This window comes from Myripristis murdjan, chromosome 13 (assembly GCF_902150065.1).
Source record: "Myripristis murdjan chromosome 13, fMyrMur1.1, whole genome shotgun sequence".
Classification (NCBI taxonomy): domain Eukaryota; kingdom Metazoa; phylum Chordata; class Actinopteri; order Holocentriformes; family Holocentridae; genus Myripristis; species Myripristis murdjan.
The window spans coordinates 28,499,958-28,617,729 of record NC_043992.1 but is presented as its reverse complement, the minus strand read 5'-3'; the positions used below and the strand labels follow the sequence as shown (position 1 = coordinate 28,617,729).

General features: G+C 41.3%; 8 protein-coding genes and 1 long non-coding RNA gene across 13 annotated transcripts in view; 5 read left to right on the top strand and 4 right to left on the bottom strand.

Moving 5' to 3' along the window:
• Positions 1-9,197, bottom strand: part of dscaml1 (Down syndrome cell adhesion molecule like 1) — a 105,624-nt gene extending 96,427 nt beyond the window's left edge. For 2 of the 3 annotated variants that reach the window (XM_030067930.1, XM_030067933.1), the window contains exon 1: positions 9,007-9,175. In XM_030067930.1, coding sequence (XP_029923790.1) covers positions 9,007-9,049 — 43 coding nt within the window. In that variant the 5' untranslated portion in view covers positions 9,050-9,175. Of the gene's footprint in view, positions 1-9,006 lie in introns of all 3 variants that reach the window. The other variant, XM_030067931.1, reaches the window with a different exon arrangement.
• An 11,482-nt stretch (positions 9,198-20,679) lies between these two features.
• LOC115370357 (uncharacterized) lies at positions 20,680-38,033 on the top strand. Its single transcript, XR_003929239.1, has 3 exons — positions 20,680-20,692; positions 28,521-28,531; positions 37,962-38,033. It is a non-coding gene; the product is annotated as an uncharacterized LOC115370357 (long non-coding RNA).
• On the bottom strand, positions 25,254-37,172 carry fxyd6 (FXYD domain containing ion transport regulator 6). Its single transcript, XM_030067344.1, has 8 exons — positions 36,950-37,172; positions 28,934-28,987; positions 28,366-28,389; positions 27,961-27,996; positions 27,758-27,832; positions 27,476-27,512; positions 27,315-27,364; positions 25,254-26,606 (listed from the first exon to the last, which is right to left on the bottom strand). Exons 2-8 carry the CDS (start codon positions 28,980-28,982, stop codon positions 26,569-26,571), a joined length of 309 nt encoding a protein of 102 aa, XP_029923204.1. The 5' UTR covers positions 28,983-28,987; positions 36,950-37,172; the 3' UTR covers positions 25,254-26,568.
• On the bottom strand, positions 37,424-48,739 carry tmprss13a (transmembrane serine protease 13a). The gene is made up of 13 exons (XM_030067343.1): positions 48,560-48,739; positions 45,373-45,547; positions 45,062-45,172; positions 44,203-44,376; positions 43,505-43,631; positions 42,988-43,083; positions 42,607-42,650; positions 42,167-42,329; positions 40,725-40,903; positions 39,369-39,467; positions 38,858-39,000; positions 38,529-38,684; positions 37,424-38,380 (listed from the first exon to the last, which is right to left on the bottom strand). The coding sequence occupies exons 1-13, from the start codon at positions 48,575-48,577 to the stop codon at positions 38,366-38,368; spliced, it is 1,500 nt and encodes a 499-aa protein (XP_029923203.1). The 5' UTR covers positions 48,578-48,739; the 3' UTR covers positions 37,424-38,365.
• Positions 48,740-55,554: 6,815 nt separating this feature from the next.
• Positions 55,555-60,556, top strand: il10ra (interleukin 10 receptor, alpha). Its single transcript, XM_030067717.1, has 7 exons — positions 55,555-55,816; positions 56,569-56,689; positions 57,285-57,463; positions 57,692-57,837; positions 58,054-58,219; positions 58,371-58,489; positions 58,782-60,556. Exons 1-7 carry the CDS (start codon positions 55,726-55,728, stop codon positions 59,727-59,729), a joined length of 1,770 nt encoding a protein of 589 aa, XP_029923577.1. The 5' UTR covers positions 55,555-55,725; the 3' UTR covers positions 59,730-60,556.
• Positions 60,557-72,725: 12,169 nt separating this feature from the next.
• On the top strand, positions 72,726-85,026 carry tmprss4a (transmembrane serine protease 4a). Its single transcript, XM_030067718.1, has 13 exons — positions 72,726-73,156; positions 77,224-77,278; positions 78,309-78,452; positions 78,644-78,796; positions 79,041-79,167; positions 79,363-79,482; positions 80,189-80,232; positions 80,563-80,725; positions 80,838-81,004; positions 82,182-82,277; positions 82,382-82,524; positions 83,050-83,199; positions 83,850-85,026. Exons 1-13 carry the CDS (start codon positions 73,151-73,153, stop codon positions 83,859-83,861), a joined length of 1,380 nt encoding a protein of 459 aa, XP_029923578.1. The 5' UTR covers positions 72,726-73,150; the 3' UTR covers positions 83,862-85,026.
• Positions 85,027-86,484: 1,458 nt separating this feature from the next.
• mre11a (MRE11 homolog A, double strand break repair nuclease) lies at positions 86,485-95,580 on the bottom strand. Of its 2 annotated transcripts, none has more exons than XM_030067818.1 (20): positions 95,507-95,580; positions 95,028-95,096; positions 94,618-94,750; positions 94,285-94,445; positions 94,086-94,173; positions 93,842-93,983; positions 93,617-93,731; positions 91,948-92,133; positions 91,608-91,779; positions 91,416-91,496; positions 91,197-91,326; positions 90,937-91,037; positions 90,158-90,328; positions 90,010-90,069; positions 89,685-89,862; positions 88,679-88,762; positions 88,414-88,478; positions 87,727-87,788; positions 87,453-87,546; positions 86,485-86,974 (listed from the first exon to the last, which is right to left on the bottom strand). In XM_030067818.1, the coding sequence occupies exons 2-20, from the start codon at positions 95,045-95,047 to the stop codon at positions 86,933-86,935; spliced, it is 2,085 nt and encodes a 694-aa protein (XP_029923678.1). In that variant the 5' UTR covers positions 95,048-95,096; positions 95,507-95,580; the 3' UTR covers positions 86,485-86,932. The 2 variants fall into 2 exon arrangements, with proteins under 2 accessions (XP_029923678.1, XP_029923677.1); XM_030067817.1 differs by having other exon boundaries at positions 95,028-95,141; positions 95,507-95,524.
• A 240-nt stretch (positions 95,581-95,820) lies between these two features.
• Positions 95,821-103,721, top strand: cep57 (centrosomal protein 57). 2 transcript variants are annotated; one of them, XM_030067760.1, is made up of 11 exons: positions 95,821-96,045; positions 96,577-96,766; positions 98,419-98,619; positions 100,067-100,188; positions 100,293-100,421; positions 100,568-100,645; positions 100,785-100,880; positions 101,158-101,238; positions 101,752-101,981; positions 102,112-102,256; positions 102,358-103,721. In XM_030067760.1, the coding sequence occupies exons 1-11, from the start codon at positions 95,998-96,000 to the stop codon at positions 102,547-102,549; spliced, it is 1,512 nt and encodes a 503-aa protein (XP_029923620.1). In that variant the 5' UTR covers positions 95,821-95,997; the 3' UTR covers positions 102,550-103,721. The 2 variants fall into 2 exon arrangements, with proteins under 2 accessions (XP_029923620.1, XP_029923619.1); XM_030067759.1 differs by having other exon boundaries at positions 101,158-101,241.
• A 950-nt stretch (positions 103,722-104,671) lies between these two features.
• LOC115369708 (guanylate cyclase soluble subunit beta-2-like) lies at positions 104,672-110,162 on the top strand. The gene is made up of 15 exons (XM_030066378.1): positions 104,672-104,704; positions 104,995-105,068; positions 105,305-105,399; positions 105,562-105,722; positions 105,848-105,947; positions 106,109-106,350; positions 106,548-106,635; positions 106,878-106,981; positions 107,158-107,374; positions 107,597-107,917; positions 108,037-108,185; positions 108,412-108,558; positions 109,212-109,366; positions 109,475-109,680; positions 109,888-110,162. The coding sequence occupies exons 1-15, from the start codon at positions 104,672-104,674 to the stop codon at positions 110,160-110,162; spliced, it is 2,367 nt and encodes a 788-aa protein (XP_029922238.1).
• Positions 110,163-117,772: the final 7,610 nt, after the last annotated feature.

Below are 117,772 nucleotides of genomic sequence, written 5' to 3'. Positions count from 1 at the left end.
ATACCATGCACACTTTGTCCTTACAATACTTTTGCACAGTTTAATTTATTGTGTTATTACACAGAAATAAAAAAAAAATTATAAAGTGTTTGCTACTGAAATTTCTCCTGAATGATCTAACTCACAAACTTCAGCAGGTCACCTCAACCCAAACAAGTCCCCTAGCTGTGTGCCAAACTGCAGCCATCCATCTCATCCCATATGCATTATCCTAATATCTCTAATCTAATATATGCATCTAGAGAGCCCTTTGGAGATCTGCCTCTCAATAGGAGGGAAAATGGGTCACATAACACGACCCCCCCTCTCTCTCTTCCAGCCTCCCCCTCTCTGTTGACATCCTCAGCCATCCAGGAAAACAAAGTATTCAGGAGGTTGTTAGAAAAATAACTGCTGCACAGTTCAGCCCTGCTCAAGTCTATCATTGCTACGAAGACTTATCTACAGCCACGCGAGCCTGAGGAGCTGGAGTTGGCCAGCTACCACAGACGATTGCTCTCAAACAATGCTGTTATGGCACAGATGAAGAGCTGCTGCCTGATAAGTTGTCTTAGGGGAGATAGACCACCATATATCTTCTCTCTCTAAACCCCCTCCTCCAGTTTTGAGAGCACAGTGGTGAGGTTTCTTTTAAGCTCTGTGTATGAGTGTGTGTGTGTGTGTGCAGGATTCGGGCGCCTATGTGGGATGAGGGGTGTGTGTGTATGTATGTGGTGGTGAGGGTGGGGGGGGTATAAGGAGTATACAGAGGTGCTGAGCTCAGCTTGGCTGGAGGCCAGTCAAAGACGCTGTACCCCGGAGCCAGAGAATTTTCTTCTCAGACAATGATACTTAATTAATCCCTTTTCCTGGATTGTGTCAACAATGCCTGGATTAGCCCTATCTCTTTCATTCTCACTGCGCTGGAGGAAAATAGGGTGTTGGCTTAGACACATCAGTGGAGATATAAAAATGATATCAGATGTCATTTAGACACTAATTTCCATGGATCATCTAGATCAATAGATATCATCAATAAGCAACATTAAAGAGCTAGCTATAAAATGGAAGACAAAAGTCCATGGGCTGTCCTTTTTTTTTTTTTTTTTTTTTTTTTTTTTTTTTAATTTTATTCCCACAGTTTTGTGATTAAGCCTTTAATACATGGAGAAGAACATGGAATGAATGGTTAATACAAAAGAGCATTTCTAATCTGGCTGGTATAAATAGCAACAAGCAGTGACATAATGACATTAGTAGAATGACATGAACAGGATATATAACACAAGGGAAAGCAGAAAAGTGAGAGGCAGAGATAAGGGATAAAACCTCATACTGACACAAGGTGATTTTCACTCTTTCTCCCTTTGTTGCTCTCTTCGTGCAACAATTTCCATCAGTGTATCTTATCTTTCTGTGACTTTCTCACTCCGATTCTTTCTGTCACCCACCTGTCACCACTCTCTCACCCTTCCCCAGTACACCCACAAGCTCCAAACGCACACAGACACAAAGACACACACGCACGTGCGCGCGCGCACACACACACACACACACACACACACTTTCTCTTTCTTTTCCTGCAACATTAGGGACAGGCTATGTTATGTGATTGGAATTTGTATGCCAGACGCAGAGAGTTAAATCCACATAATCTCCTTTCACATTTAACACACACACAGTCTATCCACTCGGTAATCACACCACTGTGGGAGGCCAATCTCCTGCTCTCCTGGTCCGCATGCATTGCTGGGTGTGGATCGGAAGGAGAGACGTAGGGTTGGGGTTGGGGGCATACAGGAGTGCAATTTTGTAGACAGGACACAGGTGGCTGGTTAGGTTAAGGTGATCAGGTGCAAAGGTGTTTGGATGCATCCAAGTGTGTGCTTGTGGTATGTTTTTTTTTCCCATCAATGTGGGAATGGTAAAGGGAATTTGGGGTCAATGTTGAATGACTGCATAAGGTCTTGGGGTCAGACTGAGCCAACAGCAAAGGCTGAGGTGTAATGCAATCTGATCACTGCTTGTGTGCATGTGACTGTGTGTGAATGTGTGCTCGAGAGTGAGATGGGAAAGACAGAGAGTCATTGTTCCCCTGCCTACCAACTAAAATTGGAGCAGATCCTCTGTGTTCAAAAATCTGAATTCAGGTCAAGTTCAATCCATCCTGCCATTCGGATCCATGTCAGTCGCTCTCTCTGGCTGCTAATCTGACTGATCTACACTTTCAGCACCAAGGAGAGCGTCACCATGCATATGCAGGGTAAGGAACATGCCAAGCATATAAGGAAGAAACTGATGCTACATAGTAATAGTGATCTGCTACTCTCTAAGGACAAATGGTATTTTTGGAGAATGCATGCTTTTAACTGACAAAACAACAAAAATGTGTTGAATAAAAAGAAAAAAAAATCACCATGCGACCCAAAAACATACAGAGTATTGTTATCCGTAAAGATGGTAACACAGTAATATTATCCTATTATCTTAAAGAAAAACAAAACATGCTCTGAAACAAGATAATCTGATCAAAAGTAAACAAGCCTAAAACCTCCGTGTGACGTCATCAAAAATGGACTCCAACAAAATCAAAACAGCTCGGACGTAACAGCTCAAAGTCAGTGGGAAAAGCTTTAAAAAGCAACGGCTTATGATGCGAAGGCTAATCGCTTTGTCCTATGTTATGAATTCAGGTCACTGAGTTCACATACACACATGCATGCATGCACAGACACGCGCGCACAGACACGCGGAAGCAAGCGCCAGTCGACACGGCAGAGATTACGGCCTCCAGCAGAAAAGACCGTCATAAATATGCTGGTCATATGTAAAACATCACACTAAAGGTTTAGAGGGTGACAAAAAGCAATGGCAAGGAGGAAGGGCGACCAAGAGAGTGAGGGAATAAGGAGTTAAGAGGGTGAAGCATCTGCGTAAAAACTATCATCATTTGGCACTGGGCATTAGCGGTCCCCTGGCCTCAGCTGAGATTCCCCGGAGCTCTGACCTCCTTCGCATGTCTGACAGTTGAGGTGTGTTCAGGGGACGGCACCCAGAGGGAGGCTTGAGAGGAGCACCTGAAAATATGGTGAGCTCCATCAGCTGGGGTGACTGAGGGGACAAACAGTTGACCCAGATCACATCTACCGTGAGTAAAACGATGAAAACTAAACATGATAAAATAGTCAGATAGCATAATCCACGGTGAGCATTCCATGCAAAGCAACATATACGAATATGGCACACGATAACCCAGTTTTTTCTTCTTTGTTTGGACGGCATCTAACCTCAGATATTTAACAGAGTCCTTTCATAGCCCCAGGCTCCCCTTTCCCCGGCAGAGGAGGACAGTAGCGAAGGACTGGCACTCATCCGCACACGAACTGTAGTTTGATTCCCTTCTTCAAGCATGGGTGCATTGATTACAGCCAAGAAGGTCAAAGTGATTTAGGTGAAATACCCCAAAACATCATTCCTCTCGGATGAGCCCTCTACACCCTTTTTATATTCTTTACCCTTTTCCTCTTTATTTTCTTCCTTTCACTTTCTTCTTCGTTCCGTTTCCATTTCTACGTTCTTTTATACTCAAATCTTTCTTTGCTCTACACTCAAACACATTTGCACTTTTTCTCCCATTTTTGCAGTGGATATGAAAATGGAGTATGAATATGTATGCTGGAGAAGCAAGGATATTGCCTATGGTGAACCACTATGCATAATGCAGCTTTTTCTGTCTCATCTACATTCATTCAGATACACACATGCACACACATACACACACACATACACGTGCGCACGCACACACACACACACACACACACACACACACACACACACACACACACACACACACACTCAGTGAGATTCGTACCATCACATGCATAGGGAAAAAGGGCTATAAATCCCTCTCTTTCTCTGTCTCTCTTGCTCTCTCTCTCTCTCTCCCTAAAACATATACACATGCATTTACACACAAATATTTTGTAGATTGCACACATACATTCACAAGGGCGAGTAGATTTGTATGTGGTGAACCATCGCACTACAGATAACAGTACACCAAGCACACTCAGGCCAAATAACACTCAGAATATTGAAGTCAGTGGCAATACAATTTTTGTAATGATGCCACAAAAAATGGCACAACATAAAAGGCAAAAGATATGATCATGTTTGATAGAGGGTGCTGCTCATTTACTATACAATGACTCCAGAGAGAGATATGCATTAGCTTGGCACGACAATGTGTCTCTCTGCTTTTGTGCGCAGTCATAAAGGAAATAATTTCGAACATGCTTTCGTCTCATTGGGTGGAACACTGTAGACAAGAAAGGAGAATGGCATGGTGTGGTTTCGAGGATGTGAATGCGCTGACACGTGCATGCACATGTATGCAGACACACAGGCATACACACACACACACAAAGAGTAAACAACCCCTATACCTAGTTTATGCAGTGTCAGTAGAATATTAGGCAGCCATTTCAGCATTTGAGAATTCACACTCTCCCACTTCAAAAGGATGATTTCCGCTGTTGAAGTGAGTGTCAGATTTGTAGTGATGTTTTTTTTTTTTTTCTATTCTCCCTCAGAGACAGGGCCATAAATTGTTTGATAGTAAGCAGAACAGGAGAGAGAGGCGGAGTGAAAGAGAGTTGATTGTGTGATGTTGAAGTGTGATTGTTTTGTTTGCTTGTTTGTTTTGTTTATCAATCTTTCTCTGTGAGTAATGGAGAGGACACCAAGCTACTGGTCACCACTGTTGTGCATAATACCTGTTGAGCGAGCGGTCAAAATCCACTTGCTTTTGTGGCAATTTGATGCAAGAGCGAACACTATTATAACCTACAACACTTATGGCTGAATAATGAAAATAGGAACATGTTGGAAAGGACAGGGTTAGTGATGGCTGTCTGAATGTATACATCTCTCTCTTAAGTTATTTCATGTATTAGAATATTAAGTTTTTAAAGTTTTGTTTTAAGAATATTCTGTTTTGATAAAGAGGGGGAAATCAGCCCTATTGTGTTTTGTATGAGCACATTGACACCTTCTGAAAAGAGTGAAATCACTCTGGAAACAACTAAAATGATCAAAGTCCACAGCCAGAACTGTTCACTTGTTTTAAGATAAATAAGATTTTTTCAGACTGAATGTGAGACTACATGACTTGTTAAGATGAACATGTTTGCACTGGACTATTCAACTGCAAAACGCATTGCACAAACACTTGACGATTAAAACAGGCTTTGCTCGCAGGAACACAAAGAGGGAGGCGAGTTAACCTGAGAGTGACATGTAGTTATTATACTGTGGCGCTGTCTCTCTCCAAGAGCACTGACAAGTTGTGCTGGCACGTTGCAGTAAGAGCGACACATTTGATAACCCTGCAAGAGAGAGTTTCTTAGAGTTTGGGAATTTTTTATTAATTTTTATTTATTTATTTATTTTATTATTATTATTTTTCCAGAAATTAACGACTGATGAGCGAATGAGCAATGTGATTCGACATCATTTCTGGACCAAATAATTAATCATCGTAATTTGCTTTGAATGTGTAAATCTATGATGTTATCTTATGCTTTGTATAGTGCTGTTTTTGTGCACAATCTTGACAAGTAAAATGAGTGAAAGAGAGAGAGAGAGAGAGAGAGAGAGAGAGAGAGAGAGAGAGAGAGAGAGAGAGAGAGACGTCGGAGTTGCTGTCACAACTTCACTCAGCCACTCGAAGACTCTGTTGTCCAATCCAAACGCAATACTGAGTGTGTGGCGCGGGCGCGCGCGCGCGTAGCCTAGTAGCCACCAGAGTCTGACTCATACCGCAATTACCAGACACCCTTTCCAGCCCACTTCTCCTTCAGCAGTCTGTATCTCTGCTGGTTCCAAATTTACACACCGCCCCTGGTCTGCAACAGCGCTGACCACGGGCTCAGGCCCGTCTCGAGACGCAAGGCTGTGAGAGGGAAGTTGAGGAAATACACAAAGTGTCGGTGTTGTTACACTACAGCCAAACCAACCTTCAAATCTACTGAGATGATTCTGGTTATGATTTCAGTGGGATTGGGGAATCAGGAAAAATTACCATAAAAGGCATTTCATTCTATCGGGTCATATATTCCCGTCTCTCTCTCTCTCTCTCTCTCTCTCTCACACACACACACGCACGCACGCACGCACGCACGCACGCACGCACACACACACACACACACACACACACACACACACACACACACACACACACACACACACACACACACACACACACACACACCACGGGTCTCAATAAAAAAAAAGTCGCAGCCCATTAAATGCCCAAAATATGAGTAAAACTGATAATGTAGACGCATTAACCCACAGTCAGTAGTTGACTGTCGACTGGCTGCTGTGTGTTGGTTGTAGCAGGCCTGTCGACCGAAACTGGAAAAAACCGGAATCACATTAATTGATGAAATAATTATAGCATATCTCTTTTAGAGCTCCCAATCTCTCCCGATCACTTCACGGCATTTTTTCTTTGAAATCTGTGAAATTGGTGGATTCATTTCCTCAAATTCAAAACTAAAATGACCATCCTTATTTTATGATTCCATTAAAAATAATTGCATTAATAAATAAAATCTTTATCAGTTCTCCGGCCCGTCTGCGTCTTCTGGCCTTACAGGCCGAAACCCTCAGACTCCCAGCCGGTCCCCAGCTGATTTTAGTCTCATTACTTTTCCATAAAATGACATGCAACCTCCTAAACCATGACAAAGAGGAATGAGTGTGTTCCCCCTCCCTCCTTTTCCTCTATCTATCCATCCCTCTCCTCTCCTCCTCCTTTCCCCTCAGTCATGGGTGCAGGTGTGCTGGTATGCAGCCAAACTTAAGAAACAAACGGCCAATAATAATTAGATGAATGTCGTATTTATGGCAGAAAAAGGCCCAGAAAAAAAACATCTCTTTAAAATATATGCACCAACGATTTTAATGCTATTTTGAGATTGTTTTAAAAACGAGCAGAGAATTGTGTGTCATTCTACGAGGCGCGGCCGAGCCAGGAAAATACGCAGTACTAATGCATATGCATGTATGATAATTCCCTTACCTTTTCCCTTTAAAATTAAGTTTCTAAACACTGATATACATCTAAATTATACACCGGCCGCATCACACAATAAAACACAATTGATGGGTGCAACATTAATGGAACATAGCTTTAAAAATACACGGCAAAATGGAAGTTTGTTTTCCACTGCGTTATCTACATCTCTCCCATCTCAAGCACTCTTTCCGCTCCAGTGGCTGCTTGCAACCCCCAACCCTCCCTCCCCTCATCATAAACACACACACACACACACACACACACACACACACACACACACACACACACACACACACACACACTAGTACATCTCGTTCAGTCACGGGACAGGACGATGTGCAGTCTGTATAATCGAAATAGACCCGGTAATCCAATTACATACAACAAAAACAGCAGAAACGTCCTCGGCGCTGCGGCGGCATGGCAGAGGGCACTACCAAGGCCAAGGATGGACACCGAGTGCTTTCAATACATAAATGCATGCACCGCCCGTAATAATAAGCAAGAAATAAAGATATTCAAATAACGTTGTCTGATAGGGTTTAAAAGGCACCAGAGGAGCCCCGTACGGCAAAAAAACGGGATAAAACGGGTGTGCAAAATTTAAATGTTGGGTTGTTTTTGTTAGGATTTGGGTGTTACAAAGTGAAGGCAATTTATGTAAAAGAGGGCAGAACATTTTATTTTTAATAGCAAATTGAATCATTCTCTCCCATCTGCAGTATTTAGAGCGAAGCCAATCAGTACAATCTGGTGCCACAGAAAATGGTGGATGAATAATTAGACCAGGGATGATAAAAAACTGAGTCTGCATACACTGAGACTCTCCTATTAGAGAAGGAAAAATATGATATATGGCCTCATCTTTGTCGCTTTGGGAAACGAGGTAAAATAGAACAGGGGACACATTATCTACAAATAAAAGGCCATCGCTCAATAACCCCACAGCATCAGTTCACGCGTCTCTCATGAAATGTATTGACCCTTGTTGCCACACACACACACACACACACACACACACACACACAAGCTCAAACGCACACACACACACACACACACACACACACACACACACACACACACACACACACACACACACACACACACACACACTTAATAGACGCAATGCAATATTTTGTTGCCCCACCAAAACAGAGCTGATAGAGGGCTACTTCTGACCCCCCCAACCCTTTACACACACGCGCGCGCGCACACACAGACACACACACATACACGCACGCGCGCGCGCGCGCGCACACACACACACACACACACACAAACATCTTATTTCTGATGGGACAGGGGAGAAGTCAGCAAATACATCAAAAGTCCTCTACTCCAGTGGACTTTTGCGAGTAAACACCCTGCAGCAGCTGTGGCCAGCATCACTGTTCGAGGTCGCCCGTCTCCGTCTGTGCGCCTGCAGATCCTTATCAGCCTCTCCTCGTATTCAACAGCCTCCATATTCACGACACCTCCACATATTCATCATGCAAAATGCAAATCCCGTTTTCTTTTTCATCTTAATGAGCACAAAATACATTTCAGGGGGCACTCTGTTTGGCAGTGCACAAATAAATAAAGCAAACATTGATTTCACGCTCATATAGTAGCCTGTTTGTTAATTTGTTTCATTATTATCAGCTCATCTAAATAAGACACTGAAAGAGCGTGAGAGGAATCCAAACACCCATTCAGCAGGAACACTGAGGCTGAGCAGGGAAACATCCCTTCAAAAACGCCAGCAAAAAGTTAGAAATCCTCCTTCAAACGTTATTTAGAAATTTCACATCTCTGTCCCTATTGTGTGAATTACATCAAGTGAATCCGACACCATTAATCAAACTGATAAGCTGATAAACATGCACGGGCAACTTCAGCACTGCACTGGAGAGGAGACTGCACACAGTAAGCAACACTTGAAAGACACATTCCCAACGTACCTTCTTGCAAAGAATACAGCAGAAGTAAAGTTACAAGCCACATGCCATTAATAGCAGTTATATTTCACAGGAATGTTGTGCAGTCCCGAAGAAGAGTGCACGGCGCAGCGGTCGGCCAGGCGAGGCTCCGTGCTGGACTGGTCCTGCTGATGCTCCCCGGCGGTCTCTCCAGCCCTGGTCCCACACTCTCCAGCGCCGAGAAACGAGCCACGGAGAAGGTACCGCCTCCCCTCCACGTTCCCTCCTCCCCTTACCGGGACAGGCTGCTGTGGCCCCACCCCGGTGTCTTAATGATGCGCCGTGATGGAGAGGTGAGCCACTGCACAATGAGAGGAGACCAAACGGAAACCACCGGGACCTCCGTATAGGTGGGACAATTACGCGCACTGGATAGACACTTTTAGAGGAGAGACTGGGCTGCGTAAAGGAGTTACAGTGGTACACTGCAAAAACGGCCATCATACAAATAGTTTCATATTGTATTCAGTCTTGTCTTTTCTTAAAATAAATGCCAAAAAGCGGAAGGAAGTAATTCCCAAGCAACTCTACTTGAGTCGAGGGTAATTTTCGTGACACTAGTGGTGTTTAGTGAAAGTGAAATTATTCCACCCATATTGGCTGTATTTTTCTTCTGTAAAATAAAATGTTAAGGCTCATTACTAAAACCACAGCCCACATAAGACATTCTGCAGCATCAGGTCCGCGTAAATGAAGGCGCAAAAACGCTTTCTTTCATTCATCGGCAAAGTGGGAATGTGCGCTGCGCTCTGCGCACCTGCGTAATGTGTCACAGTTACTCCTGACGCTTAAACCGCCGCTCTCTAGTGCACGTACGCTTTTTTAATATTCGTACGTTGCTTTAGAATGTTAAAACACATCTGTGGTGATCTGTGTATTAACAGAAAAAAAAACTTAAGGTATGAGATCACCGATAAATTCAACGATGATTTCCTCTCTACTTTCATCTCTCTCCTCTCTCTTTCTGTATGTGTCTGTGTGTGCGTGAGAGTGTGTGTGTGTGTGTGTGTGTGTGTGTGAGAGAGAGAGAGAGAGAGAGAGAGAGAGAGAGAGAGAGAGAGAGTTCAAAGACACGCTGTATAATCAGGGGTCTACCTGACAGCGATGCCTTGCTCTGCACACAATACTGGAGGATGTCGTGAAAGATCCATAGATGTGTGTCATTTTGGTGTAAGCCCCTCTGTTTTTGAATATGACTACCATTAAACCCATTTCAGCTTTTATAACTCTATAACCAATGAAAAATCTTGTTTTAACTTTCTGTCAATGACAGGCTACATTGTGCTCCATGCACAGACACTGGAATGCCACAGTAAATAAAATATGAACCAGGACTGTCTGGGTAGGACGAGCCACATTAAAAAAGTGTGAAGATGGATTGGAATCAGCTCTCTTCCAAACAACCTGCATAGACATTTCTGGAAGTAGCCTAACTTGTCCTTTTAGGTGTATTACACTGGGATTGCACAATCTAAATTCATCTCATTTCAATATTAAGATTATTAACTTGCTCAATGTGTAAGCCAAGGCAGTGCACAGTGATATGAATCGAAACATTTGTGCATAGGAAGCCCTGTCTCGAGCAATCTCAGCACCACCTTCTACCAACTGAACTACAGAGAACCACAGTTACAATGGCAAGTGTGAATGTGGTTTATGTTTCAGCCTCTCTGCATATCTTCCAACTGTAATATGCCTTTCCAAATCCTGTTATAGGCCATTTACACTCTACATCAATTACTGGAGAAAACATTAAACCTCTCTCCTTCTGGGGAAAGGTTGGCACCATCAGTACTGCATTGATTGAAAGACTGTCTTATACTACTCTGACATTCTTTTCTCCCCTTTTCACTGTTGTTCAGTACATTAGCTGAATGATGAAGCCATAATAAAATTAATACCAGATGGCTGACTGTTGGGCTTCCCTTTCAGAGTCAAAGATGCTCTACATGTCTGTCCGCTCAGACCCACCCTTTATCTGACATCTAGCACCCACCACTTGATATGCACTTTCTTCTACCCTCTCTGTTGCTCTCTTTATCCATTGTTGAGTCATAATGTGGTGTTTAAGAGGGAGAAGGGAAGTAACCAAAGCAAGTCCTGGTTGTGGAATGGAGCTGAGTCTGAGGCAATCTGTGGTTTCACTCATTCCCACTATAGAGGCCCTGTGGTGTGGCAGGCAAGGCAGCACACTCTACTTCCACTCTCCATTATGTAACAGGTGGAGACATACCCACGCACTCTCTCTCTCTCTCTCTCTCTCACACACACACACACACACACACACATACACACACAAGCCCTGATGTGCTAAAACCTTTTTACTTCAGACTTGTGTGCATGTGCAAAACAAATAACACAACCCCTGTCTGGTTAATAAGGATGTCTTGCACCAATGACAATTATGATGCTGACTTTAAACACAAAATTAATTTAGTACCTACTGATGTTTTTAGTAAGTCTGGGTTATAGTCACAATGAATAGAACAGATATGCATATGCAAGAACATATACACAAACATATCCATGAAGGTAAGGCATACTACCAAAGTAAAGTGCGTTGGCCAACCAAAATCAATGATTCACATCCGAACACTGAAAAAGCATGAATGAGCCTGAAAAGTGCAGCCTGCAGTGGTGAGAGAGATGGGCACTCTTGTCTTTTAAATGCAACAGCCCCGGGGGAATAATCTGTCTCAACTCCACGTGCGCTGCACCACATGACAAACTATTTCTCCAACAGGATCTAGACCCTCGATCCTGACACCCGAACCAAGCCGCATGGACACAGAAGCTCCACCCAACAACCCAAGCCATGTACAGCAACACATAAAGTCCCTGTCAGGACATTAAAAGGCAGTGTGGCAAGCTGGTTACGGGGATGATGTGAGGCATCCTGACAGCACCAAGCAGGTTGTACTGTATGTCAGCCAGTGATCATCATGGAGGCTGACAGGCTGAGCTGGGCCAGCCAGGCCAGAGAAAAGGCAAGCAGCTCCCAGACAGCTACAGGGACTGTCACTGTGGACAGGACCCAGGACAGACTGTCACCACCACCACCACACCACTAAAAACCACAGCACCATGTGACTTATCCCCATCACTCTGCTCCATCGTTGCCTGGAGATAGGGAGAAAGAGAGGAAGGGAGGAGGAGAGAGGAGGGGAGGGAGAAGAGGAGAGTTTGTTGATTGAGGAAGAAAAAAGGGTGAGGGGAGGGAGAGATAAGAAATTATAGAGAAAAAGAAGCAAGCAAAAGATAGATAGAGAGAGACAGAGAGAGAGAGAGAGAAAGGGAGAAAGCAGAAGGAAGGGAGAGGGGTAGACAGAGAGAGTGATGAGGCGGGTAAGTTAATGTGGATGTTAATGTTAATGCTCAGACAATCAGAGCTCCCCTCAGGCTTTGACTACATGCTAGGATCATATTAGCGCTAATGTATCTAGTATTAATGCACAGCCCCCAGCCCACTGAAACCTCAGCAAGGTCAGAATTAGGCGGGGGAGAGGGCACAACGCACTGTCACGAAGCTCTCTGCAAGGTTACAGTAATCTAAATGATAATGGAGAGTGAAGTGCAGATAAAGGGGTGGTGAAGAGTTGTTGAGTCAGGTGGGACAGTGGTTGGAGGTGTTGGAGGGGGAGAAAAGATGGCATATTACAAACTCATGGGTCAGCTGGTTCTGTGTGGCCCGTGGGGGGTTAAAAATGACTGAATGGTGTTAAAAATGGACACTGGAGGCCCTCACAACCCCAAAACCCCATTGTCATGTTCAGTGTCAGTCCCAGCCATGGCCAAACTCCCCAAGTGACTTGCTGCAGTGCCCCTTTTCTTCGGTGGGGCTCGGTGGGGCCGCCTAGCTGGTTCTGCATGCTGCTGTGTACGGAGCAGCCTCATCTGCATTAGGCTAATATGAATCACACACCACTGTGCTGCAGTACATTAGGAGCATGGCGCCAACCAATGGTGTGTGTTTGCCTTTAACCAAGCATGCATGAGTGTTGTGGCAGATGTGTGAGAGTGTATCAGCACATCAGAGGATGTGTGTGAGCGTGTGTGTGTGTGTGTGTGTGTTTACATGGCAGCAAAACGCAGGGCAGATATTTCTAGCTGCTCCCCTACCCCACAGCCAAGTATGTGTGCACACATATTTGTGTGTGTGTGTTTGCTTGAGCGTGTATGCGCATGTCTATGTGTGTCTTTGCATAAGTGTGTGTGTGCGCGTGCGCATGAGACATCAAGGGGTGTTAATTTATTCAAATGAGCTAGGAAGGATAACGAGAGGATGGGGGTGAGGGACAAAGGAGGTAAGGAGGGGGGGGCACCTTCTTCCGCTGGATGTTCATCCCTCCATTTCTCTGTTTTTTCCTGTTTCCTCTTTTTTTTTTTTTTTTTACATTTGCAAATGAGAGAATCTGCATGGCTGAGAAGGAGGGAGGCAAGGGAGAAGTGTGGAGAAAGACAACGAGACTGTAGAGGAAAAGGAAAAAGGAAGAGATGGGGAATGATGCAAATCTGAGGCAGACAGAATGCCCGCAGACAAAAACATAATGTGCCAGGGTGATACCACAACTTCCAAGATGGCTGCCGATGAAGGCATCCTCTATGGGACCAACCTAGAGACTCGTCACTCTCGCTCCGCAGAGGGTGACACACAAACACACTTTCTGACTTCAACTATGTCCCTCAATCATAAGTGGCACAGTGGGATTTTAACCGTTCGGTGGAGGAATCATGTCCATAATTTGAATATGAATATGGTAAAGACTGAGTCAGAGGAATATGGTTACGGCTTGTACAGAGATATTGATCAGAGATATCTAGTGACACCCAGTGGTCACAATTAAAGATGTTATCATTAGAAGATCACATTACACTGCTCACTTTATGAGTGGAAAGTCCATGGCCTGCAGATCTTTGTCAAATTTCTGGACGGGCAAGGTCGAGCTACAGTTGAATTAAGGGTGTCCAAGGTGGGGCCTGCAGGCAAAACTCACCTCTTACAAAAAAATTTGGTCTTGCAAGGGATTTTAAACTTTGAAGACTCTATATATTCTGGTATTTGAAAAAAAAATATTTTATATATTTTGATTCAATGCAATTTGATTCATTTGCCTCATTGCAAAGCACATTAATCAAATTGTACCCAGTCTATGAAGACTCTTGTTAGATTGCTAAATAATCAGTCTAATAGGATTACACTTGGCAGCAGCTGAGTGCTGAATTTCATTCCTTGGCCCTCCATGCCAAAATTTTTGTATCCCATTGTCTTATATGATTTTACACTGTCTACAGAACATAGTTTATAAATAAGGGGCGAATAAACCAAAACAAAATAGTGTTTACCCTCAAATCCTTCCAGTTCTGGTCTGTTACATTAGATGAAGTCAACGTCTCTGTTTTGACTTCTCAAACCAGGAGTGCCTCTAACTTTTACCCATCCATATTTTGGATGTTTGTTTAACAGACAAAATCTGTGTAACGGGCAAAGAGAGAGGGAAACAGAGAGAGAGAGAGGGAGAGAGAGAGAGAGAGAGAGAGAGAGAGAGAGAGAGAGAGAGAGAGAGAAAAGAGAAAGAGAGAGAGAGAGAGAGCAGGTGTGAGAGGACATGTAGAGCTTTGCTGAGAGCGGACTTTCCATCTTGACCCCCTGTGCTTTGATCTTATCACTTTCCCACGCTTTAACTCTCCTGTACCTGTCTTACTGACTAACCTGCTCCATTCCCTACACATACATGTATACGCACATGCACACACACACACACACACACAGAGAGAGAGAGAGAGAAGGGGAGAGAGACAGAGTCAAAACGGTACATAAGCAGTTTTATTGTCTTGGCAAGTTAGTTATCCTGAACATTTAGCTGACATTAGAGAGGCGAGTATTTACCTTCCATGAGTTCTGGCTCTGCTGTCTTAGATCCTGATGCTAATTTTTCTTTGTTGATCTACTGTGAGCAGCAGCCTATTGGTCCTCTGAGAGTGTGTGTAAATTTCTTAGTCCAAAGAACATAAAGATGTTGGAAAACACACTCACACACACACACACCCACACAAGCACATGGATGTCTAACAACTAAAAGGACACAGCAACATAAAAAGTGCTGATGTTGCTCCAAAAAACAGAGAGGGAATTGCTGAACTGTGCCTTAAAATAGCCAAGTCAAGTCAAAATTTATTATAGCCCATTATCAGAGTATGTGTCACTGGGCTATACATATAATAAAACAGCAATGAGCATCACTGGTAAAATATATAACAAAGTATAAAAGCGAGGCAAACTACATGCAACACTGATGAAATGCTTCAGATAATCTACAAATATACAAGAATGTCAAACTGTAGCTCATATTGTAAAGATACATCACCATTCTTCCTCAAGACACTTTGTGTTTTGCTGGTCTGGTGACTATGACAGCTGATGATTTATATCATTTTCATGCCCACTGAACTATTCAGTGATCAAGGATAAGAGAACAGTCCTGTTCTTTTTTGTGATTTCTGGGGTGGCGTTTAGTTTTACAGTAGAGACAGAGAGAAAACCTGAATCAGGCACCCAGTACAGTATGTACAATATACCCAGCTGAGAATTACCTTGCCCTGTGACAGCCTGAGCTGACCCAAACCACAGACAGAAAACACCCGCTCTTCACATTTCTGTTTGCCTTATTCAGGCACTTTTTTCCCGGCAGTTACCAGTGAGTTTTTGCCTTTCTCACCGGCTAAGGGAGCAATAACTGATCAGCCCTCTCACACCTGTCTAGTGCTGTGTGTATGTGTGTGCACAAAGTGTGTGTGTGTGTGTGTGTGTGTGTGTGTGTGTGTGTGTGTGTGTGTACATGTGTTTGCTGTTCTCCAGACCCCGTCACGGTGCTGATGTTATCAGGGCCAGAGAACTGTGTGATAAATGGCTTCTCATGCTTACCTCAACTGAAGCCCTTATGCAAAGCAGCTGATCTGGGCCCTCAGGGATCCAACTGGTAAAACTGCCTGCCTCACCAACCGCACTGATCCGCCAGCGGCTTTGGCAATGCTGCTGCGCTAAGTTTTACAGCATTTTTCCACAAATTCAGGAGAGAGAGAGAGAGAGAGAGAGAGAGAGAGAGAGAGAGAGAGAGCGCAGGGGGTCCTTGGGACTCACCCAGTTGACAGCTCCTGTCTCTCCCTGTAACGACTTATTTATTCAGGGATAATTAATCAGGCGCAGTTTTCTTGCGCTATGATTAATGCGCTTTGTCATCCCGCTGCAGCGGTGAAAACACTACAGCAGCCTACAACGCCACTCCAAGGCCCGCGTGTATGGCTCTCGTGTATCTCCAAAAAACGTGATTAGCCCCCAATTTAAAGTAGACACAGGTATCACGTGCAAAAAGGGAAACTTTCCGTTACCACGTGACAGGATGCCACGTAATCTCGAGTAATAGTGCTGAGTCTAGCCCCCTCCACCTTGGCAATAATAATAATAATAATAATAATAATAATAGTAATAATAGTAAGAAGAAGAGGAGGAGGAGGAGGAAGAAGGATATTAAAAATAACACTAATAGTAAAACTAATATTATTACTAGTAATACTAACAACAGCAACAACAACAACAACAACAACAACAATAATAATAATAATAATAATAATAATAATAATAATAATAATAATAAATTAACTTTAAAAACCATCATATTCTTTCAGTATTTCTTTATGGATTTATAACGTGACCCTGGTATTTTTTTCCTGTATCCCCTAGTGAACATTTCTTTAATGATGATGATTTTATCCTCCACGGTATCACAATAACATTTCTGTAGTGTTATGTTGGATTTATTTAGGATTATTAGGATTTATATGGATGTAGTTTATGATGTGTAGTGATTTTTATATATTCTCCTGATGTGTGTTATTGAAAAATCATTCTGGGCTGCTTCCTCTTTGCCCACAACATTTGCAGCCACTGTAGTGTTGTTTGATTTCCCGGCTGGAAATTTTCCTCAGTAACCGGCGTTCAGCTCTTGTGGTGCAGGTTTCACAGTCCGTAGTGGGGACGGGGAAGTTTGCTGTTGAGGTTCCCCCGTGCGGCCATGTTGGTCTTATGATGCCACCTTGTGGTCGTGTTTGTTATCGCAGGTGCAGGGAGGAGTATGACCTTCACCTTGGTTTTGTCTCTGTTAGACTTGTTTTACCTGTTTAAAGCACGTCGCTCTTTAAACTTTTTGGAGAGCAGGATTTTTACATGATTTAAATCATGCAGGTCTTGAAAAAAAAATGTGCTCCATACCAAACCCTGATCAAGGCTTGGGTTGCTTTATTCAAGGGTTTTCAAGGCCTACATTGTTTATGTCATGTAATTTAAAAAAGAAATAAATAAAACAAAACAAATAAAGTAAAATAAAATAAAAAGCTTGCTCTGCACAGTTTCATAATTTTCTTTTTTTCTTTTTCTTTTTCTTTTTTTTCTTAGATTATTCTTCATTTGGGTTAATGGGTTTTAACATTTCTGATGCACTCGGGCTGGATACTTAAGTGGTCTGTTACTGTAGTTAGTATGAGATCAATCAGCGTGGATTTATGAGGTGTCCTTTCAAAGCAAGAGTCAAAATTTATTGTTTTCTGATATTTTTGTCACTGACTGTTTCATCATTACTTTTACTGTTGCCTGTTGGAATGATAAGGCATGGCTTGGCTGCTTCCTGTGCAGTGCATTTGTCAGAGTTTTTATGTCTTTCCTGAAAAGACATTGATCACAGCAAGACAACCTGCTCAAATAAACCTATTAACTTATTAGTTGCACGTGTGGAAAAAGTCTGTCAAAGAGCTTGCAGCTCAAAATCAAGTTTTCAATTATCTGTATTCTGCAACTGCAAATTTAACATGACATAAATGTACTCAAATGCATGTCTCAACAAGGATTCATAGTATATGACTATCCATTTTAGATGTGTAAGAGCCAAAGCAAACATACATATAATCAGAAACAAATATATGTGTGCATGTTTGATGTCTTTACTAAAAAAAAAAAAAAAAAAAAAAAAAAGAATCCGTTCATTTGACACTGAAACATTCCCTGCAGGGTCCGGGCGTGTCACTGGACACAGAAGGAGCTACAGCTCATTTTGTCGTCTGCCACTGGATCTGCAGAATGCTACACCTGTACCAAAAATGTGAGGTAATATTTTTTAAAAAATGTGAAATTCCATGCGGATTTTTATGAATTTAGTGGAATTTAAACACTTTTAGACATCATTTAGGCGGAAAATGACTGGCAAGGTGAACATGAGCAATTTATACTATAATTCGTGAATATACCAGCATAAGGAAAGCACAGATGTGTCACCACTGGCACAAGTTGTTTCACAAATCACATACAGTATCAGTATTGAATTGGACCTATTTCAGGTTTTGTTCAGCATAAAACAATCATACAAGCAAGCAATTTTTTACACTTACACATAACACATTTAAACTGAATTGTAAGATTATGTTGAGTTATATTGTGCCCAAGCAGATTAGTTTCCATCTATTTTCTTTTCCTCAATAATTCTTATGTGTACAGTATGATCATTGATATAATAACAATAAAAAAAAAAATACCTGTTATCACTGTGTATAAAACACAGATAAGAACCTTTTAGTCTGTCAATCATTGTTTAAACAATTTGCCACAAAGCTATAAAATGTAGGCAGAGCAGCTTTGTTTTGATATCACTCAAACATTAACTCAACATAATCATGTTTGGTCCACAGTCTACACTTTATTAATGCAAAATCATTGTATTACTACAAATGGTCTAGGACAGTCCATAACATCTTTACATCGGCCTGGAGGTGCTGCGCTCAGTTTAGATGTCATCTGCACTGCTTCTCTAAAGAGAGAGAAGATGACATAAAACAGTAAGGATTTGTTCTTTTCAAATATGAACGACTGTGTTTTTTTTTTTTTTTATCATTTTACTCTTTGTTTAGTTTTTTGGCACTTCACATGTTTTGTTTTGTCCTGTTATCACCAGAAGGTGTCACTAAAGCCATGTTTTTAATACCTGTTGGCAAACCTCTACTATTTACTGTAATTTACGTGATATCCCAAGTTCACTTCAGTTCAGCTGTTTGATAGACACTTTCTCACCTTGCTTTTGCTACAGTTGCGGATCCTGTTTCCTTTGGAGGAAAAAAAAAGAAGATTGTGTGATTATTGAAAACTTCCCTGAGCTCAGTGCTGCTCTCCATTTACCTGACAGCATGGCCCTGAAAGAGAGGTGTAAAATGGTAGCAAGAGACACCTTTTGTTTCCCCTTGAATGGATCTATTTTAATCATTATTATCATTTTTCACAGAAACCTTTCTTAACATTCAGCCAATCTGTTATACACCATAAAAAGCTCAAGCACATTGCTTACATGAACAAACTCTCACACATCACACTTCTATCAACCTCTTTCTCTCTCTTTTCTTTGTTCCTTTGTTCCTACGTCTCAGTCTGTTTCATTCTCATTTTTGCTGGCTCTGGTAGCACTGAAATAATCTCTAAAATACATACAAATAAAATGCCCACACACACACACACACACACACACACACACACACACACACACACACACACACACACACACACACTTCCCCCACAGCATCCCACACAATATGTGGGCTGTTGACTTACCAGCCAGCAAGATGATGGACAGGAACACAATGACCCCAGCAAAGACCAGACCCCCAACACGTAGTGTGTAATAGTCTGCAAGTCACACACAGGACGCTGTCAACAAGCAGCCACTGTCACCCATGGCAACTGCTACAGCATCTGTCTCCCCGGCTCTTTTTCCCATTTTCACCTTTACGCTCTCTCTATCTCTCATTTTGATTTTCTCTCGCCTGTCTTCCTCTGTCCTGCTCACTTTTTTCTTGCTATGATCTTACTTCTACAAGCTCTGTATTTTTGCAGTGTGATGCACACTGACCACACTAAAGGCTGTAATCATTGTCTCTCTCTTTCTCTCTGTCTCTGCACCCTCCCATTATCTTTTACCTGTGCTGGCCACCCTCTTCCTTCTGTCTACAGCACCTCTTTTTATTTCCACAGACACTCAGTTTCCATTTATGTGCACTTTCTGCTTTCTCGTCCTTTCTGCAAGTACTCCCAACATTCTAAGTGGTGATCAATTACCATATACAAAGTCTGCATCAGGGTCAGGAGTAGGACCTGGGGAGACACAGGGGAGGCAGACAAGTAGAAACTCATTAGAAACCCTTAGATCCCCTTGTGAACAACTTGAAAACAGTTTTTAAAGGTGACATCGTCCTGCAGAGAAACACGCCTCCTGCAGCCTCAGGCCAGCAGCAACACACCCAGGTATGTTCAGGAATGTTTTTTCTTCATTTTTGTCTTTGTTTACAAGAGAGAACAGCAATTTTTTTTTTCTGTTTAAGATGTTAAAAAATCATGACATTTGGGCCACAGTGTCATGGAGACTTTCATGGCTGAGATGTGACAAATTAAGAAAGGTGGCATCTACTCTACTTTCTGTGTTGTCATATGTTGTCATAGCCTCTGCCCCTGCTATACTATTTTCTATCTTTCTTCTTGTGTTCTGTCCACTGAGCTACTATTAGGTAGGGGATACGGCGGATAGGGGTAATTATGTAGTATAGACCAATGATTATATAATTTAATGGATGTGGTAAACATGTTTATTGATATGGATATCTATGTAGCATATATAGCGATATGGATAAATACGTAGTACACACACACACACACACACACACACACACACACACACACACACACACACACACACACACATATATATATATATATACACACACACACACACACACACACACACACACATATATATATATATATATATATGTGTGTGTGCATACTTCTTCTCACTCCTGTTTCGAACTTGTGTTTATGATGAGTTCATTTTTGCTTGTATTATCATTTTTGTTTTGTTTTGTTTTACACATGTATGTATGTATGTATGTATGTATGTATGTATGTATGTACATATTTCTTTTTTTTCTTTTAGATATGTTCAAAATAAAAATTCATTCATTCATTCATTATATAGGTCTATTTGAACAGCTATTGCTCCACGGACACACACACATGCAGCCACCCAGTTTCTAGATATGTTAAGGGTTTTGGTTTTGGCCTGTACTACCTTTTGAAGACTGACTTAATGATTCACAGTCCAAATCTGTGAAAATAAGTAGGTCATAATCAGTGTTGGCCCATTCCCTAAAGACATGTTTCACCCAGGCTGCATGCTATTTCAGGGAGGTTTGGGAAAACGGTAACAGGTTGGCAATCACATTTACAACTACAAGGCAATTCAGATATTATGACAACACTGTATTCATACAAAATGATTACATAATATGTTTTCAGTCCCAACAGGGAAAATTCTTTTTGCTTTCCTCCCTCCACATGGGTACATGAATACAGAGTGGATATTTTCCATAGTAGCTGTAGTGGATATCTAGATTTGGTGAACATGAAAGGCAGTGGCAGAATGCTGAAAATGTGAGTGGGCTGAGCCAGCACTGCCAGGATCCATGACTCCCCATGGTTTTTGCCCTTTGTCCAGCCAGCAGAGGACACGCTACATGATCTATATTAGTCCACATGTTGCTGTGCATGGTTGCCTGGCGGGCCTGCCTAAATTACTTCAGTCAAACAGCTAATCAGTCAACCTCGAATTAAAGAGTAACTCCACAATAACACAGGTGTTTTGTTTGAGTTGTTTACTGGCATGTAGTTTTGGTGCAGATCGCCCTCCAGTGGTTAAAATGAGCAGCTGGTGTTCAGGTGCAAATGCAGCCGAGTGCAAGGACAAAAACCAGAACAGAGATACTGTGATAATTAAAGGAGAATAGGCTCTCTGTCAGTTTGCAATGGGAAAATTTGAAACACTGAAGCGGCACATCAATGTAAGACACACTAGCTGCCAATCAAACTTTTTCAAATTTTGTGTAGCCCCACAACTTTGATATCTAAGACTGATCTTACAAATTGGGGGCAGCAGCTAAATAGACAACATCAAAGCGGATCAGACATGCCAAGCAAAATTACTGCTAGTCTGCTTGACCTCACAGAGCTGACACAGGTGAAAATGTAAATGTGTGCATTTTTAAAACCATATATTTAGATCTATATATCTAGCTATAGCTCAACTATGTGCTTGACAGCTTGACATGTTTGTTTACAGTTACCATGGCAACAACAAGGGCTGCTGCAGAGCACAAAGTCTCAGTGTTCCTAATTCCTGAGCTTGTGGAAAACACATGAAGCAGTGAGTGAAAGAGATTGCTTTCCTGTGGCACTAATGACATTCAGAAAAAAAAAATGACTTGATGTTGTATACAATCTGTCAGTGTCCCTGAATATGAAAAACAAATGACAATGCGCCAGAATATTAGATATAAGCAATTCATCATTCAAAGAAATAGGGCTCTGCTGCCTAGCGATGTTTCAAAGATGTTGCCGGAACGCCTCGTCTCCTTTTATATTTACAGTGTCTTGGTGGCCCTAAGATATGTCTGCGATGTTTTTTAAAAATAGTTGAATAAATAAAAATGATCCACTCAACCCATCAGCATGTGCACATGTAGATGATCACTCTGTTCCCTCTCTCACTAGTTCAGCCAAACTACAAAACTCCTCCTCCCCTCAGCTCTTCACACACACACACACACACACACACACACACAGAAAAACACCTCAAAACAACAACAACGACAACAGCAGCAAAACATGCACTTGGTGGAGAAAAACCCAATCTGGTCTCAGAATGGCTCTATAACCATTGATCATAATTTCCATGGTGGAACCATGAACCATTTATCATAATGGTTACTGGTACTTTCCATGTTTTCTTCTAGAGTATATTTCCATTATGATAATGCTAGTTTTACCTAAGTTTTGGGTTGGATTTGTGCATTTCTGCCACCACTATGCTGTCATTAATGATTCTGACTCACAGTCAGAATATGCCAGGATATGCCAGTGTCCATTTAAATCATCTCAATTTAAAGTGGCTTTTGGATTCTCCTCTTTGCAGATTGGAACTGAGATGCAGCATAACTCACCTCCAGGAGAAGACATGTTGCCGTTGTGTGTGTGTTCAGATGAGAAAACTGGAAGGAAAAGAATAAAAAAAATTAAACAAGAGCTCTGTGATCACAGCAGCTGATAGCTGTTGCTCCATTTCAAGTCTGCTGCATTTAGTTTCAAAATGTTTTCAAGACACATTTTTTTTGGGCTGGTTTTTCCTGTTTACAATGGTGGCATGATAGGAGAAGCATTCAGTACCAGGCCTGGAATTTGAAAATCATTATTTGCTGGGCAAAGGATTTGTGTGGATTTGGTTTCAGTAATCTCTCTATTTTAATAAAGTTGGACACTTAGTTGAATTGGCTCATTCAGTTTCGAGAGGTAGCTGAAAAGCTTGGAAACTCTGTCTGTCCTGGCAAATTGCTTCATTGGCTTCCCTTCTGCTGTCTTAATAACAAACTGATTGCCTTGATCTTCAATGAGAACTTTAAGAGGCTAATGGCAATATCGATCCTCTTTTCCTCACCCTGTACTCCCCTTCACACACACACACACACACACACACACACACACACACACACATGAACGCATGCACACACACACACACGCACGCACGCACGCACACACACACACACACACACACACACACACACACACACACACATGCACACACACACACACACACACATGCACACACACACACACACACACACACACATGCAGGAGCCGACATTTTGATTTAAATCTTCCGACCTATAATCATTAACCAACATGGATTAACAGACTAAAAATTTCCTGTCTCCATTTTGTTGTGGTGGGTCTGGGTGAGCTGAGGACTTATGTGCTCTCATCCATTATATCTCTGAACCCTTTTCAATGCACCACTGAGCATGTCGGCACACCGGATTGAAACAAACAGTCACTCATTAATAAATTACAACTTCAATATTCATTAATGTTGAACCTTCTACAGCCCAATATAAGGTAGGTTAGATTAGGCAAGAGTAGCTGAGATGATCCCAGCCTCATATGGAATTAGTTGGCAAATATGACCATACTTTCCCAGAACTACAATGCCTTACCACTTTTAGACAACTAAACTAATGTTGACAACAGTGTGCTGCCTGTTTTCTAAACATGCTCTCTTAAACCACTTTAGTGCATGCACAGTAGTGCATTTTGCCTTGTTAAATAGTGAGTAAATGCATTATGAAAACTTGAGCTTTTCATCATCAGAATGGCAATAATTTCTTTAAACAGCAATAAAAACAGAAAGCATAGCAAGTGACATTTCACTCCTCTAAGATGTTTTAAAATTGCATTAAAAAGAATTCTTACAATCGCCCAGCTAGAGTTCAAATTAATAGTGAAGTATCTGAAGCGCAAACAATGGACTGATTATCATGATTAACCTGCAGTTTTAATAAAACATGCAACAAAAACCTCCAAGGCATCTCTTCTTTAAAAAAAAAAAAGAGTTTAAAGGCCTTTATTTAAATGGCTAATTCATTCTTGAATATTAAAAACTGCTAACATGTCTCATCGGGGCACAAAACTGCATATTTAATGTTGGTTTAGGAAATCAAACTGAACTCACCTGAGCTGCCAGAGACTATGTAATAGGTCCTTTCAGGTGAGTGTGTATTTGTGTGTGTGTGTGTGGTGGGGGGCGGTGGCCCTGTCTGCGTCAGACACAGGTGTAGACTAGACCAAACTCCTATCCCACTGATCCACCCTCTCTCTTTCACACACACTCACACACCTACACACACGCACACACACACACACACACACACACACACACACACACACACACACACATCCACTCCCACAGCCATATTTCAGCCCCACCTACAGGCTCATCAATTATATATTCATGACCTCGTGAAGTTTGGACTCTGATAGCAATAAAAACTAGTGATAGTAACCTTTGAGCTCCTTAAGGAAAAGTGAGCATATTATTGGCTGTTGTGATGAGGAATCCATTTTTCCGACATAGACTCATAGCCCCAAGCAGCTTGCAGCCTTGACTGACACTGAATGTGAAATCAACCAGTTAATTTTATGTGGCTTTAGAAGGTCCCTTCCAAATGCCCTCAAGAGGACACTTCTAGAGCACAGTGCCACAAGATTTTCACCACAAGCTACTGGTATTCATATGAATCAATGCAATACACATGTGGTATTGTGTGGTCAGACATACTTTTATTTCTTATGCCAAAAGCACAAACTCTTGCAAAATAACAAAGCCTCATGCGTTGAATGAACATAGCATTCACTGGTACAGATCTTTAAAACATTGACAGTCAGAATTACAATCCACATCAGTGGACCCCTGACTCACAACATAGACTGTTCATCTATTCTCTCTCTATGATTTGGTTTATATTTGGCTACTATTAATGTAGTCTGGCACATAAAGAGTTTTAATCTCTCTGTCTCTCTCTCGTACTCAACACACACACATGCGCACACACACACTCTTAAGTTAACTGCACCTGCAGTCATTCAAAGCAACTGCACAACAATGGCTGAAAGACTGAATATGCAATATGCTACTTTAAAAAAAAAATCATTAAAAAGAAAGAGACAGATTTGTAGCACTAGTGAGTGAGTATGGGAAAATCAAGCTCAGTGGAGTCAGTAAGAAAGCAGAGGAATGGAGGTGGGGACAACAAGGCAGTGAGACAGCTGATGCAAGACCTCCCCCGAAGAAGGTTAGTAAAGTACGGTGGTGGGGCAGCTTACACACGGTTACCTGTGAACCATTCCTGTGCTCGGTCAGTGGACTGTGGCAGTTGAGATTGTCTTATATAAGGCCCATAAAAGTTACATGTAAACAAACACATGCACACGCATTGTACACACATTCACACACATACAGTAAAGGGCATACACACTGCAAATGCATGTACACACCTGCAATATGCACACACACACACACACACACAGAGGCAACCATTCAGACGTAGACCTAAATGCAGGATACTTAGCAATATTCTTTATGTGAGATCTATCTATACTAATATTCACAGGTAAATACATCATTATCCAAATGTGAAAAATATTATCAGGGACAACTGACAAACAAATCAACCGAATGACAAATGCTAAAATCTAAAGGCAATAGAAGTACAATACAAAGCACAGCGGACCACACAACATTGAAAGTTCTTCCAGGGAACTGGTCTTCATGGAGATTCTTGTGTACACGGTGCTACTGGCTAAGACAACGAACTGGAGAGAGACAGACTGTCACAGAAAGGCACATGAACAGACGACTGGAACGGTCACAACGGAGCACGGAACAACAGGCTAGAGATTTATTGTCGGGGCACAAGGTTTATGTACATATTACACCTCCTCCAAACATAGAACCCGACTCTTACGCTGTCATATAGCCAATCAATCACCATAATCATCTTCATGGCGGTAGTGGTTTAATATCAACTAAAAATTCATCATAATTTCAGTGGGCAGTCATCTCTGGAGGAATTGCCTCAGTTCTCCGCTGGAGTCTCTTTGGCAGCCGCTGCAGCTGAAAGAAGTCAAGGACAGGTGATTCAATTCAAGTCAGTTCTTCAGATATATAAAACATTAAAGGAACAGTTCACCCAAAATACAAAAAGGCAATATTTTCCCACTTTTCCCTTGTGGAATCAATCCATCCAGATAGTTTCTGTGTGATTTGGCAGTTTCCTCTCTGCTATGACCTTCCCTGTCTCTTGGCACCGCAGTACAATGGGGCTGGATGGGTATTTGTTTATAGAGCGCAAATCCTCACAAATTAACATGTGAAAAACGCAACAGCAACAGCTCATCCCCTGAATAATGACAAGGGTATTCGCATAATCCACAGCCCTCACTGGCAAAGAGTTTCATTGGTATCAGTCCACCCAAAATGAGTTTTTTTTTTGTTTTGTTTTGTTTTTTTTCATCAAGGGCTGTGGATTATGCCTAGTAGAGTCATGGCTGTTGAGTTTTTCATATTTCAATTCTTGTTGGTTTATTGGGGTGCCAAGAGACGGGGAAGGTTGCAGTTGACTGGAAACCTCACCAAATCACACAATCGCATGCAGTAAGAGCCCCACCACTACAGTTTCCACAAACACACACACACACACACACACACACACACACACACACTGTGGGCACTCCTATGGGAAACTCAAGATGTATGATGGGGTGAGCCAGAGGTAAGAGGAAGCTGACTGAGAGCTCAGGAGAATTTATATGTGCATCTTACCCTTGGAGACAATCAGGTTCTCCTCTTGTGCCTCCTCGTCTCCGGGGGACCTGGAGGGAGAATCCACAGGTTGTCATGGTGACCAAATAATATACTGTGACACAAAAAAACGCCCTTACACAACCTCGCCATCTGCCCATCACAGAGGGATGCTGACATACCTGGGCTTCTGGTTGATACTGCAGCGGCATCGCCGACCTCGAAACACAAGGAATCATTAGTACTGACGAGATGTCTACTGATTAGATGTATTATCTTTATCAGCTTAAGGTGAAACGGCTAAGCACATAAAATAGTGTAATAACATACCCTGGAAATTAAATAATGACTCTTCATTAGGTGATTAATCATTTTTAATTTGATAGTAACATCCGATTACATTGCATGGATGTACACATTGTAAAATGATACACAATCACACGCACAGACAGAGGTTAACTTACTTAGGATGAGAAGAATTCCCAGTGTGAATAGCACAACAGCAAATGCCAGTCCTCCAATCCTCAGGCTCTCATAGTCTTAGAGTTGATAAGACACAGAGGAGAGATAGAGAATTTATCACCAGTGAGCCATTCATTGCAATGGGTTCTCTGTGTCTGAACAATGCACCAATAATATAGCATCAAATGCACTGATTTTTACTTACCATAGACAAATGGATCTTCAGTTTTCTCCTTGCCATCTGTCAATACATGGTAGAAAGCATGCAGTGAGAGCGAGTGGACTTGATACTGAAGTTGAAGATTCTGCTATTATTATTTGTATTTTCCATATTTTATGTGTACATAAAGGTACAGGGTGTGTCCTGTCTTTTTTCCCTTCTAAACACACCTCTCATCTTTCCAGTATGGGTCTCACTCTACATGAAATTGCTTTATAGTCAAGATACAGTTACAACATGTGACAGCCTCTAGTTTTAATCCATACAAACTGCAGTGTGTGTCATAATAATGGAATCCACTCTGATTTGATTGAAAAACCAATAGACCAATCTATTTTGCTACTAAGACTGAGATATGACCCCATTATGGGTTACATCAAGAATACTCACCCTGTGTACTGGTGTCTGCCACAGCTGAGAGACAGGGAGGAAGAGATATCAGGTACAAGAGCAAGAGAGAAAAATCATCATACACTTGTCCATCTAATCAAATCTATCTATCTATCTATCTATCTATCTATGTACAGACACATACACAAATGCAGACACATATAGTGTAGTCTCCCATAGTGTTTTTGTTTTCCTAACATCAGCTCCACTGTCGGTTAACTTGTCCAAGTGTCAATTAACTTGTAACAATCTCATCAATAAAACAAAGCTTCATTGCACTGCGCCACACCCTCTGTTTCAGGGGAGTGTATCTGTGTGTGTGTGTGTCCATGTGTGTGTGTGTGTGTGTGTGTGTGTGCTACATTTAATAATATAAACAGACCTCATGCACTCAACCTAGTCACTATGGCAATCCTACACACTAAGCCCTAAAGGCAGTAATTGATGTTTATGCGCGTTTGTATAACGTCACTACCTGTCCATATAATGCCTCCTTATGGGCTATTGGTGTGTGTATGTGTGTGTGTGTGTGTGTGTGTGTGTGTTTAGTGAGTAGGGGGGCACTTACCAGCCACGCAAACCAGGAGTGAGGAGAGGAACAGCAAAATAGTTTCCATGGCAACTGTTGAAATAGAGAGTTAGAATGAGGGAGGATGAGAGAGAGAGAAAGAAAGAAAGAAAGAAAGAAAGAAAGAAAGAAAGAAAGAGAGAAAGAGAGAAATAGAGCGAGAGAGATCTGTATTAGTAAGCTACAGTAGTCCAACAAATACATGCCACTTCAATTTGGGCCGTGCACAGTTTTGAGTGTGACTATTAACAAACACACATACACACAAACCCCATACACACATGCACCCACAAATGCACACACTGGCTGTTGACAGGTGCATCACATGACAACCTTGGCTCCATGCAATCCCCTGGTGGTGAACTGTTGTACAAAGCCTGAGGATAAAGTCTTCTCCTTACGTAACTCTCCATGTTGAGAGCCTGCATACATGTTCTCTTTTCCTGACAGAGATTGTTCCTGCATCCCCACGGACACTACATAACCTTGGCCTATTTCTACAAGTGTTATGCGCGCGCGCGCACACACACACACACACACACACACACACACACACACACACACAGACTAATAGTTTCAGTTATAAAAGAAATCAGAACTCCCATTACCTTTGAAAAAATCATTTAAAACCACTTTACTTGATTTAAGGCAAGCATTTTCTCTCCCTCTTCTATTCAGTGACATCTCTTTACTGACAGGCCCTTTTTACACTGCAAGTACAATGAATAAATGTCTACACTTCTCTCAAGTGTGTCTTCACTTTTTCTTTTAAAGCTCCCACAGAGTCAGAACTGAAAGGTCAGGTGATTTACCACTTTCTCCAACTGATGTTATAAAACAATAGCCAGGCCACTTCTGATTTTATGAATGCAGACCCAGTGGCAACAATAAGTCATAAATCAGTGACTATGCGCAGACTAATTACCCATCAAATTCTCCTGTGCAAACAAAGTGCAATGTTTTATACATCAAGCTTTAGGCACCATCAAACAAGCTAACAGGGAGTAATGAGAGTAATGGTCATTGGTATTGGCTCTAATGGATGAATCGGTCTGGCCGGAGTTACTATGGGCAGGCCCTGTGGTGAGACAGTGAAATGCCCTGGCTGGACATTAACAGAGCCCTGAGGGCAGGGCTTAAGATGAAGCGTGCCAAACTTCAACACTGAAAAAACCCTTGGCTACACAGACCATGAAAGCTTCAGCATCAAGTCCCTTGTGGGATCCAAGTGCTTTTTACCACACTGTTTTTGTCTCACTCTTATCTTGAGTTTGAAAGTGTTGCCTGGCTTTCTACTAAATCTGTGAAGGGGGAAATTTTGAAGCTGAGTATGGCGATATCATCTCTTGCAACACTGTATCCATTCTCCGTCCCCTTGTATTGGTATGTGTCATTTATGCACTTTATTTTCATGAGATATATCATGACATCTACGTTGTAGTGCACTGTGTTTAGCGAGTGCACTGTGCTATTTTTGTTTTAATAAATAGCAAAGTGAATATTGAATTAAATTTTTTGTGTCACTTTGTCAACCAATTTATCATATCTGTATTTTCACTGGTCTACCAAGGTGTTATGCTGTAGGTTGTACAGAATTTTAAGTTCTGTTCAGTTACATCTATAGATTACTGCAATTTATCATGACACAAATACCCGGGACGATTATCTATTATCTGTCTGCCTGTCCACCTTAATCTGATTTTTCATGACTGATGAGATCACTTAGTACTGTATGTCTATTTTTGTCCATCTATCCAAACCATTGGGCTCATTGTCTATCTCTGACTCTATCAGAGCTATAGGACACAATGCACTCTTGGACAGGGTATGCTGGAGTCATAGGCAGGGGTATCTCGCATTCCAGTCCAGTTGCAGGCTGTTTTTGTTAATGCTGCATATATTTGACTTCTGAGCCCTCGTACAGACCTAAGCAACATGCTGGTAACCAGGACATCGCTGAGATAATGTGACACAAGATGGCAACTGAGTAGCAGAAGGCCAAATGGCATCCATTAGGCTAATGGCATAGCGCATCCAGCATCCCCAAAGGAAAATCTGCCCAAAAACAGAATCCACATTATTCCCGTAACCCTGAGCAGATACATGCATATTTAGTTGAATGAACTGCGCTTTATTGCATGAACAGTGTTCTGTTATTCTTTGTATTTTATTAAATATGATTTGCACTGATGCACTTGCACTGAGTGGGTTTGGGTGTGCAATTGTTTTCCTTGTCAGTCAAAAACCTTTATTTGCGTTAAGATGTTTACCATAACCTGTAATGTAGAGACAAGAGACTCTTCCTGGGGCTTCTACGCTGACAGTGAGTAGGAGGCTGGTACTGCAGGTACACAGAACATTTGTTTGATCTTTAAGACCCACATGAACTTCATGTCCTAGCTGTGCTCACATTTAATTAGAAAATAAACCCACATTAGGAAGCAATCATGCTGGGTAGTGGGGTGACGAGCATGTATCCACTTATCATTCAGAATACTATAATGGTGCACATTAAACATCATGTCCTATGTTCACAAACCAAATGCAATCATATAATTTTGATTTATTGTTGGTTTTCAAGGACATTAGTGAATGAGGTACTATATAAAAAGCATATGTGAGTATTAAAATCTTATACACAAAATGAGCTGTTATTTGGCACACACTGTATCTATGTAAACAACACATCCTTTTAATTGCACATATGCCAGTCTCCTATTGTCAAAAAATCAAGCTGCTTTTTTTTTCATGTACAGATACATAGGCTGAATGACAAACGATAATAAAATATATAAATACTGGTTTAGGGTGGATTTTCATTTCAGTCATGTCTTCAGAGTCAAGCAAGATGCTTTTGAAGTGTATCCTCAAGGTCTTCTTAACCCTCACAGTACATTCAAGGTGACGTTTTTACAGCCTAGTTAAGTCTGACAACAGAGACGAAAGATGAGAAATGAAAATATTGGCGGCATGACTGCCACCATCCTCACAACCTGAAAGAGACATCTATCTTCTCCTTGGGAGGTGATGATTGATGCCTGGCCCCAAACTGTACTTCACATCATGCGCTTACTTCAGACAGATTAAATAATCACTGATACATGCTCAACTTGTCACACAAACCAGTCAGGCGAAGGCGAAAAATACCCACCTCAACTAATTATTTCACCTAATATTTAGTCTTATAATCTTTATTTTTTGTCTTAAAATGAGAAAAAAAATCTGCAAATGGGGTAAAATAAATTCACTTCTGTCTTACTATGTGACATCATCCACAATTACCTGTGCTGAAGAGGAGGAATCTTTACTCAGCTCTACTCACACTGTAATTTGTCTTTGATGGAAGGTTCAGTACAGTAACACCATCAAGTTTGATAACCTGTTTTCACACACTATACACTAGAATTTGTACTACTCGCAAAAGCTTCAGGCCAACATTTTGCCTGACTAATTCACTGTGATTGCCTGTTTGACACTGCTGCAATTAACTGTGACGGTTTTCACAAAATGAAAGGCATAGCTGAGACAGGGTTTTTTTTGTGTGTGTGTTTTGATAGACACCGCATTGTACATGTCCTTGCTTGGCGTCCAAGTCAGTCACCTCATTTCACATGCGCATATATAAATTCTACTCTAGCTCATAAACAGTCACTCTCAAGGGTGACCCTTAACCCTGCAGTAAATACCATAGACTCTTTTTTCTCCTATTCTTTTACCCCCCCCCCCCCCCCCCCCCCCCCCCCCCTTTCTCATCTTGTCATCAAATGTTGAAAATCTGGTGAGTTAAATATAGAGAGCGCGATGGAGTGATGTAATGATAGAAGGAAAGTGGGTTAGATGGTGGGTGGAGGGAGGTGTAATAAACAGAGTCTGAGGCCCTGTTGCAAGTCTTAGGCCTAGCAAACTGGTTAATGGAGAAGATATGACAGTGAGTGTCTGGGGGTTAAGTGGCACCTTGGATGACCTCCACTTGTTCTGGAAAAAACAAAGACTGTGTAGTCAGAGGCCAAGCAATTAGTCAGACTGAAAATACTGCACATCCATTCACACAGAATGCTTGCCCCGTTTTCAAGGACAAATAAAACAGGCGGACCTTTGTATGACAAAATACACTTTCAGACAAATATGTCTGCAGTGATTCATAATAACAATTAGTGCACTTTTCTTTCTTGGAATAATTATCATGACTGAACTGGTGCACACAGTCTAGTTAGTAGATAAAAGACAGGATGAGGAGAAGATTGAACAAGTAGGACATCAACACACCGGCCATCAACACCAGACAGCAGGAGGAGCTGAGACACTGCCATTCATCTTCAGTGGAAATGTACCTCATCCATGGAAACTGAATGGGTAGAACCCACGTGGGTCTTTGGTTCACAGCAAATCAGAGTATTTCTGGATGAATCACCTTTCCAAGGCAACAGCTGTAGTGTTCACTGATGTCACGCCGTCACAGAGGAGGAGAACTTATATACAACTAAGGGAGACATGTTTTATTTTCACATGAAAACAAATAAAAGAATTGCAAAAATAACTTTGTGGCTCTTGATTTTGATTCAGTGGTCTTGGGAGGAGTTGAGCCTTACTTGGTAGCATTATTAAATAATACTGTTTCCAACAATGCAGCTAATTACAATTAACTTAGCGCACATCTAATTAACTAGTTAGCCTAAGATAGGCTATGAATTAACTTCCACTATTTTTTAGCCAACTTCAGCAGCATGGCAATAATTTCACTTAATTTCGTGCATTGACTTTAAGTTCCGCCTTCGTTGTTGCTGTGACCTGCACACACTGTGACAGATCTGAGAATGGCCAGGGCCCTGCTTTGTCATGATGGAAATTGCAAACTCCTCTGCCGATGTGGTGACGCCAGTGAATGGCCTTGGCAAGATGAACCACCTGGAAATACTTTGATTTTCTGTGAACTGAGGGCCCAGAGAAGCCCACACCGGTTCTATCCATTCAGTTTCTATGATCTCATCTCATATTTCTGGATCTCAAACTGCTACTGTTATCAAGTTCACCGTCTGCTGCTGTGGGCTGTCTATCCTGATTGTGTACTTCTGATAAATCATATCTGATCAACCATATTTTTACACTTGAATGAGACAACAGGTGGAGTGGTGTAATGAGGCAGAAGCAAAAAAAAAAAAAAAAAATAGGACCTCTGTTAGAATGTAATCTGAGTCTGAGTGTTGGGGTAGAGCGTTTTTCGTGTAGCAGTTAGCCAAGTAGTGTCACGTTTATCCCATGAGAATCCTCGCGGGTGTTGGCAGCGTGACACTGCCCAGTTTATCAAGATCCACTGCCAACCTTGCACTCCCTAGGAACTGATACATGGCACCTGAGCGCTTGTCTTTATGCCTCTTCCTAACCAACCTTATCTGTGCTGTTTGTTTGAGGTTCTTTGGCAATATCAAGTTCCAGATGCTTGGAAAAGCCAGACTCTACTTTATCTGTCGAGAAATCCCAACAAAAGGTTAGGCAGGGAGACCGTGTCTGTATGAGGAGGACAAGGAAAGGGCAGGCAGGGAGACTGTGTGTGTATGCAGAGGACAAGGAAAGGTCAGGCGGGGAGACCATGTCTGTATTAGGGGTGGTGAAAAAAATCGATGATCGATTAATCACGATTATGTTGTGGATGATTATGAATCGATTATTAAATTTTTAAGAATCGATTATTTGGTGACACTGTTCTTCGCGCTTCACCAAGCCGATCAGCGATTTGCGCTCGATCCCCTCGCGAGAGGTTAGACAAACACCGCGAGACAGCAGAGGAAAGACACAGACGAGAAGGAGCGCGGTAATCGAGAATCGCTAATAATCGAAAATCGGTTGTTAATCGAATCGGGGCCTCAATAATCATAATCGAATCGAATCGTGAAATCACACAGATTAACCACCCCTAGTCTGTATAGAGATAACAGGGGGAGACCAGGCAGGAGGAGACATTGTCAGCCAGGAGAGGGCATGGGAAGGGCATGCAGAGGGGAGACACTGTCTGACAAGAGAGGGCAGGGGAAGGGCAGGCAGCTGTGAGACAGTTGCATTTTCGGTATAAAAGACACAGTATTAAGGAAGAGCAAGAAACAGGAGGGTGATCAAAGAGACAATAAATGAGTCAGAGGTGACGGGAGTAGTAACGCGAATTAGGCAAAGGCAAGAGGCATGAAACTGCTCTGGTCTGACATCAAATAATTTGCCAAATGTGCCTCGCTGCATTAGTTTCAGACAAGCTTAAAAGCATTACCACCAACCACTTTTGCATAAGATAAACATCTAGAAAAGCAGCGTGGCTTTGTAGCTCAGCGTCTGACCGAACAGCTGACTGATGAATTATGAACATGGACATGCAGACAAGATCGTGAAACAAAAACAAGCTACACTGACTGTCTGTGTGCCTTCAGGTTTGATGTGTTTTTGCACGAAGCCACACCCCATCCTCCTCACTCCTCTACACCCGTGTTTGTATCTCGGGATGCCAAACTGGCACCATCATAAGGGATTAGGTTGCATGTGAAAAGTTATTGTGTGAGCAAGAGGCTGTTTTCCCTGGAATGCCCTGTTATACTTACATTTCACTGTCAGGCTGACACTGATCACTATCTTTCTGTCACGTGCGATGCTGCTTGCTCTGATTCTGTGTGTGTGTGTGCATCTTACTATTAAAACAAGCTAAATACTACTACTAATAAAAAAAAAATCTCTGTCCAAGTGTTAATTACAATAAGATTTTCCAATTTTCGACACCAACGAAAATGTAGGACAGCTAAATAGGTCATTGCACAAGTCACAACATTTATTTAAAAAAAAAAAAGACCTTGACTCCATGTCTCCTCTATAAGAATGATAATATATCACCATGACAACAATGTGCGTCTTTCCATAGTATCCAATGATCTCCATGGTAACTGTATCCGCCTATTTAGGGTACCAAATTCTGGCGCCTACCGGGAAATGGGTTAAGATGATGGGCTGATACCGTGAGCACACAATGACGAGAGTCCACTCAGTGACACGAAGCAAGGGGTGTGGCACACAGCTTTTAAAGTCAGAATTAAAATTATCCAGCTGTTTCGCGCAAGACAGTAAATCGTGACGCATCCATTTTTATGCACGTATTTCAAACGCAGACTTGATGAAAAAAAAAAATGTTACATATGTTGCTTTGGGTTGCCTGCATAAGTTGCGCGCATAACAACAAAGACGAGCGCAGTAAGTGCGCTGTACCTCTCCAAGATGGTGTAAACACATTTATGGAACTGCCACGCTCTGTGCTTGCGTGATGAATAACATGGACTTGGAATAAACGATCGGCACATTATATTCCAACATCCAGGGTCTGACGTCTGCGCATTTTCCCACTTGTGCGTGCCTCAACCTGTGGATCCTCCGACTGGGGACAACGTCGAAAGCCCGGCCACCATCCCCTCGTTCACTTGAAGCAAATCATGAGCCGTTTAATGATGATGGCAGTAGCAATGACATCATACACGATATTTGATATTTGCAAACATGTTTTCACCGAACAGTGATGTGTGAGAAAGTGGTCAGGTCATCCTCATCTGAAAGAATATCATCTGTGTTTGCAAAATAGTATCAGCTATTTTTGCCGCGCATTCAGTGAAGGTTATACTGATCAGAGCAAGTGCCAGTAGACACACCCTCGTGTTATAAGAGCAATGATGAAAACAAACACCATCGCCCAGTGGCTTTTTGTCTGGTTAATAAAGACTGGGTGCAGACGACGTGTGCATATCGCAAACATCACTATTTTTGCGCTAAATTTCAACTTTCATTGATTACTTGGATCAGCTTCCCGATTGTTGACTACTGGACTGTCCACTCAAAATAAAACAGCTGAGAGGAAGTGATGAGGGGGAAAAAACAAACTCTAGCAGTTCAGACCATCAGTCCTTCCTCACCATTGAAACTCTGAAAAATATTTTTTTCCTTTTAAATATCAATAATGCCAACTGATACATCAAATATAAGCGCTTATCAACTTACCGTTCGTTCCCCCACTTGATCGTTGGAAAACAACCTGATATCCACCAGCAAAATCAATCACCAGCTTGTCTCACAAGGCTTTTGCTCCAAATACTCTCATCTGTCAATACTCTGTGCTCACTGCTCACATCTAGTTCTGCAAAATAGATGTGATGGTTAACAATGTGACTGTTGGACTGACTGCTTATTCAGTCCCTTCTAAACCGCCCCCCTCCTCTCTCTCTCTCTCTCTCTCTCTCTCTCTCTCTCTCTCTCTCTCTCTCTCTCTCCCATTCACACATTCACACACCCACCGTCGACCCTTCAGCATTTGCCTACTCGCCATCACCAGTACCCACCCAATGGATGCTCGTGCTCCAACTTTATTTTTGTATTTCTCCTTGTCAGTGTGTGTTTGTTGAGCAATAATACTCATGATAACAACAACAGCAACAATACTAATCATACTGAGAATGTGAAAGAGAGATGTTTCCCTTCGCAGTGTTTTCATCTTATTTATTCATACACCTTATGGCCCCATACACAATAGTGTTACACAAATACAGTCAGTTGTAATGGATAACATAAACAGTGCATATATATAACACTCAGTACACACAGTACACTGTGGAAAAAAAATCAGAAAATAACATTTTTTGAGGAGTTTCACAGTGTGAGCATAAGAAGAGGTTATTTTAGGTGCACATACAGTTTACTGAGGACATAGAAATAAAATCTCCCCTGAAAAAAAAAAAAAAAAAAGAGTTTCCTCATCCTCTTAATCTTTCAGACAGTTAACAGTCAACACTGATGGTGTGCCCTAAGATGTGTACCTGAGAATTAACACACCTCAACAGTCTTAGATTTTGATCTTTTTGTCAGGGAGCGTGACACACAAACCAATTCTAATACAAAATTAGCAGATCACAAATTAGCAGAATGTGTTGTAATGGCACAGACAAGGGTAAGGCCACCCATCTTTAAGGCTCCCTACAACTGTAAGGAAACATTGCAAATATAATGAGAGATCAAGAGATGGAGGCATGCAATCTTTAAAAAGGCAACATTGAAGTCAGTGCACGGATTAGTGTGTGATAATTAGATTAAGATAATACACAAAACAGCGTGTGTTGAGAAAGTCAACACACGGTCTTAGTGTGATCATTGTCAGATAAAGCTTACGGAAAAACACTAAGACAGCCGTCCTGTGTTAAAGTGCATTTTTGTCTTCCTGCTTTATTCCCCAAAGCCAAAATTCAACCCTTTGTCTGTCTGTCTTTCTCTCTATCACTTCATCTGTTCATCTGTCTTTCTTTAAATCTGTCCATCCCTCTAAGACGACTTCATAGTGAAGGGATCATCAGGGAAAGGGGGGAAGCAGGCCGCCAGCGGTCTTTGGAGAAAGGGTGCGCTGATTCCACGACAGAGGAAGTGACATCATGGCCTCACTTGCTGTAAGGCACAGGAAAATATAAAGATGGTGAAAACTTGCACATGCACACTTGCATTCGTTAAATAAATCTAATAGTTTTTCCGCTTATATCATAGAGGTGCGAAAATCATGTGGATTTCTCTCACATCACCTGCTTCATTTTCTTACCTGCATCTTGCTGTAGATCCAGGGCAGTACTTCAGGGACGTTGGTGTAAACCCCAGGCTTGTTTCTCAAACCACAGCTTTCTCCCCAGCTGGTAATCCCCACCACGTACCAGCGCTGATCGTTTCCTTGACACACCAGAGGTCCTCCGCTGTCACCCTGGAAAGAGTAGTTAGTTTAATGGACACATGTCCTTCAAACTTAATAGAAATTGCCTACAGAAGCACAAAGTTTAAACAACAGCCGCATGCAATCTGATTACTTTGAAACCCATTGTGATTCAGTGCGTCATAACCAGATCTAGAAAGAGGATGGAAGAGGTGGAAGCCCACCTGACAGGAGTCTTTGCCTCCGTTCAAGTCCCCTGCACACAACATGTTCTTGGACACAGCACCACGGTATACATTCCTGCTGTTACACACTGTTCTGTCAATAATATCCACTGTCACCTCCATCAGGTCCTTGGAACCTCTGGCTGCATGGGAGGAAAAAATGTCCATTTATTTTCCTAACAAAGGTCAAAAATATGGTATAATAATTGATTGTATATAAAACTTCCCCTTGAGCTCTTAAACATATTTGTTTGTTCATTTATTACTTATTTATTTACTAATTCATTTGTTCATTTATTAAGATACAATATACATAGATTTATGCCATCATATTACTAAAGTAAAATATATGGCCCCAATAACTGATTTAGCCCTCAAAAGAGATCATGTAAAATGCATGTGAACTCTGATCTGACCTTATTTCCCAGCTCATCCTCTCTACATATGACACTCAGTATATAGTTAGTTGTTATGCATGTAGTGTACACAGTGGCTCCATATGCCAGCCTACCTGCTCCTGCTTCAGTGGTGCCAAAGCCTGAGGTCCAGCATTTGGTTCCAGGGGAGAATATCTGGTCAAAGGCTGGCAGACAGGCTGGCCGAACCGCATCTGAATAATAAACACGCAAAAGCTTACCGACTTGTGCAAACATACAAACAAAGTCATGTACTCAAAGGACTGGTATTGTGGACACACTCCCACACACACACACACAGACCAGGATGTCCAAATCAGATTACCATTCTGACTATGGATGCAGCACAGACTTTTAAAAGCTCAGACAAGGGACTCCACAGCCAAAGGAAAAAAAATCCATTACGATCATTTTCCAGGTTATTATTATGTCTTATAAGCAACATTTTTCTACCAAGATAAGGATGATTGCTTGAGGATGGTTACTTCACATAGGGAGGAGGGAGACCAAATTGTGCCCTCCGTTACTGGTGTTAAAACTTTCTTCAAACAAACTGAGACAAATTGGAGAACAATAAAAGCGCATTAACCTGCAATGAGTTCCTGTTAATAATAATAATAATAGTGTCATACTATATCGATTTCTATGGAGAACCACTTCAAGTATTCCACCCCCTTGTGTTATTACTGTAGTACTATTAATAATATTTCTCATACTACTTTTCAAGTAATTCAACCACTTCTACTGCTGCTGCACTAAGTACTACTCAAAGTACTCTAACTCCTTATACTACTACATTTAGTACTGATTCAAGTACTTCAGACCCTTCAGTTACTACTACATTTACTACTACTACAAGTAATTCAACCCTTTTAACTACTTCTATTACCACTGTAAAAACCACCCACAACACCATTGAAACCACCTGGCACCAGCCTAGCAACCACCTAGAACACCCTAACAACCACCCGGAACACCACAGCAGCCACCCTTGATTTTCAGCAGGCAGCCTTTAACCCTTATTTTCAGCAGCTTTCAGTTTGCCCACGCAGTGTCTCCAGGCATTTTTCTAGTTTGATTCAATCACCCCGTGTCCATTTTCACTTATATATGATTCAGAAACAAAGCTATCAGCTCGTTCTTTAAGTAGCCACTTCTTGCCACAGCGTATATGATCAAAACTTTGTTTAAAATTCATATTGACATGAAGACATTTATCGACATAACAAATGGAACTAAAGATCTATATCTACTGTGGTCAAAAATCAAAAATCAAAATTTCCTGGGCTCAGATTTGGTTTCAAAATCCAAATACATACAGATGAAGGACAGTGATTTCCTGGGAGTATGAGAGCTGACTGCATAAGTCAAGACCAGACTGTGCCTTCAGCCAGATGTTTAGAAGTAAGATGGACAGAATATGATTTAAATCAAGTGAAGACAGGACTGACTGTTGAACTCGACGGGTGCAGTTAGTTTGAGGAGGGCGATGTCCTGGTCATTGGTCTTGTTGTTGTAGTTCTCATTGAGGAGGATCCTCTCCACTAAATAGGGTGCAGGCAGACTGTCCTGAGACACCATTCCTCCATACACACGCCAGTTCCTTACATTCAGAGCTGAAGGGTTGGTCCTGCAACACAGAGAGAGTAGAGCATTGATTGACTGTCTCCTGGAAGCAGAGGATTGATTTTGATTTGGAATTGTGTCTTCAGAGTAGAAACCTTGTGAAGCTGTGTTACACTATGATCAGTGTTGGTTATAAAAGAAGCCAGATGAAGGGTAGAGGGTGAGAATTAAAGTAATCTAAAGCCTTCTTCCGTTAGTACCACTGTCGATGCTGCAGCCCTTTCAAAATATGTCAAAGTAGAAGTGAGCTGTGCTGCTGAGACTTCCTGCTGAGAAGAATATGATATTCTTATATTTGGATTTTTTCTTTTCTCTGCTGTAAGACTCCAGTTCAAGTAGCCACAGATGAATTTCTGCAGTTGCAATTTATGATTATTGAATCTTAATGATAAGTATACTAAAGAGTTGATAAACATACACTGGGAAAACATCCATCTTAAAACTTAAGCCTCATATTATGTTTAAATAATGTTTAATGTTTAAAACCTTCTTAAAATAAGTGAAGAAAATCTGCCAGTAGAATGTGGCAATCCCACTTCTTTCCAGTTCAGTGTCACTTGTTTCAGAAGGAGCTTTCACACTAGCATTTTCAATCTGGTGTGAACCTGCAGTAAACGCACAAGTTGTTTCACATTCATCTCCAATTATTAGAAGCTTTCACCCTGGGGGAAACTTTGACCCTTAACCTGCTTGGGACCAGGCGTTTTTCCAGGAACAAAAAAAAATGTACTGTGAAAACAACAGGATGGAGGTAACCCCCTGCTGGGGGCGTGAGAAGAAACAGCTTGCAACAGCTGATGTTAATATGACAACAAATAAACTGATGTTATTATGGATAAGGGTATTAACTGTCTAATTACAATAGTTAAAATAAAAAAAAGCAATTTTATTTGATAGTGAAATTCAGTAAATGATCAACATCTGGGGAAGTGAACATATTCATGGTCAGGCTTTATCATTGCTATGACATATCGGGTTATGGTTACACTAGGTTTCTTCAACCTGCTTTTATAAGTAAATAATAATTGCAATAAGTGTAAATAATAAGTGTAAAAACACCTGCTCTGACCTAGGGTTGAGTGTAAACCCATGACTAAGTGATTATAGCAAATGTGGAAAGCAGCAGGGTTGAACGCTGAGGGTGAGTCACCCCAGGCTGACACACCCCAAGCTGAGATGTGTGAGTGTGAAAGCACCTTGAAGGACTTGTTGAGAGCCCTACATATGGACAAAATGTCAGAACAGTCTTCCTCCCTCAATCAATCACCTTGGGAAGCAGTGGGCAGCAGTAACCACAAAATCAGGAGAGATCAGGACCCCTCCGCACGTGTGGAATCCGCGGAAGTGGAGCGACAGCTGCCAAGGCCACTGGCCCACCTTGGCTATGCTGCCCCCTATGATCCGCGATGTAGAGCTCTGCTGACCACAGTCTGGGAAGTGGACAGATACAAAATCGGTGGTTCAGTGTCCTGCTCAAAATCACAATAGCATGAACTGTTGCTTTCTTACTTGAATTACCTGTAAAGTCAAAGAATTTGATTCAAAGCAGGCAATTATGTGCATGTGCATGTGTGTGCGTGTGTGTGTGTGTGTGTGTGTGTGTGTGTGTGTGTGTGTGTGTGTGTGTGTGTGTATGTGTATATGTGTGTGTGTGTGTGTATAACTGTGTGTGACACATGGCAGTAGGAACAGATGGAGGCTCCTTACCCACACACTGTAGGGAGACAGCCTTCTTGTCTGGACAGGAAGCGCTGCAAAATGTCACCATGAGAAAAAGCATTTCAGTTAACTAAATAAGTACAAATACCAATATACCAATATAGCAATACCAATAATTTAATCAATGTTGTTTTGCAGTATTGTCTGCACTTGTAAAGCAATTTCATCACTGCCCCTTGTTTCAAGTTGTTTCAAAAAAAAAAAACAAAAAAAACAAAACACTAAGCAGGATTTGATATCGTAAACACAATACAAACAAAGATGAGAAGATAAGCTAGAAGACAAACACAAGATGAACACAAGATGGGAATGAAAGAGATTTAATTAATATGTGTTTCAAACCACAAATTACAGGGCTTGATTATTTACCTGACACTGACCAGACCCTGAATAGGCTGAGATGATCTGCTGGCCAATGTTAGTCCAATGGACTCCTGGGAATCAACTGCTTTGGTGGCATGAGACCTGTAGCGATAGGGGAGGATACAGAGGGAAGCTGAGGAGAAAAACTTCCACAGGCAGAGACCATTTTGGCTAAAATGATGCCTGAATGGGTCTGGAAACTCATTCTGGCTCTGTCACACTGAGGCACCCAAGAGAGAGACCCGTGGAGAATCAATTCAACCCTAAACACACAACAACAGCAGGTGAAGAGAGCTGAAATGGATCTCACTCGATAAATTGCAGGTGGGAGACAGAAACCTGCATGCTCGCTAGCTGGTGGTATAATTGGGTCTGGCCAAATGGCCACCTAATTTACGCCTTCATGACACTTGAAATAGTTTGTCTGAAAGACCATAAAGACTGGTAATAAATATGAAAATATAGATATCATTGGAGGGTTTTTTTTTTGTACACAGTAATACAGTGGTATTGAGTTGCCTACCTTCTGAAGCCTAGCTGAGCACAGGTCTGGTCAGCGTAGCTCTGGTCCCAACCATCGTGGCACACTGGGAGGAAGCGACCGTCCTGAGCTGTCTTGACCTGCAGAGCATTGTCCTGGCCAAACCTCACTGAGGGACACCAAACAAAATGGAGAAGAAAGAAGAATTATTCATTGGCACTTTTTCCAGTAGGTTCATTGGAACCTCATGTTTATTTTTAGATCATGTACTATGGATTCACAGGCCAGTGTGGTGTCACTTTTATTGCCACGAGCCCTTATTGTGAAGCAAAAAATCAGTGGTGAAATAGAAACGAAGCAAGTGTGCTGTGTGCAGTTTCTTGACATCATGTTACATAATTAAAGGGTATTAAGGGTATTAAATTTTTAAAACAGTCACATCTCCCTGCCATTTGGAGCCGCCTACGTGGGAAGTTATCCGCTGAAGCTTTAAATTTTAGAGGTTGTTAATCTAAATGCAGGTGCCTTCTGTGGGACTGTGTAATCGTTACCAAGTTTGTGTGTGAATATTCAGCACCTAACAGCCTCTCACACAGAAATGGTCTGGATATCCTTTTGGCTGTAAAGTGTTTACCGATCCATTTCTGCCATCTGTCTTTGTATTAGACTGGTTCAGGTCTATGGGAGTGTGTTTGCATGTGTGGGTGTGGCCATGTTCGTGTGTGCGTGTGCCTACACACCACAGCTTGTTTCGTCTGTGCCCAGTTGGCAGTCTTTCTTTGCATCACATTCGACCGTATTGTTGGAGCAGGTGTCATGCGTCATGCTAGGGTGGTTTTCATTTGTCCCCACATCGTTGTGCTCACTGCCGTTGTAGAGTATAGCTGTTGTTGCCAACCTGGTGCCATAACGCACTGCCAATGGAAAAGGGTAATTGTGAGTGAGCGAGTGTGGGGGTGCAGTAAGGCAGAGTTTAGACTACAGTTGTTATAGCTAACTAAACTAAATCTAGACCTCAACAAAACATTTTACTAAAATAAAAATGTAATTGGAGCACAAAAACAACAACTACAAAATGCAACTAACATGAATCTGTAGCCTAATTTCTGCTTCTTAGACTAAATAAATAAAAAAATAAAGCAAACAGAAAATAAGATATTTTAAGGTAAGATATTCGAGTAAATGATTCCTCACACACTTTACTTTGAATGAATAAAACAGGCCCTTGGCCCTTACAGTAATTATATGCAAAACTAAATAAAATAAAAACCTGAATGCATCATTACTTGTAAAGGTAGTAAGCTACATAACCTCACCTCAAAATTAATGAAAACTTAACAGAGATGAAAATTGAAAGTAAAATCAACTGATGCAATAAAGCCACTGAAATTTGTACCATCATGGCAAGGCACAAGGAACAAGAGAATGTGACGTGAAAGGTGAAAACAGAGAAAGGAAAAGGGTGAAACATCACATCCGAAAAGATTTGCATACTTTAGGCAGATACAATAGCCATGTCTGTGTTGGACCAGAAAATGAATTTGAATTAAAATCTCTGGTGGTCTGTATGAATAATCAGTTATGTGCAGTAGAGTATACCTCCGAGCCAGATGGCCAGTGCCAGTAGGGCTACCAACACTATGGTGCCCCCTGACCCTCCAAAACACTGGGCATTGCTCTGACAGCATCTCCTCCTCTTGGTACTGTGCACTGGGCAGATAAAACACACACACACACACACACCCACACACACACACACACACAGATAGACACACATTTCATGATATTTGACTGTAAACAAATCTCTGTTTGCCTTGCTAATGCACCTGTTGACGTGCTTTTATTTTCTGCCCCCACTGTAATTCCAGGAAAATGCAGAGAGATGACGATATCCTGCTGGAGCTACTCACGTGTACTCGGCTGTGTGATGGTTGGAGCTGCCACAGGTGGAGGATACTGGGGGATGTACTGCAGCTGGCTGGGGGGTTTCACACTTCCATCTCCTCCATACACAACCTCCTCGTAGGGCTTGAGGGGGGGCTGGGTGTGCACCGCAACAGAGTAGTATGGAGGAGGGAGATCGTTCTGGGGGGGAGGAGGACCAGGGGAAAGATCATTTAGTATCCCTGGGTGTGATGTGAGCTCTTTGTCCTTTGTAATCTATGGTTTACCCTTGGAAACAAGACTCCGCATCTTTAACAGGCACAACACAGATAATCAAAGGCAAATCACATACATCTGGGCAGTTGTTAACACTAAGCACATACGCCTTTGTCTTCCATACAATCCTACTAGCTTTATCAAACGTATGTTTAAGAAGTCAACACCTCAGTGACAACCTCTTAGACAAAGTGCCAGATGACTCCTGGCAATAGCATCTGTAAGGTCAGTAGCATCAAGGTTTCAGCCCTTTATTTACTCATCTTTTTTGTCTTATTTTGCGGACTTAATCAGTAGCTGAGCTCTGGGAAGGAAACCTCCTCATAAATGAGTAGCATTGTCACTAAGGTAATGGGGGGAGGCTAAGACAACAGGAAAATACTAGTATCTGTGATTTTGCTGAGCCACCTACAGAATGTGAATTGTGACAAACACAGACAAGTTCATTAGAGTGAGAATACCACGACTGGCTCTATAAGAACTCATAGTCCCCAACACTGGTACTGAAACCTTTAGAATACTTTGATTATATGGTTGTTCTGTCTGTTTCACTTTTAACGTAGGTATGATGTGCTCTGCAAAACCTGCTTTGGAAAGTGCATTCCTCATGATTCCTTTGTTCAAATGATTACTGCCTCCAGTCCTCTTAACCTGTTCTTCAGGTGTGACTATATGGCCAAAGTTAGCTGACTGAGACACTGTCACCAAAAATTCTGTGCTATGTATGGAAAGCCACAGATAGTCACTGCTCTTAAACCAGTAAAGCAATTCTGTCAAGCAAGCCAGAATAAACCTGCCCCCAGAGGTGAAATCTTTGTGTCATACACGCACATGCACATACTCTTGATACCACAAAAGGTTGCAAGAAAATAAGCTAATGCATTTGAGTATCTCTCCTCTATGTACTTTGTGTTGCATTGTTTAGCAGTCATCCATGCTTTTAAGAGCTCTGGTATGCGGAATGGCTGAGACGCGGATGATAGAGCAGAATGCGACTAAACTTGTTTTGGTTGTCTTGACTCAGTAAATCCATCCTGCATGGGAACAAGTGGGAAAAAGAAAAGCGAGGTAACAGGTTCAGCTACAAGTCACCAGGTTCTTCCTGAAAACTGAAAAATAATGAGACAAATATTTAGAAATGAGTTTCATGTTCAGTAAGGCCTGCATTTAATTCAGTAGGGATACGAGTTGAGCTTTACATTTGTATGATGTTCAATTATAGCACATTTTGGGTCTAATATGGTGTTATATTTGGTATCTACAGTATATTTAATTGCGTCTTGTGTGTAACCATTGTTTTTGTGCTGCCGTCTTGTCCAGGTCACTCTTGGAAAAGAGATTTTGAATCTCAATGAGTTTTTTACCTGGTTAAATAAAGGATATTATTATATTATATATTTGGTGTCTAATTGGAGCATACTTTGGGCATATGGTGTTATATATTTTGGTTATATATTCACAGTCTAATGAGGAATATATTACTTCCAATTTCATATTTTGTATTTTGTATCAATTCTGATACAAAATATGGCAAATTGCCTCTAATTAATTATCCACAAAATGAAGTGCTACCAGGAAACCTTATGGGGCTGCAATAATGTTCACATAAGGGCATGGTATGAGAGCTAATGTCTATCATTGTCTTTTCAAAAGCAATTAATTACTATAGCCTTTACAGTAATCTCATCAAATCAGTCGCTGGTACTGTGAATATGGCTGTCAAGTTCCCTTCCAACGTTCAGTGACCATGGCCCGTCCTTGCTGCTGTGACCCTTCATTATTCGTCAGTGTGGTCACACCTTCACAAAAAAGAAGGGGAAAAGCATCTGTCGAGATAGAAAGGACTTAATCTGTCAGAGTGACACGGAGAAGGCCAAGGATTGACTTGGTAACAAAAGTGTTTCATAAGACCATCTCTATTGTCTGACGATCAAGTTTCAAAATATGCCTATAGGCAGCAAACACCCAGTTCCAATGGACCACAAAGGCTGAGCTGAAATAGGTGGAAGAGCAAGTTCATCTTATTTCCCGTCCACTCAGTTCATATCTCTTTGTTTCCCCCTACGCAGCTACCACAGAAAATTACAGTAAAATTATAAGATTAAAGGTTCATATGACATTTAAAAGGTCATTTTTTTTTTCATTAGAACAATGGCAAAATAAAAACAATGTATAAAGTTACATAGCCACTCAAGGTGAAATGTGAAGCATTAATTGTCCCTTTCTGCTGTATTGCCTGTCCTCCTTTGTTGTAGAGGCATTATCTGTATTTCAATTAGCCAACTAAGGTACTCTAGGTACACCATGTCCAACAGGTCCTTACATCTCTGAAGAAGAACCACAAGATCAACAACAACCAAAATCTCTGTTCAACACTTCCCTCTGCATATAGGTCAAAGAGACTTCGCATATATAATCACAAGAGGAATCCTAGTGTACAAAATAAAGAGCCACTCCGGTGTGCTATCAAGTGTCAGCCGAGTAATTTCTACAGATTCATAATGTGTTATGTTTAGTAATATACTGTAATATTAGCTCTAGAAACTAAAGCCAGAAACTCTCAAATTGGACACTGTTTGGTCTTAAAATGAGTGACACTCAGCAGTTCATCCAAGTGAAACCTTCAGTCTCTGAGCTCAATGTAGGAGTATTAGAGCTAGTAAATCCTTTGGTAGCAAGCACCAGATCTATGGCAGACAACATATATCACCCTCCTGGATGCCACATTGGTTTACAGACGGCACACAGAAACTCAAACAGAGCAAACGGAGAGAAGAGTTGTGGTGAGAAGCTGACAAACAAACAGAAAACCACCACTGAGAGGAGATTAAAGGGGAAAGCGGCTGAAGTCAAAGGAGAGCCTGGAGGATGTATTAGAGGTTACACAGAACAAGCACATCCCAGAAGACAAGGAGGAGGACAAAAGGGAGAACCTACCGGGTCATGCTTTGCCATCGGACTCAGGGGGGTACAGAGAGGACAGTGGAGGTGAGAGCAGGTGGGAGGAGCTTTTCACATCCAGACAATTGTTAGACCATGCTGACGCCACGTCAAGTACCCCTCTCTCCTCTCTTTTCTGTCTTCTCCTTTCCTGTCTTTGCTGTATTTTTCCTCTGACCTTCATCCAAGTCTTGCACAGGGAGGTCTGCCCACCTCCCCCTTCCACACCCTCCTTACCTAACACCTCCTACTCCAAATCTCTGTCGACCTCTCAATCTCTCATTCTTCTCCTCACAGAGATGGGTGTGCCCGGTGTACTAGTTTTCCACCTGCCAGACTGGTTTCTCAGCAGCCGGGGACCAACAGAGCTTGATTCAAGGCAGGAAGCTCCATAATAGCTCAAATGAGACCAGCTGAGACACAGGGCCAAAATGGCCTCCTCTTCCGAGAAAGTGACAGAGCCTTCTCCAAGAAACTGAGATTGAATGGTATTCACACACAAGGAAATACATAATCTTAATTCAGCTCATTTGTGAAGTTTTAAATGCTTAATATCATTTGTGTAAAGAATTAAAAGGTCATTACATGTGTTAACCACTGGGGAAAAGATTCAATATATTGGGCTGAAATATACAACCAAACATGTACTCATATGGACTTGAGTAAGACAAAATAAGATAATGCTGTGTGGGAGTGTATGTGTGTGTGTGTGTGTGTGTGTGTGTGTATTACATTCTTGTGGACAAATGGCTAAGCACACACACACACACACACACACACACACACACACACACACAGATCAGTAAAGGCGTAACACTAATGAATTATAATGATATATAACAATAATTAGTTCACTGAGTCAGTGAACATAGAAAAAGCTGTCTGTTTCATAAATTACTGATAAATATATAAAGGTGTTGCATAATAAAAATTAGGTATGTTTGAGCTACCATGTGTGACACATACACATATCAAACATACAAAAAAACACACATACACACATGCATTTTACACATTCAGTAACATGAGCACATACTCTTCATGGGTAGATTTCACTATCATCCTCAACAAAGCAAATGTTTGGCAGACTGAGCGCTTGGCATTAAAACAGATGGGGAAATTCTGCCTAATATCAGATCTGAAATGCAAGTTATAGGAGATAAAATCAAACAATATCTGAAGCAGGGCTGAAACACTGAATGATGCATTTCTGAGAAGTGTGAGAGGATAATCAAAGTGAAGATGTTTGTCCCTCTGAGCACCACTAGAGGGTGACACAGAATGGCGTCTCTTCCTTCATGCATGTCGGGCTTTAGACACGACTCCTGTGTGATTCCCCTTTCTGAGCCGCAGTAGAGGACCTCTGCTTGTTGTGTGGACTTCCTTGAGCTAAGATCTGCTCATGAGGTCATCTGCAAGAGGGAAACCAACACTCTGCAGTGTGACTTTGTCCTGTGGCTTAGTGTGTTTACTTTAACCAGGAACAAAAACTGAAACAGAGACTGACACAGTGGAGAACACAGACACAAAAAAGAGGATGCACTCGTGTGTGTGTGTGTGTGTGTGTGTGTGAGTGTGTGTGTGTGTGTGAGTGAGTGGGGGGTTCTCCTAAATGCTAAGGTGAAATGGCTTCTCAGAATCAATGCATTGTTGCTTTTAAATTGAAAAAGATTGAAGATAATTATTGGCAATTCCCCCCAGTAGAAGAAAAAAAAAAAAACACCTCTTTGAAAACAGGTGGCTTTCCCACTGTGGGCGCATTCCTGTGCCACGTGAGTTTGCAGATGATGAGGGCTGAAATATGTTCATAAACTGTAAGTGCAGTTTCAGTAACCCAAACATTAATATGAAGTGAAAGCGCAAACACTGACAAAACAGTCACAGAGAACAAATATCCAGATGAGGGGTGTGTAGCTGTTTATTTGAAAGCTAAACGTTTAAAGGTATGAGCAAAGGCCTATGGTGGAAAAGGCGAAAATGAAGAAAGTTAGCATCAAACAATGGATGGTTGAACTTTAAATCTGCTGTGGTCACAGTTCCATGTAAGTGTGAGCTGTGCAACAGTAAAGGTCAACTACTGCCCAATACTGAGTAAAACTGGGGGCTTCAAAGTACCTGAGCTGATTTAATCTTATTTGAGCATTACATTCCAAAGAAATACATTTTCTTAGAAAATGATCCATGGCCATTACTTTGTCTATCAATGAAAAAAAAAAAAAAAACGGAAAACATTATCAAAATTTGATTTTGAATCTTGTGATGACGAGCTTCCTGAAAAACTGATAAGGTGTATAAACTGCATGTGAGGTAGATGTGGTATAAAGATCTGAGTCATACCACTGAGGTTTGGCAGAAACACAGAAACACACACACCAGTCTCAGAGATTAACAGATTGTCAAAAGGTCACAGCGTTCTGAAATTGATCATCTAATGTCATTTAACTTTCATGAAAGGAATACTCCAACGGTTTGAGCAAAATACCATTTTTCTGACTTGCCCAGAGTGAGACAAGATGTTCAATAACATTTTCAGCTCTGCACATCCACTGGTTCAGTTCCTTTTGGTAGCATTTTGTGTTAGTTTAGCATAAAGATTTGAAGTCTATGGGAGTCATTAGCCTAGCTCTGTCAAGTGAAAGATTACACCTTACAGCGACTCTGAAGCTGTCTCACTTACACAGTGGATTATTTGTATTTTAAATACGTATCTTGGTATATTAAAAAAAAGTCTTAATGCTAAACTAACATGAAATGTTATAAATAGGAACTGAAGCAGTGGACGTACAGAGGTGAAAACAATATCAAATATCTTGTCTCAGTCTGTTTAAGTCACAAAAAGGGTATTTTGCCCAAAATGCTGGAGTATTCCTTTAAATTAGCCTACTTCTTGACAATTGACTGCATTTAACACTGCATTATCTTATGAGTATGGACTGTTTTACAATTATCAAAACTGAATATCTACAGTTAGAATTCATACCTGCATTAGTGAATAAAGAAAAAAGTAGAGAGGTGAGCATCCACACGCATGACGTGTGTACGAGACAGAGGAGAGGGTAGCATCAAAAAAACAAAAAAGTTAACTCTATAATGCCATTTGTATTATATATGATACACATTTTCAATTCCGTTTTTTAATCAATACTTGACCAAAATACTGTTGTATACCTTTGAACACTTCCCCTGTTCACCCTGGACCATACCATTGGCACTTCAAGTACATATCATATATCATACACGAGAAAGGTTGTGTAATAACATATTTTTTGAATTTATATATATATATATATATATATATATATATGTGTGTGTGTGTGTGTGTGTGTGTGTGTGTGTATGTATATATTGTTATAGGACTAAATAAAAGGTTAAATTTCAAAAAATTGGAATTTTCTGCCAATTCTTTCATAGTTCAGGGTTTATAGGGTTAAAGAGTTAAAAAGTTCATGTATCCACAATACAAGCTAACAAACCTACACCAAAAGTAACCAGTATGGAAGCAACCGGAAAGTCTTGTTTCCCCCTCCATCTGTCTCGGTAAGGTGACCAGACGATGCTGGTATAGCCGAGTATAGCAGGAAGCTCATGGTTTGTAATGTTAATGCTACTAATTAAGTCACAATTTAATGTGCAAATCTGCTAATTACCAATGCAGTCTATGTATTTTTTTTTTTCATAAAGAGTAGCTGAGCGAATCGCACGGCACTATATGTAAAGAGAAGGATGTTGAATTATCATGTTGTCAATTTTGTATTATCACTTTGAAAATTGTGTTAAACCATACACCCTAAAAACTGCTGGGTTGTTTCAGTAACCCAAATGCTGGGTTCAGGCAGCTGGGTCATGGGTTGGGTGACTTTGACTCAACTTTGGGTTAAAAATGGTGACCCAACGCAATGGGTTGGAGATGCTTGCAGCCAGCCAGCCTTTTTTGAGCAGAGGCCGACACGACTTGACCAAGCAGCACGCAGCAGCATTGCTCCGGGTCCGGGATGTAACTGAAAATGGTAAGATAGTGAAACTACAACTAATTTATTTTACTGTCAAAGTGAGCTAAAAAAAAAAAAAAAAAAAAAATCTACCAAATAAACAAACATTTTGTCTGTCTATGCTGTGGATGTACAGCCCCCTAGGCTAGACTACTAGGTTTGATGGTTAAAGTGTTTATTATGTGAGCTAAACAGGCTCCGAAGATTTCAGCTACCTCCGGCTCAAAAGTTCAAGTTTTCATGATTTTGAAGTGGAAAAAATAATAAGTCCATGAACGTTACTGAGTTTTTTTTATTTTATTTTATTTATTTATTTATTTTTTATTTGCAATGTACAATTGTTTGCCAAAAGAAAGTTTGGTATGAGGATCGTTAATGTGAAATGAGGGCAGCACGGTGGTGCAGTGGTTAGCACTGTCGCCTCACAGTGAGAAGGTCCTGGGTTTGATTCCCACCCAAGGTCCTTCCTGTGTGGAGGTGAATTGGAGAAGCTAAATTGTCCCTAGGTATGACTGTGTGTGTAAATGTCAGTGTTTGTCTGTCTGCCCTGTGATGGACTGGTGACCTGCCCCGGGTGTTTCCTTGCCTTCGCCCTATGAGCGCTCCAACGGTTTGAGCAAAACATCCCCCCCCGGCAACCCTAGTGAGGATAAGTGAATGAAGATGAATGAATGAATGAATGAATAATTCAATCTAACCCAAATAATACCGATAACCCAGAATTTGGGTTGTATTTTCAACCCACTTTTTGGTAAGTTTAACCCATCATTATAGTCATTGCTACCCATTTTTTGGGTAGAAAACATAACCCAACATGCTGGGTCAGACCAATAACCCAACTGTGCTGTGTTAAAACAACCCAGTGTTGGGTCGGTCCCTTTTTGACCCAGCACTTGGTTACCAAAATAACCCAAATTGGGTTGTTTTTAACCCAGCAGTTTTTAGAGTGTAGTATTAACATTCTGCTGGGGGAATGTGACTGTTTCTGTTAATTTTGTTGAGTTAATTTTGTGAGAGTGGGCATTGTAAATACTAGCAGGGCCATATACAACATGTGTACTCCCTATAAATAATAATATTCTTAATACTTGATTGAGGTAAAGCCTATTGTCAGAAAGGTTATGCTGGTAGTTGATGTTTATTTAGTACTGTTGTGTACAGTGACGTATGTTGGTATTATAGGACAATGGTTTAGATATTGATATTGAAGTTCAGAGCATTTAACACAAGGCCTGAACATGTTATCATTGATTATTATATGTGATGCTTAGTGTGCATAGTTGTTATGCTTTTGTGTAATTTTTATAAAAACATACAGACAGAGTGAAACCTCAACTTCCTGTTGTAAAAACAGGTCGGGTGTTTTGGACACTGAGAATCCGTTTGATGATCCAGTCATACTGATGGAGAGCCTCCCAGCCTGACTCTACCTGGAACGCAGGAATGACTCATCGAACACTCCCCCTGGTGGCAGGGTGGTGCCAGTCGCCTGGACAGCTGCACACATCCACAGCACACTCTGTTACAGGAAAAACGTGCGGACGGTGGACTGACAAGACAAATGCTGAAAGTGATCATGAAACACACAGACTTCAGAGACGAATAACTAAAACTCATTTATATTAAAGGGCCCATTTTATATTTCAGTTTTCTTATATTCAGACATTTGTGAAATATCACCTGCAGACTGAAGTTACTAAAAGTTACATTTTGCAACTTACCTTGTTGTCCTTGTGTACTTTGATTCATGGTTATTATCTATGTCCCTTAGCTCCTTACAAACCTAGAGTAGAAGTGCATTTACCCAGGAGTGAGTTACACCAAGCTAACATGAAGCAAACCACTGGATGTCAAATAGTTTTGAATATCTTGTCTCAGTCTGGGTAAGCCGGGAAAAGGGTATTTTTCCCAAAATGTTGGAGTATTCCTTATACTGAGTTCTACTGAATTACTCATAAGACATTGCGATCTTCTGGTAAGAATTTCACAGCTTACAGTCGAATAGTATGGTTTTGTATTATTTTTTAAAAGTTCCTCTGGAGCATATAATCTCTTTCTATCCAGTGGCAAGTTATGAATTTGGTTATACCAAATACCAAATTCATAATGTATTTTACCCTTTTATGATGTTTTCTGATGCAGTTATGAGGTGCTAATGATAAATCCATGATGACTTTTCTTATAACCAGCAGTGCAAGTAAAGTGTTGTCCTTTATTTATGTTTGTAATGTCTGAAAACATTGTGAAATGAATGGACAAATGCAAACTCAATACACACACACACACACACACACACACACACACACACACACACACACAGAAAACAGAGAAAATGGACAGATCTTTAGAGGTGCTCCTATCTTCCTCCCAGCCATCTCTGCTTGAAAAAAAAAAAAAAAAAAAAAAAATCACCTGCAGCACAGACAACCGTGATAACATTTTTATTGACACAAACTATCACAGGAAAGCCAGAAAGCCAGCTGCAAGTCAGGCAGGCTAGTGCACCAACAAGAAATGTGAGACAAATGCGAGTGCTGTTTGTGTGAGTGCTGAGTGCTGCACGTAGGTTACTTCTGTTTGGATAGGATGCATCACGGGACAAACCTTTCTCTGAAAGTGAAGGGGAAATTCCTGGGTCCTTCCCTTTTTCTGTCTCAGCCCTGATGAATGTCAAAGTCCCACACCGTTGATGATATAAACCAGCTAAATGTACGGAAAGGGGAAAAGAGAGAATCAAAAGAGGAAGGAAAAATTCTGTTGTGTGAGGAGTCAGAAACAAGTTGAGAGCAGCGTCACTGATGTAGTCAGAGCAGGAAGCGCATCAGCTGAAAGGGAGGGGCATTAAGCGTGAGAGGAAGCGCTTGGGGTACAAGTGTGTAAATAATTTTACAAGTGGAAAAATGCTGCCTGTTATCATTTCTTCCCCAGTTCACTGGAGAGCGCAGTATTGAAGAGCGAACTTGCCTCTGCCAAAAGCTTCACTGCAGACATATAGGGAACATCTATGGACGACTTTAATTCTCAGCAATTCATATAAAATAATACCTTTGTGGAATAAGGGGAGATGTTTCTGTAGTTCAATTTTCCCTGCTACCTGGACCGCAATTGAAGGACAGCTTGAGTGTTGACAAAGCACTGCTGGCTACTGTGTGGATTATGGTACTCAGTGGCTGAATGAGGATTTCTCTCCAGATAACAGAAATGGATAGGAGCTACAACACACTCACTCTTGTCTTTGTGATTATCTGTACAAGCTGCGTGTCAGGTAATGAACAACTTTTATTACATCTTAAGAAGGTCTTTCCCCACTCCGTGTAAAGTTTAGATTATCACTGTCTCCCTTATATTGTTCAGCTTAATAATTGTTACAATTAACTGTAATCAGCAGTAGGAGTTTATTTTATTTTATTTCATTGTATTCATTTTAATTTACATTCAAATAAGAAAAAATCACCAGTGCTGGATGGTGTGATTGCTGTCGCTGATAATAGATGTTGTCCATCAGGATGGAACTTTAACAGTTATCAATTTATGTGAAATAGTCCCCATGAAAAAGCAGAGGTAAAATGTTAATTCTCCAATTTTCCAGAATGATAACACTGAAACAAACACCATTTGGGATTTTTAATGAAAACTTTCCCTGTTGTTCCGTTCCTGTAAACTGCAACGACCAGAGTGAAAACGGTTCAAGCTCTGTTCCCTTTGGAAACCCCACCGAGTGTCATTCGAAAGCAATCAGTGTTTCCACATGTGATTTTCAAGATCTCTGCCTTTACCTTTTTGTCAACACATCCTCAACCACATCCTCTGAAGAACATATCTAAAAAAAAAAACTCCTTTTTTTTTCAATTTTTTGCTCATGTCTGTTGTTTCACATTACAGCCGGAAATTAAAACAGAACAAATGACTGCACCCACTTTCATAAATAACAAAAACTGTACTTCATGTTGGGAAATTTCAAATGCTTTTGTGACAGTGAAGTTTTGTGTACCTTATTCTCTGATTTCTCTGTGACAGGACTGGGTGTCCCTCAGCCTGTCAACCCGGTGGTGCGGGTTTTGGATGGAGAGGTGACAGCAGTTTGGGACTCTCCTGAGGATGCACCACTGAAGTCTGTCTACAATGTAGAAATGAAAAAGTATGTGTGACATCACAGTCCCCACAACTCTCATTAATAACTTTTTAGAGTTACAGTGTCCCGTTTATTTCGAAGTTACACAGTTCAGCATTCCATTTGCCAGTATGTTTTAATATGTTTCCTAATCTCCTGTGCTATTTTAATCCACTGATTAACTATAAGGGCAAACATGGACTGATAAATAACTAACTTCTACATCACTGCAAGAAAAAAAAAAAAATCTTTATTTAACATGATCATCAATTGGTATCATATTCAGTGTTAAATTTTGTTTTTCTTAAAACAAGGTAAAGCAAGGGGAAAAAATCTGCCAGTGGGATGGGAAAATCCCACTTGATTCCACTGCTAATTAACTTGTTTCCATATATATTTTTTTTAATCAAATGCAATTTTCTTGATATTAGTGGACCAATCTGCCTTGTTCAGTACTTGTCAGTTTATACTTGTTCCCAAAAAAAAAAAAAATCCTAAAACAAGTGAAACTGCCCTGGGAACAGGTGGGATTTTTCACTGCCTATGAGACTAGAGTGAGCAAACTTCATATAATTCATGTCTGCCTCTGTGAGTGGCTCATCAGTACATCGTCTCTCATCAGGTATGGGTCAGGCTCCGACTGGATCGCGGTAGTCAGGTGCACGATGATCACGGTGACCTGCTGTGACCTCACCAACCTCATGCATGAGTACAACGCTGCCTACATAGTCAGAGTTCAGCTCGTTGCAGGACGTAATGCATCAGACTGGAAAAACACCAAGAGGGTTTACCCAAATCAGAGTAAGCATATTTTTGTGCAATACATTCAGCATAATTAATGTCTTTTCACCAGCTGTTAACACAATGAAGACGGTAAAGAATACTTGCCTCTGCATCCTGTCAAGCTTGTGTAAAAGGATGGATGGATTGTGCCATCCCTTGTAGTATATGAAAAATGGTGGCATCATGTACACACAATTAGGGTAGTGGCACTGTTACATCTTCTCGTTCCTTTCTTTGTCCCTAAAGGTAGATTGCTGCCTCCTTCCTTCACTCTACTGGCTACATCCAGCACCCTGACACTCACAGTTCACAAAAAGCCCTTTTATAAGAAGATGTTTCCTTTTGGGATGACCTACACCATCTATCTGGAGGACAGAGGAAAAGACAATAAGGTGAACATCAGAATTGGGGTTACAATTTGATAAAAGCTTCCACAGCTTGAAGCAATTTTACTTTAACATTTTGCTCAGTTGTATTCTTTAGCCTCTGAAAATATTTTACCATTTATCCCAAACAAAACATGTGTGAGAGAGTGTGTAGTAATGTAATTTGTGGCCTATAATACTTAATGGATTGACTTCAATGTCATTTTGCTTTTTGTTTTGCAGACCACAATAGCATACCTGAAGGATGGATTGGATGATGAAGGGGTTAAGACATTTGATTCTCTCCACTGGGGGAGAGAGTATTGTGTCAGCCTCAAGGTAGAGAGCAGTACAGGGCTCTCCATGAGCAATGTATCCACTCCACAGTGTATTTTCCTACCTGAACAAGGTGAGAAAACATTATAATTATGATGGACAGTGGCATTGAGATCAATCAAATAGTCACATGTTGATATCTAGCACTTTGAGAAAAGCGTTCACCTGTACAGCAAAGTTATTGGCACCAAGTGAAATCTTCCCTGGTTTTTGTTCCCCCCCAGAGTGGTACATAATTGCTGTGTCGTGCCTGGTATCTCTGGGTGTGATGGCCATCTTTGCTGTGCTGCTCGCCATTCTCCTGTGTTACCTGAAGCGCCCAGAAAAAGTACCTACTGTATTGGTAAGGACCTAGCAAATAGTACAGACAGTTATGAAACACTGGACTACTCCGGTGTGGGGAAAAGGGGGAAGCAATTTAGAAAAAGGATCAAAGAGACACGTTATCATTTTCAGCCTCAGCGGTAACAGTAACACTCAGGAAACACCACAGGCAGTGTAAATACCCTATGCTTTATGCAGTCTTGATATCCTTACCAACATGTTTTCCATGTAGCTAATAGTTCCCGTAGGAAAGATGTTTATCAATATAATGAATAATCATAAACCCTCTCTCTGCTGTCTTCTTACTCCAGAAATCCCCAGGAAGCGGCTGGCTCCCACTCACTGTTGGAGAAAGCCCTATGGAAGTTGTCACAGACAAAGGGTGGTTCCTGATGGGAAAAGAAGAGAAAAACTGTTTCACCCCAGAGCAAGTAACCCAAGCCATGGCATCAGAGGACGACCAGCAGGAAGTCAGGAGGACAAGCACAGACAGTGGGGTAGGCGTAGAGCCAAACTCTGCCACCAAGAGCAGGGGAAGTGCTCAAATTATGCAAGAGGACAGTGGTTGTGGAAGCATGACAGGGTCGGAGAGCTCCACCAGCTGCAGCAGTAGTACAGAGGAGCACTTCCTGCGGGAAGGAAGGACTAATGACAATACTGTCAGGAAGAGGGAGGATAGCGGAGTAGAACTGGGCTGCCAGCTAGATTGTTCCCTGATTCTAGATGGACAAGACTGTGGAGCTGTTGCTGGGGATAAATACCGCAGCAAGAGCCCCTCAGCTGTGCAGATTCATGTTTGTGATGATGAGAGGATGTTTCAGGAAATACAGACAGACAGAGACTCTGCGTTGGCTGATGTGGTCACGGGTTACAGGGCTGGGCATCAGTCATGCATCTGCTCAAGAGCAGGTCAGTGTGCTTGGTGCCATCAAACAGGACATCATGGACCTGAAGAGGTTCCACAGTACAGAGCTGCACATATTGAAAATGGACTGCTGAGCAGCGAAAACCATTTTGTGGAAACTTATGAGGCGGACCTTCAGTTTTCAAATTACCGTGGAAAACCACACATTCAGCTGGAGTCCATCATCAGGATGGATGATTCAGAGACACCATCTAACCTACCTTTCATACAACTGGAGGAGGCTTTCCCTCTGCTAACAGCTCTGTCGTTACTGCCCTCAGTGGAGGAAGGAGAGAAGTTTGGTATGAAAAATGCGTCCCTTTCCCTGTGTGATGTAGAACTGAAAACTGATTGATATGGACACTTTTATTGTACAGCAATGCTTGCTGTGCTGTGGAATGCAGCAGGGACATTATTAGTGCTGACATGCTATAATAAAATAGCAAAAATAATGTAGAAAAAAAGTTGCACAATTGAGCCCTATTTGGAGGGAAAAAAACAAAGTAGGCATGTGTTTAAGCGGCTGATTTTGAGCATAGGAAGGAAATTGAGGTTTAAGGGCTCTGATAAACAGCACACAGCTGCTGGCTGCTAACTGTTAGAGACAAAGACAGTGAAAGTCCCATTTATGCCCTGTTACACTGTGGTGTATAATACAAGATGTTTAATACATTATGCCGGAAGTGAAACTAATGTGTTTTGTGGAGGGGGTGGGGGGTGCAGAGAAACGGTTTAACCGAGATAAATGACTTTCAGCAACTTCTCTTTAACATTTTAAGAAGTCATTAATAAATGTGTTCATATAACAAATAGTCATTGTAAGTCTTAAATATTATTGTTTTGCAAATTTACACCACATCAGATGTTGTCAAGCAAAGGCCTGAGAAAGTGCCATTTTTGCTCACCCTCCACTGACACATACAACATTTTCACACCTGTTCTGCTGTATGCTGACTCAGCAAGTGACCTTCTCTTACTTTTGTTCTCCTTCTTTGCCCTCCACTCTGGTGACAAGACGGTTTTGAAATGGTGTTTATGCAGCAGCAAAGAGGGTGTAGCAGCCAGGGTCGCTCCTTTGCTATCAGTTCATCAGTAAACAGTTTCCACTCTAGTGAAAATGTCATGTTAGTTAATTTGACTTTCAGTGACTGTAACTTTTGTAATGAAATAACTTTGAGCAATAACATTGAGTGTACCACTAGCATATCAGTCTGATAGGCCACCAGTTGTTTTCACTGTAAGCACTTCTCATTGATTAGTATCAAAAACTGGAACTGGAGAGCATCTCTAACCATAGCAATACCGTCAAATGGTGTTGTGTTACCAGAATCCATGGTTCAGATGAATAGAATAATTATTTGTGGCTAGGAATGACATCTCATATTCCAGCGTTAGCCATTATGGTAAATCTGTTACTCTCCTCATCTCTCAGTGATAAACAACTTCTCTCTGCCATGGTCTCTAAATTTCACCTACTCACAAAACAGCACGCATAGAAAACAGTGGGAGAATTTTTGTCTTATGTGGGTTGAATACAAAGAAAAACCATGACTCAGAGAAATGCAAAAAGGTAAGGAATAACCCGACTCAACAAAGTGATACCTGCAGAAAAATAAACATCCATCTTGCTTAACAGTAATAGGGAAACCCACATGCAGATCTGACGCGCACAAACATCTGAACCAGGCCAGTGGTTTCGTTGCATCTAAATTAAGACGTAAACACTTCCCCTTTCAGACTCTGCCATTTTTTTCATGGTCAAGAAATTCACATATGGAAATCCCACATCAGAGAGACAGCAAAGAAACTAATGCTGATTTTTTTTTTTTTTTTTAAGAAATATCCATCATTTATTCCTTTTAGCTGAAATACAGTGTTGTGCATTACTGCATCCATTGCACAGTGACAATAGATCCTGAAAATAATTTTTATTAAGTGTGGCATCAAAGTTATTTAAATGCAGTCTATGATAGATTACATTGTGGATCATCTACTATTTCAAGTTTGAATTTGATTACAATCAAACAATAGTGTGTAAATGTCTTTATTTACTTGTTGCTCCTATTGTGAATTCTTTGTAGAATTCAGTGTCTATGCAATCTGTTGTGTGATGAATTGCTCCAGTCCATGAACCTTAAGCGTAGGTTCCTTCATTCAAAACTATTTTTTCCCCATCAGGTGAATAGTAGTATATTCCACAGAGTTGTTGGCTTAAGAGAAGAGCTGACCTTATGGAAAAAACAGAGGTACAGAGAAACAAGCAGTAGTTGTGTTAAACGCCTGAAAAAAAAAAAAAAAAAAAAAAAGAGCAACTTCAAAAAAAAAAAAAAAAAAAAATTTGCCTAAAATGCAGCCAACCATTTAAAGTATCAAACCGGTAACACATATGTGTATTTGGAGGGAAGACTTCTGCAGCTTACAAGAAACCTGGTCCGCTTAGTTTCTGTGGTTGAGGTGTTGATATTCTGTCTTCACCCCAAAAAGTCCTGCCATCAACAGCACAGTGTCTGCTTTTTGTTTGTGTGTGTACGTGTGCATGAATGCGTGTTTGTGCACTTACTCAGATCTATACCATTAGAACCCACATATACAGATACTCCAAAGTGACTAACTGTGATGACACAGAGTGAAACTAAGCGTGGGAGCATAAATAAATCCATATATAAATATGTATCTAAACGTGCATTCTGCAATTTTGTATTCATTTTTTTAAAAATAAAAACAGACATTAAAATAGTATAATAACATGGTTTTTCACAGACACAATAGTACAGCATCTGATACTCTCTGCTTCAGGACAAGGAAAGTTTTTTTTTTTTGTTTGTTTTTTGTTTTGTCAAACAGGGAGGATAATTACACCCAATTTGACCGTTATCACACCACTGAATGGGGAAAGGACCTACTAACCCACACTCTGTGGGAGTGATTATACCTGATAACATTTATTCAGTGGCATGACCAGTCGAACCAGTGTTATTTACATGAAGAGACAATCTCAGTGCTTTCCATCATAGCAGTGAGAGACACAGGAATAGATACTATACATGTTGCACGATGAAAGCAAGATATGATGAGGAGTATTATAGGTTTAAAGCACAATGTGCCAAATAACTGCAGATTCTGACACAATGCGTAGGAAAGTGACAGACTGAGAATGTCCTCTATTACAAGTGTTGCTGGTTTCCTTTTACACTGAACTGTGGTCATTTAACGATGCCACTGATGGAGAAGGGAGGAGGTGATTTCTTTAAGCCCACCTTGCTGTGGATGGAAAAACAGATCACACACATCAAACTCACTCAGATGACCATACAAGGAACTGTTGTAGCCAGAATAGGAGTCTGCATTTGAACTTAATAGTGAAGAACACTTACGTGAGCACTTTGTCTTTCAGTGTGGGCTCTGCAGAGACAGAAGAGACAGAAAGATAAGCAGAGTGAACACCATGTTACTGACCACAGTATGGCACATTCACAATACACTGATCATAGTGTTGGTTGATGCTGTGCAATGTCTAGCATATAAGAAGGTGTATGCCAGTTCTACAAGGGAAAGAGCTTCACATACGCTTTTTCTTGCAGCATTTTTTGCACTTCTTGCATTTGTACTTCCAGCAGAATTGTACAATGGCGATAGTGAAGAGGAGACCCAGGATTCCAAAGCCCACACCGATCCCCACTGCCGCTGGGTTTACCCTGCTCCCTGTGAACACAATTACATGGTAAAATAGCAGAGAAGGAAGTAACTAATTACATTCACGGATATTACTGTAACTGAGTAGTTTTTTGTATACTTTGAGTATTTTTAAAGTCAGCAATTTCACTTTTACTTAGGTTCATTTTTGCTTGAGTATTGAACTTCACTAAATTTTAAATCAGATCCATCACAGAGAACAAATGATCAATGACAGATTGTGAAACCTTTCACAATGAACAGTCAGTCAACAAAGATGCAAAGAGGAATCTAGTTCTACTTTGTTGGTTCTGCTTTTTATCATCTCCAAAGTTCCAATAAAAGGTGCACAATGGAAAAGTGCAGATGGTCCATGGAAGCGAGGATCATGTGCAATCAACTGGCAAAAGTGCAGAATAAGTGTGGACAGCGTGCACCTTTAAAAGAATGTAGTTTGAACCAAGTACTCTCATCAGTAGGGCAGACATGGTCACATAATGTCACGCTTAATGATTACACATTAAAATATCCATTTGCAAGGCTACATAACCATAATGTGATCAAATTTTCATTAATTCAATATCTAACCACATTGATTGAATATTCACACTCAAGATTACAAAATCAGTCTCTGGGAATAATGATACAGGCCTGATTTTATTGGAGGACAGTTCAACAGTGAGTATGCAGTGAATTTTAAAAAACCAAAATATAGCCATCAGCTGACACATGAAGCAAACAGGTGAGATATTAACTGCGTTATCGTTTCGTAGCCTTCAACTGCATACCCATCAGTAGCAGCCAGTGTGCAGCGCAACACCATGACTTTTGTGACTGACCTTTTCAACCCTGTTTCAACTTTCAAACTCACTGTTGTTTCCAAGCACTTTGCAAACAGCAGCTCTATAAGCTATACACCTATAGAGGTGGCATTTACAGTTACAGATCAATTTACTTGGCTCTGTAGGAGAGTTGCAGTCATCACAGAAACAAGTGCTTGCAATATGTCAGCACATAATATAGGCAGAGCTGTGTGGCTGCCTATATTATGTGCACCAGAAACCCAACAAAAGCATTAAAACACCATAAATCATAATGTGTACAATAAAAGTAAATCTATAAATAAAACAAAAGTATCTTCTCATTTGAACAACAAGGATTTAGTTCCCTGATAGATATGAATCTCATGTATACAGTTAAAGATTAAGTATTTTGCACATAAAATAATATTATCATATATTTTCATTGATTGTACTGCCCATAAAAGGTTACGTAAAAAAATATTGCTGGATATCCGCACAGCTCAATTTTCAGTGATTTTATATGCACTGCAGGCATTGTAAACAGAACTGTAACAACGATCTCAGTTTGAGAAGTCTTACCACCGCTCCCCATTGCTGACTAGCCACTAGAAGCCAAGATTGGTTGGTGTACCCCTTTTCTCCCCTCTCCTTCCTCTCCTTTTGGTGTTGGATTATGGCAATCACTCACTGTGACTTTTAAATCAATCTTTATCAAATGATTAGTCTCAACTGTTTGAGACCAAAAAAAGTTTGAGACTTCTTCTTCCTTCTTCTTCCCTCTCTGTCTTCCTGTCCATGTCCCCATACCTGGCATACCTTTAAAACTGGTTGATCCTCTTCATCTCTGCCATGGTCCCACCCATCGTTAGCAGTGCTCTACCCTCCTCTGGTTTGAGACAGTTGGAACAAAGCTTGGGCAGTAACATGGACCGTCTGGATTGTCTATACACTGACATTCAGGTTGGAGCACTGTGACGCTGTGAAGAGCTTTTATTTAGGCGTTGTCCAAAGCCAGAAACTCTGGGTGGTAGCTCTGTCACGCAAAGTCTCACCAAGACCAAAATTCAAGTCTTGTCAAATACTGGGACAACTAGCTTAGAACTACAGCTGCTATGTTATAACAGTATGTGTCTTTCACTCAACATCAAATACGGTCCCCTTTCCTCATCACAACCATACCATCACATATGACTGATAGACAGGCAAGCACACCTGACTCAGGTAGCTCATGGAGACACCTGGTGGATAACTGATTCATTACACCTCAGTTTCGATCTTCAGTCAGCAGTTTGAGTCTTTAAAATGTAACCACCATCACCATCACCACCATATTCACCGTCAGTAGAGGTATGTCAAAGCGTTATCGCATCCCAAATTGACAGTAAATGTAAATGTAAATGTAATTTGTTGCATTTAACATGGACAGTTTATGTGGCGCCAGGTTTACATGGTCAATATGTTAACCCTGAAGCTGTGTTATTCCCAAGACCTGCCTCCCCACACAATTTATCATTTACGGTGTTTTTGTTTATTTATTATCTCTATTATTTTAAGATTCTTATATGTACAGCCAGAAGGGCAGTCTCTGGTGATGTAAAATTCAAATTCTTAAATAGTTAATGAATACACAATTGAATTCAACCAGTGAAACCCGGGTGAACTCAACTCAGGACAGCTAAGCACCCCCCACAAGCGTAACTTGACTTAGTAATGCTCATATCATCCGGATCAGTTGACTTGAGTGCTCAGAAGACTTTCCCCACCTGCACTATATCTCTGGATGATGTGACCTTACCTTCCTGTTCTTCTACGCTATTCGACTCTACACATGGCTGAATTGTTTGCCGTCATCCATGGCTCTCGACATGTGGTCATTTCATTGATTTATTTTGCTTGTTTTGCTTTGTTTGCTTTGCTTTGTTTGCTTCTCTGTTGTGCTTGTAGTGTACAATCAATAAATGTGTGTGAATGACTCATCTGGCTCTTCTGTGTAAACACTTCCCCAGCCTGACAAGATCTCAAGCACCAACAGAATACCTTCAGAAGTGACGTCAATCATTAGAGATTATTTGAAGTCAGCTTGAGTCCAAGTAACTTCCCATATTGACTTGGTGGTTTCCCAACTGTTCTATGGAAGAATTCAGTAATTGATAACCTTATTTATTTCCCAATGCTGATGATGTACATGACCCATAATTATAACTGGGATGGGTAAACAAATCATCTTATTTGCGTAACTGAAACTGCAGTTTGTGGTTGTCTAACATCAAAATACCTGATTTCTATAGATAATGAGGAGCGTTTTTTTTTTTTTTTTTTTTTTTTTTTTTTGTCTCACAACTTGGAGCAACCAGTGCTACAGATGACTATTGCAGCTCTAAATTAACACCAAATCTGGGTGTTCTTGATTAAACCACTGAGCAAATGTTGAATTAAAAATTTGGTTCACCCCTTAACTCAAGTTTTCCCTCAATTTTTCATTAAGCACCTTCAAAGTTGGAGGTTAAAATAAACTTCTGTGAGTTCATCCACACAGCATTGATGAGCTGATAAACCCACCTGTGGGACTGATAAAGCCGACAAAAAATAATTTGGTAAGGCAGTTTTTCCATTGTGTGTTGAGACAATGAGCAGGCGGAGAACAAAGATTTTCTTTTCAGGAAATCTTTTGTAATTTATTGGTAAGATGGCAGTGGCTGCCAGGAAAGAAATTCAGATTTCTGATTCAGAGAAGGAAGTGTAAATTGATCACCTTTTTACACCGGTAATGGTAACAGGGCTCCGTCTGCATAGCCCTATAGCAAGGGAGGGCAACATTTTGCATTAGTTTTTTTTTTTTTTTTTTTTTTTTCCAGAGGGTCATACTGATTTTTATAGAGTAATAGAAGGGCCACACATTGGATAGCTGAGTTGAAACATGAAAAACAGGGATGAATTATGTTAAATACATGAATTTGGTAGACATGACAGATTGCTTTACAATAGGCCTGGGTCTGTGTAGCAAAACACAAGAACTTTCTGTTAGAAAATGTTGACATTTTTACAGCTCTATGCATCAGTCTGGTGTTCTCTGAGGTTAAGATGAAAAGATGACTTGCATAAAACAGTCCACTTAAAAGTAGTGTCAACATGTATTCCAAATATACATGATACAGTATGTAAATGATAAAGCTTCAGAGTTGTTGTAAGGTTATTTTTTCACATTGACAGATCCAGGCTAGTGATTCCCATAGTCCCAATATCTTAATGCTAAGCTAACATGAAATGTTACAAATAGTAACTGAACCGCTGGTTGTACAGAGGTGAAAACGATATCAAACACCTTGTCTCAGTTTGGGTAAGTCCGGTATTTTGCCCAAAATTCCTTTAAATTAGCCTACATCTTGCCAAATGTCTGACATGTAATTCAAGGCAGACTGTTTTGCAATTATTAAAGCTGAACATCTACCGTTAGAGTTCATACCTGCATCAATGGATATAGAAAATATTAATATTCACAGACAGGAATTATGAACAAATTTATGATCAAGTCAAATATTTTCTGTTCTGTCATTACTCGAATAACTGTGTGAGACTGTTTTTACTTGTGTAGGTAACTCAAACTTTAATACCATTGCAGTACAAGCCTGCATCAGTGAATGGAGAAAATATCAGGCTAATATTTAATATTTATGAACAAACACTTTGTGTCATACATGAATACATTATTTCATTTTGTGTTGTGTTTTACTCATGTAACTGTAACTAACCTATGAGAATCTATTACAATAGGGATATTTATGAATGGCACTGTGTGTCATGAAAAGCATCGCCTACCCACATAATGTGGCCTAATGGGAATAACTGAGACAGTCCCCTCTCTTTGTAAGACCATGTGCAGCAAGCCTATTTAACCCGTGAGCAAGGCACTGGTTCAGAACTAGAGCTGGTCCCCGGGCGCTGCACATTCGCTGCCCACTGCTCCTAATAGGAAGGGTCAAAGGCACAAAATGAATTTCCCTAAGGGGATTAACAAAGGATAATGTAGCTTACAACACACTCCAGACTCATTGCAGTCATTCCCCTCGAGATTCAGTAACATAATGGAGCCTTTTTGGCGGTTGTTTTGTTTTCCTTTGAAAATGCTGCAGGTTGTATCATAGATCACTTTGTTTACATCTAAAAGAAAACACATTTTTGACATTTATTACCATCTAAAGACTTTTATTGTGCAAGGCAAAGAACACACCATTTACAAATATTACATCTGCCATAGCCATAGCAGAAATGACATTATCAGTTATTGAGAAAATGATGAACGGTGCTGAATGCATTAATTTCAAAAGAAGGATGCGACCCACTTTAGTTGTATAACTTTTCCTGACTTATTTGTGGTGGTGGCAAACCCAATTGACAGTAACACAACAACACAATGTGTGTTCCCACAAGATGATGACACGCACCCTCTAACAAAGTTTTTTACATAATCTTTACATCTGTTACACATTATTCCTCCTCGTTGGGCAAATATCAAGAACTTCAACAGAATAATCAGTTTTGAAACAAATTGCCCCTCAAGTTCACTCTTGCCTTGCAAATACAAATAGTAATAAAACCTTGGACACAAAAAAGCATTGTCATCAACAAATGTTGTGCTGAAAAGTAACACAGTCTGGCGTTGTCCCAAACTACACTGGGACACAACCACATTCTTCAGAGTGTAGGCAATGTGAAATGTGAAGGTGTTAATTATTAACTAGAGTTGTGTTTCAAAGCTATCCACACAGAAAAACTTTTCCCTCCGTTTCTCCATGTATTATTCAGGTTACAATATGCACACCTCTCTGGACAAAAGAGATCTTGGCAAGGTGTTGTTGTCGCGCCCAGTGGGGTGAATAGGTGGCTGTGCTGTTACTGGGCTAGTCTGGGTTAGTGGTGTAGTGGGTTTGATGGTAAACTGAGAAAGCGTTTGTGTGTGTGTGTGTGTGTGTGTGTGTGTGTGTGTGTGTGTGGAGGTGGGGAGTGGAGAGGTGGGATGTATTAACTCTGAGGGCTGTTCCCTATTTAAACAAGGCAAAGGGAAGGTTGAGCAACTCTTCAGAGAAAACAGCGGAGATGAAAACAGAAAAGAGGGAAAGAGAGGCAGAGTGTTAGGGAGGAGAAAATGTTGGCAGCAGTCAACATCTTTAGCCGGTTTACATCTTCACTACACTGCTAAAGGATGAAAGAAGAAGGCGATTAGAAGGAAGGAAGGAAGGAAGGAAGGAAGGAAGGAAGGAAGGAGGACAGTCCTCTCTCAATTCTCTATTCACAGGCAAGACATAAAGTTCAGTTTACGGATCCTGCTGGCAGCCACGCAAGGACAACACCTGCACACCGGACATCAGACCGTCAAGCGACACAGAGGGACCGCGGAGCACTCAGCAGGTGAGACTGAGCAGAGGATGGTGTCACCTAGTGATGCAAAAGAAAATGTGACTGGTTTTAGTGGTTTTACCCTGTTTAACACTCCACATACAGCACTTTGCCAATTAAAGCAGCTAAACACAGCAGCACATGAATGAGTGGTGGATGACAGCTGATGTGGGGTGTGTCATAAAGCTGGCCATATCAGGCAAGAACTTTGATCCAGCTCTAACCTAGTTTTCTAAACTTTAATAAACTCCGCTTATGAGAACAACTGATTGAAGAGGGAATGCGAGGGACTGTTTTGAATTGTGGTGGTCTGTGAAATTCATCACAAGTCAAGTCCCTGCCATGGACAATCAAAATGTATTGATTCTTAAGTCTTTAGATCAATGAAATCATATGATCTGCAATCATAACTTTTATCAGTTTTCAAATGTTTGGGGTGAGTTAAAGAAACACTTCTAGCAATAAGGAGATAATCACTTGAATACTGGAAAATTTTGGGTCACTTTGGAAAATGTGAATTATGTGGTTTGGAGTAATTTTATGGTTATTTTCATTTTATTTTATTTTATGTTTTTACTGTTTTGGAAGCCTGAAAAAACAGCCTCCATTTACTCCAGTTATTTTGGACAGGCTGAAATGAAACTGTGCCAGCAAACTGTGTTGTGTGTTATTCTGATATAAAAACTCCACTGACATGAGAGTGAGTAGATAATGACAATATTTTCATTTCTGGGTGAACTATTCCTTATATAGTCATTTTAACAGTGAAAGAACAGACCAGTAATGCAGGTCTACCCTCTGATATGAGACAATAGTGGTTTTTAGTTTCGTGTTTATTTCAAATTGGTTAATGTTGGCTTTATAGTCCATTCTAACTGGCATTAGGAAAGTCACAAAAATTCTGATATTTAGGTTGACCATGCCCACCCCATGACTTTAGTGGTAGAATTGGTAGAATTACAACTTGTTACCAAATCCCCAAAAACTCCATGCACGCTGTTGCATTTACTTCCATAGCTGCAGAGTGGATTTGTTCGAAAAAGTAAAATAGTGAGCTCAACAGAGTGCAGATCACTGCAGTGTTGACTTACCTTGGCATGCAAATCTGGACAGGAACAATTCCAGAACACCAGTGATGTAAAATATCAATTTCAAAGTAAAAATGCCAACATTGTCTTTCTGAGTGTGTGTGCATCTGTCTGAAACTAATCTCACGTACTACTGGGCCTATCAGCCTAATATTTTTTTGTGCAGTGTTGTGAATGTATGTTCAAGGGCCTCTTGGGGTTGCAGGGATTCAAAACCTTTGAAAAACCTGCTTTATACCACAACTGAAGGAATTGCCTGTGTATCTTCCCCTCTCCAGCACTCAGACTTAACACTTAGCTGAAGACTTAGCACTGTTAGAAACAGCAACAGGTAAGTTTGCTAGGAAGGAAATGGCTTAATATAAATAAATATCAGTGCTCTGATAGGGAATGTGTCTATTTGTCAGGCTGCTTGCGTAGCACTAAGGCAATAATGTGCAAAGTATCAAGACCTCAGAAACTCAGAAGGATATCCAGTAGATTTATTAAATGTCTGAATTCCTGTAATCTACTTTTTATGGTGTCTGCAAATATACTGTCTGTCACTGTTTAACCAAGTCAGATTGTCATCAAGGTCAACACTGTCTTTGTGTGATAAGCAAGTGCTCTACTGTGTAATCTGTGTTCGAAATGTGGTATAATATAGAGACAAGAGACACAGAAAATGTATGATTTACCCAAAGTGAATGGCATTATATGAGAACCCCCTTCTCATAAATCACTAAGAACTATTGATTCCGCAATGAAAAAATATTGACTTTAACAAAGCTTGCTGAGGCGGACACAGAATACTTGGTTGTGTGCCAGTAGATACTAGGGTGGAGCCCACAGCTGTCACAGAAACCTCATGCCAGCCTGGATTTCAGCAAGGCAAGGAGCGGTTATTGGCCCCACATGACCATGCATGCGGAATATTCAGAGGTCATTGACTTCATATCAGTGATTATCTCACGAAAGTCTTATCTGTCCATGTCTTTATTCCTTTTACCACCTCAATTAAAACATTAAAAGACAGAGCTGATTGTAGAGTGACACCCATATTCTGGGACCATTGTTGAGTCCACTGACACAGTTTTTGAAGTAAAGAAAGGTTTGGAGAGCGGTCAAGGTTCGTCGATTTTAATTGTCCAGGTCAGGCAACACAATCAGCTCCTGTTTTAAAACAATGTCTCTTTCTCTTTAGCCAACCGTACAAGTCTTTGTCTCATTCTCCCACACTTCCTCATTTTCCTTTTGCTCAGTCTCCCATGACCTTCTCAGTCACTGAATACTGAGACGCACTGACCTAGTGACCACAGTAGCCACTGAATGGGTCCAACATTCTGCAGGGAGGGGTGATTGATTGACTGATTGACTGCATGGGATTGAAACGTTTTCCCACAAGAAAATGGATCACTATTACCTCTCAAACGTGGGCATTTAATTAATAGAATGCCTGAGACAAGTTTCTCCACAGTACCATTGCTGAAGAGTCAGCTGGTTTACTCCATAAGGCCGTTACTATCTATATGTTTACAAAAAAAATGACAAAAAGTGGTGTCCTCATGGCAATGTGAATGTACACTGCAAAAAAAAAATCTCCATCTTTACAAGTCATTTAGTCATATTCAGTGATAAAATTTTGCTTTTCTTAAAACAAGATTGTTTCTGCAGTGCAGTTTCATTTTTTTTTTTTAGGTATTTTTCTGTGAACAAGTATGAATATGTTGAAACAAGACTGAATAAGGCAGATCAGCCCACTACTGTCAAAAAAAAAAAAAAAAAGACTATTGAATTCTTGAAACAAGTGGGATTATCTTATCACACATGTTTTCAGAAGAACAAGATTTTAACACTGAACACTGAGAGTAGATGTCTTGTTAAGAGGGATTTTTTTTCCCAGTGTATCTTACTTGTCACATCCGTGATGCGCTCATGCTTTGTGATATGACACAGAATGAGTCACAGCTTAAAGTCAAACAGGAACTCCTCACTGATACCAACTGACGACTAAATACAAAGTCAAAACAGCAACTCAGGCACCAAAACACACACACACCTCTGCCTCGGGGCTACTTACACACAACGCTGTACACTTTGAATAACACACATACACAGACACACATAGTAGTGCGCGTGTGTGTGTTTGCATGTAAATGTATCTGCCCATATGTCTGAATGTGTGGGTGTATGTTTGGGTAAAATTTGAGTGGCAAAGAGGCACTTGAAGGGACAACTGACAGCAACACAGGATCACAGAAAAACAAGCAGTGTGTTTACATCCAGGGGCTCTGAAAAAGTTTGCAGAGGGAGGAGTAGGAAGACAGGTATGCATACAGGTAGGTAGGTAGAGAGAGAGAGAGAGAGAGAGAGAGAGAGAGAGAGGGGAGGGTTCAAAGTGTTATGTTACCTGGAGTAGGTTCACCTTGTTTTGTCAACAGGACTTGGTCATTCAAATATTCCCCAAAGATCTACAGAGCGTCGAAACACAACGCTACACACCGGCAGCCCTTATTGGAGCCTCGGGATTTCATAGCAGGGCAAGTTAGGCACCCTTCAGGCCGGATCCAGTTACACCACGGCACAAAGAAGGAGGGAGGGTAAAGGAGACAGAAAGACAGAGAGAAACAGAGGGAGTGAGACTAAATCTTAGGACAGTTTCAAAGTTGAAGAAGTCACTGGATTAGAGGGGTAGAGAGGAAGAAGAGGAAGGGCACCCAGGGGCAGAGAGAGAGAGAGAAAGTGTCTGATCCCAGCACCAGGGAGGGAGGGCAGCGCTGTCTTTGTGCCCTGATCCTCATGAGGTGCATCTGAATCAGCCAAGAAGGGACAACTGCATCATGTGGGTGAGTGGAGCTGGCATTTAGCATTAATTTAAATTTGCCATTCACTGCATAAAGAAGTACTCCCGAAAAGGTGTCTGTTTTGAATAACACCATCAGTACTGAGCGCCAGTCATCATACTGCAGCGCAAAGAAAAGCACTCAGGGTAAAGGTATGCTACAGTTTTCTCCCCTTTTAAGGTAATGTATCATGCAAATTCAGGTTTGTTGTTAAGTATACATACATTTTATATATATAGTGCTACCTGTTGAGTTTATGTTGTTTGTGGGTCTAAATGAGGAACAAGGTGGTGCGTTCAGTATTGCTGTCTATTCAATGGAAAAAAATCTCCACCTTAGTCAGTTCGTGAGTTAGTCTCATATTCAGTCTTAAAAAGTTGTTTTTTTCCCCCTTAAAACAATATAAAATCTCCCAGTGAGAAGAGACAATCCCAGTTTTTTGTAATGCAGTTTCACTTGTTTTCTGGAATATTTTTGGGAACAAGTATAAATATTTTGAAACAAGGAAGAGAAAGGCAGATCAGCCCACTAGTATCATGAAAACAGCACCCGATTCAAGAAAAGTTGATTAGCACTGGAAACAAGTAGGATTATCTCATCACACTGGCAGAACACCGAGTATGAGACTAAATGACTTGTTGAGAAGGAGATATTTTGCAGTGGATGCAGCTATGTGTAGTTTGTAGGCATCACTTGCCTGAATACACACATAACCATATGATGTACACCTGCTAACATTCAAGTCTATGCACAATAACTTTACAGTATTGTGCATGTATGTGCAGAGAAATGTGAATGTGTTTGTGTGAGACTGTGAACATCCATGCAAGCACTGCAGTGGTCTAGATCTCTGCCTGCGACTAAAGCACAAACAATATGTCACGCGTAGTTTCTCAAAAGCCCTTCTGTGGATGTCTCAATTTAGACAAAGACAATCCAACAAAGCCAAGAGCTAGCAAGGGGAACACCTCATTCAAACAAAAGGTTTACCAGGCTGAGGCTTTTATCTGTTAAACAGATCCCTGGCTGACCCAGTTATGCTTTCTTAAAAGAGCTGGAGCCGTTCCCACTGAAGGTTGGGTCCGTTGTCAGAAGGAGATCATATCCCAACTGAAAAACAAACAAAAACGTGAGAAAAAAAAAATCTTGGGATTAAGAGTTGTCATCTACATACACCTCAGAAATAAGATGTGACGCTGCCAAACATGACTAATGGTACCTGGACGTTTCCAAACACTGCTTTGGCTCATCCACTGAGTTATGTTAGTCATAGAACATGCTGGTAATGATACCAATCACAATGTTTATTTGTCCCAACAGGCAGCATTCCCGTCTTGTTTTGACCAAAGAGAACATGTATTTTCGGTTATGCTTTTGGCCACAATCAGCATCTTCACTTCTCTAGCTCTATTGATCAGGTTTTGCAGGTTGGATGGACCTCCCACTTGTTTTGTACTGTCTTAATCACCCTTCTTTAATTTCATAATCCCTTCATTATTTAACATATTCAGCTATTGTAAGTTAATAGTGATCTAGTTTCTCTTTGCATGCATGCATGCGTGTGTGTTTTGTTTCATTTTTATCTCAGCCCATCGGTATCATGTGCGTTTTTGTGTATGTGTGTTTTGTGCGTATGCTTCTACATACATTTCTGCATTCAAATGATGTATTTACATATAGGAGTGATTGTAATAAAACCTCTTACGTGGCTATCTTCCTCTCCAGACACCGCACTCTGAAATCAATATAAAACCTAAAAACTGCATTTTATTTAGAATAAATACCTATTTTCCAAAGAAGAGACAATTTCCCAATCTTTTACAAAAAATGTGTGAAGGCGCTGCCTCAGAATCAACTTACAAACTTTTATGTATGTAAGGGACTATTTATATGGCTGTTTAACCCAATCATATGAAACAGAATAGGACTTTCACTTTGACTGAGTACAACTCTCATGTTGCTCGCCAATATACTGCCAGGTTTAATTTAAAGAAATGAAACTTCCCCTGTTCAATATAGTCTAAAGTACAACTGGGATGCAGAGAGAGGAACAAGGTCTTATGGGTTCTGACTCACGCACAAAGCAAGCATTTTGTGAATCTGACTATCTTATGTCTGAGTGTCTTACGTAGTTTCTCAGTAAAACAGACTCTGCTGACATAGTTGATTCATAGCAGGATAAAGTGACCTTCCACAAAAAAAAAAAGAAAAAGGAAGGAAAAAGACTTCTGGGAGTAGAGAACCTGTCCCACCACATTCTTTGCCCCTCTCCCACTTTGCTTGTTCCTCCATTTCAGTCCCCATACCAGTCTGTTTGGATTTGAGTGACAAGAGCTAACTAGCAAACATAAAACGCCTGACAAATTACTTTTGAAGTCATTAAACTGACATTTTAGCCACTTTTAATTTTATTAACATATTTCACCTTGCTCTGAGTCAACTATTGGCACTATTGGCACTGAAAAAACACTGTAGAATGAATTCAGTGTAAGGAAACATGCAGTAAAAATAAGGACATACACCTGAAGCTGAGCAGCAGGAATAAAAAAAATAAATAAATAAATAAAAAAAAATACAATACAGTTTATGGCTGTAGAAACTTCTCACTGGTTATAAAAAATATTTCCTGGATTAGATGCTGTCTCCACCTAACACAATCTAAGGAACAAAAGTTAGTGTTCAAACACTGGTGCACAAAGGCTTTGTGAACAAGACAAAGAAACAACAACACATGGGAAAAACTCTCATTAAACCTATCTATACACCATCTGCTGATGTCCTTCAAACACACCAGATAGCAGACATAGTGTTGTGACAGTTGAACATGAAAGGATGAGTCATATTTCCCATTAATGAAGAGCTGCAGATCTGCTATCTGTCTGTTTAGAGCAGTAACAATTCAGTTAGTTTACTTTACATTTCATAAAAGAATCAAGGAAGATGTGTTAACATTAACGTAGAACAAGTGAGAGTGCAACGGCATGAAGGACCTACTGCACATTAGATCTCACAGGATGAGCCTTTTTGAAATGGTTTCAGATTGCATTGCTTCAGGGTTTGTGGTGACAAGAATGCGTTGCTGAGAGCTGGAAGTCAGCTATGTAGGGTTATATTCTATGGCACCTGTGGGATTTTACTGAATTCCCTGTCATGAGGCAAAGAAGATCTATGAAAGTATCTCAGTTTGATTATTTTCTTGTCTTTTGGCTGATACCTTTTTTTTTTTTTCACATTTAAATGTTTTATTGACAAAACAGTGAATAAGCTACAGCGTATTAACTCACAGCAACACCACAAGTCTTTAACGGCCTCAGAATCAGAAATGTGAAACTTGTCTGCTCTCCTTGGGGATTTCTTTTTTTTTTTTTTTTCCACCCCACTTGAGGGAAGTCAGAGTGCACAGCCGACTACAGAACAACATCTGTGGTAATGGCAGAAGTTTAGTGTCTGGCTCCAGCACACTTCACAAGAGTGGATGCTTAGTGACACTTTTAGATCTGACTCCTGCGCTTGTAGAGAGGTGCCCTCACATATCCATTACATTTGAATGGAGGATATTTTCTGAGATAGCAGTGGATTCATTCATCGGGTCCCAGTCGACCTTGCCACACCACACCCAGCTGTACGTGCAGATTCCAGCTGCTTCATGGTGGAGCCGGTGAGCCTGTTCGACAATAGCTTAGGGGAAATGCCTGCACCTGAAGTAAATATATTCAACAAGGCACATGAGTAAGCAGTGACGACTTGTATTGGGACATTACCAGAATGTTCCATGGGTTTGAGATGATTTGTCACTCCATTTGTAATGGATACAGACATGCATTGTTGCATGCAATCACAAAAACACATGCACAAACAATTACTCATACACAATGCACACAGATATGGTCACACATGAAAATTTAAAGTGCACACATCCACACACAGTCACAACAACAAATTTACGCAACCTCCTCATCCACACACACACACATTTTCCATGCATTTGCTCCTTTGCTGTGCAAGCATTCTGTCAGTCTTATGTTTTCTCTGCCATCTTGTCTTATGCATCCTTGTCTTTCTCTCTTCAGACATCTGTCCAGCTTCCTGAGGAAAACACTAAACCATTGAATCCCGGGCAGCAAGGTGAGCCCTGAGCTGGTGCTTGTTATTCAATAATAACTATAACATCAATCACTTTTACAGTTTTTCTTTAATGCCAAGGCAGATTTTTTTAAGTTATGCTCCATTTCCCCAAACTCTTTGCACAAATGGAAAGCTGCACACACATCTTCACAAGCTTCAAACTTCCATGTCAAAACCAAACTCCACTCAAAACCATGTAATCTTCAATCTAGACTAAACATTGCCCTCAGACATCACACAGAAACCACAAATACACACACACTACTGAATAATCATTACACACTGGTGAGATCAATTCAAAACACTACTGTAAAAACCTGTTCTTAATAATGGGTTTGTAAACCATTTATAAACATTGGTAACACTTTACAATAAGAGTACAACAATTAACGTTAGTTAATGCCATAATAAACATTAAGTAACAGGTAATAAACATTAAGTAACAGTTAACTAACCGTTAACTAATGTGTCTAAGAATCATTTACTAATGCTGTTCATGCTAAGGTATTAATTTATATGTTACTTAAGGGTTATTGTAGATATTATTAACATTAGTAAATGCCATAATAACCATTAACTAACTGTTAATTAACTACTACGGCATTAACTAACGTTAACTAATGTTAATTGTTGTACTCTTATTGTAAAGTGTTAGCTAAACATTTTTGGATGGCTATTATAAATTTGCAACTACTGTGGTGATTAGCTTACAGCCTGCAGCCAGTGATAAATGAAGGGGCTTGTGTGTTGAGTTTTCCACAAAAAGTTCAACAAATCCAGTGGATGTGTGAAAATGGGAATGGTGTTTATAGTTTTGGGAAAGGTGTGTGTTTTGGTAGATGGCGTTATGATTTGATGTTTTGTTCAGTTATGAAAACTTGCAAACTTCTCTGTTTCTCTGACCTTGATGTTTGACCTTCATGACTATTTTTTTCCCTTCCTTTGAATTTCTCTGTTTTCTCTTCTCATTTTCTGCCACTCATTTCCTGATCTTGCTCCTTGGCGTCATTCCTCTCCCTCTCTCTCTCAGTGGTTCCACGGCCCGGACGCCACAGAAGGCCCATGACGGCTCCAAAGACTCAGAGGGACAAAACATCCAAGAAGAAGAAAGTGGCGCTGACTGTCCTGACAGTTATAGTGTTGCTGGGTATACTGGTTACTGCGGCATATTTCAGTGAGTCACCACCTTTACTCCTGCTGTGTATGCAGTTTGCCTCCTCAAAGATCATGTACATAAAACACAGTGTGCCATAACAACCCTGCCCCTCTTTACAGGAATCATTCAATTTTAGTGAATTGTCATTCTCACATGCCTCACTACTCTGCCCTCTTCCTCCTGTTCTGTGCCAATCCTTTGTTCCTCAGTCAAGCAGCTGATTGACAGCAAATACTACTTCTGCAAGCGTTCAGTGAAATTCATCCCGTTAGATAAAGCCTGTGATGGGATAGAGGACTGTGCTGGAGGAGAGGATGAAATCACATGTGTGTCCAGTTTTAAGGTCAACACCACCTTCCCAGGTAAAAAAAAAAAAAAAAAAAAAAAAAAAAATGCAAATTTTCTCTTCCTGTTGCTCTCTCAAATTTGCATGGCAGGAAAAGACTTATGCTGCCAAAGCACATAAGAGTGTAACAGCAGTAATAATAATGCAATTTAGCAGAGTGTGAATAGCAGATAACTATATTCATCAAACTGATTCTTTCTCTCTCTCTCTCTCTCACAATGACTCAAAAACTGACTCCTCTTTTCTTTCTCTACCTCCAGTGCGTCTGACATCAGATCGGTGGGTCCTGCAGGTGTACAGTGCAGGTTCAGGATGGAGGAGTGTGTGTAGTGACGACTGGTCTGAGCACCATACACAGAAAGCATGCCAGCAACTGGGATACACACAGTGAGCTTTCTTCACAACCTCATAATACTAATTATTACAAGTAACCACTTGGCTGAAATTAAGTGTTTCCAGTGCCTAATGAACAACAGATTTTCCATTTACTTGTGAAACACGTGGGCAAAAAATCTGTTGTAGTCCATCTGAGACAGGTGACCTGGAATCAGACCTGACACCCTTCCTTCCTGTGTCCCACAGTAACCCTCGTAGCAGTACAGTCCCAGTGCAGACCCTAGTATCCTCCCTGAAAACAGGGCCCTTCACAGCCATCAGGCCTGGGACCAAGACCACACCCATACACCAGGCTACCATCGACCGGTAAGAAACTGTTTCCTCCACAACTCATTTCTGTGTCATAGTAGATTACATTTAAAATGATAAGTCTGTGCTGTTTGGGGAAACTCATGGTGTGCCATTAAACATTAGCTCCACACCACGTCTGCTGTGACTGTATGACATTATCATTCTCAATTCATAGTATTTGTTCTGTCATTGTTTAAGTCAGCCTCAGACAGAAATACAGGTGCTGGTGCTGACAGATGGCCGGCTCATCCCTGATATGAAAAATAGCCATGGGCATGGAAAATATCATATTAAACAGTTTGGTTGCTTCTCTCTCCTTATTGTCCTACCTGTGTTTATCATTCAAATAAACATTTCCTAGACAAATGTTCTTTCTCTCAGGTTTTAACTGTATTTGTCCGGTGCTGTCCTGTCTATATCACATGTATGCACATATGACAGAGTGACTAAGTGTTGGTTTCTGTCCGCCGGAGACAGAAAACTCTGCATAAATAGTTCCTTCTCTATCTGCTCTGTCATAACGGCAGGGAACAGGACAGACAGGTATTTTCATTCAAACAGAAACAGAGACTGAACTCACCATGGGGATTACGTCAGTGCAATTAGGTCGATATTTGGGTGTGGAAACTGTGAATGTTTGGTTAACTCTGTGGCTGTTTGTGGCAATTCATAAGTGTCATGCTAAATGCTTAATGAATGCCATTTGGTCATTCTTTTACAGCAAGGTGTGCAAATCAGGATCTGTGATATCCTTGATCTGTTCAGGTGAGTCCTGTTTTTGAAAAAAAGAATTCATATCTGAATGACATGTTTTTTTGTTTGTTTGTTTTTTTCCATGGGCAAGCTTATACTTTCCCACAACACATAATGAAACTCACCACTCACCAGACTTAGTTCCTTCATTTAGTTCTCTCACAGCAAGTGAAAAAAATACATGGAGCTCAAGAAACTGGTTAAACTGACCTCCAGTGACTATGTATGAAGACCTCTGCTGGTTCAAGAACAGATTCATTGTATAAGATGAACCCGTGGTATGTAAATGAGACAGATATCTATACATAATCTAATGGATGATTTTGTAATCCCATATGTTAGACTGTGGGCAGGTTGGCACCCAGGATCGCATTGTTGGGGGAACAGATGCCGTCATCGAGGACTGGCCGTGGCAGGTCAGCCTGCAGCAGAATGGCCAACACACTTGTGGAGGGTCTCTGGTGTCACCGAACTGGGTGGTCACTGCTGCCCACTGCTTTTCAGGGTCAGCAAACATGTCCATCTCTAATATTTTCCATTCATTTCTTTGAGCTGACAGTGACAGAAACACATGTTCACACTTCCTCTTTGCTGTCTGTCCTCTGTTGGATCTGCAGAAGTAAGAAAGAACTGAGCCGCTGGAGGGTGGTGTCAGGCAGGACCTACATGGGCACACTGGGAGGATCCTATGTGGACAGGATTTTACTGAATGCGGACTACAATGCAGCACGCAATGACTATGACATTGCAATGATAAGACTTAGCAGCCCTATCACTGTGGGAGGTTAGGAAATTCAAATTTACATAAATACATTAATGGCGATACAATGATAGAAATCACTCAACCTACATCCATTTAGCATCTGCTGGCTTGTTTGCTTGATATGAAAAGAACTGAACCAAGCAGAATAAACTGTACTTAAACCTGATCCACCAAGGGCATGTGTGGCTTTTAAAGGGTCAAGTTTACACATAATATAAAAACAGATGTTTTCTCACTTACCCCCAGTGCAGTCTATGCACGCATATAGTTTCTGTGTTATTTGGCGGAGTTTCCAGTTAGCCATGATCTGTCCCCAGTCACCTCAATACAACGGGGGTGAATGTGTACTGTGCTGTGGACCTGAAACCATCAAAAATTTACATCTGGGGGGCGGTGGGCATTGGGAACAACTCCAGAGCACTATTAATTTCGCTGACTAAAACTTTGATGAAAACTATTCGTCAACAACACTAAACAAAAACAACATGAAGACAACAAAAATGAGCCGTGCCAGACAGCAGATCTCCAGTTTGGAAGGGATCCAATCATTAGCTCAAGGGGCACAAACATGTGTACCTAATGTTTGCTGAACGTTACCTAAACGTATCTGTGCACCGACTGTATGTCTTTGCAACAGCTGGCTTTTGGGAGAGAAAAATAACTGAGATACCCTATGAGCAAACTTTAATTCGATACTAAGCACAGTATAATAATAAAAGCTAGATACAAAATACAAGAAGCTATAATCAGGAATGTTGATCATTCTGAATTCTGTAATGTGTAACATATGGTCACAAACAAATAATTTACAGAGAAAAATAATGTGAAATGTGAATAATAATAATAATAATAATAATAATTTATTTCAGCTAAAACCACTGTAGTTTTGTCAGGAAAAATGAGATTTTAAATGGCTGTCAAAATTAAAATGCTTCAAGGAGGAGACAGGGCGACTGTGGCAAACTGGAAATCACACAGAAACTATCTGGTTGAATAACTGGGGGAAAATTTTTTTGATGTGCTTTGGGGAAACTGTTTCTTTACATATATCTTTTTAGTCTACTGCCCTCTGCTGATTTTATCTCAAACAGCAAGAGGTATGGTCTTTCTGTGACAGAAAATGTTTTGTGTGTAACAAAACAGACACAAAAACAGACATACAGAGACATACAGACTTATTTTGGTTCCTGTCTTTCAGCAAGTCGTAAACCAGTCTGCCTGCCTCCTAAAGCCTTGGGGCTTGCTGCTGGAGCCTCATTGGTGGTGACAGGTTGGGGATACCTGGAGGAACAAGGTGAAGAACACAAACACACACACACACAACACAACACACTCATCAGCACCACCCTGACCTCATGAGCAAGAAAAGACACTTATTGTCCTGTGCTCTCCCCTCAGGAAAAATATCTCCGTCTCTTCAGAAGGCCTCAGTGCCTCTCATAGACTCGGCTAAGTGTTCCAGCCCCACGATCTATGGTCCTGTCATAACCAACAGGATGATTTGTGCTGGTTTCCTGGAGGGCAAAGTGGATGCCTGCCAGGTAATGGACCGTTGACTCCACTTGCAATCAATGCGTAAGAGCGCAAAGGCCAAAAGACTCGGAGGCCCACTGCACTCCAAAAATAATGCAAAAGCTTCTACTCAATCATTTACTCAGGAGCAAAAATGTTTTGGGTCATGCTGTCCTCAGCACCATTAGATATCAATCACTACAACAGGTGCTGACACAGGTGTTCCTCTCCCACACACGTTGTCACATGATAGATGTGAGAGGCTAATACAATAATCCAAATGCACAAAACTACACAAACTCTCCTGGATCCCAATATACAAAAATGGAAAGAAGCCCATATCCAATCAGACTTCACTGGTGCAACATCAATAAATATCAAAGTGAAAAAGAGATCGCAAAGATCCTCTTCAGATCGTCATCAAAATGTTGCCTGTACAAGGTTATTAAAACATTTTTTGGGAGCACTGACAATCACTGCAGACACTGTTATCTCTTTTTCAATCAGAATCAGAATCAGAATACTAAAAGTTATTGTACTCCTGTCTCACCCAGGGAGACAGCGGCGGCCCTTTGGTGTTTTTGTCCTCTCGCTGGAATCTGGTGGGAGTGGTGAGCTGGGGCGTTGGCTGTGCCAGGGAGAGAAGGCCAGGCGTCTACAGCAACGTGGATGAGCTGCTGAACTGGATACACACGGTCATGGAGGTACAGATATGATAAGTGTGTGGTATAGGGGTGTGTGTGTGTGTCACAGAGGTAGGCTGATTGGTTCCAAAAAACATTGTTAGTCAGGAGTTAATTGCACACCACAGTTTGTAAGCTAGAGTGAACGGGCCCTGTAATAGACTGGTGACCTTCCCAGGATGTTTCCACTCCTACTGCTCAATGCATGCTGGGATAGGCTCCTGCCCCCTGTGACCCTGAATAGGAATAAGTGAGTATGTAAAATGGATGGATAGATGCTTATAATAATCAGCAAAAAAAAGATTTTGTGTGAGTTTTAAAAGCTTTTCATGACACAAGAAATTATTTCTCCTCTTTTTCCATCAACTTATGCTGTACAGAAAGGGAAAACATCGCTTAAACTCAAGTGGGCAAGGCCTTGACTAGGTTTCCCACAGCGTTTGCACTCGTAGTGGGTGAAGAGGCTCTGAGTTTAACCCTGCAGTTCAGTCATGCAATGGCGAGGACAGATATTTTTTACAAGTGTTGCTTTGGGTGCTGTATTTGTGAGATACAGTTTGTGAAATGGTAGACTGTTCATTTGAAAAAAAAAAAAAAAAAAAAAAAAAAAAGACAGACAAAACAAAAACTATATAAAACTGGTCTTGATTGTTCTTATTTTATCCCCCTAGAAAAACTCCTGATGTCCTACATGCTGACCAGCAGCCAGTAAAAATCGCTTCAGAGAGACACTGAAGCTGAAAAGAGGCCTTTGCTTCAACATGGAGGGTCAGAGGAACAGAAAAGGGACCTCCAAGTGAAGCTGAAAATGCTTCTCAGCAGTAACACAGAATAACACTCAAACACAATCATCTGAATGTATGTAGCATGGAGACACACACACACACACACACACACACACATGCAATATTGGATGAAGTTGCCCTAGAATAATGTTCACAAATCCATGTTTTGTCATGAAAACAAACAGTGTTGACTCAAATTATTTTCATGATAACGGTTAATGTTTAAGTTAAGTAACGGTTAAGGTGGTAATTAAAACTTTTGTAACATGTTTGTAATGATGGTGAAGAAAACATCTATCATTTCCATAAATCTGATCTGGGATCAGCATTGTCAAATCACACTTGCATACTGTATATACACATATACACACTAATATACTTACCAATGTAAGTATATTAGACAGACAGACAGACAGACAGACAGACAGACAGACACACACACACACACACACACACAAAACATTTCACTAAAGCTTGTTTTGGGTGTTGTTCATGCCTCTTCAGGTTCTTTAGTACACAGAATCTCAGGGTGTAAAATATATATCTGTGTTTGTCATAGCAGAATGGGCCATTGCTAAAGCTCCAAACACACAATCCAATTCCAATAACACTTTTATACTCAGTTTGTGCTACACCTGTTTTTAAATAATAGAATATTTTATCACCAACACATACGCAGCCCGGAGATCTGAGCCAAATGTGACTATGATTTAGAGGTGTGCAATGTGTGATGGTGATGTTTCAAAATCATGTTGTAAAATTTAATTTATTCAGGTTTGCAGAATTTACTTTGTTGTGGAACCCATTTGCAAAGATTAAAGACGTCGTAAGCCTGTGCCATACTTAAGACAAAAGGAGTGAATGAAAAGCTTAACAAGTCAAGGGGTTGAAAGCACTCTCGGTGCTGAGATTCAGCTGTTCTGATGCTTTCTGTTTGCTCCAGTTAAGGGGCGATGCACCTTTTTACTGCCTCTTTCCACAGATTGAATTACAAGAGCACTTTAAGTGGGGAGTCAGCATTACTTGATATAACGCGTAGATGATTCAAGTAAAATGAAAATTAGTCTAACGAAGTGCTAAATGAAGAAAGCGTAAAACTCCATTCACACTGTAAGTGTTCACTGCAGTGTTCAGTGCAAATTGATGTTCAATGTGCCTTAAGAAAACGCATATACATATACTAAAGCCAAGCTGTTAATAGTGGTGATCACTAGCTGGGTATAATGTGAACAAAAGGAAATACATGCTAATTTGCCATAGGGTCATTTTCAGTTTTCAGTCATGGTCCAATCTCTGATGGCAGCACAGTGAAGTGTGATTCTTTAATTCTGTGATGTGAAAGATGAGCTTGTGTTTTAAAGTTTATTTATCATGCTCTAGGTTTATAGAGTTACACAGACTAAATACAAAATTGCACTTTTTATTTAAAGTGAAAGTTGTGTACATTTTGTTTGACTCAGCTGTATTGTTAAATACAGTCATTGCACAAGCATAACATTTCTTTCTAAGCCTGCATGCAGTGTGCCAGGGTGGCTGATAATGGTTGTACATTTGTTGCTCATGTTTTATGTGCTTGTAAATAAGATATATATATTATAATAAATTGCATTCTTCTTGGACCAAAGTTTGGGAGTATGTTTTGAGACAACATGTATTGTAGTCATTTTACCATAGACACATAATGGTCACAAAATGACTGACTGACCATTTGCAAGTGCAAATGTTGGAAAATGCTGCCCATATTCTTATGCCTTGAATGTCACTTCAACCAGTGAAGAGTGATGCTCAGACGAACGTCACAAAAACGTCTAAATAAGCCATTTGGTTACCACAGTCCAGCTGATGGAATGTCATTTAATACAGATGCTCTCGTTTCATGTTGACAAAATTATTAACCTGTCTGTCCAAGACCATGGGGATAACATGCTAATCCTTTTTATATTTGTCCTTTACTGCTGGGTGAGAGCTAAAATGATTCAGGACACACACCGGGATATCTTTTATGTACAGTAGAACAGGAATCTGCTGCAAAACAGCTCCTAACTGAGTTAGCCCCGTTTTAATTGCAACACCTATCATCTTACTATTAATTGCCTTCCTGTATAATAAAATGAAATGAAAATGAACATGACATTGGACACAAAAGAATAAAATTTGAACATATATTTTTGTGTGTCTGTATAGCAGTGCAACATATTATTTTTAAATGAAAAAATAAAATGTGCCAGCAAGCCTTTTGGTCCTTACTTACTAAACTGTGATACCATGCATTGTATCACATTGCAAAATACTTTGCAACTTTCATCATAATACACTGGAAAGAGCTGTATGACGAAAGACACAAAAGATGAGGTGACGTGGAAATGAAATTTTTTTATCTTTTAATGATCTCTTACTCAGTATTCTTTTCATCCCGCCCACATTTCCCCTTCCAGCAGTAGAACATTATTTCAACACATGGGTATTTCCCGATTACTGGACTGGACAGAGAACATGTCATACAGAGACAAAGAGGCAGTTGTAATGTGTAAGAAAGAGCCATTTATTAGTCCTGTCAGAAAATATGAGCGTCTGACACAGGCCAGTGACAAAACCCAAGACTGGCTGATGTTGCCATAGCAGCTGAGCTCCACCAGCTGGGAGCTCTGGTGTCGGCCAGCAGGTGAAACAACCCGAGTCGTCCCAACCTCTCATGTATCACAGGAGGGAAGGCCCAGATGGAGGGTCCTGTATTTTTGCCTAACTAAAACAGGCACTGCAGAATAACAGCATAGGTATAATCCTAACCTACAGCAGCTGGAACCAATGCAATTATCTAACATCAACGTAAAGTCGGCTGAGTGACAAAAACATCCACTTGTGAGCCCTCTGATGAACAATTCTGCAGCAGCTCCTTTGCCAGTTAACATCTGCGGCTCTTCGGCCAATCAAAAACAGGAACGGCTGTTATATACTTGATGTGGTTAAGGCTATCTCCTTGTATTCCTGCCGCCACCTTTAAATGGGTCCTCCTGGATCAAGACAGGGAGAGACACAGACAGAAAGTGATTAAAAAACTGTCAAGGAAATGGAAAAATGGCAAAAAGCCAATGACGGTAACAGATTACAGATTTCATAATTGATGTTTCGGATTGTTTGAGAAGTCGGCAATACAGACAATTAAAAAATATGGACAAGTGTATGCTTGGGAATTTGCTGAAAGGAGTGTTTTATGCACTAACTTGCTAAGACATGGTAATCAAAACACAGGAGGGGTTAGAAAAGTGGACTGTCTAAAAATGCATACTTTTTTAGTCTGTTCCATTTCCTCAGAAAACTGTATGAAAACCCACTTCACACATTAGGCCTTGTTTTGTTTAATGGAATTAAAAAAAAAATAATAATAATAGTAATAGAGGCCTAATGTGCATATGCACTCTTATGCCCTGGTCTCCAAATCATGTTACATGCCATGGGATCATGTCTTTTCAGAGTGCAGTCTCACAATACCTCTTCATCACTGTCATCGAATTCAATTCCTCTAGACGACAGGCTCTGGCTTTGGCTCTGAGAGCTGCGCTTAGTGAAGGACGATGCTGCTGCTCTAGGGTAAGAAAGAGGAAGGACACAAGTCAAACAAGGACATGTGCATCTCACTTTTAAAATATACGCTAGACAGGGGTAAGGAGTAGGGAGAAGAAGAAAAAATGAGTGTGTATATCTGCGAGTCTCTAGCGTTTTCTTACTGCAAACACTAGACTCGACTGTGAACAGACACACATACTTTTGGGCAGGCTGGGGAGCTTTCATCACAGGTATATCTTCATCAGAGTCATCAATGAATGCCTGCAGATACATGAAGGGAGAGAAGGTTGGAAGACGGTGTAGTCTGAGTGTAAATTAGGGCCCCCTGAAAGTCAATGACTTGAATCTATCATCCGCTAAATTTGACTTAAAGTCACAGATTCTCTTATTCACGTCACAGAAGTGACAAATATTGTGTGGTCGCAGACAGAGCACAAAAGAACAGACTCACTGCTGCTTTTAATGTTGCTATCGCATTTTTATAGTCATTCATGACTAATGACTCATTCTCATCCTGAAAAAGCAGCTAATCTAATCTAATCTAAAACTATCTGAAACAGGATGGTGACTAAAACCTCAACACAGATATAGATTTTAAATGCTAAAATAGGCTATGTATGTTTAACTCCAGTGCATTTGATTATAGTTAATTCTGATTGCTTATTTTATTATTAACATGGTCTATCAACACCAAAACCTGTGCTAATACATTTTGTAACTGCCAGAAAGACTATGAATTAAAATAAATAAATCAACAAATAAAACCATGAATAGCTGAACTGTTGTTTTGAACAGCCAAATTAGATTCCACTGAGGATATTCAGAGTCAGATACAGCCCTTGTTGAAACTGGAAAAAGTGTGTGTCTGTGTAGTTGCTTGACTTACTTCATCATCTATGTAGGACTTGGCAGCTCCGGTCCGAGTTGGTCTCTGAGATGGAGCCTGGAATGCTGAAGGGTGTGAGAGAAAATTAAAGGAGGAGGTGAGGCGAAAGTACGTTGGAAATGGAGAGAGGAGGGGCCGCAGAGGGCAGGACTGGAAGGAAAGGATTTAATCTCTGATGAAACACACTCAGATTTCTGCACATTGTCCTTGAAGCCTCAGACTGGTAAATCAGTGTGCACATAGACAAAGTCACACACACTCCTACCGTCCATGATGCTTCTGCTTTGAACTGGAGCTGAACGGCCCCGCCGGCTTTGGCTTGCTGGCTTTGGCTCCGATGCAGCAGCACCTGGATAGGCAGATAGGTGTATTTTATCACTATGTACATTATTCTTCCATAAGAGTGAGTTGTAATTAACCCTTCTGTAATTTCACTCCTGCTTTGAAAATTTATATTATGCTGTGTCATGTGATATCACTGAAGCATATGCATTTCAATGTCTGAAGTGCAGTCATGTGGAAGCTCCATGAGGAAGCTATGGGCCAAACATCCTTTTTCTTGCAAACATGACAGAAGAAAGATGACAACAATAGAGCTGTGTTTCATTTGCGGTTTAATTGGCCCTGATTGAGTTCCCCTCAGCAGCACCTGTTGTTTCATTTGTCTGACAAACTCAAGTGAACTTGGTGAGATGAAGCCTTTCAGGGATGAGGGAGTGATGGTCACTCCAGAGGTGTATATTAACTTCAGTGCACTACAGCTCTCCATTATTTCTGATGCAATGGCAACATGTAGAAGGGAGGAAATGATGTAAGTGTAAGTAAATGAACCACTCTCTATGTGATTACAGTAATCCTGGGGAAATTCAAGTTATCTGTCATATTATTTTTTGTTCTATACTTCACCTTACCCTTGTACAACATTAATCCAACAACTACTACTACTAGTAATAATAATAACAAAAATAATGAGCCCAGTAATCACAAACAGAGAAATTTCAAAACCAAAAATCAGTGTAAGCCAAGTTAGCAAATACTGATGTATCACAATCATCTGCAGGTGCCGGCTCCTTAATTCATGGCAGGTGTTTCTATCTATGAAAAGCAACAACGCGTGGGCTGGCTGTGGACAAATGCTTTCAATTTCAACTCCTGGTTCTCAGTTTCCCTCCGGTCTAGAAGTGGCCTCTGTGTTACGTATGCTGTTACGTAAGGACCAAATGGAAATGAAACAACTAATGAAACGCAGCCTCGCAGTCATGATAACTCACCTCTTCCCCTCCCCCGGCTGCCCCTCCCCCTGCCCCGCCCTCGGCCACGTGTTGGGGGAGCGACAGGGGCGGGGTCCTCGTCAGAGTCCATAGCAACGTCAGCCAGCTCGTCTGACATGTCCAAGCCTTGAAGGTTATCGCCTCGCTCCAAACGGTGAGCTTTGGCTCTGTTGATAGCCTGAGATGGAGGAAGAAAGGGAAAAAGAGAACGATCAAGAAAAGCACAAAATAAATGTAAAGAGGGCAGTGAGTGGAAGAGGAGGTACCTTCAAATAAAACTACTGTGTGTATTCATACATGAAGCCTGTGTGCATTTATTACTTACTTCTCTGATTTCCTCATCTTCCTCAGTTGTGTTCTTTTTGGAGTTTCTGAAACGCAGGATCTGAAAAGAGACAGACAAGCCACTCTTACAAACAACATATGACGACTCCTCCAACACAACTCCATCCCTCTTTCCTCTCCTCCCCTACCTCTGCATCTATATCCTGTTCTGTGGTTACTCCTCTGGCCTGGAGGTGGCGCTGTGTCTTCTCCAGCTGGTAACTGACCAGCTCCTCAATGGCATCTTTCTCATCTTTGTCCACGAATTCCTGGATGGCCTTCCCCATGCCCTGCTCGGTCAGCAGGGACAGCTGTACCTTCTGTGAAGACATGCACATGCTTATTAAAATGACATACAAAAGTTGGGGAAAATAAGTGTTTTGGTATTCGGCGTGTTAAAGGCCTTTTCACAGCAACCAATCTGACATGAAATAGCAAGATGAACACAGCACAGATTAAGGTTTTGTTTCATTTAAATGTAAAAGAGCCTTTCCAGTGAGCCAGCGAGCCAGCACTCACAACAGGACCCAAATGGTACAGATCTCAAAATGGATGCTGGTCTATAGAGCAATATATTATGTATACAAATACGGGCTCAACACAAAAGACAAAACATAGTGCAGTGAAAAGCACTTCAGATTATTCAAAAACTGAGCAATCAGACAGTTTGTTCAGCAGACTTCTGTTAACAATACTTTGCTGATGGAGTGACAAATAACAGTTAAAAAACAGTACAACTTTTTGATTATCAAACATGAAAAAAGATTTCTACAAATGCGTCTTTTTATGTACAACAAAAATACTGGCAAACATGTCAAAGTTTTTTACTCTCAAATATAAATATTGTTATCAGCCCTAAAAATTCAGTATTGTGTGTTCACAAAAATCCAGTGTGTGTGTGTGTGTGTGTGTGTTAATGTGTGTGAACCTGTTCCGCTGCTTCAAAGTACTGTTTAACCAGGTCTTCCACTCTTAGGCCCTCAACTGCAGTGTTTTTAAACACCTGGCCATAGTCAATGTTGATCTCATCTGAAAAGCATCAAGAGTTCAGGACAGCAAATCAAAGATGTTAACTGAAAAAATATAGAGAGAGAGTTTTTTTTTTTTAAATTTAGTGATATAATTTTTTCTGCTCAGTGTTTTTGCTGAATAAATGGTGTATGGCTGTGTATTTAGTCTGTGTGAGACCTTTGATGTCCTCCTTTTGCTCACGGCGTCTGACAAAGTGAATAATGTCTTTGGGGTTAGCCACACGGTCCACAAACTTCTGACTGAAACGAGAAACGTTGAATGGCTCAAAACCACCGCTGTAGTCCACCTGGGGAGAGAGATGATGGAAGTGGCTGAACTCTAATAAACTGACTGTAAGGAGAAATGTGGAAATCATGTATATCATGTGTAGCTTACCCTGAGGCGAATCAGTGGTTTTTCTGGGGTGAGATCACACCCTAGTCTTTCTCTTTCAGCTTCCTCTATCATCTCTATGACCTTGGGAATGTGAGCGAGAGGAAGAAAACTGTAAGGAGATGACTGAGCAGTGAATATGAGACTGCTAATGTAATAGTAATGGTAAAGTTTGTTGTGGTTGTCTTGAGTTACTTTGGCATAGCAGAAATCCTCCACTTTCTTTGTGACCTGGGGTGTATCCGGTGTGAAGAGGTCTTGGTAGTCGGCCAGCACCAGGTCTTGGATGAAGAACTGACGCACCGTCTGTAGCGGGATCTTCTGCAGGTTCATCTTACGACCCTTCACCCTCAGGAGGCCTATGTGCCTGGATCCACACAAACAGAGAAAGCTGTGGGATTTCTGTATCGCCAAAACAAAACAAAAAGCTGGCACATAATCTGAAGGCAGGGTGACACAGGGTGGCTTATTTTTATCTGTACTCTCAATTTGTGTGTGTGTGTGTATGTGTGTGTGTGTGTGTGTGTATTTGTACTTCTTGGCGGCTTCTCCGGGGGACAAGGAGGTGGCTACAGAGCTGCCAGGCTGTGTGACGTAGAAGAGCTGCTGTTCATTCCTGGTTGGTGCTATCAAACACTCGTGCTCATGACCCCACACCACCAGGTCGATAAAGTCATCCAGAAACTGCTCTGGGATGTAGTTAGTGGGACCGTGCTTGCTCCTTAAAGAAACACACACAGATAAAGGCTATTAAAAACATATAATAAAAAAATACTAATGACAACTGGATGTAGGTAGATATAGGGAAAACTGAACTAGGTAAATGCTAAAATAAGCACCTAGGACTATAACAGATACTGTCAACTTTTTCCCCAAGCGTAACGACTTATGCATAATCTTGTTATCTTTTTTTTTTCTACCTAATTGTACTTTGAAATCAAACAGCACCTGCAGTAGGTACACAAATTCCCACTCAAACTGGCAGCAACTAATGAAGTCAAAAAAGGTAGAGAGCTGTTTGTTAACAAAAACTATCATGACACTCAAACTATTAGTGAATAAGCATTTTTGTTGACTGAAATAAAAATAAAAGCTCACTACAATGTGCACGGCAAAACTGCCTACAATAAAATAAAATTGCACAGAATAATGTATTACTTTTTTGTAGTTCAATGCAAATAGAGCCTGCACTAAACTCTAATCAGAAGTTATGCGACCCAATCCATTAACACTAAAATGTAAACAGAAAATAAATAAAACCTAAACTAAAACTAATAACTAGTTTCAGATCTAAAACCAAAATTGTGAATGTACCCTGAAAACTAATTAAAGCCGAAATTGAAATCTAAAATCTGGAACACAAATAAAACTGAAACAAAATGTAAAGACTTGAAACTATAATTACTCTGGTACAGAGATATAGAACCAGCATGTAATTGCACCGGCAACCTACGCCTGCGAGACGTGGGTTAAAACAGCCGGTATCACTAACACCCTGGATGTCTTCCACCGGCGGTGCCTCACAAAAATCTTGAGGACCTCATGTCGAGACCACGTCACCAACAAAGAGGTGATGAGGAGGACAAAGGTGCCACTATTGTCCGACACATACTCCACCTACCAACATAGCGGCTGGCGAGTGGAGCAATGGACTGGGTGTCGGAAGGCAGCAAGAGGAAGCGAGGGAGGCCAAAGAAGATGTGGAGACATACGTTCAAGGAAGACCTGAATGAGATGGGTTTCGGCTGGCATGGCGCAAGGATGATCGCCAGTGACCGGTCCAAATGGAGGGGACTTATCGCCCAGTGTTCCAATAGGAACGGTGTCATATCTGCCCTCCCCAGCCCCATCCTGTAGTCTGAACTCTAAGGCGAGGTAAGACATACAGAGGCATATAATATGCAAGTTCAAGTTTATTTAAAGCCCAATATCACTGTTTACAGTCTCAAAGGACTTTACATGCCCACATGTTTACAACAAACAGGAAGAAACCTCCGGCTTAATCCTCACAGTGGGCAGCAAAAAACTCTATGCGTCTGATGGCCCGTCACTGTCCTGCATCATCTCCAACGTCCTTAGGTTCTTCGTTCTATGACTAAAATTTAGACCTATTCTATCCTAATGGTGAGGTGTGAAGAGGAGGAGTTGCCTTTGATAGTATAAAAAATACATGCAAACACACACACACACACACACACACACACCTGTTCTGGTGGATGGTGAAGAGATTAAACCACTCGTCTTGGTCCTCTTTGGGCCGAAGCATGGTTACCTGGTTGTTGACAAACATCCTGTACAGGCGCTCATCAGGGATGGAGCCTAAAGACAAAAGCATACATCCATACACAGGTTTCAGTGTCAGAACAATATGAATGTGGGAATAAATATCACCAATCACAACCATGCCCCCCAAATACAAAAACACTGACCAAGGCCATATAACGCTAGTTTGGTGCTGCCTTTCTGCATGAGGATGGGACTGATCTGAATTTTCTCCACTGACTGGGAATGACCAAAGTGATTGACAAGGCCACATGAGCCCAGTAGATCCAGTGCACATAAACCTTCAGCCTTGGGGTAGAGAAAGCAAGCATTACACACAAACACACAAACATACAGATTCAGTTATATGAGACGTGGAAGAATTTCTTGTTCACACTGGAAGCAGCTTACCCCAGTCGGGTCATCATGGTTACCATGAATGCTGAATACAGGAATAGAGATGTTTAGGTTTTCATCCTGATAGTTAACCCAGGGGAACCTAAAGACACATAAACACATCATTAAAATAACATTTCATTAAACCAGAATATCATGTTTGCAGAAATAAACGCCACACACAAGTTTGAAAGACAGAGACAGAGGAACTGACTTGCTGGTGTTGAAGTTGATCGCCTGGTCGCTGAGTATGTTGAAGAGAATAGGGGAGTCTCCCATGCAGTATTTTCTTAGCATAGTGATGCCAGTGTGGAGGCAGCGGCGTGACGGCTTGTTCTCATGGAACAAGTCCCCTCCCAGCAGGATGAAATCAACCTATAGGAAAAAAAAAAACAATATGGCAGCTTGTGAGCAGGACAGGTAGGCTAAGCCTTGCAGCAAGTTTGGTGAAATCTATACAATGAAACAGACAAACACTGATTCACCCATCTGAGCCTGATACAAAACACTGGCACTCACACACAAATACACATCTATCTGCATATACCTGATTCGTCTGGGCACATTTCAGGATCTCCTCTAGTGTATTGTAAGTGTCATTCCCACGAATAGCATCTTTCTCCATGTAACCGAGGTGAATATCTGTGGCAATCAGGATCTTGAAGGTATCCTCATCATCCCTGGAAGCATACCACGCATGACAAACAACTGGGTGACAACAGCAGCGACAACCACACAGCTGATTCCATGAGGGTTAATCCACATAATACCTGGATATCAACATGACTTGCAATTGCAAAAATAGCAGACACAATATTATTGAACAACGTGCAGAAACATAACCTGCACCACCGGGGTACCCTTGCATGATCTGTTTGAGGTTTCAAACATAAGAGAAAACATATGCCCCCATTCAGGTTAGCAATGAGTATGAGGTGAGGATTTGACCAAACTTACAGGTTGCTTGGCGATGACATGATGAGGTGGGAGAGGGTCTGATCTGTTCACACCAGCATGAAACTGAATCTGTAGATGAGGAGATGAGGCTCTGACTTTTAGCTGTGATGCACTCTGCACTCAAAACACAAACATTACAAAGGTAGCTCTTACTCCTTTGTCGTGCCTTTTTTTTTTTTTTTTTTTTTTTTTTTTTTAGCAAGAAGCAGTCATCACAGCACATTTCATTACAATACAATCACTGAAGCGTAGAGTTTAATAATAAGTAAGCAGTAACAGTAACAGGATGGTGACCACAACAACCCACGTTAGCTCTGAATTAAGCTAGAACAACATGGCTGAAAGTTATAAAGGACCTGCCATTTGTGAAATAAACATGTTGGCTGGTTTTCACCGATGCGTAATACACGTGTAAGCTATGTACATGAGTTTGTAGTGTATGGCAGTGTGCTAAGTTAATTAGCCAGTGTGCCACCCACCTCCTCTAATCCCAGAAGACGCGCCGCAATACTTCTGTTCTGCGTGGAAACTCCCGGCAAGTCTTGCAAACTGGCCCCCGCCCCTCGCAGGTCATCTGTGGTCACTGTAGTTGTATTACCGAGCATCTCCGGTTCACATCTGTGGATTCTCGGTGGAATAAAAACTACATTTCCGGTACGTGAGATTGGTGCGCTTGTTTTGTTTAAAGGGGCACACCGACCTTAAGCCGCGGCTGTAAAATGAAAAGTATGCGTGCACACTAATGCAGCGGGCCACACTGAGATGAATATAAAGCGTACCCTCCGTGGATTCAAGCTTCTTTAGCTGGCCAAATGATGTTTTCACAGCTCTGTAAACACTACCCAGACGTAGTAGCAACTGCGCCCAGTTTACTGTCAGTATTACAGGAGCTGTGCAGATATTTTTGCGCTGGCACACTTTGCCTCCAAATGTCGCACCGGTCCGACGGACTGTGATTGGTCGCGTTTCGATGGAGACCCTGTCAAAAACAGCCGCTGCTGATGCTACGCGGGAGAAGGTACGCGGCGTTAAGTTGGTAGCTTTATGCTAATTTACGATGTGGTTATTCAAGTCAGCTAACTTCATGTAAAGTAGAGGCAAAGCTGTGCATCCTCTGTGATGTGGGCTAATTTGAACTGCATGAGAGGCTCATGACTAGTTGCTGTTACACTACTTAGTTTGAGCAGCTTTTGTAGCAACATGGTTTCATTCACTATTGCCTAGGATAATGTCGGTCTGTGCAATTTGAAATTAAGCGGGTAAACATTTGATTCCTACTGTAATGATCTATATTATTGAAGTTGTCATGAATAATAGTATAACCATTTTTTTTACTGCTCATGATCATGCGCCTCATTGGGGGAGTGACCTGCTGCAGCACACTGATGTTATAGTGATCTTTTTTTTTTTTTTTTTTGTTAATATGCATGAATAATATGTATGAATGTACACTACTAAACAGAAATAAGTCCTGTTTAGTGGCAGTGTAACTGTACAGTATACAGGAGGATGTGTTGCAGGTTGTTCATTCAGCTGGGGTTCTCCACAGGAGCCGCGTCCACCACCACCCAGTGGCATAGTGTCTGACAGCCTGTCACTGCCGTCTTATGAAGAATATCCTGCTCACCGTCCCTTCATCAACACCCTCATGCATCACACACCCCAAGCAGGGAGCACACATCACACTAGTCGTCTGTCATCATCACCTAGCAAGGCGTTCCCCGAGACCAGCAGCGCAGGTAACCTATATGTGCACCATTTGTGGGTTGTCTCTCCATACACACACCCCCACACCCACACACACCGAGAGTTTCTATTCAGGTATTGTGATGTATCAGAGCACCATGGTTACAACTAGTGCAACATGATACCACGCTACTTGAATGTCTTAGCAGCACACACATCCGCTCTATCCCTTTCCAAGCTTCTGTCGCTCTATTCATCTGTCACAACCTCTACATCACATTTTTTTCTGCCACTATTTGACTAAGACTGAATTTGTCATTATACACTATATTACCAAAAGTATTCGCTCACCTGCCTTTACTCATACTATGAACTGAAGTGCCATCCCATTCCTAACCCATAGAGTTCAATATGATGTCGGTCCACCTTTTGCAGCTATTACAGCTTCAACTCTTCTGGGAAGACTGTCCACAAGGTTGAGGAGAGTGTTTATAGGAATTTTTGACCATTCTTCCAAAAGCGCATTGGTGAGGTCACACACTGATGTTGGTCGAGAAGGCCTGGCTCTCAGTCTCCGCTCTAATTCATCCCAAAGGTGTTCTATCGGGTTCAGGTCAGGACTCTGTGCAGGCCAGTCAAGTTCATCCACACCAGACTCTGTCATCCATGTCTTTATGGACCTTGCTTTGTGCACTGGTGCACAGTCATGTTGGAAGAGGAAGGGGCCCGCTCCAAACTGTTCCCACAAGGTTGGGAGCATGGAATTGTCCAAAATGTTTTGGTATCCTGAAGCATTCAAAGTTCCTTTCACTGGAACTAAGGGGCCAAGCCCAGCTCCTGAAAAACAACCCCACACCATAATTCCTCCTCCACCAAATTTCACAGTCGGCACAATGCAGTCTGAAATGTACCGTTCTCCTGGCAACCTCCAAACCCAGACTCGTCCATCAGATTGCCAGATGGAAAAGCGTGATTCATCACGCTCCACTGCTCTAGAGGCCAGTGGCGGCGTGCTTTACACCATTGCATCCGACGCTTTGCATTGCACTTGGTGATGTGTGGCTTGGCTGCAGCTGCTCGGCCATGGAAACCCATTCCATGAAGCTCTCTGCGTACTGTACTTGGGCTAATCTGAAGGTCACATGAAGTTTGTAGCTCTGTAGCAATTGACTGTGCAGAAAATCGGCGACCTCTTTGCACTATGCGCTTCAGCATCCGCTGACCCCTCTCCGTCACTTTATGTGGCCTACCACTTCGTGGCTGAGTTGCTGTTGTTCCCAAACGCTTCCATTTTGTTATAATAGAGCTGACAGTTGACTGTGGAATATTTAGGAGCGAGGAAATTTCACGACTGGATTTGTTGCACAGGTGGCATCCTATGACAGTTCCACGCTGGAATTCACTGAGCTCCTGAGAGCGGCCCATTCTTTCACAAATGTCTTGTTTCACAGTCTGCATGCCTGAGTGCTTGATTTTATACACCTGTGGCCAGGCCAAGTGATTAGGACACCTGATTCTGATCATTTGAATGGGTGAGCGAATACTTTTGGTAATATAGTGTATCTTAGCATAGCATTCTTGTGTCTAATCTCTCACGTAAGACCACACACAGATATCATATGGTTTTGTAATAATGTGTGTGTGTGTGTGTGTGTGTGCGTGCGTGCGTGTGCGTGTGCGTGTGCGCACATGGGTGGGGGCGTAGCAATCTTATCCGCCCTGAGGAACCTCCAGGAGAAGATCAGGAGGTTGGAGCTGGAGAAAGAATCTGCAGAGCTCAGTCTGTATGCTATGGGCAAAGACACATCACACACCCAGCTGCAGAGTGAGAAAATCACACACAGAGTCTCAGACACCCAGAGAGACATAGGGAGAGAAACAAATGGCATCTCCAACTGCAACCAAGGTGAGTGTGTAGATAGGGTGTAATGACACTTAATGCCCTTCAGAGGGGCACAATTTTTATGTTGATTTTTTTTTTTTTTTCAATGTACACTATATGGACAAAAGTATTGGGCCACCTACACATTACACTAACAGGGGCTTTTATGAGATCCCACTCTATATCAATACACATTAATGTAGAGTTGGTCCCCCAAAGCACCTAGAACACCTTCCACTTCTGGGAAGGCTCTCTACGGGATTTTGAGTGTGTCTGTGGGAACTTTTGCCGTTCATCCAGAGGAGCATCTGTGAGGTCAGACACTGATGTTGGACGAGAGGGCCTAGCTTGCCGTCTCCGCTCTAGTTCATCCCAAAGGTGTTGGATGGGGTTGAGGTGGGGGCTCTGTGCAGGCCAGTCAAGTTCTTCCATACCAAACTCACCCAACCATGCCTTTATGGAGCTGCTTTGTGCACTGGGCACAGTCATGCTGGAACAGAAAAGGGCCTTCCCCAATCTGTTCCCACAAAGTTGGAAGCAGGGAATTGTCCAAAATATCTTGGTATGCTGAAGCATTAAGATTTCCCCTCACTGGAACTAAGGGGCCGAGGCCGACCCCAGAAAAACAAACCCACAGCATTATCCTTCCTCCACCAAACTTTACAGTTGGCAACTTGGAACACTGCAGCCAGGCAGGGAATGTTTTCCTGACATTTGCCAAACCCAGACTTGTCCATCAGACCGTCAGATAGAGAAACGTGATTCATCACTCAACAGAACATGTTTCCACCGCTCCAGAGTTCAGTGGTGGCGTGCTTTACACCGCTCCATCCGACACTTGACATTGTGCTTTGTCATGCAAGGCTTGCGTGCAGCTGCTCGGCCACGGAAACCCATGCCGTGAAGCTCCCGGCGCACCCTTTTTTGTGCTGATGTTAATGCCAGAGGAGGTGTGGAGCTTTGCAGTTATTGAGTCAGCAAAGCGGTAGCCACTTTTATGCACTACGTGCCTCAACACTTGGTGACCCTGCTCTGTAACTTTATGTGGTTTAACACTTGGTGACTGAGTTGCTGTGGGTCCTTAATGCTTCCACTTTCCAATAAAACCACTTACAGTTGCTGGTGAATTATCTAGGAGAGAAGAAATTTCACAAACTGACTTGCTGCAATGGTTACATCCTATTAAGTTACTGTTACTGTAACACACTCAGATTCAGTGAGCTCTTTAGAACGACCCATTGTTTCACAAATGCTTTTACAGGCAGACTGCATGACTAGGTGCTTGATTTTATACACCTGTGGAAATGGGACTGAATGAAACACCTGAATTCAATGAATAAGAGGTGTGGCCCAATGCTTTTGTCCATATAGTGTATGTGTCCTGGTCTGTTTTGCTGCACCTTGTCATTATTTACTTTTGTTTATATCCTTTGCTCTGCATCCCATTGAGTCCATTTGGTCTCTTCCACAGTGCTGATCACCCAGCTAGCTGCAGCAGAGGCTCGTTGTGCACAGCTGGAAAGACAGCTGGACCTCATGAGGAGGATGGTTCGCCACGCCAAAGCAGACAGGACTAGCCTGCTCAAACAGCAGGTTAGCTCAGTGTAGCTCAATATCACAGGCTGTAGGAGACTCTTCCACTCAAAAATACAAAACCAGAAATGTAATATTATGTTAATTGTCCTTGACAATCTTAGATGTCAATGGAGACAACCAGGTCAGCTGACCAGAATCTTAATGCTGTGTCTGAGCATGCTCAATTGGAGAAGCTGGAGCGACTGGAGCAGGAGTATCTCAGACTGACACACACACAGAACAATGCTGAGGTAAACAAAAAGACACACATGAGGTTTATAAGGTTTATACCAATACTGACCTTAACAGCTGATGTGAAGGTAATAGTATTGATGTGTGTGTGTGTGTGTGTGTGTGTGTGTGTGTGTGTGTGTGTGTGTGTGTGTGTGTGTGCCAGTTGAAGATTCGTGAGTTGGAGATGAAACTACAGGAGGAGGAGCACCAGAGAAAACTAGTCCAAGATAAAGCTAACCAGGTATATTGACCTTCGCTTACACACTGTTTGGTCAGTGCCTTTCACTCACAGTTAGCAGGCTTCACATAAAGGGAAGCTTAATAGTTCCCCAAATGCATAAAAAAAAGTTTATTACATTTTTGAGTTCTGCTCTTCTCAGTTACAGACAGGTTTGGAGGCCAATAGGATCCTGCTGCGCTCAGTGTCACCCCACCAATCCAGGAAATGGTCCAAAGTGAAGAGGTCCACTTCAAAGGTAAAGATCTTCCCAGGGTTGTTGAGTGGTCTTTGAACTACAGTAACAAGGCAAGACAGCTGCAGTCAGGTGCTTATGCACAGTGTTACTACATCTAGACATGTCACGTTGAATCAAGCAGAGAGGACTTTTAATGCATTAAATTCTTAGGACCTCTTGATAAATTGTTAAAATGATAAAGAGACATGAAATGGATGAAATTGCTTTTTTTCTGCTTTTTTGGTCTGTGTCTTCCTGTGCAGTGCACTGATGTGTAATGTTGATCTTCCCTTTCCAGAAATCATTACCCCAGCAGTCTTCCCACACGCAGCCACACTACAGACTGAGCCTCGGAGATGTGCCTTTTGTAGCTGGAACGGTAGTATGGACATGCATGCATTTGTGGATTTGCACTTGCCATAACATGGTGTGTTGTGGAGGCAAAAGGACACAGGAGGAAATATTCAAATTAAAGACCCCTTTATTCATAAAAGGACCTGAGTTTGAATCTGCAGGTTACAACACTGAAAATAACATGAATTCACATGGTTTTATCAAGAAAAACCTCCTCCTGCACAACCCTTTCTCCTGCAAATGAGATTTCTCCTCTCATTTCTGGTATCTCATGATGGACTCCTTTTACCCAATGAATGCATTTCTCTTGCCTTAGGCATCAATCATATCTAAAGATTTTCCAGAACCAGGGCTGTTTCTTTGCCAAATTTTCCTGTACCCCTTGTGCAACAACAACAAGATGTTTGGATCATTTTTGGCAATAAATCATTCACTCTTGATCATTTTAATTTTAACCATCTTTAACACTGTATCTCCCTCTCTCTCTCTCTCTCTGTCTCACACTGACTGTCCCTCTCTTCTCCTACCTGGCCCTCAGTCAGTAGGCGAAAGCCACTCAGTCAGAGCCAACGTCCAGTCAGTTCTGTCTCTCCTGAAGCAACACCAGCCCCACCTCTGTAACAGCCGTGTCCTCTCTCACAATCCAAGAAGCTCTGAGGCAGCTAATCACATCTGCTCAAACAGTTCGTCTTCCTCCTCTTCCACCAGTGGGGACGAGCTGTCAGAGCTACTGCAAGCACTGCAGGAGGAGCTCCGACTCATGAGCCTGTTAGTATATGTGTGGGCCGGAGTACACCAGAGTCAGATTGGAAGTGATTTGCATACAACACACATGAACAGAATGTTGAATTTGATTCTGCTCTATTATTCTGTGTTGGTATGCATGTGTATGTTGCAGGGAGCAGGATGAGTTGATGAGACAGGTGGAGGCAAGTGTGTCTGAACAGGAGAGAAAAGAACTTCAGAGGGACCAAGAGAGCCTGCTGCTGAAAATGGAGAGGAAAGGAGAGCAAATTAGCAAGCTGTACAAGCACAAAACACAGGTATGAGTTCAAACAAAAACCTCAGGTTAGTTCATGAGTTCATGGAACCAAATCTAATACAAAGCATTTTGTTTTCTCTCTGTCTTTTTTACCTTTTTTAGATGAAGAAGTTTCAGAGGGAAGCCAGTAGTAATCGCAGGCGGAGCAGTAGGAACGAGGTGAGAGTGACTACCACAGTGACCACTAGAGGGCGCTCTGCTGCAGCAGTTAAACTTAAACCAGGCGAGTGCAGCAGGAGGAATCTGAGGCTGCTGAGGGACATGAAAGCTTTGCAGACCTCATTACGGACCTGAAAGTCAACAGGATAACTTTGGCACTGAAAATTTGCTCAGCCTTGTTGATGCTGCATGTCGGGTGAAAAGGTTTTCAAAGACTCTGAATCTCTTTTAGAGTTCTGTATCAACCTCAGTTCATCATTGCACAGTAATAACTGGCAGGTGACATAAACCTGGCAGACCAGCCTACCTAAAGCTACTAAAACTGTTGCAGTAAGTTATATAAGAAATTACATTGTTATGGCCTCGGTCCCTTTTATAAAAGGTCAATAACAGAAGTTATTTTTACCATGAGTACTGCTACATATCCAAAAGACTACATTTTGGACCAGACCCTGTAACTGAGTGCTGTCGACCAGGGTGCCTTTTGGCAACATATGTTCAAATTGTTTTTGGATTTGTCACCTTCATTTCAAATGAACACACAGGTTAATGGTAGAACAAAGAAACAGGGGGTAGTAGATGACAAGTGATTTTCTGTTTACAAACATTAGTAAAAGATTTATTATAGTGGTGCATGATGTCCCATGAGTTTAGTTCCCTTCTTTGCCGTTTAAGTGTTGTACCAGCAGAGGGCATGAGACGCTTACCAGCTCATGGTTTAGCCTTTTATGCCATGATCAAGGATCCCATGTGTGGTAGACCAGCTGGAAAAGTTCAGACAAGTTTTTGAGTTATGGAAAATAAATTGACATGGAAAAACCTTGATGTGTTCTAGAATATTAAATGATGACAGTTGCATTTCTGCACAAAGGAACATTTTTTGAGGATAGTTTGTAAAAGACTAAAATATCTTGGTGCTAAAGTCCTGTGGACCACTTGATGACAATAGGTTTCTAAATTGCTGACCAGGCATAATATGAATTAACATGTTTTGTAGTACCTCCATATTTTTATAGAAGATGATGTCACCACGTGTAAATTGCAGTGACAAGATGTTTTGAGATATCCTTCAGCGATTTCATTAATAATCATTTGTTATAGACAACAGAAAAAAATTTGTGGGGAAAACATCAAATTCCTACTGACACATCATATAAAAGACACTTGTAATACATGTGTGTATGTGTGTGGCTTTTGCACTAATGCAACAAAGTTTGAGGAAATGGGTTTGTGTAGGTTTTTGACAATCATGAGCAGTTTGTATTTGATTGATATGCGCCCCCCCCCCCCCCCCCCCCCTTCCCCCCCCTTCCCCTCCAAGAATAAAGCATATTTTCAATTTACAACATTTCATCAGTTGTTTTGCTTGGTCTTTTTCAGTTTACCTTTGTTTTCAGTGCATGAGCTGCTTATGTCAGTGGACGGGAATAACATCACAAGTTGAATGAACGCCAGTTAAACCACAAAGGTTACAGTTAACACTTGATAATAAAATAGTAGCCTATGCCAGCTATATATGTGATGAAAACTTCCAACCCCAGTTCAGCACAGGCGTTCCTGTATACTCTGCCAGCCACTTGGTTATGGTGCTCCATGTATGCCATACCTGCCAGCATCTTGCACCCGGCTGTGATGTGCTAGACTGTTTTAGGGGCATCTTTGCACAGCCTACACACACATACATATACACATACAAATGTGTGTGTGTGTGTAGATGTAGATATAGATACATACATGCATACATACATTGGGAGAAATTGGCAGAAAGAAATTCCATAAATGATAAAAGGGCTTAAGTAATGGCAAAAAAAAAAAAAAAAAAAACTGTCTTTATTTATATGTAGGTTCACGTCCAATTTCGTCTTTTTTTCTGTCTTCTTCCTAATTAATCTCGCGGACCTCACCTTTTATCCCTTTTGGGGCTAACCTCAAATGATCAATGATAATGTTATTAAATGATAAATAATGAATGATAGAAAGAGAAGAATCATGAACAGTATGAATATTACATAAATGGTGTGGTGATAGGCGATTATATATAAATAATAATAATAATACCTCTCAGGCGCTATAAAGTCGTTTTTAATACCACGGACATATTGTAGGTCCCAGTAGGTATATTACTGTAGTTTTTTTCTTTAGGGCGTGAAATGAAGCTGCTCCCTCCCCAGACGGCAGAGCAAATCCTTTATTTCAGCACCGCTGGCCTGGACAGCTCCCTGTAGGGTCCCGCCGTGTCCCCTCAGCGCGCACACGGATGTCGGCGCGGCTGAAACCCCCTGCTGCATCCGTCAGTGTTTTGGATGATTGTTTTTCAGTCACACTGTTTGAATGGATCACTTTCTCTTACAGTCGGTGTGATCTCCATCCTCGGCTGTTGCGTGGTCAGTCGAGAAAGCAGAGTCCACCGAAGTGACGAAGACACCCTCTCTTGCGGTTAAATGGTGCAGTAAACTTGTCAAAAAGATGGTATGGCGACTGGCGTTGGCGACTGAATAAAGGGCTTTATTTTGTTCATTAACAGCGCATTTTGTAAGCTGCTCATTATCATTTACAGTGCGTATAACTTCTTCTCGACAGTATGGATTTATCAACACCTGTTTGAAATCACTGGTAGTTGAAAAGTTTGGCGAGGAGACGTGGACCAAGCTCAGGTAAGATAGTTCCCTTTTATTGACGGATGTCGTAGCAGAGATTAATCAATTAAAAGCCACTGAGACTCTGTAGAGACTTTGGGAGGTTAATCTACAAATGAACATACTGGGATTTTACTGTGACCTGTTTTTTTTTTTCATCACCTCTTCCACCACAACCATCATTATCACCACCATCATCATCATTGCTGTCCCTAACACTGCTCATGCCTCTCCATCATTCCCATCATGCACAGGGATGAAGCTGGAGTTCAGGATACCTTCTTGACATATGAAGTCTATGAGGATGAAATCACCATGCAGTTAGTGACAGAAGCCTGCAGGTTGCTAGGTAATCTGTGTAACATTTGTGTTTATGTTTTAATTTCAGAAATCTGAGTTTAACTGTTTAGTGGAAAAATAGTCAAAATTACAAATTGGTAGGTTTGCTTGTCATGTCTACCCAAGATTGTTAGGCCTACACTTTAACTAGGCTACTTTTGTCTTTTGGCAGAAATGAAACCAGAGTTGGTCTTGAACCAGTTTGGAGAATATTTCTTTGAATTCTGTAAGCGGTCTGGCTATGATCACATGCTGCGGACTCTGGGGGGAGACCTGTTTGAATTCATTGAAAATTTGGATGCACTTCACAGCTACCTCGCCCTCTCGTACAAGGTGCTGGCCATGAATGCCTGTTTCTTGGTTTTCCTCTTTTCTTGTCACTTGTGCCATGAAGACAAAAAAAAAAAAAAAAAATACCTCATTGCTCAACCAAAGCCATTGTTTGAATATGCTTGCAGGAAATCAATGCACCATCATTTCGGGTGGAGAAGAACCAGGAGAACACAATGTTTCTCCACTATTACTCAGACCGCAGGGGGTTGTGCCACATTGTCCCCGGTAATTATAGAAACCCTTCATAACTTTATTAATTTCCTTGTGTCCTGTCATTATTTTGCCATCATTGTTTCATATTTTGGTCAGTAGAATAACTTTGAGCCACACTGCACGTTTGAGGGTCCACTCCCTGAAAGGTCAACACTTCTTACTACTTTCCACAGGCATTATTGGAGCTGTTGCTAAAGATTTTTTTAATAGTGAGATAACAATGGAGATTGTCAACCAGCTAGAGGAGCTGGGGAGGACTGGGAAAAAAGAACACGTGGTTTTCCTGGTCACCCAGCAGCCAGCTACCACTGCTGCTGGCTCCATTGTGGTCAGTAACACAGATGGGCCCTCCAAACTGACAAAATCCCTCCGACCTCAGATTGGCAGATGTAAAACCATGATCTTGAGCAAAGAGGTGAGAATAACAAGCTAGATCTATGCCACAACTAAACAATATTTTTATAGATGTAAACTATATATAGACTTCTTGATTTTGTAAAGGCATCATAATCCTCAAAGAGTGGTTGAAGTGGATAAGGTGAATTATACCAAAAGATTTTACATGATGGTGAATATAGTGGAACACTGATCCTGCGCTCTCTGTGTCCCCAGCCCATCATTCAAAAGAGTTCCAGTGTAAGCTTTTCTGTGTACAGGAGTCACTGGGAGACAGTCAGGGATCTGGTCCGCCTGGGGAAAGGTATGGCACAGACACACATACATACACACAGTGTATACAGTACACGCACATTTACAAAGAAACTCTGAAGCAACACAGTGACCTGGTGGTTACAGAGATCATCATAACTGGAAAATTTCAAGCTTTATAGGCAGCCCCTGAAATCTACCCATTTGAAATCATTTGTGTGTAGCATGGTCACATTTCTGAGCAGATAAATTTGCAAAGTTGCAAACTCTAACTCTATTTCTCTCACCATACAGGGAAACTATTGAAAGGTTTTCAGCCAGTCTACCCTAGGAGTCTTAACATTGATCTGAAGACTTTCTGCAATGTTTTCCCCTTCCATATAATCTTCAATGAGCAGGTATTACAAGAGACACAGAAAGAAACCGCAGTTATGGGTGGTGGGCTTTGTTGATGGCATCTTGTGATTGACTTGTATCAGCAGGGACATGGTTGCAATCAATTTATGGACTATATAATCTAATTTGGGCATAATTCAGATTGTGAGATGTTATTTCCTGGTAATCTCTGGGCCAGCTGGTGGTGTGTCAGGCTGGGGTGAACCTCCAGAGGATCGTCCCTGGACTCCAGACTGTGAACATCCACGTGGACCAGTATTTCAGCATCATGCACCCTGAGGTCCCCTTCACCATCTCCAGCATTAGGACGTTCATCAACAGCCACTTTGTCCTGCAGACACGCAGAGACATGATGCCCAGGGCATGGAGGGACAGGCCCATGCTGCAGCTCAGAGGTAAAATGAAACATACGCCATCTGCCATTTCCAGATAGACACACCCTTCCTGCTCACTCCTCAAGATGTAGAATGGGACTGAATAATCTCAGATTAGGTAAAAACTAATTTATAGGATAGTCTTTTATTTTACTGCAAGTTTTCACTTTCCCAGCAGTCTGCTCTGTGTTCAGCTCCTTTCTGTTAAGCCTGTTATTATCTGTCTACCTGTCTCTTCTCCAGGTCAGATGATCTGGATGTCCTCTCTTGGCTGTATGCTCTATCAAGCCTCTCCACTGCTGAGAAGCCTTCAGGAGCTGGAGGAGAGACACATGCACATTTCTGACATTGCACCTCATGATGTTACCCGTGACCTTATTCTGCTCAATCAGCAGCGGCTGGCTGAAATAGAGCTGTCAAATCAATTGGAGAGGAAGAAGGAGGAGCTCCACCTCCTGTCTCAGCACCTGGAGGAGGAGAGGAAAAAGACAGAGAACCTGCTGTATGCTATGCTGCCCAAACATGTGGCCAACCAGCTCAAAGAGGGCAAGACTGTAGAAGCAGGTTAGCAGGTTAATGGCATACACACACGTATGCTCCTGTACAAGACAGTCTCAACTATATCTCAATTAGATTCATAGTGTATCACACTATTTCTATATCGTGTGTGTGAATCCCCACAGGAGAATTTAAAGAGTGCACCATACTGTTCAGTGACGTGGTGACCTTCACTAATATCTGCACCCAGTGTGAACCAATCCACATCGTCTTAATGCTCAACTCCATGTACCTCCGGTTTGACCGACTTACAACTGTGCACAATGTCTACAAGGTACACAAATAAGATTTGATTTAAAGATATCACAAGAACAAACAGTCATATTGAGTTTTTGATTTAGCACAGGGTGGGGAGGATCAAATCATGTGCAATGCAAAAAAAAAAGTTTTAATTTGCCCTTCAAAGGCCCACACTTTTGGACAGATGATCTTTTTGAGTGAAACATGATTACTCACAGCATGAGGGGTAACCTTAAGCATGTTTGTTTGGTGTTTTGCAGGTTGAGACCATAGGCGATGCCTATATGGTGGTGGGTGGGGTTCCTATTCCTGTCTCCAGCCATGCTGAGAGGGTGGCCAACTTTGCCCTGGGTATGATCTTGGCAGCCAGGGAAGTCATCAACCCTGTAACTGGAGGACCCATTCAGGTGCTTTAGCATTTGTAGTGTCTCTCTCCCATACATATGTTGCTGTTTTGCTGCCTCAAGGAGCCAAAATTAAATTCTTCTTCAAAAGAAATTGGACCTGGGTTATAGTTTCACTTCATTCCTTGTTTTTGTTTGCGTGCAATATATCTTAAAACAGTATGACGGGATTTGCAAGAAACTTGGTGGAAAGGTGTAAGGGAGAACTGGTTACATTTTCTCACTAATTTGCCAAAGGGCAGTGGAAGTAGGTTCAGATAAAAAGTCAGAGGTAAGAAGAAGCAAACCTCGCATTATTGACCCACTGGACCACTGCAGAGCTTATTTACAGTTTAGACATAACCACACTGCCAATTTTTGCACATCTTAGTACAGTGATATTAGAAGGGCACCCCTAGTGGTCACTGAAGAAATATACAATGGTGCCAATTGTATATGTTGGCTAAAATGCCTAAAAATACCTAGATTTGAGTAGGCATATCTTATGTCCCATGCCATGAAAATATGCACATCTCTGGATGTAAAACAAGTCAGTGACAGGGCATGAAAGGAATTATTAACTTTTACTGAAAATCTGACATGAGATCGTTATAGAGCAATGGGCAAATTCTATTCTATTCTAACCTAATACAGCATCTATACGTTGTGTGACACAGATCCGTGTGGGTCTTCACAGCGGTCCTGTGCTAGCAGGTGTGGTTGGAGAGAAGATGCCTCGCTACTGTCTGTTTGGAGACACTGTCAACACTGCCTCTCGCATGGAGAGTCACGGCTTGCCTAACAAGATCCATCTCAGTCCAAGTGTCTACCAGTAGGGGCACATACATTCATGCATGAAAACACCTGTACACTGAGTATATTGGATTACCTGTTGTTTTTCTGGTCAACCTATTTCTATGTCATCTGCTGCCTCTCTCAGGTCTCTGAGGGATAAAAACTTTGTCATCCAGAAGCGAGGAGAGATCGAGGTGAAGGGGAAGGGCAGGATGACCACTTACTTTCTCGAAAGGAACATAGGAGTCAGTGAGGAACAGATTATGGGTTTCCCAGTCCTTGACCCTGGCTCTGGGCAGGATCATGGCCAGATAAGCTACCGACCAAGTCTCTGGAGACCAGGGGCGCCGGGTCAGTGTGCTGTCTTTGACTAATACCAGTTCTTCATCTAGTGCTTTAGCTTACAGAACATGGACTGTCTGACTCGCTTTATCTCTGCTTCCACAGCTGTTCAGAGGCAGAGAAAGGTTGACCTGTACTTGATCCCTATGAAATATGGAGACAGCCCAAGTAAAGTTTCACTGTCATCCCACATATCTGATCCCCATCCCTGTCCAGCTATCAAGACCCGGGATTCAGAAAGCTATGGAAGTCTCCACACTGATGACCAGTCAGAGGATGGAGTTCAAGATCAATTAAAAGAGACAGATGAAACACAGATGAAACATTTTGGCCAATTAGAAACCAAACATGAGGAGCAACAGTTAGATGATTTAGTTGATGACAGACATCAGGCCATAGTGGAACAGCAGGGGAACATTACTGCTATGGGAACGTCTCCCCCCAACAATCAGAACAAACGTGCCAGAACCAGGATCTGTGTGATCCTGTGAGATGGAAATAAGATGTTTCAACTGCCCTGTGGCTGACTGACCAATTCTTTGTTTGACAGATGAAATTCTTTATTTTCTAAGCTACACCATATCTATCCAGTATCTGGCTCTAATGCTTCACATCAGCCACTGAGAATCTTTTTAACTAAAATTGAAGACAAGCCAACCTGCTCATGGTACATTACATCCAATAACATGCATCCTCAGTGCATCCAGTGTCAAAGTTTATCTTGACTGAATTCTAGAAAGTAGATACACATTGTGGTTGTATTTCCATTATAGACAAATACACATACATTGACAGTGCTTTTACAATTGATGTTTTGGATGTAGTTGATCAAACATGAACATAAAGCTTAATTCTAAATGGTTTGTTTGTAGCTCTCCTTTATTTGTCTGACTCACTGAGGAATAAACTTGATTGATCTGCCAGTGACTGACTGTCTCCCAATGAACCTTATTTGTTTTCATAGACCATGTTGCACACACATGCATGACCAATCCTCTACCTGTGTTTAAATGTGATATTGCTAATTACAGCCGTTTCCCATGATTATTTTTGTGACAGTTTTTTAACATTTGGACTGACTCATCGATGAGAAAGACAAGACTGTTATGGTGAAAACAAATGGACATCTTAGAGCATGTCAAAACAATTCATAAATATTGCACAAACTTCAGCAGCATCTTATTTCAGCTCCATACTGACAACAGGTTAACAGCTGAACAAACCAACTGACAATAATGCTAGACTGAGTCTTTCACACATGAAAGCAGAGACAACAGTGTGTGATTCAGCCTGACTTGGGGAAAAAAAAAAAACAAAAAAAAACTCACTGTTCATGAACACTGTCAGGAAACAGGTCTCACATGTTCAAAGCATATTTGCACATGACCACTCACCACCCTTTTTCAGTTTGCATTGTGAAAAGAAACAAGGATGAATAAATAATGATGCTGATATTGCTCACGAGGCCTGCCTTGAGACAGTAACCACAAACGTCCGTAAAAGAGCTGTCACCTGCCGGTGTGTGCCTCACTCCAAAATGACACCCCAGGCTGGGAGAGGAGTCCAGATACCTGATCCTCACTGAAGAGGGCCCAGTGTCTCATCACCGTTGACCGGGCCTGGATTGCCATAACCGGATGAAAACAACACCTGTAACCAGAGTCTATTTGTGTGGTCAGGTGTGATAAAATCAGTCTCCTGGCTCACTTTAAGAGAGCCCAGTAGACACTGACCTAGATGAAGAGGCTAACCTGTTTCTTATCACGTGCAGTAAAGGCCACAGGAGCTCCATTCTTGTCTGTCTTTTGGTCTATGACAACTTCCCATGTCTTTAAAAGTCACTGCTTTTCTCAAGATTCAGGTTCGGTTATGGAATCCAGCTCACTCGTTTTATAATCCTCCTGGTGCTTGGCAAGAACTGGACGGTTGGTGTAAATATCATCCACAGGGAGAAGAAATGTGACGGTTTTTACCTTGGCCCTGGAAGATCAAATGGATGACAAAATGACAGAACCTCAAAGACCCCAAAAAGCCCCAACACTGTATAATTTGAACACATCTTAAGAAAAATTAGGCAAAGTTGTTTATGGTCTGGCCAACTCTGACAGCTTCAAATACATTCAAAAAAGTCATGACTAGTGTAAATCCTTTAATAAAAAAAATTCTGCCATATTGATTTTTGAGTAGCCTTTAAAATCTGACCAAATATAAGGGGAGATGCATGCCTGTACCTGTTTTTGTGTACATATTCCTGCAGAGAGCGCCTGGTTACTTTTCCCATTTCTCCTCTGGCTGAACTGCCAAAGATGGCACTCCCATTCCCATGTTGGACTTCTTCTTGTAGTCTTGCCCATCGTGAATCGCCCCTCAGTGTCTTGTCTATCCTACTCTCCCTCTTGGCCATCCCAGACAGGTTAGAGCCTATAGAGTATCTTCGGACGGTCATGACAGCATTCTCTGTGAAACAGCATGGACATGATACACAGGGAATGTTTATCAGCCATTAAATGTGTGTGTCCTCTGCAGCCCTACAGTGCATATACTGAAATGGTGGAATGAAGAGGAATGTATGCACTATTTCACAATATTTTTTTTAAAATTATTTTTAAATCACATTATTTCTCATGAGTTAAGCAAATGCATGACTCTTAAAATCAACTCATCTTAAATTACTAAAATGCTCCATCACCTCCCACATCTTCTCCCTCCTCTGGTCTACTCTCTCTCTCTTTTTTTTTTCTCTTTTTTTTTTTTTTTTTTTTTTTGAGTAGGCCACACAAATATTGTGGGATGTGACAAATGCAGTAATGTGTCAGACAGCTTGATGTTACACTTCCTAAGTAACGCCTACTTTTACTTGACTTTCTTACAAACATAGGCCTACTGTTCATTAAAAATGACACAATTTATGAAATTATTTGCCCAGGATCAGTAGATCTACACGGCGAAGCAAATTTGACAGATTAATTGTCTTAAAAAACTTAAATGATTGAACTGTTGATTCTTTGGAGACAATGTGATAATTCCGTATTACAAATTCAGCTCACAACCTTTTCCCTCACCCTTGTATTGTCCCTCCAGGACCGGCGCTGACGCGTTTCGTCTCAGGTTAACGTAGGGGTTCTCCTCCGTTTCCGTCCACTGCCCTGCGGCTGAAGACGCTGGGCTCGTTTCCACTGGCAAATGACCCCCAAAAGACTGCGGACCAAATTCCCCACGCAGCACCCGGTTCTCAGTCTCCAGCTTCTTGATTTCGTCCCGCATCTCCATGATGACATGTGCGAGGCTCCGGGTGCTCTCCATGGTGCCGCTGCTGCGCTGCCAGAACCACGGCTTCCCAAACACCGGCGGGGATTCATGCAGGAGACACTCGCTGTGCTGCTGTGGTTTTAACATGATGGCCACAAGTCTTCTGGGTGTCTCCCACTGTGTGTTTTTCTCTGTTGTGTGCCTCTCAATCTCAGTCCAGATCTTGTTCTGGGGAGATTATGTCGCCTTTCACCACTTATACAGCTGAAAGGGCTCCGGTGATCAGCCACCGGCGCACAATGAATGTTTTATTAAACATCCACTAGGGTCCAGTTTCAGGAAAACTAAGCAGGGGTCGGAAATGAAATGTGCACGGCACCGGAGCTTGAATGGCGGGAGACCCACAGGCACACAGGTTCACTCAACCGGCCAAGTCATATTGGCAGCTTTTGGGACCCGCATGTGCAGCAACTTATTATTTCAGTTCAAGAAATAGCCAACTAATCAGGTGAGAGAGACCTGAATTTTTTGGCAGCACGGATGTTCATCCATGTCTCTAATATCCTCCTCCTGAAATATTAATTCAATCTGTCAGCAAAGATAAATCTAGGAAGGACACAAAAAGGCAGTACGTTTCAGTGCTTTTTTTTGTCTGTGATACAGCAGAACTAATGATGAAGAAAAAGAAGGCAACATTTTGCAATAAAAGATGGAAAAGAGGCCAAAATGAATTAATTAATATATGTGTGACACAATTCTAAAAGCAGTTCCTGTGTTTAATTTGTGTTTTATTTCACGCTTGCGTTGACAATGTAAATGTCTGTTTCTCATGCCAGTAAAGCCCCTTTGAATTGAATTAAATTGAATTGAATTGAACTGAAATGAATTCAGAGAGAGAGAGAGAGAGAGAGAGATTGTGGATTTATGGGTTGACTGGCTTTGGCTGTATTAAATATCTGGCCCTCTGTCTTATGAATATGCATGTTATACTGTAGATAAAGACAGTAGGTGATGGGGTTAGCCCACTAATGATACACAGTCTTAGGGGGGGAAAAAAACATGAATTAAACAGCCGTTTGATAAATTAAAAACTACAGCAAACATCAAATAAAGGCGCCACAAAGGAGAAAATTACAGGTAATTACACTCATACATACGCTATCAATGGGTCTTCGTGATTGTGTGGTCGGGGTTTCTGGAGGCCACATGGGCACAAGTTGCAACTCACCATAAAAAGAACTGAAAAGTTTAACTTATAAGGACCAACAGTGAGACTGAGGCAACAGTCAGGCGATAGATAGATGCTGCCATCTAATTGACTGATTGAAGTACTCTACAAATGCAATTCAGTTTCTTTTATTATACTTTGAGCATTTCAAGCCACACCTGGTCTGTTCCCCTGTGTAGTTTGATTGTGGGCACACCAAGTCAGCAGCCCAGTCCCATGACTATAATGGCCCTCCTCATGTTTTGTATCCTAGTGGATTGTATGTCTGATTTCTGGAACAAATAGGGCCCCTCAACATATGACTGTTCAAATACACAACAACATATATTTTTATATTTTACTCTGATAGGAGTATTTTTGGCATTTTGTACCTACAAATGAATAAAAAATACAATGAATAAATTGGGTATGCTGTCTTCTCTATGAATCACTCCTATTCTGTGCTATTCCATTCTGTTTGCTATTTTTGAAGCTGGGTTGATCATCATTAAACAGGATATTGCGTAAATAGTGTTCTCTCAGCATGAGTAGCAGTAGCTGCTTGACTGAGCTACATGATAAGTTTGAAACATGGAGTACACATGGTAACCGGGTCTTGTTGTCTGACCTGGACTGAATAGTGCTGGCTCATAGCAACCTGACCCCACCAAAGTCTAGGCCACTGGGAGGGAGACAGGAACACATAGGCAGGTCTGCAGAGGAGAGAAACCCAATCAGCCCCTTCTTTCTGGTTCACAAAATAAGATACAGAGATGGAGGGAGGCGAGAGAGATGGGAACGAGGAGGAGAGAAATGGTGACAGGAGGAGGAGGAGAGGGGGAGGAGGAGAGGAGTTTGTGAGGTAAAATGTTTGTGAAGAAACTCAATCTGCTGTAACTCAGATGTGTGACCACAGAGGTGGAAGGAGAGGGAGGCTGTACACACACACACACACACACACACACAGAGAGAGAGAGAGAGAGAGAGAGAGAAAGAAGGCGGGGGTTGGGTGGGGGGCTTAGGTAAGATGTGCTTGTTTTTATCAGGCAGAGAGAGAGACAGAGAGATGAGGGCAGACAAGAGAGAGACAGATACCCTCTTGTGCCCTGTCTGTATCTCTAGGACCACTTAACCTGCATTCATGGGCAGTGCCCCACTCGATGGCTTAGCATAAATAAATAAACACACAATCTGCTTTTCTCCTCCATGTGGTCAGTAATTATACCTGACTATTGGAAAATACTGAGACTGGATCCTCAAACAAACTATATTGGAACTCATGCAACATTGAGCATTTCATTTGCCCTTAAGAGAATGAACTGCTTCATCTTGACCTTTCCTTTTCTGTCTGCTACTGTGCATGGACTGTCACAATACTTTGCATCATATTAAAGCTTCTGCAGCAATATCTATCAAATTACTTTAGCAGCCATTGGCTATTATTAACTATTTTGAGTTTTTTCCTGGATGAAAAACCTTGCGTTATGACAGGTGGGCTCCATAATTCACAGTCTTTACCATATTCTGCCTGAAATATGTCATGCTAAAGTGTAAATTTTGAGTTTGGTTTCTTATGGGATGAACAGACCCAGTGACTAGTTCATTAATTACCTACACCATGGGCCTCGAAAGACGAATTGTGATGAGACACTGAAACAGACACACACTAAATATACAAAATTTCTATTTATGCAAAGTAATTCACGCAATAATTCTTCAAGGGACAAATTATGTGTCCTTGCACACTGGACGCGCCAAGTAACAAAGTCTACAGAGGAGGGAAGTTATGCAGCTTTTCCACAATCATGAATAGGAAAACAGTTTATAAACTGAGTGAAAACAGTAAGCCACATATGTGCAATTCAAAATATAAGTCCTCCAATTAAAGGTGAACTATATACTTTATTGCTGAGCACTGACTTAAGTAAGGACATTTAGACCCAATTGACAAAAAATGTGGAATAAGCATATTATTTAAAGCACCCACATTCTATAGTTTTTATCATCTTTGTTACTCTTTGAATGTAAAGGGTGCTCACATGGACCTTCTGCAATTTTACGTGATGAACTTTTACAATAAAGCTATCCTCTGCTTTACAGACTCCTATTTGTGGACAACATTTCAGCTTCTCACACTGGTGAGAAGCTCATTAGGTCTTAAAATTGTGGTTACAGTGAAATATTGTTATGTGAGTCTGCATTGAGAAACAAAACACCAAGGAATACAGGGCCTCAGGGCAAACCAAAGAGAAACAGTCTGACACAGACAGAAAAACCTACAGACAGACATACAGTGAGCTGTGATGGTGAAAGCCTCTGGGCTCTATCAGACCTAACTAGAGCGGCTCAGCTTTAAATTCATCTGGCTGCTGACTTTGTTCTGCCCCACTCTGACTTTGAAGTGGGAATCAATAATCCAAGAGAGAGCTTTACTGCCTTCAGAGTCTGGCCCTTCTTCTTCCCCTCTTCATCCCACCATCCCACACCCCTCCAGGACACCACAGAGCAATGTGCTTGGCAACTGTAATCCAGCCATTTAGAATAGAAAACATGTTGAAACCTTGCTGTATGTCATATTTACTTGTGCAAAACACATCAAAGCTAATGACTTACTTTTGACCTTGCATGGCACTGCAGTATATGTTTGATTATCGGGTGCTGAATGTTTAAAAAAAAAAAAAAAAAAAAAAAAATCTTCTTAACCATCCGAAGTACAGTGAGTTTGTCTCATAAATGAAGTAATGTTTAAGATTTCAAGGCAGAAATAGTTAGCCTATTGTTGTAACAGCCAAGTGACAGTGTAAGGTGGTGAAGGGAGAGGTCAGGGTAAAATGACACAAAGCCCAGAGCTTTTGTCTGATCAGAAACAGCCCTGACCTCTTTCATCCTGCTACCTTGATGTCTCACTCCTGAATAGCATAGGTTTTCACCTTGGCACTGGCCTCTGAGCTAACCAATCACCTCCATATAATAAGCTGCTCTAGCAAAATTCACTCTTTGAAGACAACGGTGTAATAGGAAGACCAACACAGTGTAAGTGAAGAATCAGTAATGTTATGTTTCATGTATAACAATGTTGAGTATGTAGGCCTAGTAATGAACACACTAAACATACTAACGCACTAGTCTATTCTTGTGTGTACATTAATGTTAAGATGAAAAACAATATTGTGTGTCTAAGTTGATGCACTGGATGCATATTTATGTATTCTGTCTCCTTTATTTCCTGTGCTGCCTGTGAGATGAAGCAACGAAAAAATTGATTTTCCTTTCCATTGTGCCAGGCCGACTTTGCTCATCATTCGTTTCCACTTCACACATTTTCCTCCATTGTGCAGGTGAACGGCCTGGCAATTATCCATAATTACGTTGTTGCCTGGTCTGCAGCTCTGCCAAAAGACCGGAAATGAGCGGCTGCCAAGCACAGCTGCTCCTTTTCTACTTCCCTCCATCAACATGATTGGAATGGCTGGGCTAGTGAGTGACGTATGAAAAACAAAGTGTTAGTGAACATGTATAGCTGCTTCATCTGTAATAAGAGGATGCAACGAATGGGCTGAGACTTTTGAAATGTTCAAGGTAGACAAAGCGGCCGTAGCAGCATTGACTTAAAAACATGAAGAAAGAGAACAAAAATTAGCATTG

Bases quoted from the DNA above. Each gene is read 5' to 3' on its own strand.
- il10ra (XM_030067717.1), top strand. From the start codon at position 55,726: ATGAGGATTTCTCTCCAGATAACAGAAATGGATAGGAGCTACAACACA. The intron at 57,464-57,691 runs GTAAGCATATTT...TTGTCCCTAAAG, and splicing joins GAGGGTTTACCCAAATCAGA to GTAGATTGCTGCCTCCTTCC. The intron at 58,490-58,781 runs GTAAGGACCTAG...TTCTTACTCCAG, and splicing joins AAAAAGTACCTACTGTATTG to AAATCCCCAGGAAGCGGCTG.
- tmprss13a (XM_030067343.1), bottom strand. The intron at 44,377-45,061 runs GTATACTCTACT...TTCCATTGGCAG, and splicing joins ACTGGCCATCTGGCTCGGAG to TGCGTTATGGCACCAGGTTG. The intron at 43,632-44,202 runs GTGTGTAGGCAC...GGTGTCCCTCAG, and splicing joins CACAGACGAAACAAGCTGTG to TGAGGTTTGGCCAGGACAAT.
- fxyd6 (XM_030067344.1), bottom strand. From the start codon at position 28,982: ATGGAAACTATTTTGCTGTTCCTCTCCTCACTCCTGGTTTGCGTGGCT. The intron at 27,997-28,365 runs GTGAGTATTCTT...ATGTATTGACAG, and splicing joins GGCAGACACCAGTACACAGG to ATGGCAAGGAGAAAACTGAA. The intron at 27,365-27,475 runs GTATGTCAGCAT...TTCTCCCTCCAG, and splicing joins AGTATCAACCAGAAGCCCAG to GTCCCCCGGAGACGAGGAGG.
- tmprss4a (XM_030067718.1), top strand. The intron at 78,453-78,643 runs GTGAGTCACCAC...TTTGTTCCTCAG, and splicing joins GGTTACTGCGGCATATTTCA to TCAAGCAGCTGATTGACAGC. The intron at 80,726-80,837 runs GTCAGCAAACAT...TTGGATCTGCAG, and splicing joins GCTGCCCACTGCTTTTCAGG to AAGTAAGAAAGAACTGAGCC.
- cep57 (XM_030067759.1), top strand. From the start codon at position 95,998: ATGGAGACCCTGTCAAAAACAGCCGCTGCTGATGCTACGCGGGAGAAG. The intron at 96,046-96,576 runs GTACGCGGCGTT...GGTTCTCCACAG, and splicing joins CTGATGCTACGCGGGAGAAG to GAGCCGCGTCCACCACCACC. The intron at 100,422-100,567 runs GTAAACAAAAAG...TGTGTGTGCCAG, and splicing joins ACACACAGAACAATGCTGAG to TTGAAGATTCGTGAGTTGGA.
- mre11a (XM_030067818.1), bottom strand. From the start codon at position 95,047: ATGTCATCGCCAAGCAACCT. The intron at 94,174-94,284 runs GTCAGTTCCTCT...ATGTGTCTTTAG, and splicing joins ATCAACTTCAACACCAGCAA to GTTCCCCTGGGTTAACTATC. The intron at 92,134-93,616 runs GTGTGTGTGTGT...TGTTTCTTTAAG, and splicing joins TTCACCATCCACCAGAACAG to GAGCAAGCACGGTCCCACTA.
- LOC115369708 (XM_030066378.1), top strand. From the start codon at position 104,672: ATGTCGGCGCGGCTGAAACCCCCTGCTGCATCC. The intron at 105,948-106,108 runs GTAATTATAGAA...TACTTTCCACAG, and splicing joins GTTGTGCCACATTGTCCCCG to GCATTATTGGAGCTGTTGCT. The intron at 106,636-106,877 runs GTATGGCACAGA...CTCACCATACAG, and splicing joins TCTGGTCCGCCTGGGGAAAG to GGAAACTATTGAAAGGTTTT.